Here is a 144,179-nt window from a genome sequence, read left to right as displayed (position 1 = left end):
AATATTAAATTCAAATTTAATTGGGCAATAGATCTATTTTTTTTGTATGATTTCAACGTGATTAAATTTAATCTCCAGTTTATTATATGATACATATTAATTAGAAGAAAGACAACCATTGCATGCCTATCTCTCTGCATATTTTATTTTTGTAGAAAAATATTAAATTTGATCTCTTTAACAAATTTACCTTTTCTATTCATTTAATTATATAATTAATTTGATATGAAAATCTGAAAAATGTGAAAATCATAATGGACATTTCCTTTATTATTGTTATAAATTATTGTATTAAACATAAGTTTTAGTTATTAGACAAATTAAACCTTTAATTTAATCTGTAAATATAATAGACTATATTTATTTATATTTAAAAAAGATATCATACACTGAAACAAAAACTAATTTTTAAGGTATACATATTTCATAAAAATGATTTATGTTATTTAAGTACAAATAATACCCATTGATAAAGTTCTTCTACATTTTTATTTAATAATAAGTTGTTATATTTTTTATAATAATTATTTAAAAAGTCATAAAAAATAATTTTTTTTATTAGTTAATACTGTAAAAACTTTTACACGGATAATGCATACCTATTAAACTTTATGATAAGAAATTGTCGTTCATGAATTGATTAAAAACAGTATTTGTGAAAATTATTTTATTTACCCACTTTGCATACATCTATTTAAAATATATGATAATATAAATTATATACACAAAGTTTATTTACCACATGTGTTACGTGTGGGCTATTTTTTTTTTCAAAATTAATCATTTTCTGACATTTTTCTAAAAAAGTGTTTCTAACAAAATCGATTATTTTCTTAAAGTAAGATTTAATGAAATGAGTAACTAACATGAAGAAGAAGAAAAATAGAGTAACTAGACCTTCAAGTTAAAGATAGATGGCTAGACTCATGTAAAAGATGTTAGTTAGTACAAGAAAATAAAATTATTCTTGTAATCACAGTTTATATTCAAATGAAAAGGAATTTTATTTTCAATTTATTGTTAGTCCAAATCTTATTCATTTATATATTTTAATGATGAGAATAGCTATCTAACAAATTAAATTATTTTAGTGATATATAGTCAACATATAGTAACTAAATTATATGAATTTACAAAATAATGATCGATAAAATTAATATATTGCGCAAAGTGCATAGGTACGTTCAAATTTTTTGCTTAAAGGCTTTTGTTGTAAATTATATCTCACCCTTAAAGAAACCGCGCTTGACTAGCAAATACATAGTTTATTTTTTATAATTTGCGGATGAATTATTAAAAAAATTCAAATCTTGCTGCTCATTGAAGTTACTTTTTTAGATTTTTTTGGACTGAACTCATTGAAGTTACTGACTTCGCATAATTTAAATATTTTGAGACAATAAATATTTGCATCATTTTAGGTCTAAACGAAGTTAAATGTTTATTTGAGAATAAAGATGTCAAGTAGTTGGCCAACGTTTCTAAATAGGAAAATGCTAAAAAGATACGAAAGGTATTCTATTACTCTTAATCTATCTATCACTCTTAATTACTCTTAATAAAAGAAGATTTTAGTTGGACTCATGTTAACACTAAAAAATTTCCTCAAAAATTTTCTTTCTTTCTAACTTTAATCTCTCTTCCTTGTTATTTTTTTCTTCTTTCATATTTATACTTATAAAAAAAATCTTTATAATTCTGTTAGCCAAAAATCTCTATTATTATTATTATTATTTATATACTGTATTAAATTTTTTTGTAATATTATATTATGATTTATTATTTTTAAATAATATGAATCAATGATTTATTAATATATTATATCTATTATATATCTTCCATCTATCTATTTATATGCTCTTAATAAAAGGAGGTTTAGGTTTGTCACATGTAAACAATAGGTGAAAAAAGTTTACTCCAAGATGAAGAGATTTCTTGTTGTTGTGTATGTAACATGATATAAATTTTAGAGGGAATATTATATGAAGGTCTTAATAGTTCTAAATTCATTAAAATAAGTGAGGATATATTACTTACTATTTAAAAAGAAAATAATTGTGGATGTCATCAAAGATAGTAGAATGTTACTTAACATTTTTTTATCGTCAACTTGTATTTGTAAGTGATGGTTGTATTGAATACAATTATATAAAAGACAATGATATCAGAAAAAGGTTTTTAATATTTTAGAAATTTCATTTGAAAGAACCAATTGAGTTACATGAAAGATTTGAATGATCTCGAGAAAAAATCTTTATCATGACGCATATACCAAGATCTGAAGAGAATTTTGCACTAATGTGTAAAATAATATTAACAATTAGCTCTAATAAAGATAAATCTATGTAGTAAAATTTTTATTTTATAAATTCTATGTATAAGTGTTATTATGTTGGGTTCTTTTTATGAAATGTCTATAAAAGTGTTATTATGTTGCTTCTTGTTGGTGTTGTTTGTTGTATGAATTTAATAGAGGTTATTCTTTGTTATATTATTAGGCACGTATTCTTTAAAAATGTTTAACATCTTATATGTATTTTTTTCATTATATGTTCTTAATTCATTTTAAAATATATATAAATATTTTGTTTGAAAATTTTAATGCTATATTTTGGCCCCCTCAACCATGAAATAATGGATTTCTAGCAACATATGATACCTACTTCGTATGAGCCATCATATATATATATATATATATATATATATATAAGAGTTTAATGTAAAATTAAAAAATAAAAAATAAATATTTAAGCCTTTAAAATTTTAAAAAATATTTAAATTCACAAATAAACAAAATATTTTAATTAAATAAAATTTTAAAACTTAAAAACCATGAAACTTTAAACATTACAAATTATAAAAAACATGAATTTTAAAAAATATTGTAAATTTAAATTTGCACAAACATATAATGCAAATTGTATAAAAATAATTATGTTTACTTATTTTAATTATTAACATAAACATTAATAATTAATTTTAATAAATATAAACAAAAAAATTATTAAATCTAAAAAAATTGAAAATTAGACAACAAAAATACACTTCTAATGTGCATCTTGGCACACTATATAACAGGTGTGTGTGTTTAAACACACTTCTATTGTAAGGTCTGCAAAGATACACAACCAAAGTATCTTTTGATTGTAGATTTTGTCAAGACACACAACAAAAACACATTTTCCCTGTGCATCGATATACATCCTACAACGAAAGTCTATTTTTGTTATGTACCTAAGTGACACACTTAATAAAAATATGATTTTGTTATGCTACTAACATAATTGAATCATGATTCTGTTTCAAAATAAGCTTTTTTTTATAATAAAAAAATACCAATATGATTGCACGCGCAAAGGATGGGAGGAATAAAGGGTCTTTAAATTGCCAAATGCAAGCACAAGGAGACTCGAAAATGAAAGGTGAGGGGATCGGAAATGGTAGAGCATGAGGAAGATGAGAGGTGAGAACAAGCGGGCGGGGAGGGGCGAGAAAGGGAAGAAGAAAAGGCACATATGGGTATTTCTGTCTTTTCATGTTAATTTGAAAAAAAGCTATGGTCCATAGCAATTCTGGGGTGAAAATAACAACTCAAATTTCTTTTTCTGCTACAACCCCTCATCTTAGTTGATAAATCAAAAGCCCAAAAATATATATCCATAGTGTTGAACCTGGTGATGTCGTTGGCCACAAAACAAATATGGAAACATTGATTGCACATGAGCTCATCCACAGTTGGTGTGTCACTAGCAATTTGGACATTAGAAATTTGTTTCTAGGAATATATTGAGACTCGAGAGGTTGTGGATGGTCATGGATGATTTTTTCTTCTTCTTGTTGTTGTAATCATGAAGGACAAGATAGTAGAGTTGTGATGATATAATATTGGCATTTGTTTCCTGCATTCATACTATTGAATCATGCACCTCCTATTATATTCTGAAAGACATATTTTATGGTAGGATTGTTGATAAGTGATTCACCCGATGAAAGTTAAAATATATTAAAATAATACATTAAAAAGTTACGGTTTATTAAAATAATAATATCCTGTTTTATATTAAAATAATAGAAACAATGTAATGTATGGCATTGTGCTAAAGACTGCATTGACCTTGGATTTTAAAAAAATTAAATATTGTGGGCATAACAGAAAAAGTGGTCTTCTGCGTGGTAATTTTTCTGCCATTACTTGGGTGGCAACGATTGCAAAAGGGGTGTTTTTTTTTTAATCCAAGATGAGTTTTTTTAACTAACAACCGAAAAGTGAATTTTAATTAAAATTAATTACAAACTTATCTTAAAATAAAACTAAATGTTGTCATTTATTAATCCACATAATTTAATTAATACAAAATTAACCTAATTCATCCACATACGTGAATTAAATTTTACATTTAGTGTTTAAATAAATAATAATAACAAAATTTCAACGATTAAATAAATAATAATTTATCCACAATATTAAATTAACATATTACTTATGATTTATTAAGTCTACATTCATGTTATACCTCATACACACTTATAAATAAATGTGATTGACATGTTACTCACCTACATGAAACAATTAAATCAATCTCCATTTAGTTCAACTAGTTTCCCGTCAAACATAGAACAACATTTAGATTTGGGTCATATTACATCAGGTTTATTAGGTCTACATTAAGGTTAGAGTATATGGGGTTGGTTGAATGATTCATCTCAACTATACTTCATACACACTTACGTACAAATAAATGTGATTAACATGGTATTTGTCTACATGAAACAATCAAACCAATCTTCATTTAACTCGATTAGTCTCCACTAAAACATAGAACAACATATAACTTAGGGTCATATTACTTAGGAGTTATTAGGTCTACATTAAGATTATACCTCATACATGAAGCAATCAAACCAACCTTCATTCCCGAGAGAATGTCTTGGTAGAAGATATGATTTTTTAGGATTAAGTTTTATTTGTCTTTAAGTAAGCACATAACAAAAAAAATTCTCATTTATCCAATTTCTAATAAATCAAGATAATCATTTGTTCTAATATAAATAGTTATTATTTCTTCTTCCACGGTAAGAGGAGTTGATTGGGATCGTTTTCATTTATCCTAACTAGTCTCCAGTTAAATATAGAACAACATATAACTTAGGGTATATTACTTAGAATTTATTAGGTCTACATTAAGGTTAGAGTATATAAGATTGGTTAAATGATTCATTTCAACTATACTTCATACACACTAACAAATAAACATGTGATTAACATATTACTTACCTGGATGAAGCAATCAAATCAACCACTGTTTACCATATACATCTTACAAACTAACAAATATATATAAAACAATATAAAAATATTAAATAAATAAATTGAAAAAGAACACATAATATTTAGACAACTTATAAATATTAAATAAATTGAAAACTGCATATTTCTTTCTTTCTAACCAAATTATAACAAGTAAGAATCACTGATAACATACTACAAATAAATGGAATCATATTTAGCAACATTCCATGGTGCTAATTACCATTCCAATCATTAAACACAAGTTCATAATACAGACCAACGTTAACTATAAAAAAAATGTACCATCCAGCACAACAAAATTACCAATCTGGTAGGCTGTTCTAAATGGGCCAACTGACCCAACCCAATAGCTACAGGGTATAGGGAGAGCAAAGTCTATTCACAATGGACACAAATGTAAAATGCTCCACCTTATGATTTTATATTATCAGATCACATTAAAAGGTGTTCGACAAACCCATAAAAAATCTACACCGTTCATATTGAAATATAATATATCCAACGACTAAAAAAAGCCATATGCACGTGGATCATATAACACAAAATACAAACCAAATTTAATAACATTCTCCATCAGTGCATGACCTAATAGCTTGTCCACGCTAGAATTTGCTTATTCCCAAAAGTCCATTCCAGGATGCAAATCAGATTCTGGAATGGACTTTCTAAAATACAATATAGGAGGTGCAAATAAAAAAAAAATGTAAATACCTATAATATTGCTCGTACAAATAATGTGGTCCAACCAAAAAGTCCATGTCCATCCATCATTGGTAGAGTATTTGGGCTGTTGGGAGGTACCAACATGATATGTATCACAAAGAAATGACATTGAAATGCACCTCTTCTTTGGGTGTTGCTAAGTGCACCAGCAAAATTGCTGCTACACCCAGCAATTGCACGATTATCCTGTTTTGCTCTTATGTAAAATTGATACGGATTAGAAAATACATAAACCTCATACGAATTGGCCAATCCGTAACTGATTATATCAAAATTATATGTTTGTGCTTTCTTAATGTTTACCCATAAGATTGCGTTGACCCAAAAACCACGAGTAAGATTTTCACTCTATAGCAATTAGCAACGGCGGCACCTTTTTGCCAGAATCTTATAAAGGTCCAACATGGAATAAAAGCTTGGTATGCAATTCTCAACATGTGATTCTGGAGTATAAGATCATCAATTACATGTTATTGGCGAATCATGAAGAATATATATATATATATATATATATATATATATATATATATATATATATATATATACCAGCACCACTCAATCATGAATCATGATCATCTACCTTAGTTTTTCGATCTCGCAACGTGGAAAGTTTGGTTATTGTTACTAGTATTCACATTCATCCTTATATTTAGCGTCATCATTGTTATTTTTTAATTATTCAAAGTATTTTTCAATATAGAGATCGAGCTATAGCTGAACTCTTATTTAGATTAATTTTTGTTAGAAAATCTCACAGTTATTTTAATGAAATCTTCTCTCTTAATAACTTTTATTTTTCATGCATAAAACTTGAACTTAAATCCTTTTCTTTTTAATCAAAAAGACTAAATCCTGTATTACTTGAACTTGGTTTGAAGTTCTAAAATTTATTTAACATACTAATATCTTTTAATATATGTTATTCCCTAATTCCCTGTGCATATACTTTAACTATATATTTGAAGAACAAAATTATCTGTTAACATACCATGGTGTGCCATCATTGTTGTCAACACTTTGGAATTACTACCTCGAGAACAATGTGTTAGAATGTCCTTGTTATATTTTAATCTCAAGATACGTGAACTGATCTACACGTCTAGTTAAGGACCAGCCATAGCTTAAACTGGAAGCTTGTATTTGTAGCTGTTCTATGCTCTTGGATCACGTGACGACAATTTTTTCCTTTACGTAAAATGCACGTGCGTCTTTACAACTCTACACCACGTCTAGTTAATTAGGAAACTTGAGTCTCAAGCCTTGTATTCATCCAAAGCTTCGATCCTCCTTTGCCTTTGATCAGAGAAAATATATTTATACGTTAAAATATACATTTTTTTTATATAAAAAAATACGTTTTTGTTTCCTCTAACTCAGATACGTTTCACTTGATTAGTTTAAAATTTTAAATTGTGTGAGTTATTTTTTTCTTCAACCCCACACAAAGTTGGTCCTAAAACTTCTTTGGACCTTTTTTGTAACATAATACAGAATCGCAAAGTTATTTTGATGCATGTATACTGCTAATATTTCTTTATTGCAAGCAACTTATTGGTGCGTAGAGTCTAATAATTCATGATTCCCATTTTTATTTAAATATTAGCTAGCCGTTTCCACATAAGAAACTTAAATGTCACACAAGATTAGCAAGTAAAAATAACCCGTTTTTCGTATACTCGTAGAAAACATGGAATATATATATACTGGTGATATGTAGTTATCATGTACCCTTCAGTCTCTCAGCCTCTCATCATGAAGTATATTGGTTTGTAATAGTCAATCGTTGCACGTGTACCTTTTTTTTTTTTTGTTCATCAACTACAGTATTATGATTAGTCTTTATTTTTACAGTATTATGATTAGTCTTTATTTTTAAAGAAGGTGTTTTAAAAGTTATTTCATTCTTAGTAGTAATGTGTTTTTACATTGAATATTTAATTTATTTTTTATTTAGATTTATCATTTTCAAGTGTTTTTTTATGAACTTTACTATTATAATTCTAAGTATTTAATTTTTTAATTAAGAGTGTTTTTAAGAGTTATACTCGTATTTGTTGAATAATAAGACTTTTTCTACATTGAACATTTAATTAATTTTTTTATTTATGATTTTTTATTTTTATTTTTAAATTTAATATAATTTAATTTTTAAATCTCCATATATGATATCAAATTGAAAATATCTTTTTGTTAAATAAAATTAAGAGGCTAATTTTTTTCATCCTTATAAAATTGAAAAAGTTTGGATTTTGTCCTTGTCAAAAATTTCATTTGTTTTTTGTCTTCTTAAAATTATAATGTGTCAAATTTTAGCTTGAAACATGGTTTGAATATCCATACCTATGTGTACGTTGATGCAGAAAACGTAACACTACTCTTCAATTTTGTAATTTTTTTCAATTTTTTTACATTGATTATATGTATAATCGATGTAGAAAATATTACTATAATATTTAAAATTGATGTTATTGTCAAGTAGATAACACATCCTTAAAGCTTACCCCGCTTCAGCCATGCCAAGCCCTTCGCAATGCATTGTTGTCTTTTTCTCCACACATGGCTATAACGACACCCTGCAACCCTCCCTATACCAATGGCCGAGCCAGATCTGGAGCTCTATCCATGTCTCGTGAGCACCAAGAGCGCGCTGCCTCTCAACCTCTACAAACATGGGTGACCCAATTACAATGGCAACCAAATACACCATGAAACATGGAATCATACCTCAATTAAGAGTAAATTGATAAAATAACACATTCAAATAGGTTAATGTTTCCTAAGGGGGCTTTGAGTCCTACACAATCAACTTTAACTTGTATTAGAATATTCTTATAAATAGATCATTAGTAATATCAACTATGCATTTATAATTAGAAATGACAAAATGATCTGACACAATAGACCATCCTAAATCATTCATGAATAAGGTTGGATTCGACTCTTAAAATTTAGGACGGGAAATCTAGGTCAATTTGGGTTGGGCCAAGCCAGACCTTTGAAATATTGACTCAAAAAAACTATTATTTGACCCAAAATTATTTATTATTTTATTTTTTTATTTTCAAAATTATATAAATTTAGGCATAATAAATTTGGTCAATTTGACCCAATCCATCTAGGCCAACAAATGTCTAATCCATAAGAAATTCAGGCTAGCCAACTCATTTTCTCACCTTTGGCACTATGGGCTCAGGCCAAGTAGCCTATTTCACCCCCTCTATTGATGATAATCATTGGGGTTTTGCTTTTGGCATTGGCCCAACTATTGGTACACCCAACAAAATAGGTAAAATGGCAAAAATGCCCTTCACCTATTTTTTTAAAAGCGTTTGTTTTTTCTCTCTCACTATGCTACACAGTACCAACACCTCTTCTCCCTCTATTTTCTTTATCTTCTTCATGTTTTCACTACTGTCGTCCTTTGTCGTTGCCGCCATTCGCGCCTCCACGACAGAGATCCATCGCCGTTGACATAAGTCTCGTTCTCTCTCTCGTTGTGGATTTTATGCATGCACGATGGGGATCCATATAAGGGATACAGATTGGTAATCCGCATGCCTTATACGGATTGGTGCTGTCTATAAAAAATACCAAATTATAGGCATTGATTAATTTGACTGCATCAGGATGACTCCAAAATATGTCACATACAACATCTTCATCCTTCAATCTATGCCAATGAATATATTGATCCCATTCAAGAAGCTTTATTAATTGTTGCATTTCAGTATTACTGCCTCTTATGGAAGCACGATATGCATTTCTTGCATTGTATATTTGCTTGATTGTTGTATAATTATTGACATTGTGCTCCTTCAACGTTAGAAGAACATTTCTTGATTTCACCATTGACTTTGTCATATTAGCAACAATGATCTTCTCATCCTTAGTCAGTCGACCAACATATGGATGTCCAACTAATGACTTCGCCAATTCATTATTGTGACTCCCACAAATTAAATTCACCATCAATCTTTCACCTCCCACAACTGGTTTTGCACGTAACTTAAAGGGACACCCACATTTTCTACTGCCAGTACATGTTCTTACCAAATCCTTCTTCTTGGCCTTATACTAACCACTCCTTTCACAACCAATTAAAACAAATGAGGTCCTTCCTCTAATACCATTATTTATGTCTGACCTCATAATCATCGTCACAAATCCAATTTCATAAGCAACAGATCGAGTCCAATGCAGAACATCATCATGGGTAGCAAACACCTACAATGCAATCCATACAAGTTTAGTCTTTAAGGGACATTCATTTAATTACTTTAATAACAATAAATTATATTAATACTTAAGAAGTATTGAATGCATCAGAACAATTAACATGTTCTTCATACACCAGCTTCGTCTTCATTTTGGTCATTCATATCAACTTCTTCAGACATTACATTATCATACATCCACTAATCTTCGTTCATCTTAAGGAAACATTAAAAAATTTCAATGATAAACAAAAAACCCCTAACCACACCATACTTATACTATCATATAATTTTCGCATTTTTTACTGCATTTATTAATATAATACATTAAATTAAAAAAAAACAAATTTATGTATAAATTCTTTTCACGTTAATATTACTTTCAAACTATACAAACTATAACTATAAAATGAATATTCTAACTATATCTATTTAAAAGTTTTTTAATCATCAATTCTATTTTCTTTTAATAAAACAATAAAATAAATTTATAAAAATAACAAATAAATTTAAAACAAAATTACGGATTGGTAATCCATAAGAAGCATACGGATTGTCAATCTGTAAGTTATATAAAACTTACGGATTATGAATTCTTAAATATAATATAACTTACGGATTATCAATCCGTAAGTATTATGCGAAAAAGAATTAAATCAACAATTTACCTCCGCCGTTAATGACCAAACCAACCACCGTAACAACCACCACTTGTCGACGAACCATCGTAAACAATGTACCTTGACCAAAGAGGATACAAGAATGAACGATAAACTCTCACGGAACACCTCTCATGGAACGAACGTTGGTGAAGGAAAAATAAAAACAAGCTCTAAAGAAAAGTGAAGAAGAAAAGCGCTACTTATAATAGAGAGTTATAGTAGACATTTTAAAAAATTTGTTGAGTGTACCAATAAATCTGTTGGTGCCCGAAGCAAATCCCTAATCATTGTAATTTTGTCAAATTTTTTACTCACAAAATTTTCAGTAACTTTAATGTTGGATCGAGTGTCTTTGCTGGTGGCGGACCCTTATATAATTGAGGGGTGCATTTACACCCCAGACTTGAAGGAAATACAAATATATGTATCTAAAGTTATTATTTTTGTCCCCTTTTTATAATTTGACCCCTCTCTCAATTTTCAATCTATCAAATTTTGTCTTTTATTGGATAACTTTTTTTTTTATATATTTCATTTCTTTTTCAGCTCATGCACTTGATTTTAATATTATGTCCTTATTTTTGTATGTATGATAATTGTAATTAATATTATTGTTAAGGTAAATTGTAATTTGACTTAAATCTGTTTTTCATATTTATAATATGTCTTTTTTTTTTTTACTTTACTTTCTAATATTTTTAAACTTTTACTTTTGGTAAATGATGTTAGTCTTAAATCAATTTTGTATATATTTTATTTCTATTATTTTTATTGAATTGAACTTTAAACCTAACATATTTACTTAAGATACCAAAAAATAATAATTTAATTAGTTAAATATAAAAATAAAAGAAGTAAATGTACGTAAAATTGAAGTTCAAACCGAAATCATAAAAAATATAAGTGGTTCCAATAATTAAAAAAAATTAAAATTACAATTTAATCTAATTATTATTTTTAAATAAATTTCCTCCACCGATTCGGGCTCTTGGATCTACCAGGTCTTTGCATATACTCCATCATAGTTCGTTTGAAGAATGAAGATCACATTGGACATGTCGGACCAATTAAAAAACATCTACTATTTTTTAATTTAATTTATAGATTTCATCTAAATTTAAATTGCTAGTTATTATAAACTATGTGGAGACACAAAGGAGAGCACAAAAAACGTATTTATATGATGGTTGCAATTCAATGTTAATGATTGCACACGCACGCGAGTTCGGCGTTTTTACGCAGGTTATACCAACTTCTCGTTTGGACCTTGGAGGAGTAGGACACCTTAACGGAATTTAACGAAATAGATAGGAAGTAAGAGTGGGACTTAGCAAATGCATGCATTTCATTAATTCTTTTATTCAATGACTTTTTTTATGCCACCAAACAAACAACATATGGTCACGAAAACCCCTAATCCCAATAAGCCATAATTTATATTTTAAATTTTAAATTTGTCTAATCCTTTTCTTCTTCACCCACTCTCCCTTACCTTCTCTTGTTATATTTATAATAATACTTGGAATTAGACTCACCAACTCATTATTATCTCATTGACACCGACGGGGACGACAAGGAAATTTTCTTGTTGTTTTGTTTCTTGCCTTGTATTTGGTTTGAAATTAAAAGAAGTCTAAAATATTCCAAAAAAAAATAATAATAATTTCGGCATGGGGCTATGTAACCTGCCATGCTTTTTTGCCCTAATTGATTTGGAGACAAACAAGAAATTCTTTGCGATGGACATTTCATTTGTTCCAAGATCGTAGAGGTTTGACTACTTTTGAAAAGGTCAGAAAATATGTATATGTGATCCTTATGGGTACGTATATAGTGATTTAATTTGGTGTCATTTTTCTTACTGAATAAGAGAAATCGGTTTGAGTCTTAACCTGTTCCTTTGATTTTGTTGGCAAAAACTGATTGAAAAAATTGATTTGCATAAGATTCTAACTAGCATTGAAGGTGGTTTGACTTTCGTTTTCCTTGTGCGATTGAATGAATTCAACAAATTCAGGCTGCATAGTACATAAGCTCAAGTTCGGTATACCTTATGAAATTTAACGACTTGTTTAAGTTATGATTTATGAACCACATGTTGCCTAGTTCAATGTTAACATGTTTATAAAAATCTACACGTGCTTATGTTTAATAAAATTTTCATACACATTATACACCCACACACACATTTTTATCTACTTTTTTAAATATATGATTACTGTTCACTTCTATTAAATTTCATACCTCCAATATCAAAAAATGAATGATTGATTAGTCTCAAAATCCAAATCAATGACTTTTCATCTTTTATTTATATAAAATAACTTCAAATTGTAGTCACATTGTCTTTTAGGCAAGTGTGCAGCATTTGAGCAAATATGGCGTTTTAGATCTTTAACCTTTCACAAAGGAACCAAATAATTTAAATAAATGATTATAAAAAAAAATTAATGTGCTATGTGCTAACATGGAATTTAATTAGCCATGTTTGGTTTTGTTGTCCCTTTACCTGTTGTATTTAGAAAAATCACTACTAAATAGTACTTCTTCCGTTGTAAAATATAAGTTGTTTAAACTTATTGTAGAAGTATTAAAAAATTAACTAATTTGAATTTCATAAAAAATATCAGTAACTTTTCTAATATATCATTTTATTTTTAATTAAATAGTATTTTACTCATTTACTTCCATTACAAAAAATTCGCATTAATAATAATAAATTGTTATAGGTGCTATTTGTGAAAAAGCAAGTAATTTTTCAAATTAATCAATAATATAAATATATGAGTAAATACTAGGGATTTAGGAAAAAGAGTTTATGAGAATTTAAAAAACTAGTATATTAATGCATGAAATATTGATCGAGGATAATTTAAAAAAAATACTTAATATAGTATTAATTTTGTAAAATCACTTATATTTTGAAATAATTTTTTTCCTCTAAAATGATTTATATTTTTGAACGAGCGAGTAAATACTAATTATGGGTATGTTAGCATATACGGCTTGCAATTTCAGGGTATAGTTTTTTTTTTCCGACAATTTGAGGGAATAGTAATGGAGGCTGTTTAGAAATTGGCACCGACAACAGTTAGAGAGACAGTGTAGGGGCAGAGTCGTGGACAAATGGTTCAGATGAAATCTCAACTCTGATTTCATTGGAACAATGGATGGTCCCAAACACAAACCGTATCTAATGAAAACGAGAGAAATCCTCCATGTTTCAGTGTCACATAAAAACAAGAGGCAAGAATCTTCACCAACTTCCAAAATGGAATGGACAGGAAGGTGGCAAAAAGGGTATTAAAATGAAATGATTTGTATCAATAAAACATTAGTTTGAATGAAATGGAACTCAATTTTCTTAAGGAAAATATTAAATTTGAATCTTGTAAATAAAAACAAAAATCTTACTAAAATTGGTCGGCTAAAATTGATCATCAATTTTCCAATGATCACTCACATAAATAACATAGTTTTAAAAAAATGGTTTTCAATTGAATATGAAGATTCAATTTGGGTGGAAAGCTAGCGGGGCCTTGTTTGTGGCGTAGCAAAAATGCTTTCCTTGTCAAATCCAATGGAAAGAGGGGTGAAAAAGAAAAAAAATATGTATCTAATTGGTTTGACGAGTATTCAAATTAACGTTGAATTGGGAAAATGGCCTCAGTAATTGTAGTTAGCTTGACAACAAATTTAAACATCCGTCATAATCAGGAATCAACACCAAACAGTGTGCTTTAATTTTTCAATGGGGGGAAGTTGTTAACAGCTAATATAAAAGTTTAATTCTCGTCAATTCTTACCCTCAGAGAAAAGATTCAATCGTATATGATGCTTTGGCCTACGTGGCCATTGTATTAGTTCAATTTATTGTTCCTACAGCAACCTCATTCCCAATTCAAATGGATTCCTTGTTTTTTCACAAAAAAGAAAAAGAATGGTTCATAACTTTCTACTTCATCATTTTTAATGTTTTTCTTTAAATTAAATGGAGAAATATGTGAAAAATATTCTCATGATATTAATTTAACAACTTGTAGTTAAATTTTTATTAAATTAGGAAAATATTTTAAAGGAATATTATATTGCTTAATTAAGAAAATACCTTATGTATTCTTAAAATACTACATTCAGGCAACTAAAATCATCATATATATCTGGCAGCCAATGTTTTCTCATATATCACTAAATTAATATTAAATATTTTTTTTTATAGAAAATTAATATTAAATATTAAACTTTTTTTTATCAGTAATAAATAATAATAAACTTTGTTTAAACTTCAATCTTTTGAGTCATTACAATTAATTGCTTTTTGTGATGAGGAGAATAATCATATTTGCTTGTCATGAGTGCTATATATCGGGTCAAAAAGTGATGGCTCCCAACCTACAATTACACCTAAACCTATTTCTTTCGATCCTTTCAGACATTAACCTTACATGAACATGTATGTAAACTGTGTGAAATAAAAGTTTTATCAAATGCCCCAGATGTTATTGAACACGTATTTTTAATCTGGATGTTATTGTATTATTCATTAGTATGATTATAAAATTTATTATTATCAGTGTAGTTATATTTTCTTTTTGTAATATAAAACTGTAATAAATAATGTTTTGTAGGCACGAAAATTGAAACTCGTAATCTTATATATAAATAAGGAAAAAGTCAATATGTTTTAGCATTTGATTAAAGTAGAACGATGTGACACCTTAACAAATATGCTAACATAGTAAAAATAATTTCAAATACACTATGACATAATTATGTGACATAACAGAATATTAAGTTGCGTTTCAGAAATTCTATATTGTAAATAGATTCACATCTCACTGCCTACAAGCTTCAACAGTAAGTTCCATTTTATATGCAGCTATGACTGGTCCAAAGTTAGTATGCATAATAAAAAAACTTACCTTCATTTGTTTGCATATTTGCACAAATTTATAATACACACTACACAGACCGAAAGAGAGATCATAACCCAAAGTCCTTCCAAAGTCCAAAGTGAAAAACATAAAAAATAAAATAGCTTTTTTCTTTTCTTTTGAAGAGGTCAATGAGATTCTACACTTACGCTTTAACCTATTAATCTAGCATATTAAATTAAAAGTAAACCACATAGTCCAATTAATTACTCATCAAAACAGTACCATATTGTAAAAATTAAAGCAGAGGATGATACGTTTAATAATCATGACTTGAGAGCAAGTGGACAAAATTAACAATTAACATGTCGGGAAAGTAAATCCAAAATTGGATATGGTTTCTTATCAATTAGGAATGAACTATATTATAGGATGTATTCTCTAGTTTACTATAGTTTGTCCACAAATTTAATTACTTCTGAAGAGACAAATATTCGGTTTAATTAAAATTCATTAGAAGGTTCTAAGAGCCTGGTTGAACTTGATAAAACATTTATCTTGTATGCTAATATGTTTCTATTTGGTCCTAATGATGGTGCTACAGACCTTATTATTATAATCCTACAAACCTTTCTTTTCTATTTTAATTTTAATGAAATAAATTTAAGCCAGGGTCCCACACGCAGGGACATCCTAACAAACTTGATTAAACAAATAATATATGACCTAAAAACTATTCTACAAATAACATTTTTCTTTAACTGTGACATCACAGCTGACACATAATTACCCCCTTCGGAAATAAAATACAAATAATAGCATTTTAAATTCAATGCAGTCACTATTATTAGGTGTGAATTTTTCTCTCAATGATCCTTTTGACATGTTTAAATTTGTGAAAATTTCACTTTTAACTTAGTCTTTGTTTAATGATAGAACTTATCAAAAAAATATCATCTCCATTTATTAGAGAGGATCTAATAAGAGAGACAAATATATGAGATCACATGTGTCTCTCTCTCTTCTACTTTTACTAGACGGACTCCTCTAGTAGAGGAGTCATACTGAAACCTATTCTATGTATTTTACTTATGTGTATGTTACAAACTTACTATGTTAACCTTCTCTTGAATCATCGACCCTTGCCCTTTTTGTGTCCCGAAAGCCGCGGAAGAAAGAGCGAAAGTAGTTTCTTGGAAGGCACTCTATAAGACTATATATATATATTGTACAGAGCACGCCTCTTGCATAATAAAGTGCTTCATATTCAAGCCATCACTTTAAGACTTGCCTTTCATAATCTCTCAGATATCTTTCAACTTCTTCTGTGCTTTATTCTTTGGTTCATTTTGTTTGGTTTTTCCCTCCATCTAAACAACAAACGTAGTTGTTTCTGTGACACTTCACATAGCAATTTCAACAAGCCATGGAAATGAAGGCAAAGAACAACAACAACAAGAACAAGGTTGGGAGTGAATTGGGTTGTGGTCTCATGGGGAGAATTCTCCACCTCAAAAGCCACAAGATGAGAAAAGCATCTGTTCACTCCCTACCCTTGAAGAATGCACACAGTGATGATGATGATGTCAAAACTGAAGAATCAAAGGTTGCAAGAAAAAGCTTCACTCACACAGAGCCACCACACAAACTGAGTGGTGCAGAGCAGAAACCTGCCAGAATGAGTGTCTCTATTATTCACCACCAACAACAACAACCTTGTACAAATCGAAACAACCAACATCTGAGGCATTCAGATGTTGCTGCAAGAAGCTCAACATCATCGTTCACTAGTACTTCAATTTCATCTCACACTAAGTTTCAACAAAACCAGGACAAGGATCATGAGAGGAAGCCACGTGGAGACCCCACTGGAAATTCTCTTGCACTTGCTAGGATAAGCACTAGCAAAGAGAACAATGAGAACAAGAAGTCTCAATTGAAACTCACCGGGAATTTGCTTGTGAATAACACACCAAGAAGGAAGAGTGTGGAATACATGCCCAAGAGTGCAGAGCTGAACTCTGTTCGCAGTTCTTACACCAATGCAAGCAAAGTCTTGATGGGGAACATCATGAGGAGGAACAGCAACGAGGTTGCACAGTTTTTGAGTCCAAGGCTGAAAAAAATGGACCCTGAGGTGTTGAAATCCATGGGAAATGAAGCATACAAGCAGGGAAGATTTGAAGAGGCCTTGGCTTTGTATGATCAAGCAATTGCACTCGATTCGAATAAGGCGGTATATCATTGCAACAAGAGTGCAGCTTTAATTGGCTTAGGAAGGCTTCAGGAAGCAATTGTTGAGTCTGAGGAATCTATCAAGCTGGACCCTTCTTATGTCAGAGCCTACAATCGTTTGGCCACAATATATGTCAGGTACTTGGTGATAATAATGAAATGTATATGCTTCATTCAATGTTGTTAAGTATGTTTTGCATTACAATAGTGATTTTTTTTTGTTACTTTAGCTTATAGAATTGCAAATTTCAATGCAGGTTGGGAGAAGCAGAAAAAGCACTAGATTGCAATCAGTCAATCCCATATGTTGATTCAATACTTGCTTTCCAAGCTCAGGCTCTTCAAAATCACCTTAACAAATGCATAGAAGCACGGAAAGTCAATGCGTGGAGTGATATACTAAAGGAAACACAGTTTGCAATATCCTTAGGTGCTGATTCAGCTCCACAGGTTAGTCATTTTCTTGGTCAAGCATTTTATTTTTGTATGTTTATTATGAAACCCCAAATAGTTTTTAATCTCTGATTCTGTATCAAAGTTCGTTCAATTGGCCAATAATGCCGTCAATTGGTCATTATCTAGCATTTATGTTGGTCTCATACTCAACTGCTATGACTCATGCTGATTAATTAAAAATTGGATATGTATGCTAGGTCTATGCTTTACAAACTGAAGCCTTGCTGAAGCTCTTAAGATATCAAGAGGCCTATGTCATCTACGATAAAATGCCAAAATTTTCAATTGATTGGTGTACCAAGATGTTTGGCCCAGCTCGCAGCGCTTACCTGTTGGTGATAGGCTCAATGGTTTACTTGGCATCTGGCAGGTTGGTGAAAATGCTTTATTTTGATGTGTTTGACAATTTCCTCTGTCATGGTTTATATATTTGGCAGTTGGCATGTATTGTTACTAAGATATGCCTAGCATGCTAATAAGTACTATTTCTCTTGAACCCTCATAACAAAGAGCTAGAACAAAAGATTCATTCTCATTAGATTAGACTATGGGAATGATGTACAGTAAAATAATAGTACATTGCAATTCTGTAGACACCAAACTATAGTAATTATCAGCCTCACACTGCCAATGCTTTATTTGTATAATTATATTCAATGTTCAATGCTGAATATTGCTGATACATTTTCTGAGCCTAAATTAGTGGTGAATCTAAATTTGAATTGAATTTGTTGTTTATAAGGTTTGAGGAAGCTGTGGCATCAACTCAGCAAGCAGCTAAAGTTGATCCAGGCAATAGAGAGGTGAATGCAATGGTAAGGAAGGCCAGAGCTGCAACATCAGCTAGAATGAGCGGAAACTTGCTCTTCAAGGCATCGAAATTCACCGAAGCATCTGGCGCGTACAACGAAGGACTAGAGCATGATCCACACAACTCAGTTCTACTATGCAACAGAGCTGCATGTCGTTCCAAACTTGGTCAAAATGAGAAAGCAATTGAAGATTGTAACGCGGCACTTATGGTTCAGCCAGGTTATAGCAAAGCAAGGCTAAGGAGGGCAGATTGCAACGCCAAGGTACTTTATTTTCTATGATAATATTTAATTCTTCTGGTCAATAGTAAATACTTGTTTGCAGTTAATAATAACCCTTTTGTGATTCTTTTTTGTGCATGTAGTTGGAAAGGTGGGAAGCTGCTATTCAAGACTACGAAATGCTATTAAGGGAAAGGCCAGGGGATGAGGAAGTGGCAAGGGCTTTGTTCGAAGCTCAGCTCCAACTCAAGGTGCTTCATGGTGAAGATATTAAGGACTTGAAATTTGGTTCAAACTTGGTTTCCATCTCAAGTAATGATCGGTTCAGACATTATGTAACCTCACCTGGTAAGGCATATTTGGCTGCTTCTGTTACACAATTTCATTAATGAGTACCACAAATACACTAACCAAACGTGAGTGTTAATTCAATAGGTATGGCTGTGGTGCTCTTTAGCAACAAGACAACCCACAAGAAAGTGTTGCTAGTGTTGGAGCAAATCAGCAAGAGATTCCCATCAGTTAATTTCCTCAAGGTTGGTTCATTTTATATTGTTTAGACTTTGTAGTCGGTGGGAATGTTAACTGAAATGTTATTAGAACATAGAATCTTCAACTCTATCAGATATTAACTTTTCAGGTTTCAAATCGCGGACAAATGCAGCTGATGCGGTTTCAATTACGACCGTAACCGCGGACAGTCAAAAACTTATGTTGCGGCCCAAATCAGTTTTTTAAAACCTTATAAATGCAACAAATAATGCGATTAAGAAAAACAACGTTGACCAATATTAATTCTTTAAATTTGTTTTTGTGTCTTTTTCAATGTTTCTTTCTTAAAACTTACAAACTTAATGATAATGTTTTAGGTGGAAATCGAAGACCACCCCTACTTAGCAAAGTCAGAAGGTGTGAGCTCTATCCCAGCCTTCAAAATATACAAGAACGGATCAAGGGTTAAAGAAATCTCAGGCAACAACCACGAGTTGTTAGAAAGATCAGTTAAATTGTATAGCAGCTGAGATCATTGCACTTGAATAACTTCCTCAAATTGTTTCTCCTTCATAAATTAGCTGATCTTGCTTACCGGGCAAGAGGATGAGCATTGTATCACTGTAGCATGTAAAAATGTTCATAGAAAAAAATTGTGTTAGTAATAGATTCTTTTAATCTATTGAATGTTCCTTTAATTATTCATAGCCATGTATATTGGTTCGAAAAACCTAAACAATTGCGTTGTATTTTTTTATATAAAATATTACGTGTTCTTAACAAGAATGTTTTCTCAAAAATTCTGTCCTTTCATTTTTGTTGCTATAGCCTTCCTGAGTTACATTTGAACTGTTTTTCGGCCATCCACTCCAACATCCACAGGAGGCTTGTTCAAAATTGTCAGGGGCATATTTTAAAACATTCAAGATGTTGTGCTTTCATTAGATGCAAATAAAGATTCATAGCTTAATTTAGTGTCTATCTCTCTTTGTATTTCCATTCAGAACCACGTTGAATGACAATCTTACAATTTCTTCCAACCACATTTGAGTGTCTTAAACAGTACTATGAAAACGGCGAAACAAACACACCCTTAGTTTATATAAAGAGATGGATGGCTATAAGATTTTCCCATGACAAACAAAACAACTATAATCTGATCCTGTTAGGTGATATCAGTTAGGAAATCACATTAATAAGAATTTGGGTATTATGGGATGCCTAAGTCTCATATGGAGTAATATGGCATGTTTCACTGGAGTACTTAAGTGGCTTCACTGACTTGGTTCTTCTTCCTTGACAGCTAGCTTTTTAAAGTGAAGTTTCTTGAGTACTCGGGTGCTTATCAATTAATTATATCAGAACCTTCCACCATGTGTCTCAACTGCAAATGAGCACATGGATAGTAATGCTGAACATTACAGAGTTTGCTTGAGACTAGTTAAAGGGCCAATGCACAACTAGCCGGCATGAGTGTTGGAATTGCAAAGCTTAGGGGGATGATAGGATTTAATTGTAAGCAATTATAAAGTATGACACTCAACTCCCACATTAAAAGTATAAGATTCTAATGTAAGATTTAAGACTTAAAACAACAACAGCTAGCTTTTACTGGTGTTTTATCCCAAGATTTTTATCAATCAGTATCCAAGTCCTTGTCACACACCATGGCATTATTAGACTTGACCAAAATACCAAATTCTAAAAAATGTTATTAAACATAATATTACTTTAATAACTTTTTTCCGATGTAATTTTTCTTGATCTCCCACTACTAGTCCTCTTGACTCTTGAGAGCTTTCCATGGAATAATGCCTCTATTTGTTCCACAATGCTGCCTAGGAGCCAATGTTATATCATCTAGTTATGAAGAGCATGTGACTAACAAGCTATGAAGCACAAACATAGACATCAGACACGATACAGACAAGAATACTTTGACATGATTAATATAAATATAGGACATGAAGACACCTGATACAAACACAAATAAGGAGATTTTAATGAAATGATATATGAGTAATGAGTAACATATAACAAAATATTATCTAAATTTAGGATATATTTTTCTTTTTAAACCAACCTTGTGTAAAGGTGATGGCAACTTAAGTATTCAAATCAACGAAATATAATTTTTAAATCAAAAACTTATAAGAAATGTCCAGCAAGTGTTAATGTTAAAAACATGTCTAACACCGCGACACTTCAAACAAGAGAGGTGTATGTGCTTCTTATCTAATTAGACGGTCATAATCTGCATGGTCTGGTCTTTAAAACTACTGTAGTTGGATATTTTAACAAGGGAGAAAGAAGCTTTCAGAGTCATAGTAAAATGATGAGGGCAGTGGGGGCAGGACCAGAAAATGATGATTGAAAATTTGATCACACAGATTGCGCTGTGTTGTCAACTCATTAGTTATTACTGTTGAGCAAAAATGTGGTGTGGGATAGACATTTTATCACAGTGACTAAATTGTAAATAAGAAAATTAGAAGGATTAAAATGTATGTTTAATCTAAATCATTGATATATATATATATATATAGATAGATATATAACAAAAACTCACATAGTATATATAGATGCACTCTAATATGCAAGTTGCATGGTAGAATTAGTCTCGTGATTATTCTGGTGGTTGCATGTTAAGACCATATGTGTGTTGGGGAGCATTAGTATGATGATTAACCATTTAGCAAAATCAGCATGATGGAGGAGACAAATGGAATCGAATAATTTAAGTAAAAATCATGGAAGTAAACATTTCAATTTTGTCATGGGCTTATTATTCTCTCGAAATCACTGTTCTTGAAGTGACAGAATTCAATGTAAAAAGTGAAATATGAAGGTTTTAACGAAAGCAACAACCAACAAGAATAAGTATAACATAATTAATAACTGTAAGAGAAACAGGGTAACTAAAGACTGGAGAATATTGGTGGATGTTACATTGCAACCGTCAAGAAAAAGATATAAAATAAACGCTTTGTTTCCATCCAGTGGTTGTAGTAACAATGATGAATTCCTTAGTCAATGAAGACAGAAAGAATCTTGATAATTTCTTTTTTAACTTATTCTACCATGTTACGTGTGTTGTCTTGCAATGTTCTTCTGATTATATAAGAGAAGAAACTAACGGCGTTTTAAAAAAACAAAAAAAATAAAAATAAAGTGCTAAACAAATTATAATAGCTGGATGCATTTAAGTTTTTCATACGTATCCCATTTTTAATGATCATAAATCTTCCGAACATTTTCTTTGTAGTTTTCTCACATCTTAACATCTTTACATTGAGTTGGACTTTGTTTACTGGGTTTAGTATTTTTTTTTCTTTATTTTTTACTTTTAGTTCCTAAACAATTTTTTTTAGTGATTTTGGTTCTTATATTTTTCTTATATTAATGATTATAGTTTTTATTATTAAGTAACAACCTAAGCATATCCATGTGAAATGTCCCCATAATTTTTTTATTAATGTATAATAAAGAAACTCCTACACAGATTTTATTGTGCATTTCTTTCTTAATACAATAAAAACAAGGTTTCATTGCATGAGAGCATTTTTGTTAAGCAAGTGTTAACTAATTTCTTATAATTTATATAATAAATATTTTTTTTGATTTTTTAAAGTCCCTTAACTAATATTCTAAAAGCACTAATTAATAATACTTTTCTTTTTATTACATTTCGTAACAACTCGAAGTGGGTGCCGATTGCATTTCCCAAGAAGGACCAAATGAAAAAGGTTGAAATGAGAACAAATGACTAGTTGTGCCCATTATACAAAATGTTCTAGGCCGATGGCTCAAACCCTAATTGTTCTAAGAATTACAACCCAAATTCTCAAGCTGTAAAAATAAACTAAAAAGTACAATAAAATAGAGAGAAAAAATGAAAGGGACACATCCTGTTTTTTAACTGACAAACACTTTGTTTTTTAGGAAAACAACACAGTGGCTTATTGCACGATTTCCGATCTTTTCACTTTCAATTTCACGTTTTCGATTTTAAATGAGCTTCCGTCGATATCTCGATCATGTTCTTGACATGTGATCAGAAGAGAGCATCTACGAAAGCTCTATTCTTCAGCCTATTTATATCACAAAAAGAAATTGGTTGAAAGATTAGAAGAATTGGAAGAAAATTCTAGTATATTTAATTCCTTAAACTCAACTCTTCCTTTTTATTTCTTTGGTATGTCCTGGTCTCCTCGATGTTGGAGTGGTGCCTATAGTGTTGATTTAAAGATTGTTCAAGGTAATGTTTTGATCACTAACAGAATCCATGATTTCCATGGAAGCAATGAAAACTTGCAGAGAAAGCTAAGAGAGGAGAAAAAATTTAGTGAGAAAGATGATTATCATTGAATAGAAAATGAGAATTAACTATCTAGAGAATTGGTTAGTATAATTTATATAGTTGGTTATAATTGATTACAAGAGTAGTTATAACTCACTAAACTAACTCTAGTTACAATGTAATCAATCTGAAATAACTATGATCAAGCTAAATCTATGTTAAGATCCCCCTTCAAGCTATGAATGGATATTGGATATTTCTAGCTTGGAATACAAAAATTGAAACGCACTAGGCAACAAAGGTTTGGTGTATATGTCTGCAAGCTGATTTGCAGAATTGACATGAAGCAACTTCACAATGCCTTTCTATAACTTCTCCCAAACAAGATGACAATCAATCTCAATTTGCTTTGTCCTCTCATGAAAAATAGGATTTGTAGTTGTGTGAAGAGCATATCGATTGTCACAATACAAGATTGCATGTTGCTGAAAAATGATTTTGAATTCTTCAAGCAAAAAGGTAAGTCATTGAAGCTCACAAGCAGCACTAGCTAATGCTTTATACTCAGCTTCTGAAGAACTTCTAGACACAATATCTTGTTTCTTAGATTTCCATAAAATCAAAGAATTACCAAGATGAATGGCATAACCAGTAATAGATCTCCTTGTATCAATATAATCAGCCCAATCTGAATCACTAAATCCTTTCAAATGAATTTGACTATCAACAGAAAGAAAAATCTTTGCACTTGGAGACCCTTTGATGTATCTGAGAATCCTAAAAGTAGCTTGTTGATGAGCTGAGGTAGGTTCAGCAACATACTGACTTAAATGCTGCACAACATAAGTGATATATGCTCTTGTGTTGGCCAAATAAATCAGTCTTCCAATTAGTTTTCTATAGGAAGAAGCACCCTCAGTTGAAAGAGGAGAACTTGAGTGTTGATGAATCCTTGTAGTATAATCAAAAGGAGTGGAAACTGGTTTAGATCCAAGCACACCAGTGTCATTAAGAATATCTAAAGCATACTTCCTTTGACATAAATTGATCCCTGCAGGTGTTTTGGCTATTTCAAAGCCTAGAAAGAACTTCAAATCACCCAAATCCTTTACCTTGAAGGCATAGTCCAATAACTTTGTAATATTTTGGATCTCAATCAAATCATTACCAGAGAGAACAATATCATCCACATACACCAATAAGGCAGTAATAGATTGAGGACCATGCTTAATAAACATAGAATAATTAGATACACATTGAGTGTACCCATGAGAGATAAGAAAAGAAGACAATTTGGCATACCATTGCCTATTAGCCTACTTCAAACCATATAAAGATCTCTGAAGTTTACACACTTTTCTTGATTTATCTAACTGCATACCTGGAGGAAGAACCATATACACTTCCTTATTCAAATCACCATGTAAAAATGCATTATTGACATCTAATTGGTTCAAATATCATTGATTTACATTTGTTAATGCCAATAAGAGTTTGACAGTAGTCAACTTAGCCACTGGAGAGAAAGTATCTAGATAATCTTGCCCCTTAATTTAAGTATAACCTCTAGCTACCAATCTAGCTTTGCACCTTTTTATAGATCCATAAGACTTGTGCTTAATTTTATAAACTCACTTACATCCAATAGCAGTCTTATGTTGTGGAAGATCTGTAAGGATCCAAGTATTATTAACCTCCAATGCTTGAATCTCTGTATTCATAGCTTCTACCCATTTAGGATCCTTAGAAGTTGCATTGTATGATTGAGGCTCAACATGTTGTGTAACAGACAAGATAACCTTGTGGTAGGAATAAGTCAATTTCCTATAAGATAAAACAAAACTAAGAAGGTAAAAGGTAGTACTTGTAGAGAGATTAGTAGCAATTAATGATGGATAAGTGATGTGAGAGTCTTTATATTTACTTGGCCTATGAATTTGTCTCATTGATCTTCTAGGTGTTTGTGTTGTTCTTTATGAGGGAATAGGATCAGGAATAGTATTGTTTGATTCGACAGTGGCATGATCAATTGAAGGTTTTAAGGGTAAGTCATCAAATTGATCGATTGTATTATGAAAAGAAGGGAATGACACAGGTAATATTGTTATAGGATCAAGTTTGTTTTGAGTATTAAAAGGAAAACAATCTTCATAGAAAATGACATTCCTAAAAATAGAGATAGCCCTAGTCTTAAGATCAAGAGTAATATACCCCTTTGTATTTGGCTTGAACCCTATAAAAATAGAAGTAGCAGCCCTTGGGTCAAGCTTCTTTCTATTAGCAGTTAAAGTACTAGAAAAACACAAGCAACCAAACACTCTTAAAGAAGTAATATCAAAGGGAGTTCCATAGAGTTTCTCATATGGAGTTTTATTACTAAGAAACAGTGTAGGTATGCCATTTATGAGAGTAGCAGAATGAATTAAAGCATAAGACCAAAAAATGGAAGGCAAATTGGACTGAAATAGCAGGGATCTAGTAACATTAAGTAAGTGTTGATGTTTTCTTTCTACAATCTCATTCTGTTGAGGGGTTTCAACACAAGATGTTTGGTGAACAATACCAGTTTCATCAAAATTTTCTTAAGATGAATTCCGATCCATTTTCTGTCCTAATAACTCTCACCTTTGTATTAAACTGCCTCTCAACAACAGCAACAAAATTCTTTTAAGTGTGTTTGTGTTTCAACTTTTGAATGCATAAGGAAAATCCAAACAAATCTTGAGTGATCATCCACTATAGTTAGAAAGTATTTATAACCATTTAAAGAAGTTACACTACAAGGACCCTAAATATCAATGCGTATAAGATCAAAAATAGATGAAGGGTGAGAATCATTACAAGAAAATGGTAGTTTTTTTTTTCTGTTTTGAATGATGGCAAGTATGACATACAAACTTTTTTTCAACAGTGAGAAGTGGACAAAATTGTTTTAACAACATCATTCTTTCATAAGATGGATGTCTAAGTCTATTATGCCATAAGTCTGTAGGTGTTCTATTACATGAAAAAGCTGAAAAACTAGTAGAAGCAGAAGTTGTTATAAAACTAGGAACATTCTTTTTGAGAGACTTAAGAGGAACCATCTTTAGCCTATAAAGACCTTCTACCGTATCAACTATACCAATCCTCTTTAGGTTCTAAATATCCTCGATAAAACATTTATCACTCATGAAAATTAGCTTGCAAGGCAAGGAAAAAAGAAGCTTCGATATAGATATTAAATTGAACTGAAAGCTAGGTATGTACAAAACATCATCTAGGAATAGAAACTGAGAGAATTTCACTGTGCCTGCATGAGTTAGTGACTATGTGGCCATTGGGAAACTTAACAATTATAGGATTTATTTCCTTGTAAGAAGAAAATGAGTGAAGAAAGTTGTGACATGATCTGTGGCTCCTAAATCAAGTATCCATTCACTTGAATTTGTCTTGTTTACACTACCAGTTATGGACAAAATCTTACCTTTATGTGTACTACTAGATCCAGTGATTGTATCAATCTGATTCACATGTGTATTGCTATGAATTGAGTTTTGTTGCTTCAACAATGTCATCAAGGCTTTATATTGTTGAGAGGTCAACCTTATTTCATCATTTTGTGCATCTTGATTTTGTTCTGAAGCAGTAATGTCTCCTTCTTCCTTCGACACATTCAGATTATTGATGCTTGAACCATGAGTCTTATGGAACTTATGTCTAGGTGGGTAACCATGTTTTCTGTAACATTCATCAAGAGTGTGGTTAGTGAAACCACAATGTGTACAAAGTTTACTTCCCTTTCCATTGAAATTGCCTCTACCATAACCTCCTTGATTGTTTTTCCCTCCTCTGGATGCATAATTTTGAGGGAAACCATTCTTCCTATAACATTTGTCTATGGTATTATTATTTTTGCCATAATAAGTGCATGAGAGCCCCAAGTTTGATGAATTTGAAATTGTTGCATTGATCAAGTTGTTGTTCTCTATTATATCATTACTGTTAATCTGTCTTTCTTGTTAAACTGCATAAGAGAAGACTTTAACTATACCAGGTAAAGGATCCATCATCAATACACTGTATCTAACAGTGCTGAATTAGTCATTCAATCCTCTAAGGAATTGCATAACTCGATCTTCTTCTTTCTTTTCATAACACTAACAAGAGCCTTACATGTACACTTTGGGTTGCATGTACACACTGGATTAGGCCTATAGCTTTCTTGTTTGTCCCAAATAATCCCTAATCTTGTAAAATAATTTGTTATTGTTTTATCACCTTGTCTGATGGATGTCATATCTTGCTACAATTTTGAGATTTTTAACAAATCACCTTATGAATATCTTGATTTCAGATCCTTCCATATGTCCCGGGCATTATCCATCCAAAGAATGCTTTGTTTGATAGAAGGTGAGACTGAATGAACAATCCAAGAGACCACCATGTTATTACACCTCTTCCAATTTGCGTGTAATGGATGATTTAATGCATATTCTTGAATTGAACCATCAATAAATTCAACTTTATTTTTCACACTCAATGCGATTAGCATTGATCAACTCCACGAATTATAGTTTAAAGTATCAAGGATTGGAGAAATCAGTGTTGTTGCTAGATTTTCTCTTGGATGAAGATAATAGGGGCTGTTAATGTTTAACAATTGATCTTGTTGTGTTTGTTTGCTATTCATGATGAAGAGTAATGAAAGATTGAGCTATAGTGGTAAAGAAAATAGGAATTGCGCAACAGAACTCTTCAAGACAATAACTCTAATACCATAACAGAATCCATGATTTCCATGGAAGCAATGAAAACTTGCAGAGAAAGCTAAGAGAGGAGAAGAAACTTAGTGAGAAAGATGATTATCATTGAACAGAAAATGAGAACTAACTCTCTAGAGAATTGGTTATTACAATTTATATAGTTTGCTATAGTTGGTTACAAGAGTAACTAACTTGTAGTTAACTAAACTAACTCAATGTAATCAATCTGAAATAACTATCATCAAGCTAAATATATGCTAAGAATTACATATAAAAAGGTAGGTAATAAGTGTAAGAAAATGAAAGAATAGAACAATTAAAATAGGTGGAAAAGTGCAAGTTTTCGAAGACCGATTCCAACCCAAGCTCAACTCAAGTCAGCAATTCCATCTCTGATCCCATGGTTTAGAACACAAACACAAAGAGTGCAAAAAAGAAAGAGATAGAGAAAATGCACCTCACAATTCAATCACAACCATAGTTAAGGTTTCAATTTTTTAGCTTATGTTTGGAAAACTGTTTCCCAGCCTCTAAACAGACGTTGAACTCCAAAGATAAACAGACTTTCAACTTGTTTAAAGCAAATACTCGAACATGCTATAATTTAGGAAAAATTCAATGGTTTTGCGAAACACATGTTACTTTCCAGAATAAGGGTACTTTTAGGGGAAAAGAACTACGAAAGGAGGTATATTTAGTAAAATAGGGATGCCTAAATAGCAAATTTCTTTCTTTCTTTCTTATATTTTGCTCGTTTATTGTTTTAATACGGGCGAAGCCCGCTTCCTGTTTTATGACTACCATATTTGTGTAGCAATTGGGCTCGGCCTACACTTATGTATTTCGCAGCTTTGGATCATTACGCTTACTCTGTGTGCTTTTATGTACATTTGGACTCAAGTATTGATTTCTAACGTAGGAATTTAGCGGCGCGTATTGGGTTTGTGCCATTTTTTTCTTTTTTAGTTAATGAAAAAAAACTAAAGTTTAGAAAATAAATTTTTAAAAATATTTAAATTCTTAGTAGTAGCCATTGGTTGAACTATTCTCTTAATTAAGTGTTTAATGCTTATATACAGATAATGAAATATGTGATTGTGAGTTTTTTATTGCACAAAAAGATACATAAGAACAAGAGATCACTCTTATCGAATTATATTTTCACAATTATTTTATTTTCAAAATAGTAATTTTAATTTGTAAAAAATTTCAATAATTGATAGAAAAATACAATATTCAAAAAAATATTTCCTTTTGTTCTTTTAGAGGGGTTAAAATAATCATTTTAATGTTATTGTAGTTTTACACATTTAATTATAAATAACTTCTTTTAGTCCGCAAGGGGTTAATACCTTCTCTATAGTCTTTTCTGAGTCCAAATATAATTTTTGAATACTATTTTTGCTTTTTTTGTAGGGAACTATTTTCTCTTTTCCTTTCTTTTATAAAGAAAGGTTTTCAATGTTTTCTTCAAAAATAAACCTTCTAGGCTTCTATGTTTTTCATCATGTAAGTTTTTTCAAGTCACGCGATTTCAATTGTGTACAAGTCCATAAGTTATATTGGGTAGACTTTATGAATAACTCCATATTATCATCATTTATATTCACGAGTACCTTACATGTCTATTGGAATGTGTAAAACCCAGTAACTCCTTCTTCCACCTCTACGTGTCAACCCTTCCCTGTAACATATATTACATTGCACCAAAATCACTTATTAATTGTGTCACCTTTTTACTCTCTACTTCCAATAAATAATTTTTTGTTTATAATGTTTTTCAAAAACTCTTTTTTAAAGTCAAAAGGTGGATTATTTCTCTAGAGCAAGATAATTCAAGCACATATTTAATAATGTTAACATGAATGTACTGTGAGTCATCTACGTCGACATAATATGTAAGCATATACGTAAGAACCCATAATCGCATGGTCCTTTTATTTTTTATTTGGTCAATGATCGATAAGCTATTGATTCAAGTTTTTTTATTTCTGCTTAACAAAACAAAATTCTTTATTTTTTTAAGTAGTGTATTCTTTTACTAAAAATATCAATTGCAATGAATAAGTATTTTGAAATTTACAAAGATATATTAATTTAATTTAATTTAATTTATTTTCCAAAATGATGAGACAGCCATACTGGTTATGTAAGCACGAGATAAACTAGCTAGGAACGAATAACAATCTGTTGGAATCGATTTGCCTTATTATTGAAAAGGTAAGTGTTAGGGTTTTAAAATTTAAACCGATTTAAAATAAAAATAAAAAATCACTCAAAGGAATTAAAAATAAAATTAAATCTATAATTTTTGAATTTGTTTCAATAATTTTGTGTTCAAATCAATTGATTTGATTTGTAGTTTGTGTTTTTAAAATTAAATTAAATCGTAACACTTATATATTACTGCTATATGTTATATATATAAATTTTTTTTAAGGATATATTTGATTTAAAATTGGTGAAAATATAGAAGAATTTTATTATAAATATTTAGCATACTAACAAGGTTTATATATTGTTATTAATAATTTTTAATATAATTTGATTTAAAAATAAAGAGAAAGTATATAAATTTATAATGGAATAATATTTTAGTAAAAATGTAAAAATTGATCAATATCAAACCATAAAAAAGATTGGTTTAGGTTGGATGTGACAGTAAATTTAAACTAAACTAAATCAAAATACATATAATTTTTATATTTGGTTCAACTAATTTTTTGATAAAAAAACAAACGGCAATGAAAACACCCTAAATTATATATTAAGCACTGTATTGTTGCTGCTTTTCCTAATTTTTTGTTGGATTTAATTGGCACGCATTAACACGGCAAAGATTTTTTTACCAGTCAATTAATTATAAAATGTCACTTTTTAAAAAATAAATACTTCTTATCATAACTATTTTAAAAGTCACACATATTATAAAAATTAAGTCTTGATTGTTATTAATTTTTATGATATATTTATGTATTTTTAGGATAAATTTATGAAATTTGCATGCTTTTTTAATTAAAATTTTAAGAGTATTTAAGTATGAGTTTAATTTTTACTCACTGTTTGTGAAACAAATTTATATAATCAACTAATCAATAATGATGATAGATATAACTTTTAAAGTGATTATTATTAATCAACATATTGTTGGTTTGAGAGGATTTGTATTTGTGTTTGAATGCCATAAGTAAGATGTCATATTTAAATCTTATAAATAAAAAAAGATTGAAATTAAAGATCTACTAAAAATAATCAGATTTTTTCAAGAGATTAGTCATTAACAAAAGTTGGATATTTCATATCAGTAACCATTAATTTGAACTAAATAACTTGTTATTAATCAGATTGGTTTTATTTGGATTTTATTTTAAAAAAATCAAATCTAAATTAAATCAGATCATTTAATTTTAATTGGATTAAATATTTTCTGTTTCAAAATCAAACCAAATTGATGTCTGTACAACGAGGCACCAGGGCATACACTAGTCTTCACAACTGGGTTCGTTAAACTATGATCATGGAAAATGCATCTCACATTTTTTTTTTAATCCATTGCCTTGGGGCTCCTACGCTTTGATGATAGAGATGCGCATAATTTTGATTTGGATGTTATATTAAAGCATGCCTCATTAATATATTTCTTCATGCATGCTTTTTCCTTTTTGGACGGGGTTGGCGTGGGTCGGTAATTGAATTTTATGCCATTTTCTATTTATTTTTTCTTGTTTTGTTTTGGGTGAATAAAGGGGCAAGGCCCAACAAACTACAGAACTAAACGTGGGAATTCAATCTTATAATTTCAATCTTATAATATAAGCATATCCTACTCTCGTACTCTTCTCTTTTTCTGTTTGGTTTTATTTTTGAACATTATTGTCTACCATTATTTTATTTTGTTTTATTTGTGAATTCATTTTTTATATATTTTTTCGTTTGGCTATATGCGAAAGTTTGTGCATGAATTAATTAAGGAAGTTAGCTGTCCCAAACTAAAGGTCAATCTTCTCATGCAGTGCAAGTAGACAGACTTTTCCAACAAAAAATAAATCAGTGTCTCTTAATCTTAAATGAAGTCCCCTTTTTTTCTCTTAAACCTCCCTTTTTTAAGAAAACATAATATATTATGCAGTTCATGGTGCATTTGAACCATTTCCAAGCAATGGTTAAACATAGTACCTTTGTGATTGAGGTACAAAGTCATTCAATAATGGTCCTGGACCCAGGCCTATGCATAGAAGCAATGTCGCATTATAAGGTATATAATGTGTTTTTTATTAGTAATATTAGTGCCATGGTACAATCAATTAATCATATATATATATATATATATATGGGACCATTCTAGTTGGTGCCCTAGGCACTAGTAGTAATAAAAACATACAGATGAAAATGAACTCTTCGATATTGACAAAGATCCAATGGACAACCCATTTAATAATTAACCCAGCATATATTCATTGGATAGATTAGATTATGGCAATAATTTTGTTCGTAGAATGTTCCCATTTTGCATTAAGTACAATTAAATCCGATTCTTTACCATAAAAAAATCAAAAGCCGGAAAATATCAGAGTTTATTTAGTGGATTTGATAATGTGAGTAGTAACTAGAGCCATCATTAGGGCATAAATTACAAGCATAAAGCGCACTCTTTTTTCATCCAAAATCTTTCTATGACACTCAAATAGGTACCACTACTATAATATTGAGACGCTAAATCTCTATCATGCGTGCCCAATACGACTCTTAAGAACCCTATCTATGCATATTCAAGTACAACGTGAGATGAAATTTTTTTTAAAAAAAAAAATCACAAACCTTGAAATTCCTAGCGCAAACCCTAAGAATTCCAACGACCCACTGAGCTTGATGGAATCAATTAATTAAAATGAAAATTAAAGCTAGCTAACAAATAAATTTTAAAAAAAAAGTAAGAAAAGATAGAGTGGATATCCTGAACTGTGAATTAGGAAAAAGATAGGGTTTTGTAGAGATGGTGGGTATCAGGGAAATAGAGAAGAGTGGGGTGGTGGGGATAATAAGTGGGCTTAGCACTATCATGATTTGTGACTGAATGATGAATCATTGCCAAGGCATCGTGGCTGGCTGGCAAGTCACATCAATGAAAAAAAAGAAGGAAAAAAACAAAGGTTAGTGTGGGCCAAGTGCATGGTGCAGCGACTGGTTTTTCCTTCCTTAATGGGACCATGCATTGTGTGATTAACAGAAAAGCCTCTCAATGGTGGCTGGCGGTTTTTTCAGTTAGAATTGCTTGCTTGCCGTTTATAATTATATGTGCTTCTAGAGAGTGTATGTCCTTTGCTTTGAATGAATTATTGCATTATTCATGCCAAAAAGTTCAGGTGCTGACATGCAATTATGGTAGCTACTCAAGCGATTCAGAATCACATTTAAAATTTAATAACTAAAATATAATTTAAGAGGTTTTAATTTGTTTAGAGGTTGAACAACTTATTCTCATAGATGTGAAGTTAGAAATGTAACATCTTCATGTTTGTTATGAGTTTTGAAAATTTATTTCCATGTTTTGTTAGTGTCCAAAGAAATGGCAAAGGATTTCCATGGTAAAGTGTGAAAAAAGTTTTACTCCTATCGAAATATAGGAAGTTGTTTTTCTAATCTAATTATAACTTTCATTTTTTTTTATTCTAACCATTTGAATTTTTTATTAAAAAATCAGAATTGTTACTATCATTATTTTCTTTTTCAACTTTTGATGAACCTGCTACTAAGACAGTACCTTTTCTTTTCTTGTCAATTTTCTCACTTTTATCTAGTCGGTGTGTAGTATAATCTCATTCTCTTGAAGCTTTCCAAACAGCATGGTTAGGTCCATGGTTTAGAGATTTCTTTATTATACAATTCAAGTCACTTTAGGTTATTAGTTTTTACTTGCATATTTAAAACTTGAGTTTCTATGGTACCTCTACAAATTTTGGAGTTTTGGTACTGTTAAGTTTTTTTAACTAACAGTAGAATGTGTTAAAAAAAATGTGTCTAAAAGTGTGTTGCATTAGCATTTCTCGAGTTACTATGTTACATTGTGATGTCATTACTTTTTATATTCAAACAGCAAACATATCAAAACATCACAAACTCAAACCTCATCAATCAAACATACCAAATGGTCTTTGTTCTCTTTCTCCCAAAGCATCAATCAAAATCTCAAATATCAATGTGAATGTGTTGAAAACCCAATGTCATCGTGATTATGTTGAAACCCCAAACGCCTTTCTCATTTTAATTATTGTGATTGTGTTGAAATCCCAAAATGCCGTCGTAATTGGGTTGCCTTAGATGCGACAAGCTAGGCATAAATACAATGTTATGTGGAGAGAAAGAAAATCAAATTGACAAGGCATAAAAAATGAAATCGAAAAGGAATTTGTATTGACCAACAATTAGTTTTTGTTTTGAATAATCAAATATCTCATTCAAGGCTGGACCTACATGTATTGGAGGGATCCTTGGCCCCCCTTGTTTTTTTTTTTAAAAAAAAAAAATCTATTTTTTACTCTCCCGCTAGCGATTGGCGACCAACAACCAACTCAATCTCATTTTTGTTGAATACGTTTACGTTTTAAAATTATATTTTAAAAAAGAAAATCAGAAACTGACAATCACTTCGAATAGGAACGAAGTTTCTCATTTCATGATTTCGAAAATTAGAAAGACCTTGATTTGGGAAAACAAAGTGGATCAAAGTTAGATTTAATACAAAACAGAAACAAATGCATTACCATGCATACCTGCGAGAGTGAAGACTCTGAACGACTGAGCTGGAGAGTAAGAAGAAACATTTCTCGAGCTTATAAAATAATTTTTAAAACAAAAAAGAAAATCAAATCAAATCAAATAGACCCCAAAACAACTTAGATATATTTTGGGTTTTTTTGTTTTAAAATTAAACAAAAATATTAGTTTTGAAAACAATTTTCAAAAACTACTCTTATCAAATATGTTTTGTAGTTTTTAATTTCTTTTTATTCTAAAATCAGAAAATAATTTTAAAAAAACAGAAGAAAAATTATTTACTGTTTTTTTTATGACAATCGATAACCAATTATTTCGATTCTTTGGCTATTAGGCCGTCAGCATTATACATATACAACCTTACTTGTCGTGTGTAAAGTTTTCTAAAAGGCATGATAAAAAGATTGGAATATGGAAATAAGTATGAAATTTAATTTGAATGGGACTTGTGCTTTAACTTAAACCAAGAAAACTAAGGAAAACAAAATGATGCTTTATGCTAGAAGAGTATCACGATCGAGATCAAGCTTTAGGCAAATTACGACTTTATTCTATAAAACATAACTTCCATTTTCCTAAGCTAGGAACCTCTCTCATTATTTTGAAAGATACTACATATTCTGTGTGGCATGGAATGTTTTGAAGCATCAGATTCTATCCTTGACCCAAAGAGGTTCATGCATTATGGCATATCAGGCATAAAATATCAAAGGAGTTTATGGTCAATATATGCATGCCACCCATCGTGTTAGACTGGACGGCAAAAAGGGATTGGAAAGTTGCATTCAAATACGAAATTCGAATCTATGAAACCTTGGATTTCGTAAATGCAATCAAGTAATCAACTAAAAAAAATTAATTTGTAAGTGACATATTTGCCCTAATATATTATGGAATGGTATCCATTTTAATTTATTTAATACATTTTATTCATTCACTAATTACCTAATTAAAATATAAGAAAAAAACATGGACTTTATATATGTCATCTTATCTCAAATTATCATGTATGTGAAGTAATATGTAATTTTTTATGACATTATAAAACTATATTATATTATTAGTAGATACTCTTTAAACTCTTAAAATGTATCATATATATTGTAAAACATTTTATACATTAAATCATAAATTTAAAATTTCCTGTTTCCAATATATATATATATATATATATATATATATATATATATATTAATAAGAGAACTTTTATAGTACCTCCAACTAGTACTATGATATTGTTTTTATTTTACTGCATGATATTTAGTTTATATCATAACATTAAAATGATTTAATTTTAATCATTCAGTATAATCAAGACGCAAAAGTTAATATTTAACCTTGTCACTTTCACATTAAAAAAAAAAAAAAAAAAAACTCATACTAGAAGTATCTCACCTCTGTCTTGTCTATTTATTTATCCATAAACATATATACACATGTATGCGTTTATATGTGTACATATAAATGTAAAATAAAAAGGTATAATGACTAAAGTTTTATCATTGCACATTCTCAATTAATTGTTGTGTAGTAGTAATGTATCATTAAATACTGGTCAACATTTATAAGTTAAATGAGATTTATTTAATAATAGTACCAATATTATGAGAACTAATACGGTTACACACATGGAAAATTTTTTGTTAGAGCAACAAAGTTAAGTCATACTCTAATTTTATTAACTTTTTTTAGGCAATTTGTTTAACTTAATAATGCACAAGTTTTTTTTTTTTACAACAAATAATGTACAGGTTCATAATGTATATAGATAAAAAAAAAATGAGGTGCTATATATACTATAAATAACACCATTAAAGGTATTGTGAAACACAACCATAATAACAAAAATTCTAGTTGTACTCTGACGTCTCTCACAGTTAACATTATTTTCAGACGTGCTCCAACAAAAACATAGACCTATAATAATTCATACATACATTATGTTTAACTAATTAAATTAAATTCTCTCATTAATTATATGTAAATAATTAAAATTAAATATTATGAGATTACTTTAAAAAAAAGTCATATATCTTTAAGAAAACTTTAAAAAAATTACGTTACTTTTTAAAAATATCATATGACTTTATATATTTTAATCTCAATCATTCATGTTAATATATAATCATTAATATTTATTTCACTCGGTCTCATGCAAAAATACTTTATAACTAGAATCTAGAAATAGGGTTAATATCTTCTTTATTAGTGACGTATTCATTAGATGAGGTCTTAAATATAAAAAAAAAAATATTTAATTTGCTTTTTAAAAATACTATAACAAAAATTTAAAAGTAATAGATGGATGAGATATATATTTAACGAACATTCTCATGTTAAAACTCAATGGAGAGAATCCCTTCCCCTATAAATGCTTCCTATTTCCTATATATATTCTCTACAGTAAAATTATGTCATTATTTGAAAGGAAAAAAAATCTGAGATGAAATGCGAAAGCATGCAATACCCTAAAAAAAGCACCATAGACAGAAAGAGAAGTTCATGACCAATGGAATCAGGAATCAAGTATCAAGGATTAAGGCTGAAAGTGGCCCAACTGCAATAAGGCCACGGTGAATACACGTGCCCATATTACTACTCTCTTGGCTTTTAAGGGTCCCATACCAACCAATCAAATCAATCCCATCATTTTCCCACCAATTCATCTGTTTTTTATTTTTTTCCCTCAAATATTTATATTTTTATAAGAAAATATTTAGATAAGTTAAATTTGGAAGACTTATTAGAATCAAAATAAACTCCAAAATTTAATAAACATTTATAAATTATTCACTGAAAAGATTTCTATCAAAATGAAACTCAATGTCTTTATGAGATATGATTTTATTTTATTTTTATCGAGTGGACCGATATTAGTTTGCCCTAAATATTTATATGCTGACAAGAAAAAAGGGGCGCGGAAGGGGGGGCAACTGGGAGAAATTTACACATAAGAACCCAGTCACGTACTAGGGAAAAAGCACCCTAGTTGCTAAAATTCCTTTGTCGTTTCCACACCCTCTTGTTACCTATTTTTTCTATTTCTTAATTTTCCTTTGGAAGCAACAGAGAAACTAGCTTAGTCAGATTATTGACTTTTTTTTATCATTCGTTTATAACACGGACAGATATTTGATTCCAAAACGACCCCAAAAGTCCACCGTCTTTGCAATATCATAAGCAGTTATGGCAGTTTGGTTCACCTAAATTATGTGTCCATGTTCATATTCTGCTAACCTGGTATGTTCCCTAGCTAATGACTTCCATGGAATTCGAAACCCACGTAAAACCAGTTCTAGAATGTATCATCATCAGGAATACGAATAATATATATGCTTCAATGACCCATGTTCGGTGTCCCCCTATTTTTTTTATATAAATTTTAAAAATATCCCCCTAATTAATCAAAGGCTATTTTCAAGAGAAAGTGTGCCTTTTTCTAAGGATCTGCACGTGAAATACCATTACTTTTTCAAAGATTTGATATTTCTTTTCATGAGCAAAATAATTTCAAAGTTTTTTTTCCGTGTAAAATAGCAATAATGACGTTTGAATTTATGACCTTCTTTTAACTACTTAAATCCCTTCATCACGTTAATCTTAATTATACAGTATATACGATTTTGAATATTTTATAAAATGAATCGTGCATATTAGTTTTTAAAAGATGAAAATTACTTTTTAAGTACTAAAAATAAAACATTGGTAAATTTAGTCTTTTTTAATAATAAATTGATATAAAAAAGATTAAATTAATTTTCTTTTTATTTCTCAGGAATAAAAATGACAATTTTCAGTTTTTATAGATTAATGTAATCAACTTTGCATCTAACAAAAATAGTATTATATTGTTCAAGAATCTAAGGATATGCATAGCTTTTTTAACATATATTAACTCCTTTTGACATTACCTTGTTTAGTTTTTATAAAAGAAAATTGTTATCATCATAAAACAAACAAGAATAACACCCAATGTTTCAAATTCATATAGTTTCTGTTCACATTGTGGTTGCTTGAAAGCATCTCCAAGGCCACCAGTTTTGAGTTTTGACTGAACATGGATCATGAGTTTGTAGATATGAAAAGAACAAGACAAAATAAGTATATAGAACTATATTTTTTTCTTCTAATTTTGTATAAATTGATATAGAAACCATTTAATTTTTCAACGAAAGGGGAAAATAAGGATGATTAGATGAAATTTTAGTGTAAGTGTGTGATAATTAAAATTTGACCAGAGTTAATTAGGAGAAAATTCTCAAGGACCCGATTAAGCAACAGAGACATGATAAGAGATTTATGAGATTAATTAAGGAAAAATGGTTGGATGTTCAAATTCCCAAAGAATTATAGCAAATGCAAAAGGACTTTGGGTCGGTTGGCTTATTCCATATACTTTTATTAATGAGATACAATGCTTTTGACAAAGAGTCACAGTTAGGAAGGTTAGGTCCAGATTTCGAATATTATATGAATTTGAACGGACAAATTAATTAAATCATTATTCAATGTACCAAAAAAAGAAAGAATTGCATAATAATTCTAAAAGATTAATTGCTAATTCAGATCAAGAAAAGAAAATGACTAGCTGTTATTTATTTTATCTTCTAGAAAGAGGCATTAGTTAATTATAGGTTAATTATAGGTTTAGAAATAAATTTAGGGCGAGTTTAAAATTTGATAAATACATAAATTCATTCTTCCTAATAATAGTATATTTTTGGATTTTATTTTAATGTGACATTTTTTACCAAAAAAAATGTAAAACTTGTAAATGCACGTAGAATACTTAATATGTAACACTTAAAAAATTATCAATCAAAAAATATGTCTAAGATGGTCAAGTTAAGACAAAGTAAATAGAAGGTTGTGACATGTAAATGGGATGAAAGAGACTTATCATTGTCATGTAATAAGGAACTTTATTTTTAACAACGCTTTTTTAATTCGAGTCTTGGATTAACAAAAAATAGAGATTAGGAAAAAAAATGTTTCTTTTCAAGTGATTTAATCACTTCAATTAAACCAAAATGGTTTTAAAACATAGTATATTTCAGATAAAAAAAATAGAACTTAATTCAATATATCTGTGTGCCTACTATTATTATATCAATTAATATGAACAATGAAAGCATGTAATGTAGCGACTAGACTCTGTATTATTTCTTGCAAAAAAAAATTCGTACTTTATATACTATTTTGTTTGGGCATTAAAAAGAGTGTGCTGACAAGTATTTTTCTTTTACTTTACAACACAAAAGAGTGGTCTAGATACAATTAATAAAGGAAAAATGTAAACGTATAGTCCATTTTGGATACAATATAATAAAAGAAAAATGTAATTGTATCCTCCATTTTAGGTATATTAGAATGGAAAGAAAAGAGAGAAAGAGATAAAGTAATAAACATGATAAATGATATATATGAAATGAAGTGAGACATCGACAGAAAATAGGATGGAAAACAAATTAATGAGAAAGAAAGTAAGGTGAAAAGGAGCGAGATAAAGAGAAAGTAGTGAATGTATTTTAATAAGAACTGTACAATAAAATAACGGGAATGCAACATTACTATTCTTTGATTTTCAATGTGAAGAAGTTTCTTGAAGTTTACACATGTATTGTCCTTCTAAAAGAAAAGAAAAAAAAAAGTCTAAATACAGCCAACATACTAAAATTAAATTTTAAATGCTTAAAATTACAAGTTGATTAAAATTAGATAATTATTTACAAGTTGTATATTTTATATATTCTAATTTCAGTCATTTACGATAAGATTAAAAATTTGCTGTACAAATACAATAATTTCTCAAAGAGGAAGAAATGTACTACTATATGTCAAGTTTCAAATCTACCTAAACATATTAAACTTATCAAATAATTAACTATGTCCCGTAGGTCGATATCATATATACACTTTACCTCCCTAATTTATTAGTCTCGTATAATTATTTTTAGATAATTATTTTCAATAAAGTTTAACTTAAATAAAGAAAGGAAGTTTGCAATTTATAAAATTAATCAAGGTTTAATTTACACATAAGTGCATTTAACCCAAAACCTATGTTTCATTACTGAGATATATTTATAAATGTACTATAAGTACTTTAAGGAAACTATTTAGGGTTTTGTCTTTTGCCTAATTAAGATAGGCCGTACAGTGAAGAATTAGAGATCGATGAAGTGTAAAAACCGAAAAGGGGTGAAATACATTGTAGAAAATCAAACTCACACACCACAGTTCCTTTTCATGTCTTACAATTATTCTCAATCCTCCTACATGTCATTATTAGTCACGCACAAGATAAATCTTTTGTTTCTTACACTTTTAATCGCACATAATTAAAGCTCCAGGGAATAGCTTTTTCCCATTAAATATGTACTTCTTGGCGCCTAATATAGGAGAAATTATTACGCACGCGTCTTAAAGTTATTGTAAAGCAACTAACTACTAAATTTTGGATTGACAAATGAAATGTAATTGTATAAAGAGCATTAGCCAACTATACTAAATTTTGATTTAACGTATAAAAATTATACAACGTGCATGAAAAATTATGATGGAAGAGGGAAGAGGGATGAGTGAAAGAAAACAAAGAAAGAGGGAGAAAAGCAATTATTTTGTGCCGCTGGTTTTAAAGTTTACTGTATAGCTAGTGTAATCAAGTTAGGTTGGAGCAGCTTGTTTTTCAGTGAAACTATACAAGGGGCGAGTGCATAACCTATGCTATGATTCTGTTTCTTAGTACCTACGTTCTGAATTATAAATGTTACAACATAAAAAGGTACCGAAGAAAATTTGAAACTGTTGATTCTGTCACCCAAAATATTAAAAAAAATGGGAAAAGAATAAGTGGTTACAATTGAACATTTTGGAAGTTTGAACACCTTTCGTGAGAGAGTTAGAAAAGGTCATTTTGGGAGAGAAGGGAGGAAGGGAAATAAAAATGAGGCAACAAATGCATGCCTAAAATATGTGTTAAGCATGGTAATTATGGCATTGTTCCTTTAGGTAATGGAGAATTAAAAATTAAAAAAAAGAGGTTCTTTGATGTTTTCTTATAATGAACTCTTCCCTTTAAATAACATTTAAGAATAACAAGTTGTAAAATAACCATAAAATGGAAAATAGTGCTTTGCTCCAATATCTAAAAGAATCTGAATAAAATCTTGTATTATCCATTTACATGGGATTATTTTCCTCCTTCGGTTGATACTCTGAGTCAGTGGTTATTTATTTTAAAGAAAACTCGCTGATTAATGCATAAAGAGATTAATTTTCTATTTTATTTTTCACAAACATATTTTTCAAAAGCAAGTTGTATTTGAAGCACCTCAGAAATATTAAATGTTAGAGATTCAATCTTTGAATTTCTAATAAGAGAGGGGGTTAACTACATATTTAGTGTTTGATAGTAATTTGAGAAAAATATATTTAGTTTTGATAGCACTTAAAAAACCCCTAGAAGAAATAAGAAGAAAGAAACAGACACTTTTCTTAACAAATATTTGAATCTTAATTTACTATTTTTTTATTAAAAAAATTACTATATCATGGTAAAGTAACCATAAACTAACTCTTCTATTACTCAATAGTGTTGGTCACAGAGTAATATATCCTTAAAACCATTCTTTACTTTTATTCAAAAAAATAATAATCCTAAAAGCAAGGTGCTATTAAACTTAATAGAATATGATAAAGCAAGTTAGTGGCAAAATGGTTATGAAACAAAATTATCAGTAAAAGTTCCTCATTATTGTGAAAACTCCTACTCCTCAAAGAAAAGAAGAAGAAAAAAAAAAAAAACCTTGGAAAAGGAGGTTTCTGAGCGATTACTATGTGGTCCCTCCTACTTTCTTATTTAGTATAGTTGCCGAAAAGAGGTGATAATTTCGTCGGTTTATGCCCGTGTAACCGAAGTTTATAAATTGACCACACACACACACCCTCGCTTCTTATACATGACTTGAACCCACCAACGAGTAGAAAACGAGTCCATTTTTTATTTCCTTTTTTTTTTCTTTATTCAAACCCTTTTTTCTCCCCTATAAATTCCACGTTGAGCAAAGGAAGCATCCATCCAAATACACCCATAACCATCCCTCTCTGTTCTCTTCTCTGCCTTCTCTGTGTATAACCCCGTGACCCTTCTTCTCATTTCTCATTCTCTTTTCTTTCTCACAAGAGTTATTATTATTATTATTGTTATAACTATTGTTACTATTACTAAACTTGGTGTAGAATGACGAACCGTAATGTGAATAACACCCTTGTGGAGTTGGCAATGTCGATTTCAAACACAAGTGCTCTACCTAGAGCTACGGTGCCTGGAATAATGGCCTTGCTTGGTGGGGTTTTGGGCCTACCCCAGAAGAAGCTCTTAATGAAAACTTTGGAAGATGGAAGTGTTAATAAAGGAGGGACCAAAGTTATTAACACATGGATTGATTCAATGAGAGCCTCTTCTCCCACACGAGTCAAATCCACACAAAACCAAGACCCAACAAGTCCTTGGACAGTAAGCACTAAATTCTTTTTTTTTTTTATTAAGTAAATATTAATTATTAATTATTTTAGTAGAAAAAATTAGTTTATGAGTTTTTTCTTTATTTTTTTATCATTAAATCAATGTTATAAGATTGCACCAAAGTCTTGTTTTATTACAACAACCCAGGTGTAGTGATTGAAACCCTTTTATCTTTTGGGGTTGTTGTTATGTGTGACTTGACCTCTGTTCGGTGTTGTGTTGCAGCTTTACCACCCTTCGGCACTGAGCATGTTTGATCAGATTGTATGTGAGTCCAAAGGAAAGCAGATTGTGACTTTTCTTGACTATGATGGAACTCTCTCCCCAATTGTTGCAGATCCAGATAAAGCATACATGAGTAAAAAGGTTCACCTTTTATTCTCTCTTTGTTTGTTTTTTTTTTCACTCCAATTTTTCAATTGATATATATAAGAATAATAAGTGAAATGGAATTGATTTTTCCCTTTTGTAATTTCCATTGATAATAAATCAGATGAGGACCACATTGAAGGACTTAGCAAGGCATTTCCCCACTGCCATCGTGAGTGGAAGGTGCCTGGACAAGGTACATTTTTTATTATTATTTTTTAAATCAAAACTGAAAAAACATAATGTTTTTGTCAGAACTAATTTGTTTTTTCAAAAAAAAAATTGCAGGTGTATAACTTTGTAAGATTGGCAGAACTGTACTATGCTGGGAGCCATGGAATGGACATCAAGGGACCAACAAATAAGCGAAGTACTAAGAAGGTAAGAAAAAGTTTTCCATAGCCAAATTAATGAAACCAAGATTTCTTATCATGGTGTGCTTCCTTCCTAATCATAGATTCCTATTTATTTTTGTTTTGTTTTCTTTTCTTTCAGGAAAATGAACAAGTGCTCTTCCAACCCGCTAGTGAATTCTTGCCCATGATCAATGAGGTTCGTTAATTAATTCTTCTCCGTGCTCATCATTTTTCTCAACACATATATTTACGCACGATTTTAACTGTGCCTCGTTATCATTGTTCTATTATGGGGTCAGGTGTACAACATCTTGGTGGAAAAAACAAAGTCTGTCCCTGGGGCTAAGGTAGAAAATAACAAGTTTTGCTTGTCCGTGCACTTTCGCTGTGTTGACGAAAAGGTACCAACATTCAACAAAATAGTTAATTTAATATAGCTCCCACACCACTTGCACACGCACGAGACACGTTAATTAATTAATTGACGACTAATATTGTTTTATTATATCTAATTATTTTTGTTATTTTACTTGTGTTTTACTTATAGAGTTGGGTGTCATTGGCTGAACAAGTGAGCTTCGTGCTCAACGAGTACCCAAAACTTAAGCTAACTCAAGGGAGAAAAGTGCTTGAGATTCGACCAACCATAAAATGGGACAAGGGCAAGGCTCTTGAATTCTTGCTAGAGTCACTGGGTAAGTGTTCATGCATATATAAATAGCCTTCTTTTTTTTTTTTTATAAAAGAAATAAATTAAGGTGGTGTTGGTAATGGTACGTGTCTCATGAGCTACATATATGATATATGTCCTAACTTTTATCTTTTATTTTTTTTAATTTTCAGGATATGCTAATTCTGATAATGTATTTCCAATCTATATTGGGGATGATCGAACTGATGAAGATGCTTTTAAGGTAATTAACAAATGCCGACCACCACGATTGCTAGCTTGTTAATGTTATTATTATTATGTTAGTATATTCCACGTATATTACTATTAATTTGCTGGTGTTATTATTATTGTTCTAACTTATTGATTTATTGGATATGATATAATCAGGTTTTACGGAGGAGGGGTCATGGGGTTGGGATTCTAGTTTCTAAAATTCCAAAAGAAACTGATGCTTCCTACACTTTGCAAGATCCAACAGAGGTAAGATCAATCTTTTAAATGTCTAACGTTATTAAAATCAAGCATTATTAAGTACATCTTTTTCATATGTTAACGATGAATCTGAGGTGTATATGAACTAAATCATTTTTTTTTGTTCACAGGTTGGGCAGTTTTTGAGGCATTTGGTGGAGTGGAAAAGAACGAGTTCCCAATACCACAAGTTGTAGATTCTTAGATGAATTCAGGGAAATTGACACCAGCCCATAATTTGGTCAAGGGGTGGTTCCAATTATATCCCTTTTCTTGTTCGAAATAGGAAATAGTGTGTTCCATAATTTAAAGTTTTAGGGAGGAACAAAGTTGAAATAGCTAGCTAGGTTCTCTCTCTATTTTCTTTTTCTAATGTAATCTATTCCATCACACGTTTGCATGCGCATGCGGATAGTGAAAGAATTGATGTTTTATGCCGCAATTGCGAGTGGCGCGTCAACCTTCTTGCTCTGAATTGTACTTGTCGTACGTGTGGACAATGTGGTATTGAAAATGAAAATCACCAACAACTTCAACTTCAAAAGGTGATTTAGACCATCACAACAAGTGCAAAACGACTTTGTACCAAAATTAAAAAAAAAATGCAAAATGATTCAATTTATAACCTGTTCGCATTACCTGTTTTCACCGCAAACGGCGTTTCTTGAAAGAAAAAAAATGATTCCCTTTGACTATGAAGGCAAATTATGAATGTTACATCAATTAAATTAAAACTCTAACCTAATTTGTTGTTTGAAGATGTTACGTGAATAAAATTGAGAGGATGGATGGAGGCAATAAATATGTAAAAGTAGTACACTACATGAAATTGAATAGATAAATTATATAAATAATTTACAACTTTAGAAATATAAATAAGAAATGAGTATATGAAATGCTGTACGGTAAAGTTACTTTGTAAAAAAACAATAGTGAAGATAAAAGAAGTTCACGCGCGTATCTTATTTATTTTAAAGAATAATTACTATCCCTTTCATGAGAGAAATCTAAAAACAATAACTTCTTATATTAATTAAAGCAAACATGATCGAACTCTTTTGATTATTTGTTTAAGCAATGCACTGATATTGCTACTTTGAATACGTCCCTCAACAAAGGAATAATAAATTTTGGATTTAAATTATATATTTGAATGCTTGTTCTAGTTAACCAAACAAAATAAAATGTAGACCCATTATACATATATGTGATCAACATTACGGTTATAGTGATTATTTTGTCAAATTTTATATTCTGATCTCGATCTTGGAATAGATTTAAGATCGTTGATAAGGGTTCGTGACCAACAACAATACAACATATGATATGGCATAAATATTTATAACTCTAGAAACTTATAGATAGTAGTGTTCTCGGGTTCCTTTAAATATTATACTAAAGAACTAAAGATTTATTAGTCCCGCAGCCAATTAAGTGAAGGTGAACACTAGAGAAAAATTATTTAAAGAAACGAAAACCATGTGAAATTAATCTTGAACTTGGTGTCTCAACCCTCATTTCCACAATCTGAGCCAGATAAATCTTTCACACAAGAGTAGCGACAGCTGTATATAACAATACAGTTGTCAAGATACCCCTTGTCATGCAGGTGAAATAGAAGTTCACTGGTTGAGAAGTACACGCGTGTTGAAAATGTATTGACATTTGGATTTATCCTGAAAAGAAATGTTAATAATTGGGAAGATTTGTCCTTTTGGGAAGACATGCCACACTGACACAAATGTGGGTGGCTAATTGAGTTGGAAAATCTTAATTCTATTCATTGTGTATTTTTTGAGTTTGTAGTATTTTTAATAATATATAAATTTATGTGAACAATATACTATAGTATATAATAGTTACAACAATAGTAAGGTTGGTTTCGCATGCAAGCATATATATCCTTATCATCATGACTCACGAGTCATGTGTAGGAAATATCAAGGATTAGGAATAGCCTCAAAATTCAACTGTGACTAAAAATCCACGTTGTTGTGTATACACAGAAAGCGATGTGGATCATGCTTTGCATTACTTCTTAATGACCAATTGTAATAATTGTTCAAAAGGTATAAAAAAAATTCAAATCATAGGTGGGACGTGGGAGCATAGATACTATAACAAGCTGGCCAGAAAACCGTGATGATGGCCACCTTTGGTTAGCAATTATTCATGTTTCTATTTGGCCACATTTTCCTTACTCCATTTGTGCACATTTTGCATTACTAAACAAGTTACACCTAATATTCTCAAAGAAGTAACCCTATGCTAAAAAACTCAAGTCCCACCATTGAATCACACTAAGCCCTGACAATCACTTCCATTATTGCCAACCACCCTATTCCCTTAAGGTCAAGGTTCTAAGCGTGAAATGTGAGTTGGTCACGCCATTACCAAACAAAGGGTAAGCCATTAATTTTGAAGAAGATATGTGACAATTATAGTCTCAGTCTCAGTCTCACAGTACATAAACCTGCTTGGTCCTGTACCTCCCAACTTGTATACAGGGCATCTATATTCACCCTTTTGTCAGACAAAGTTGGAAAAAGACACAAGCACAATGGTTAAATTACGTAATTTTAATAAGTCTTAATAAGATGCTACAAACTCTAAATCTGACTCAGATAGACATGTATATTATTATGATCCTCACTATATATTTTAAGACTTCTTCAGATAAAGATAAACGGAGTAAGATCTGGGATAAAAAAAACTAATTAAAAGAAGCACTTTGATTGATCTTGGTGATCCTAATTAATTCCTAACATACCCTAAAATTTAACTATTGATAGCCCCATCCTTGTTTAATTGGCCTAAACCGAGAAGTATAATTGCTAAAGAAATGTTATGTTAGCCATTAATTGGGCACCCTGATTTGATTTGACAGAACCAACCTCGATCAAATATCATTAGAGTGGTATCTGAAAATAGTACTAATATTTTAAACAATGTGTGATAGATCTGATTTCTAGTTTAATGTCTTTGTTTTCAAAGAGGTTAGGTGCGTGAAAGGGAAATCCACTAATTGGTGAATCTTATAAATGGTTGAGGAGGAGTTGGAATCCACTCAAAGTGCTTGATTTGAAGAAGACACGAGTCATGATGGGGACACCAAACATGTTTCCAAGCCTTGGAACCTTGCCATTCATTTTCATACGTGTAAAGAAACGTTGCCACTAGATTCAGTTTCATCATTGGTGCGTTAAATTAAAATATGCCAAAGCTTAGAAGCTCCTATTATTGGTAGAAAATGGGCATTCCTTAACACATTTAACCGAACCCCTTTGTAACTATGTTATTATACCAAAATCAAACAGCTTTGCAGTTTGCACTCATGAATATTTCAATCATTTCTGTGAGAGAAAATATATGCAAATATTAGTACTTCGTTACATGCTTTTTCCCTATTATGGGTGATAATCGAGGCAATTCAGAATATCTGAGTGCCTTTTAGTTGTGACCTTTTTGCTCCCAATAGACCACACCTGAGAAATAAAAAAAAAAAAGGAGAAAAGAAAAGGACCTTTCATGGTATTATTGCCAATTAAAATACATTTCACATTATGATTTGTAACCCAAAAAACTACATTTGTATATTCATAAGCTAAATTATCAAAACACATCTTGTGGGTATTTTTCTAAACCCTTCACATTTCCCATCATATAATACACTCATGCGACCTCAAGAACTTTTGTTCTGGTTTATTTATTAGTCAAGTACCGTTGTGTGCTTTAATAATTAAGTTAGCTAGCAAGCTACAAGGCATATGGTTCTCTGTAATGCATTATTTGCCATTGCCATAGAGATACTCAATAATGGATCTCCATAGACCTGTCTGCTCTATGAGGAAGGACATCGATCCAATGGTCCCCACATGAAGAGTGAGCATATTTAGGTGTTCATCATATGATATGTATACCCGCAATTGGGAATGTAATTGTGTCGAATATTTAAACTAGTGTGTTGATCGATTGATGAGATTGTTTCAACTTAATTATTATACAATTACACTAAATACTCATAAATAATTTTGTCTATTGTAGTCATATTCTACTCAAATATGATAATTTATTTTCAATAAAAAATATTTATGGTTTATAAGAAAAAATAAACTATATATATTATTCACTCAGAATAATCTTACTTGAATCAAGTAGAATTATCATGTGTTGTCCGAAAAAAAATGTACAATTTTTTGAGAACAAAGTTTTTCTTATTCATATTTATACGGTTGCATACACAAAGCATGGTTAGAATCCACCTATTAAACGAGAATATAGTTGTTCTGTATAAGTAGTAGTAATATGTCAATCATTCTCTCTAGAACAATAATGAACGAATCAATAAATAGCCTTTATTAAAAAAACATGGTGAGAATATATTAGCACTATACTCCAGTCAAAAAATATATATTAGTACTATTACATTTATAAATTTTGTACTTTTAGTTAACTTTGCACCGTGTCAATTGATAGTGAGTTGTTGGTTACGGCTAGCATTGAATATTTGGATTGTGTACACTTATGAATAGTTGTTGCGGTTTGAGGGAGCAAATAGTGGTTGTTTTGAGTTTGATAAAAGGGGTTATAAGTTATGTCTTGTATCTAGCCCTTCAGTGCATGGTACGTCAAAAAGAAAGGTAGTATAAACGAGAAAAGTGAATATTAGATAAAAATTAAAAGATGGATATAATAAAAACAAATATATGAGTGAGTGAGTGAGCATTATGTAACCTTTCGGCTACCGTGCATCCAGTCAGTTCTAATGGGACAGATGTTGCCATAACGAGCAAGCAGTTCGCTTTGGTGACTATGCAATGCCAAAGAAAATGCTTCAATGGGTTGGCACCTTACCTTTCCATACCTAGAACTTGTAACTTTTCATGAGAAATGGACTGCATGAAGAATGCCGTTCTGATACCATTTCATTTTTTAATTGTGTGGAGGGATATTCCTTAATCTATAGTTGGAGAGATTAATTATTTTTGGGGCAGAGAAATCATCAAGAGTCCTTTATTATAAAACATTTTTTTATTCGTGGAGTTAAAACTCGATCTTTATTTTTATTTTTTTACACTATGAGTTGTAACTGAGTTGGTTCAGTTTTTTTACACATTACTTGAACTTGAAATTATTAAAAATAAGATATTTTCATAAATGCTAACCCTTTTCACATAATCAAAATTAAACTTCTGTCATATGTTTTACCAGCTTATATTACTAGTCACTTCAACTACACTTGAGTGTGAACTTGAAATTACATATTAGTTAAATTAAAACAATCATGCATAATTAATCTAATTACTCTCTATTTGTCGTAACAAGAATTGTGACCAACGACTAATAAAAAAACTTGATGGATAAAAAATGTGGAATATTCATTCCTGAGGTTTATTTTGGAAAAGTATTGGAAAGTTCCTTTTAAAGGAAAATAGTTTCAAAACAAAAATACATGTACAAAATATATTAACACCCTGCAACGTTGGTTCTAAAATGATTATATCTAATTAAAGGTGCAAAATTACATTAACTTTAAAAATATTTTAATTCTCAATAAAGAAAACAATGAAAAAATTTTGAATATTTTGTTTATTTATTTATGGAACACAAACAAATTTTATTATTTTGAATCTGAAAAAAAAAGTTATGAAAATATGTTTAGATTTAATAGAGAACTTAGAGTTACGCAATTCTTTTGATAAAAAAAACTGCAGTATATATATATTTATGTATTGTAGAATTTTAATTATATTTGGTGAGTGTATCAAGTTGAGTGTTATATATCATTCTCAAGGATCAAAGAATAATTGACACAACAAGAGAAGTTTACAATAAGAATCCAAAAGAAAATATTTGAATTTCATTTGTTGAAAGAAAAAAATAAGTTAAATTACAGAACGTATCGAAGAATTGTTTTTGAATTTTTTTTTCTTTTATCTCAAAGCACAGAGGGTGCAAAATAAATTTTTTAATGCAATTAATGAAGAATTTTTTTTTATCTATTTCACTCATAAATTGGGTTAGATTTTTAATTATATGTATGAAAAAGACTGTTAGAAGAAATAATATTTATTTTGGTGACCTCTCTCAAAGGAATTAGCCATTGTTGGTTGGGAGGTACCTTGATGTAAAAAAAAAAAAAAAAAGTAACCCATGAATTATTGAAATGGAGTTAATTTAAATTTGTTCTCTAATTCACTATACGGATTTACTAATTTAATTAAATCATTAATTTTTTAGGTAAATAAATGTTTTTTCTTGATTAAAAGCCTTAATTCCTTATCTGAAATTAAAGAAAAACAAGCTTGAAGGCAAAGAATCCTTAAGGGTAAGGGAACTAGGTGTTCACTAACTATTCTTAACTTAAAAGAATCATGAGGTTGAATATTCAATTTGGAGAATGTTAGATCCTAATTCTGTTCGATTCGAACCTAAAAATAATAAAAAAAAAATGAAAAAAAAAGAGAAGAAAAGAAAACAAAAAAAATAAAGAAAAGAGAACAAAAAAAAGTATTAAGAAAAATAAAGAAAAAAAACAAAAAGGAACAATAAAAAAAAGAAGCAAAGAGAGAGAGAGAAGAAAACCTGGAAAAAAAAAAGAATGGGTGATTTATTGGGCTCTTGAGGAGAGCTCATTGGTCAAGAAAGGGGGTACAATGCATAAAATAGAAAAGGAGGAAAGTTTGTGCAATTAATGCACAAGAGGAAGCATGGATCCCGAGGATGAAAAACGAATCAATCTGACGACGTCATTTGGCAAGTTTTGTAAGCGAAGGGAAAGGGGTCTCAAGGTAATCCCCTCATTCCCTCATTCTCTCTCACGCTCTTCTTCTCCTTCCTTTCTTCTTCTTCTACATCCTTCTTTTTTTTTTCTTTTTTCTCTCATTTTTGCCCGTAGCTTCGTCATTCGTCTCGCGGTGAGCTCCATGGTCACTGGCGAGATCTGTACATGATGATATCATTTTTTTTTGTTGATGTTTTATTTTATGTCATGTTTTTTTTCACATTTTGTCATCCTTTTCTTCTTTTCTCTTTTTCTTCCTTCTATTTTTTTGTTTTTCGGTGAAGCCCTTGCACCATCATCGCAGTGTCCCTGCTGCACGACCGTTGTCATCCCCGTGGCAACCCCGCGCCGCTAGACCTTGCACCAGTGGTGGCGGGGGCAAGGCGCCACCCTATTTGATGGTTTACCCTTTGGTGGCGCTGTTTTTTGTGTGAGGCAACAAGGGTTTTCCAATCCTGTTGCATAATCACGGGTTGGGCTGGGTTACCCTGACCCGATTCAAACCCAACCAACAAAAAACAAATTATTGTTTGCACCATGTTTTTAAGATATGCACTTTTTTTCATTTTGCGCCTTATCCGTTTTTGAGATCTGGAATAAGATAAAAATCATTATTTACACCCTATTTTTAAAAACATGCACCTTTTTTCATTTTGGGCCTAGCTAATTTTTGCGGAAATAAAATAGAAACCGTTATTTACACCCTCTTTCTCAACGCATGCACCTTCTTTCATTTTGGACCTAGCATTTTGTTGTTTTGTTAAGTACGAAATAAAATAAAATTGATGGTTACACCCTCTACTTTATATATGGACCCCTACCACTTAGGATGGTTACACATTCTTTCATTTTGGGCCTAGCCATTTTGCTTGGTGGTGTTTCAATAACATGTGATTAAATTTTGTGAATGACATGTTGGGTCTCCGACTTGCTTGAGTTCACAAAATTTACCAAAAAACTAAAGTCTTTTATAAAAAGGGTAAAATTCTCACATAAATGAACACTCAATTCTCCTTTTTCACATTTCACACACTCCATGTTGGGTCTCCAACTTGCTTGGCGGTGTTTCAATAAAGTGAGAGTAAATTTTGTGAATGTCATGTTGGGTCTTCGACTTGCTTGACTTCACAGAGTTTACCGCAAAATCAAAATCTTTCAAAAAAAATTAATAAAATAAAATCAACCAAACACACAAGCTTTTTTTCTACAAAGAACTACATAAGTCTGATTTTCTCATTTCACCCGAAGATACGTAGGAGTAAGGGCAAATCCCTTGTCAACCTGAAAAATTCAAAAAACGGAGAATTCCCTTCTTTTAAAAAAAAGATAAAAATTCACTTTCTTTTTCTAAATAAACAAAAAAAAATATAACAAACATAACTCATGCTCTCAAGGGAAAATAATAATTAAAAGAGTCACTTTATTTTTTATCAAACTCGATTAAATGTTGTCGTCTTCATGACAAGTGTGTGGGGTGCTAACACCTTCCTTATAAGTAAACAACTCCCAAATCATTTTTTTCCTCAAATCGTAGACCATTCCTTATCTTTTTGGTTTTTCCGGTGTTTTCCTTAAATAAATGTTGGTAGCGACTCTCCAAGTTTTCCTTTTTTGAGAAACAATTTATTTGAATTTTATTTCGTCATCCTGTCGTGACCCATGTTGCGACAAATGGCGGCTCCACTAGGGACCTGTTAGAGAGTTAAGCCATTAGATCAATTGTGTAATTTTATCGTGACTTTTTATTTTTTATTTTCCCTTTCTCTTTTATCCTTTCGTTGTGCTCCTGTTCATTATCATTTCATTCCACTACCGTTCATTTTGTGGTTTTGCTTCAATCTCGTTTCTTTTATTCTTTGTTTCGCTCATGCTTGTATATAACATTTGCTACGTTGTTACTTCTGGGTGTGTATCCTTGTATCTATTACCTTCATAGTTAGAAATAAATTATGTCATTGAATCCTAGGGTAGACGACATGTGTTATACTTGTTGTATCTGCTTAAGAATTTTCTGGTTGTTTTGAAGGTAGGGTCGGGTATTTCTTAGGTTGCTCTGTTCACACACAACACCTACAATTTTTGCACACACTTTGAGATATTGGGCCCTATACCCGTGTCTATATGAGCCATAGAGAGTGAAGGTTGATTTGTGGTCATGTTGGGTCTCCGACTCACTTAGTGACAATGAAGTCTCATATAGAGTTTTCCTCTTTTGGTGAGGCATTGTCGCTGGTAGTCCCTATCTCCGCAATGTTGTTACCTAAGAGGATGATATCTCTAGAGGTCAGTGAGGTTACATGAAACTATCCTTGGAAGTTATCACTGGATAGTGGACTACCCTTTCGTTAGGTTCCTGAATTAAGGACATGGAGCAAACTCACCCTGCCTTGTTTCATGATTGCATCATCCATCTCTTCATGGCATCATGATGGACATATCATTTTTGCATTCATCATTTATCATATTCATACACCACATTTGCATAAGTCATTGCATTTTTATACATATTCATTTAGCATGTTTTTTGTTCAGACAATTACATACATTTTGTTGTCATCATTCACATGTTATGTTCACTCATGCATGATTCTATCATATAGTTACTCATGCCTTGCATTTTCCTTTGCATCGCAAAAAAAAGTCACAATGAAGCGTGAAAGTTTACATCGCGTTCTTAGTTACACGTGTTAGGTACCATGGTGACAGCTATAAACAAACCATGTTAGGGTTATACAGTCCTTTTTCCTAAAAATGATCGAAAATCAGGTGAACATGGTATCTAATGCATTGTTAGCAAGAAAGGCTGATCTTTCGGGTGTCTTATGTCAATCTTATAAATACATCTGTCATGCATAGCATAAGTATGTCTTGCTCATTCATCATATCTCCTCTATGATAGGTTGTCGAAGTGTTGACGATCAAAATTTATATTCCTTGGAAGGGTCAAACCGAGCACAGTCTTTTAAGAAAGGGTTTTATCAAGTCAAGGTCAAAGTATGGAATTATCCAGCTTGCGAAAGTTGAGGCAGAAGATGAATTGGGTTTACATAGCCTCTTTGACTACTACCAACACATGATTGAGCTAATACTTACATAATTAGGAACCGCTGATGTGCCTATGTTTTATTTCCATTTACACTTTGACTTTGACGGGATGTAATGAACAATATTGTTTTAATGAAAAGGCAAAATTGTATTTTTGGTCCCCCTAGTTATCTCTAATTTCGATTTTAGTCCCTTTTTAAATTTATTCACAAATTTAGTCTCTCAATTATGTCAAATCCTATAAGTATGATCCCCAAGCCCAGGTTTGAACTTCGACTGTCACAAAGAAACATTGACTATCATGTGTCTCGTTCTGATTGAACGATAAACAGAAAAATGTTAGAGCTGGCTCTTGGGCGCACCTTTTCATGTCCAATCAGAACGTGACACGTCACAATCAACGTTTCTTTGTGACAGTGAACGTTCAAATCTGAGCTTAGGCACCACATTTATAGGATTTGACATAACTGAGGGACTAAATTCTTGAATAAATTTAAAGGGGGACTAAAATCGAAATTGAAGACAACTAGGGGGACCAAAAATGAAATTTTGCCTAATGAAAATTAGAGTTGATTCAACCATATGTTCTATTGAGTGTTTCGTGTAAAATTCGCAATGCTTTAGCAACTTATCATTTACATGCATTCATGCTTATTTGTTTTTTCACATTGTTATGCATTGCTCATTACATTCTTTCCTTGAAATAAAAAAAAAGTAATCATTGTGCTACGAAAGAAAGACTACGCTTTACGTCACCCATACCAGACGCATGTCAAGACTAAGATAATGAGTAACATAGAACAAGTACAGGAACAAATGATGACTGAGATGGAGACCATGAAGTAGCATATGACAATGATGATGGAGGCGATAATGAGCATGAGGAAGATGATGAATGTCAATGCTGCTATAGCTGTTGCTGCCAGTACTGCTACTGAGAGGGACACGATTCACTCGCCCGATTTCAATCAAGTAAGCTGCCCAGTCTCAAATGTAGTAGGTCAAGGAGGCGAGGCGGAGACAAATGCATATAGGCCTTATTATGTTCAGGTCCATAATATGTCTTCTTTTCCACCATATGGTTTGCCTCCCAATTATACACCACCCACTACTGTATCTGCTCCTGGTGAGAATATCGGTAATTCTACACCCATATTCATTAAGAGTCAACAACCTCAACTTGATCATACCCCTGCCCATGTCTCTCAACCCATAGGGAAACACATAAAGCTCCCCAAGACCACACTATAACCGGTTTTGGGGTTTATCCAGGATATACCACTAAAGGGCATGCACTTTCTAGAGTCCCTGTGCCAAAAGCTTTGCAGGCCCCTCAGTATCGACCACCATCACAACCCTTACGTTTTGTGATGGGAGGAGGACCTCCTCCTATAGTCGAAAAGGAAAAATTTGATCATATAGAGGAAAGGATGAGGGTCATTGAAGAAGGAGGAAATTTTGACTTTACTGACATGTCAGAATTGTGCTTGGTACTCGACGTGGTTATTCCTCCAAAGTTCAAGGTGCCAGACTTTGATAAATACAAGGGGACCACTTGCCCAAAGAATCACCTGAAGATGTATGGTAGGAAGATGGAGGCATATGCGAAAGATGAAAAGTTGTTGAAGCATTTTTTTTCCAGGAAAGCCTGGTTAGGGTAGCTATTATTTGGTATACTAACTTGGAACCCTCTCGGGTCCGCTCCTAGAAGGATCTTATGGATGCCTTCATTAGGCAGTATCAATACAACTCTGACATGACTCCAGATAGAATACAACTACAAAACATGTGCAAGACAAATAATGAATCTTTCAAAGAATATGCTCAAAGGTGGAGAGATTTAGCGGCTCAAGTAGTACCCCCATGACGGAGAGAGAGATAATAACCATGATAATGGATACATTGTTGGTGTTCTATTATGAGAAAATGGTAGGTTAGATGTCTTTGATTTTTGTAGATCTAGTGTTTGCTAGCGAGAGAACAGAAGCAGGTCTGAGGAAAGGAAAATTTAATTATGTTGCTTTTGCAAATCTTGGTAGTGGGGGACCCAAGAGGAAGAAGGTGGGAAAACCTTATGTTGTGGCTGCACTTCCCGCATGGCCAAACTTTCCACTAGCCGCTTATAATCCCATGTACCAATATCCTCCCTAACAATATCACTACTCAGCCAATATCAATCCTACCCATTACCTATCACCCTACCAACCAAGAACACCCAATCAGCCACAAAGGCCACCCCTAAATCGGCCACAAAATCCACCCGCTGCACATCCAAGACCAAACACCACCCCTAAGACCAACCAAAACACCATCTAGGGAAGGAATTTCCCAGAAAAAAAAAAAGCCTGTAGAATTCACCCAAATCCCGATGTCATATGTTGACTTACTCTCGTATATGCTTAATAATGCAATGGTAGCCATAAAGCCCAACAAAGATTCCTCAACCTCCATTTCCCTGAGGATACAACTCGAATGTGACATGTGCTTATCATGGGGGAGTTCTGGGGCATTCCATTGAACACTATATGACCCTGAAACATAAGGTGCAAAGTCTAATTCATGGATGTTGACTTAGATTTAAGGAGGACAATCGCTTGTGAATTTTGACGTCGTCAAGCAATACTATGCATGATGCTTGGGGCAATTTCAAGGTTTTTGTTGGATGTCTCCAAGGACTCATTAGGATTTTAAGGTTTATGCTATTATTGTAAACAACAGTCACAATGCTAATAATATGGATGAATTTGATGCCATTGTCTATCATTCTTTCACAATTACATCTTTTCATATTTAGTTAACCTTCACTAGAATATGAATGTATGTCACTAGCTTGTTTGCTCAAGTAACCTGCGCTCTAGAGTTGATCTCCAAGTCTGCCAAATCAGAAATGCCATGTTCTACACGTTTGGTAAGGGTGCCGTAAGCGACGAGTAAAGTTGAATAAACATTTGATTGACTGTGTTTCAAATCAATAAATAATAAGTACAGGCATTCCTACGCCTCATCCTATCTTTCTTAAAAGTTGTCTTTCTTAAAAAATTTGTGAAGAGCAAGAGTTATTTGGCTTAATTTGTTAATTGAAAATCCTTTAAATATTTCTTGTCCTTGAAAATTCTTTTTCGAGAACCTGCACAGTTTCTTTCATTTCTTCTTGCTACCAGGATGTGACAAACGACAACAATGGATACCTCCGAACCCTACACTAGGGCAATGCAGGCACCATGCATGAGTTTCAAGCGAACCTATGGGACAGATAAGAAAATCTCACCGGTAGGTTGAAAACCCAAAAGGGCAGCCTAGGCAAAATTTAGGGTAATAATAAAAAAAAGAAAAAAAACAATCAAGAGCGTGTTATCAGAGGTTTTGTCCCAAAATCCAAACTGTAAGAGTCTCTAGTCAAGATTTGAAATGATACATGGTCGTGTTTCTTCATCCCAAACACTAATTTATCCCTTGATATCCCCTCCGAGCCATAACATATTTGTTTTCTTAAAAAAAACCAAAATAAAACAAAAACCCAGAGTAGTAACCATTGCTAAACTTACGAGGAGAGCAATGCAAACAACACATGCATGAGGTTTACTAAGCTCTAGGTTGGGTAATAATGAAAAAACAACAACAACAACAACAACCACAAAAGAAGAAAAAAGCAAATATGTCAAAGGCGAGTAAAGCAAAAGGAGACAAAAAACCTCCAAATTTTACAAGGAAGGCACAAAAGTGCAATAAGGATTAATGTATAAGACAAATGGAACAGAGTCCAAACCAAAAGGTTGAAATGAATAAAAGTACAAGCAAGACTCTTAAGGTTCTTACTCAATATAACCCTTAAACACTCTTTGAGCCTTTCTAATCCTATCTTTCATAGCTCTGTTACCCCCTGACACATTATAAGCCCAATAAAGCCCATGTGGATCAAGGAATAGCTAATTTTGCTTTTGAGTTTGGATTGTTAAAAAAAGAATCCTGAAGGATTGCACTTGTACATTTGAGAAGCAAACTCATTCGACCAGGAGCTTGTGGAAGGTGCCCAAAGACAATTGTAATAGTAGGGTACATCTGGCGTTAGTCGTTCACGTAGACTCCCTAGGGTTCCTTTCAAATCTAAGGGTAGTCTTTGTTATATAAATTCTTTAAGAATCAGTCCATGTCATCAAGCTTCAGCGGGATCGAAAAACCCATGACATCCCTTTATGATCTTAAATCAGGAAAGTTTCACTTAGTCATATACCAAATTGTAACAATCCATTGCCATCCTTCAATAGTGTACGCGGTCAGTCCCAAAGCCTTACATTTCCTTGCTATGTTGAATAATCAAAGTTTTTTTAAAACAAAAAGAAAGGGAAGAACCTTAGGATCAATATTTTAGTTGATTGATTAAATGTCAAATGGCTCCACTTCCATCATACAAAATTGTCTAGTGATTAAATCAAACAAAACATACACCCTGAGGGAGTCTCTAAAGAAATTTGTAAAAGGATAGGATGAGGTTTCATGACTAATAACATCTTTTAGAAAGAGACAGTCTATATGTGTTTTTCACAAAAGAAAGAAAGAAAGTATAATAAGAGAGAAAGAATGTCGTGAGCATTGCACAATTTTCATGATTCAAAACCTTTTGTGTTGCATTATTGGGTACAAAGCCTACTGCACTTTAGGGCAAAGTTTGTATGCCTTTTTCATTCATCAGAATGCATTCCAAAACTCATATGCTTTATATCAGGCTATAAGTGCATAGATTTCTCTTTATATTTAAGTTTCCAAAATCTAATGTCCTATCTTTTGAGTTTGGGATGAGTGACCCTTTTAAAGAGTCAACCTCTTGCTTTCTTATAAGGTTGAGCCCTTGGGTAGTAGTACCTATTAGCATATTTCATAGAATTCAATGTCCTCTGTCTTTATGTTTCATAGGACTCAACTTCATTTGCTTTTTAATTTCATAGGACTCAATATCCTATGTCTTTATGTTTCACAGGACTTAACGTCCTTTGCTTTTAGTTCCATAGGACTCAATGTCCTTTATCTTTATGTTTCACAAGACTCAACGTCCTTTGCTTTTTAGTTTCATAGAACTCAATGTCCTATGTCTTTATGTTTCAAAGAACTCGACATCCTTTGCATTATATTCTCATAGGACTCAACATCCTCTATCTTTATGTTTCATAGGACTCAACTTCCTTTGTCTTTATATTTTTATAGGACTCAACGTCTTTGCCTTTATGTTTCACAAAACTCAACGTCCTTTGCTATATGTTTCATAGGACTCAACATCCTTTGTCTTTATGTTTCATAGAACTCAACATCCTTTGGTTTATGTTTCATATGACTCAAGGTACTCGCCTTTATGTTTCACAGGACTCAACGTCCTTTGCTTTATGTTTTCATAGGACTCAACATCCTCACCTTTATGTTTCACAAGACTCAACGTCCTTTGCTTTATGTTTTCATAGGACTCAATGTCCTCGTCTTTATGATTCATAGGACTCAACGTCCTCGCCTTTATGTTTCACAGGACTCAACGTCATTTGTTTTATGTTTTCATAGGACTCAACGTCCTCGCCTTTATGTTTCATAGGATTCAATGTCCCCTGCTTTTATGTTTCATAGGACTCAACGCCCTTTGTCCTTATGTTTTCATAGGACTCAACGTCCTCGCCTTACATTTCACAACACTCAACGTCCTTTGCTTTACATTTCATAGGACTCAACATCTTCTGTCTTTATATTTTATAGGACTCAATGTCCTTTGTCGTTATGTTTTCATAGGACTCAATGTCCTCTATCTTTGTGTTTCATAGAACTCAAAGTCTTATGCTTTTTGTTTCATGAGACTTGTTTCCATGCCTTGTCGTTGAACTCAAAGTTCCTTATTTTGTTGGTACACCAAATTCTTTTTTTTTCCCTAAAGATTCTTCATTCTCATGTTGTGATCTTTCAAAAAATCATCCAAACAAAAATAATGTCTTTGTCTTTATTTATCTTTTACTTTCAATAAAAGATAAGTGAAGAAGAGTAGCTGTCAGACCCTAATTATGTCCGGGCCCCCAAAAAAATAAGTAAAAAAATGAAAAAAAAATGAGAAGAAAAGAAAACAAAAAAGAAATAAAGAAAAGAAAAAAAAACAAAAACAGAAGAAAAAGAGAACAAAAAAAGTTTTAAGAAAAAAAAACCAAAAAGGAACAATAACAAAAAAAGCAAAAAGAGAGAGAGGGAGAGAGAGAAGAAAGCGTATACAAAAATAGGACTGTGTGACCTATTGGGCTCTTGAGGAAAGCCCATTAGGTCAACATAAGGGGCACAACACATCAAAAAGGAAATAAGGAAAGTTTGTGCAATTAATGCACAGAGGAGGCACAGATCCTGAGGACGAAAAATGGACCAATCCGACAGCGTAATTTGACAAGTTTTGTAAGCGAAGGGAGAGGGGTCTCAAGGTACTCCCCTCACTCCCTCATTCTCTCTCACGTTCTTCTTATCCTTCCTTTCTTCTTCTTCTACATCTTTCTCTCTTTTGTTCTTCTTTTTTCTCTTGTTTTTGCCCATAGCTTTGTCGTTCATCTCGCCGGTGAGCTCCATGGTCACCAACAAGATTTGTACACGATGATATGATTTTTTTTCTTGTTGTTTTATTTTGTTTCATTTTTTTTTTTGCATTCTATCATCCTTTTCTTCTTTTCTCTTTTTCTTCCTTCTTTTATTTTGTTTTTCGATGAAGCCCGTGTGCCATCATGGCGATGTCCCTGCCGCGCGACAGTCATCATCCCCTTGGTAGCCTGACGCTACTAGACCCTGCACCAGTGGTGCCGAGGGCGGGGTGTCACCCTCCGTGGTGGTTTTCCCTTTGGTCGCGCCATTTTTTGTATGAGGCAACTAGGGTTTTCCAACCCTGTTGCATAATCGTGGGTTAGGCCGGATTGCTCTGACACGACTCTAACCCAACCCAAAAAAAATTAATGTTTACATCGCGTTTTTAAGATATGCACCTTTTTTCATTTTAGGCCTAGCCCGTTTTCGTGAGGTCTAAAATAAAATAGAAACCACTATTTACACCTTTTTTCTAAAACATACACCTTTTTCTCATTTTGAGCCTAGTCCGTTTTTGCGGAAATAAAATAAAAACCGCTAGTTATACGTTTCATATATTTTTTTAACACATGTACTCTTTTCATTTTTTGGCTTAGCCCGTATTTTTGAAATTTGAAATAAAATAGAAACCGATATTTACACTCTCTTTCTCAACACATGTACCTTCTTTCATTTTGGACCTAGTTATGTTTTTTTTAAAGTCCAAAATAAAATAAAATTGATGATTACACCCTCTACTTTATATATGCACCCCTGCCACTTAGGATGGTTACTAGGCTCACCATGTCAACACTTCGTCAGTGTTGACTAAGTCAAAGTCAATCCTTTGACTTTATAAAGTAAAAAAGACAAAAAAAAATAATAATTATAAATATTAGTGGATGACTCTTTATTTTATTTTGTTTCTTTATTGTTTATATTGTTCATTTTATTTTTCAATTTGATTTTATTTTTATCATTGCGTAGAAAGTTACTTTAATTAGTAATGTACTGTAAATATCTTGTTATTCATCTTATTTCCCCCACGTTTCAATCCCGCATTCTTAGTTACTAAGTCTACTCCTCACTTCTATTCTATCTCTTTATATCCTCATTCTATTTATTTGATTTTCTAGCACTATGTCAATTATTTATTTATTTTTGTAAATTCACATTAACATTCTTTAGTATACGCTTACGCTTTGTGCACTTCATATTGGGTCTTCGACTTGCTTGATGGTGTTTCAATAATGTGAGTAAATTTTGTGAATGACATGTTGGGTCTACGACTTGCTTGAGTTCACAAAATTTATCACAAAACTAAAGTCTTTTTTAAAAAAGGGTAAAATTCTCACATAAATGAACACTCAATTCTCCTTTTCACGTTTCACGCACTCCATGCTGGGTGTCCGACTTGCTTGACGTGTTTCAATAAAGTGAGTAAATTTTGTGAATATCATGCTGGATCTCTGGCTTGCTTGACTTCACAAAATTTACTGTAAAACCAAAATCTTTCAAAAGAAATAATAAAATAAAATCAACCCAACACACAAGCTCTTTTTCTACAAAGAATTATGTAAGTCTAATTTCCTCATTGCACCTGAGGATACGTAGGAGCGAAGACAAATCCCTTATCGACCAAAAAAACTAAAAAACATAGAATTCCCTTCTTTTTTTCCTAAAAAGATAAAAAATCGCTTTCTTTTTTTAAATAAACAAAAAAAAAATATAACAAACATAATTCATGATCTCATGAGAAAATAATAATTAAAAGAGTCACTTTATTTTTTAGCACACTGGATTAAAGACTGTCGTCTTCATGACAAACGTGTGAGGTTCTAGCACCTTCCTTGTATGTAAACAACTCTCGAATCTTTTTTTTTCTCAAATCATAGATTATTCTTTATTTTTTTAATTTTTCTGATATTTTTTTAAATAAATATTGATAACGACTCCCAAGTTTTTCTTTTCTGAAAAATAATTTATTATAATTTTATTTGGTCGTTCGGTGATGGATCACGTTACACAAGAGAGTACCGATGAATTATCTTAAAAGTGAAACACTAAGAACCATTCTTTTTTACGTGTAGTAGTAAGCTACTCATATTTTTGTAATACGCAATAGTATGTTAATCATTTTTTTTAGAAGCTGCTCAGTCAACCACTTTATTCTAAATAAAATAAATGAAACTTGAGAATTATGTTTTAGGGTCCTCTTTGTTATTGTTTTCTATATTTGTGTTCTCAATTCTATTCTAACATGCACTAAAAGTATTTTACAGTAAAACAATAATTTTTTTTTAATTTTATATTTTATCTTTAGTATGTGTCAATACGTTTAACCAAAAAAAAAAAAGTCAATACAAACAAATCTTTGACAAGTTGAACTACCTATATATTTACCCAAGTCTAATGTTTACCCGAATAAGTTTATTAGTTTTCCAACACATGAGAAAGGAAGAAGATCGAGGAATGGTTGAATTTGAAACCCCATTGAAGGAAAAGGTGATTAAACTACTTCTACCTGTTAAAAAGTGATTAACTCTTCTACATGTTAAAAAAAAAAATCTGCTATTACAGATAAAAAAAGAGTAATTCATTGGTGTCTCACTTTTGAGATAGTTCACCGTTATTAGAGCCTCATATATTAAACTTTCATTTAACATACAAATAAAAAAAAATCAAAAAACAATCACGAGGTTGAAGGTTCAATTCGCATAACGCATTCATATATTAAACTTACAAAAAAAAAATCAAAAGATGGCATTCTTTATTTTCTTTTTCAGTTTTTCTATCGTAAGAAAATCAAAGTAGTATTTTCTTTTTATGTTTTTTCAGTTAATTTTTCCTGAAATTATTAATTAATTTATATATGTAGTAAAATAAAAAAAACTGAAAGAATTTTTATTTATTTATTTTTACAGAAAAATTTCACGAACCTAAGTAAAATTATTTTTGGGCACAAATTAAATTTTTTATTAATGCTATTAGTATTGGAAAAACATTTGATAAAGTATGAATAATTACGAAGTATATTGAAAATACTTTGGCGAGTCATTAACTAAATTAATTAGACTAATAAGTAAATTAGCTCCATTAAATTGAGCTTGTGTGGTGCTTATTTCCTTTTTCCTTTTTTTGTTGGGTTATTACTCTTATAGTTATATCCCACTATTACTCTCTTTTCTTCATGTTGAGTTCTGCCCTATTGACCCAAGATTTTGTATGCTGCAACTCTTTTATTTTCTGCCGGACTGTTCACCATTTTTCATAGCCCAAGTTATTCAAACCTTCTTTCTCTTTGCTGAAATGAGCCAGCACTCCATACATCCAAATTCCAAAGGTCCTTGTAGCTGTCTTTTTTTTTACCATTTCATTGAATGTTGAGTTGAGTGCAACTCTCCCCATCCATTCATTTTGTTCACTTTCAATGTTGCAAGTTAAATTGGTCATTTTAATCTGTGATTGATTGTTTCTTGCTTGAAATTGGGTGAATGTCCTCTATTCCCCCCCTAATTGTGGTCATTGTTGTATTGATTTTGTTGATTAAGTGGATTAGAGTTTTCGGAAAATGGGGTATATATATATATATATATATGCATGTTACGGTGACTGTGTGAGGATGGTTGAATGGGAAAGTATTAATAATAGTGGTTGTCACGTATCGCCAATTTGAATGCAAAAATTGGAAGAGTGGCACTCTAGAGTCTAGAGAAGTAAAACATGATGTTCCTTGTTTCCAATTCTGTTCTGACTTTAACGGGCTGAAATCCGCAAGTGTTGGTCCGAATGGACCGGACAGGTTTAGGCTAAAAGGAACCCAAATTACATTACCAGCATTTGCTTTCCGCATCCAATATTTGCTACTTGCACCTCCTTGTTTTTAAATATCTCAAGATTGCTCTGTATGAACCTTCGAAGCAACAGTTCAAGGAAAGTTCCAAGTTTTTCTGATATTTTTTTGGATTTAGTTATAACTTCGGATTGAAGAATTTGGAATAGACAAAAAATTATTTACCTCCGAATATTATGGAATATATGTTTCTTTTGCGGATTACTTCTTCCAAAATCATGTATGCTTGATTCCGAAACAAGTAATAAAAAGATATACATAAATAATTCTAGAACAAGCAGTCCATAAGTGCATTATTTTTGGTTTTATGATCTAGATTTCATAATCCATAAATGATATTTTCTTTTATGGTCCAAATTACATAATTCGGAAGACAACACTTCTTCATTCTCTAAAAGCCTAAACCAAAATAAGGCCACGACAAAAGGATTCATATGTCACTCTGTCACATCATATGTCAGCAAAGAGGATGCATGTTGACATTTTAGCATTCATGGCTCATTGTTCCAGTCTCCCTTCACCATGACAAAAGCATTCGTTGGCAAAATTAAATCCAACGTATAATATAATCTAATAAGTAAAAGCAAAATAAAACAAAAAAAAGTCTTGATCCTTTACTAAAATTAATTTTGCCTCAAAAGTACTTTTTTATTTGAAAACTAAACATTCACTTAATCCCTTAGCACAAAGATCCCAAAACGGAGGTTTTCATCATAGCTTTATATTTTTAAAAACCTTCAATTATAAAGTTAATCAAGGTGCTCAAAAAAGTAACTAACATAACTATTCCTCTTTTTGTTTTTGTCTCGCAGTTGCACAGATATATCCCATGGGCGAGGTGGTATTACTTGTGAAGGAGGAGCAGGTGTTGGTTAATTTTGAAAATCGAGATAATCCTGGATAAATCTGAAGTCGTGTATAAACACTTTCATATTGAATCAAATTTCGGGGTTCAACCAAAATTGTTCAATCGGATAAAATCAGAAGATTATAATTCAAGAGTTTTGTTTTGGTCTTGTGAGTTTTTCACATGTTATGCTTTCTGAACCAGGATGATTATTTATAATCAAAGAACAGGTGGTTTTTGGCGGTTGAAGGAAGTTATGGAAGTTTTATCCTTTGAAAAAAAAAACGGTTGGCGGTTGATGGAAGTTTATCTTTTTAAAAAACTGTCTTTTCTTGAAAAATAACTTCCATGTAACTTCCAAAATTTGACTTCCATGTAACTTCCAAAATTTGCCTAAACCGAGCATCTCGTTATTACATTAAAACAAGCGTGCACTCTTATTTTAACATAATAAAGAGATCAATTACACTAAAATGTCCAACAGACCTCCCCCATTTTAGTGTAATTACCGATCAAATCACCAAAGTCATAACATACAACAAACTACTGCATAGATGAAATATCGTGACGATTGAATTTCATCTTAGCAAATTACACGTTTCAAATATTCGAATATCAGGGTGTCACTAAGGATTGAACCCTTTCTATTCATAATGAATACATGAAGATAATCTGCACAATAGTTTATAACATTACTCTTGCTCGACACTAGTTTTACTAGCCTGTGTCCCTATCCTTCATAAGCATATCAAAGCCAAGTCCCAGCTTCTTGAAGCGGCTAAACTTCATGCTTATATAGGTAGTCCTTTTCTTTCTTGCACCTGTAAATGCAATTTTTCAAAAGAACCATTGAGAAGTTATACTTCAACCTCCTTAACTTACAGAACTGAACACATTCCTTTTGGGATACTTTCGATGATGTGTTCCAATCTCTACATGTTAAGCTTTCCACATTGAATTCAACACCTAATGTCATATTAGATGGGAATTGGGTATCTTAACATAAGAGATTTCAGATGGACTTTAATCCTAATCCCACAGCCGACCTTTTTACGAGATCTCTACTTAACCCTTTGGTTAAATGATCGGCCAAATTATGCTGAGTTCTCACAAACTCCACTGATATCACACCATGCATGATTAACTCCCGAACCATGTTGTGTCTAACACCCAAGTGTCTAGACTTCCCATTATACACTTGACTATATGCCTTAGCCAAAGTTGCCTGACTATCACACCTGATAGACATGGGAGGTATAGGTTTGGGCCACAATGGAATCTCATAGATTAGATTTCTTAGCCACTCAGCTTCTTTACCAGCTGCTGCTAAAGCTACAAATTCAGATTCCATTGTTGAATTTGTAATGCAGGTCTGTTTCTTGGATGCCCAAGAGATAGCACCTCCTCCAAGGAGGAATACCCAACCACTTGTGGATGAATAATCCTCCATATTGGTTATCCAACTTGCATCAGAGTAACCTTCAATAACCGAAGGAAATCCAGTATATGTCAAACCATAGTCAATGGTTCCCTTTAAGTACTTGAATACTCTATTCATAGCTTGCCAATGATGAGAACTAGGATTACTTGTAAACCTACTGAGTTTAGCAACAGCATAAGCTATATCAGGCCTAGTACTAATCATTGCATACATGAGTGATCCTATCGCCCTTGAGTATTCAAGTTGAGACACTGCTACACCTTTATTAGGTAATAGCTTCAGGTTAGGATCAATGGGAGTACTTACCGGAGAACAATCTTTAAAATTAAATTTCTCCAATATCTTCTCAATATAATGTGATTGAGAGATGGAAATACCATTGTTTCCACGTTTGATCTTTATTCCTAAGATCACATCCGCCTCCCCCATATCTTTCATATCAAACTTAGAAGACAAAAATGCCTTAGTTTCATCAACTTGATCTTGGTCGGTACCAAAGATCAACATGTCGTCTACATACAGACAAATGATAACTCCTTTGCCATGAGTATCAAACTTGCTGTATAGACATTTATCTGCTTGGTTTATAACAAAACCACTAGACAACACAACCTCATCAAATTTTTGATGCCATTGCTTAGGCGCTTGTTTCAAGCCATAAAGAGATTTCATCAGTTTACACACCTTATTTTCATTTCCTGGCATAACAAACCCTTCAGGTTGTTTCATGTATATCTCTTCATCCAATTCACCATTTAAGAATGCAATTTTCACATCCATTTGGTGAATCATCAGATTGTGGATAGCAGCAAGTGCTAACAACAGTCTAATAGTGGATATCCTAGCAACAGGAGCATATGTATCGAAAAAATCAATACCCTCCTTTTGCCTAAAGCCTTGGATAACCAATCTGGCTTTGTACTTGTCAACAGTACCATCCACTTTCATCTTTCTCCTAAAGATCATCTTACATCCTAATGGCTTACATCCAGGAGGTAAGTCAACCAATTTCCATGTATTATTTTGCATGATGGAATCCATCTCACTTTGGATTGCTTCTTTCCAGAATACAGCATCCCTTGAAGCCATTGCTTCACTAAAAGTCTTTGGGTCTTCCTCAACATTAAGGCAATATTGATATTGAAATTCAATATCATTCCTTGACCCTTCAACCAAATAGAGTTGAAAGTCATCACCAAATGACTTAGCTTTTCTTACTCTCGTACTCTTTCTAGTTTCAGTACTAGTTAAAGGTATATCCTCAATATTAACTGAGATTTTCGACATGGAATTCATGTCCTTTGGCCTAGGTATAGATGTAAACCTTTGTTCATCAAAGATAGCATCCCGTGACTCTATAACCGAGTTCACAGCAACAGAATCATTAGATTCTAGCACATAGAATCTATATGCTTTAGAATGTTCAGCATATTCAATAAATATGCAATCTATACTTCTTTCACCTATGGTTTTCCTTTTAGGTTCTGTAAGCCTGACTACAGCCCTACATCCCCAAATTTTGAGATAACTCAAATTTGGTGTCTTTTTGTGCCAAAGTTCATATGGGGTAACCTTATTCCTTTTGTTAGGAATTCGGTTCAACAAGTAACAGGCTGTCAACATAGCCTCACCCCAAAATCCTTCACTTAAACCCGAATAGGATAACATGGAATTCACCATTTCTTTCAAGGTTCTATTCTTGCTTTCGGCTACACCATTCTGTTGTGGTGTATATGGAGCTGTAGTTTGATGTATTATTCCAGTAGATTGAAAATAAACCGGATCATAATACTCACCTCCCCTATCCGTACGAAGAGTTTTGATTAGCCCATTTTGATGAAGTTCTACCTCTTTCTTATAAATTTTAAATTTATCAAGAGCTTCATCTTTTGTATTTAATAAATATACATAAAAATACCTTGATGCATCATCAATAAAAGTAACAAGATATTTTTTATGACCTAATGATGGAGTAGCATGCAAATCACACAAATCACTATGAATAAGGTCTAAGACTTTAGTCTCACTTTTAACATCCTTAAAAGGTTTCCTAGTGATCTTGGTCAACATGCAAGTTTTGCATTTTTCAATGTTCATATCAAAAGGAGGAATCATACTTGTTTTTGACATATCTTTTAATCTTTTGTAATGAACATGTCCTAATCTAGCATGCCAAATTTCTGATTTTGTCATATTAGTTATAGAACTACACGAGGCCATACAAACAGATTCATGAACAAAAGGAACATCAATGTTTAATTTAAACATTCCATTACAACGATAACCAAATCCAACAAACGAACCATGTCTTGACAAGATGTACTTGTCACTTTCAAGTACTTGCTTGAAACCACAATTATTTAAAACCATACCAGACAATAAGTTCTTACGAATACCAGGTACAAATAAGACATTATCCAAATACAAACTTTTTCCGGAAGTAAAAACTAAATTCACACAACCTAATCCTAGGATTGGTTCAGTTGCAACATTGCCCATCTTCACAATAGAGCCATCATCGATTGGTCTAAATTCCTTGAACCAACGACGATCTTTGCACACATGGCTTGTTGCTCCCGAATCAAACCACCAAGCAACGTCGTCATCCTGCACATAGAATGCATCAGATATTAGTGATACATAATTTGAATTCGTATTCGAATTAAAATTATTCACTACTATCTGACCTTGTTGCTTTTCAGGATCATTAAACCCACTTGGACCAACCTTGTTCTTTCCTTTGAACACCCGGCAATCCCTCTTTAAATGACCAGGTTTCCCACACTTCCAACATGACAATTTTGTCTGTTTGTTTGGACCTTTGTTCTTATTTCCTTGAAATTTTCGTTTGTTACCTTTAGCATTGTAATTTTGCTTAACTGTTCCACTTTCCTCTACCATATTAACGGAAGAGGAACCTACTACGGTTTTATTATTGACTTTGTCAATTTCCTGAGCCCTCAGCGACTCCTCAATCATGAAATGACTGCCGAGTTGAACCAGAGTCAACTCTTCCTTCATATGTTTCAAGGTATGCTTGAAGTCTTTCCAAGAAGAAAGCAGTTTATCAATTATAGATGAAACTGCAATGGATTCATCCATTTTCAAATCATGTTGAGTAAACTGACCCAAAATCCGCAGCAGTTCATTATATTGCTCCATAACAGGCCTCGAATCAATCATTTTGTAATTAAAGAAATTACTAACTAAGAATTTGTTACTTGAGGCATCTTCTGCCATATACTTGGATTCAAGAGAGTCCCATAATTCCTTAGCAGACTCAACATTTTGATAAATATCAAAGAGAGAGTCAGACATACCGTTCAGAATGTGTCCACGACAAATGTAATCGTCGTTCTCCCATTTCGAACGCTTCCTTGTTTGATCCAGAGTTTCGCCTTCCATATACACCGGCATCGGTGTACTCAGCACATACACCACATTCAATGTTGTCAAGAGAAAGTGCATCTTCTTCTGCCATCTTCTGAAATCCTGTCCTTCAAACTTGTCCAATTTCGCAAACTTGCTTGTCATCTTCGAACTATCGTTCGTCATCTCGAAAGATTTGATTCAATCTTTTGTTGGTTAATTTTGAAAATCGAGATAATCCTGGATAAATCTGAAGTTGTGTATAAACACTTTCAGATTGAATCAAATTTCGGGGTTCAACCAAAATTGTTCAATCGGATAAAATCAGAAGATTATAATTCAAGAGTTTTGTTTTGGTCTTGTGAGTTTTTCACATGTTATGCTTTCTGAACCAGGATGATTATTTATAATCAAAGAACAGGTGGTTTTTGGCGGTTGAAGGAAGTTATGGAAGTTTTATCCTTTGAAAAAAAAAACGGTTGGCGGTTGATGGAAGTTTATCTTTTTAAAAAACTGTCTTTTCTTGAAAAATAACTTCCATGTAACTTCCAAAATTTGACTTCCATGTAACTTCCAAAATTTGCCTAAACCGAGCATCTCGTTATTACATTAAAACAAGCGTGCACTCTTATTTTAACATAATAAAGAGATCAATTACACTAAAATGTCCAACAGCAGGTTGGCTGTGAAGGAAAAGACATAACAAAGGGTAATTTGGCGATTCAGGTTTTCTATGGGATGCAGGAAGCAAAGCCTTAGGTGCAGGAAGCAAAGGCCTAACTTCTAGCCGAATAAATTTCGTAACCATATATGATCTTAATAAACTCCAAAGCCCAAAATCACAGCACACACTCATTGGCTGCAACACAAATCACTTCACTTGCGCAACTGAAGTTAATTCCCTCCCTAAACAGACCATACATGTTTAGGTTAATCGTTCATTATGCTTGTCTACTATCTAATCTAATCTAATAAAATAAAACAACGTACTACAAAATTTACTTCATTAACCTCATCTAAAATTTTGACAGCTGTTCATTGTGGAATTTCTTCTTTCTCTCCTTCACAACATACATACATTTGGGTTGCTCAAAGAAGTCTAAATGTTGCAAAAAGGTTGATTGTTTGCTTATTCTCTTCTTCTTTTTGTCTTCTGTTGCTTTTTTTTTTCTTGACTGTGAAAAATGATCAGAACGTAATAGGGATTTGAGGGATGAAAATGTTGCTTCTTTCTTCTCAATAAATATGGGCTTTATATTTGATATACGTTTCAGATTTTTGCTGGTGTTTTTTAGTCTTACTTTTGCTTCCTATATCATAAGTACAAAGCCTGTTGAAATCTATTTTGATTATGAGATGTTTCACAAAATATTTCACCAAAATTCTGTTATGATTTCTAGCAGAATCAATACATGATAGTTGTAATGTGAAATATCCTTTTTATGAAAGATGCAACAAATGTTGCTATTGCCACTAATTACGGGTTTCAATTTATTCGGGTTAGGTGTCAAGCAATCAAGGTTAGACCAATTGGATGAAATTTAAGTGAAAGTTATCAATACTTCTAATGGGAAGAATTTGCTTGAATGTCCAGCTTTTAATCTTTGAATTCACAAGTGTTGCTTTTGGTAAAAGAATGACTAAATTATGTCACTAAATGATTTATCTGAAATATTGATTTTGTTATATGGTGTATAATTAAAAAAAATTATAATTCATATTTGACATCTAAAGTAAAGAAAGCGAAACATATTGATAGTTGCACCAATCTGTTGAAAAACCTTGTGATATACCTGATCTCATTTAGGTGATTGAAAAACTTTGCAGGCAATGGCATTGATATGGAATTTTGAGTTTTTTTTGTTCTAAAATCAAGCTTTGAGAGTTTGTTTGAGCCTTTGCAAAAATAAGATGTATTCTCTTTCTTGAGTTTATTTCTTGAAATAGTTATTTCTAAGCTCTAACTTAGATACTAAACTGGAAATAGATCTTTCTTGAGTAGCATATGCTTTTTAATCTTCTATATATACATGTGAATTTCCACCTTTTTTTATATTCTCAAGACCTACCTTTAGAGAAAGTTGAGAAATTTAACTCAAACTTTTTTTTTTAGGTTGGCTTTAACTCAAACTAAATGTGCTTTAATTCCTATGAAAAACTGCATCAACGGTGGCACTAGAAAAGTATACATTTTGACATAGTGCATCTCTTTAAAAGTCTTAGGTTAGTTCCTTAGTAAGTTTAATTTTTTATTTTTTATTATTATTATTTTTTCATTTTAAGTTGTTCCTACACTTCATTAGTTTTTCATTATGCATTGTCCAGTCTTGATATAAGATCAAGGGTACTAAATTGGGAATCAGTTGCTTCTCATGAGACTAAATAATTATTCTTGAAGGTTTATGTTACACACAATGGGTAGTTTATATATACATAATATTTGTTATATAAATATTAATAAAAAAGTTTAGAAATTAACACGTAAAGTAGATATTGGTATTTGTATCTGAAATCATTAAGGAACATTGGGTCGCTTATGAAAGATTTTTCTTTTCTAGATATGACCATGAGGTAGGTATGTATTGTTGTAATTGAAGTTCAATTTGGTAACGTATTATGGACAATTTAGTTTTAGTTTGGAATTTCTTATTACTGTGAGCTAGGCTAAGTATAATGTCCTTATTTAGGCTCCCACAAGATAATAGAATATTGACAAGATAGTCTGTTCAAGAACAAGCCTGGTGATAAGTATGATTCCAAAATTGTAGAATTTGTCCTCCTTAGTCCTTAGATTATGTCATTTTCTACTTTCAAATTATTTTTCTTTTAGTTTCTAGGATTCATTTTGGTTAGAGATTCTACATTTCGTCATTTATATAATTGACTATAATTATAAGATACTTATGTGATCATAACATGTTTATATAATTCACTATAACTATAAGATACTTATGTGATTACTTATGTTATCATTTTTTTGTTATACTAGCACAAGTTAAATGATATTATATTTATATTTTAGTCATGCTCTCATTTAAATTAACATGGATAGGTTGGTTGATTTGAATTATTTTTTAAAACAAGTTTGACCCTAAGGCAATGTGTTCAGATAAATTTTAGAATTAATTTTATGTGTTATTTTGTTTTTTTAGGTTGGATCGCAATGCACAATATATATATATATATATATATATATATATATATATATATATATATATATATATATATATATATATATATATATATATATATATAAAGACTTTTAAAGACTCAAAGGTATGTTTTCCTCCAACTTGATTTTTTAATGAAGTTATGTCAGTATGATGGAGAGCTTCAATCAATTAAGAAACACACAATGAATTGGAAAACTGTCATGCCTACTTAAAAGATACACAACTCACTGTCGTGTAACACATTGGGCCTTTTTCAATCAATGAACCTATTAGGCCCTTTTCAATCAATACACAACTAACAGTCATGCCTACTTAGAAGATACACAAGATGACTTTTGTTCTTCAACATGTTATAACTTTAAAAGGTTTCATATAGGTTTGTTATCTTCTTTTCATGTAGTTTAGGGTCGTGGTAAAGGTGATAACAATAATTCTAGCACCAGTGATACTGAGGAGATTATCAATGGTGCATTTTTTGTTTGCTAGTAGCCAACAACTCCTTGCTTAGGGGCATTGCATTAGTCAAACAGACCCCTAAAGGTAATTTTAGTAACAAGAGCAACTATATATTAGCATCGAGTATATATCCTTCTCATTTACAAAACGATTAAACTCCAGTTTGGTAATAATTGTAGGTGATCACAGATTCAGATAGTTTTAGTTGATATTCATCGCAAATGCCAGGTACCTTTTCCTTAAAAGTTTCATAGTAGTTGGAATTGGGTTTATGTCCCTTCATCACAAGGCTAGCAACTATTTCAGATGGCAAGAACCATTACCGAAAATGAAAAAGAGTAAGCTACTATCTATTCTTTCTTTTGTTGCTACTAATTACTCAAACTATATGTAAGTATTTGGCTAACAAAATGATTGAATTTGTTCTATCACGATTAAATACCAAGTTTACTCATATATAATATCATGGATGAAGTGTAACTTTTTTGTTTTTTTCTTTCTCGGGTGAGGGATCTGCTGTTACTAGGTAGAGAGAACGACTTGAGCTACTTCTTTACCTTTTGGTAAAAATTCATGTAGAGCTATATCTCAAGTAAAAAATATTATCATCTGATTCAAGTAGAGAATATTATGATGTGATTCAAATAGAGAAAATTAGTTGTTCTTCCTGTCTAGCATATTTTTTCTGCTCAAGTAGTGCAATGCATTCTCATTATAAAGTTTAGAATGGTTCATACTAATAATGTTTAAGCAAACTTTGTCCTTACTTTGTTTAGGAATTCGATAGCCAAAATGTATTATGTAGGGGAATGTGGAATTATTGCTCAGCATGGATGATGCCATGGTGCTGACCATGGAGGAGGACCCATGCAAAGGATCACAAAGGAAGTGTTGTAAGGTTTACTACGGTGGTGGTTCCAGTTCCAGTTTGTGTTCATGTTCATGTTCTTTCTCTCTGGGATGCGACGATCAATTTTCTGATGGTGGTGTTTGCTATGATGGCGGTTAAAGTGCGATGGAATTTTACGGTTAAAGAGCTTATAAAGTTTATTGAATTGGGTGAACGCATTAAACTCAATCTTTTTTTTTTCATGGCAAACATTGTTTTACTATACTTTGCTTCATTCACATGATGCTCCTTTTTTCGTCAATTAAATGAAAATGGTGGATAACATTTCATCCTTATGATTCAATATCTAATTGAAAGTGGTGTCTGGAATTTGTCTAAAAATATTTTAACTGATATCATTCACATGATGCTACTTCATTTTCCGATTAAATGAAAGGGATGGGTAGCATTTGTAATGAATGTCTTTGGTTTGGTTGGATGTTAAGCTCGGAACTGATTTGCGGCAAGTGAAAGGATGGATTTGGGTTTAATTGACAATGACATCAATTTCTTGAATTGTTGTGGTTCTGAGTGTATTCTTGAATTGTTGTGCTTCATTGTGTTAACTGTTAAGAAGCAAGAATTGATAGAATAAAAATTGGAAGATGTGGATGCTGTCATATTAGCCATTTGTGTAGCTCTTGCAAAGGGTATGAACAAGGATGACCTTGCCCAGATGGTAAAGGAAGAAAAGAAAGTTGGAATCCTATGGCTGGTCTCATTGCCAAGCTCCATCATCAAAGGAACTACATGACTTTACTGTTAAGCAACAATCTTAATGAAATGGATGATGATGAGAAAACACTCTATGGATAAGGTTTTATTTATTTGTTTATTGGATAAAAGGTTTTTAAAGCTGCAGAAAGAAAGACTTCCCTACAGCTTAGGAGATAGAGAACAAGATATTGACCATTAATTGCAAAACAATTTAGATCATGGGACTGGAGTTTTAGAAAGGAAAAAAAACATTTGAATGGGAACTGTACATGTAGAGTTATTGAAATATACCTAAGCCCACTTGGTTAACTTAAAGAACAATCTATTATAATAGTTATATCTAAACCTACCCGTCATTATGGATGTTTTAACTTTTTGGAACAAGGATTTTGAAAGTACTTATATTTCTATTGTCTGACTCTGACGTGCAAATTATTTTCTAAAGCTATTGGAGCCACTAGACACACTGCAAATAAATTTGTCATACCTAAGATAAGAAAATGTTGCCAAGATTAACCTTTTGTTTTTAAATGGGATAGGAATTTGCCGTGTTTATTATTTGTGTTTTTATGTCTTCTAATATGATGAAATCTTTTTTTGTACTATGTTTAAGAATATTCTGTATAGTAATTATAAAAATAAAATAAAAGGAATACATATGCAGTGATCGAGATTATAGTTATTCTAAAATTAATTACTATTTTAAATTAATACTTCTGTTGTTAAGTATTAATTATAAAATATAAAATGTTTAAAAATTCTATATTATTCTTCTATAATATTTTTAGATGATAAAAATAATTTTAAATAAAATTCAATATCAAATTTTCTTGAAAATTTCCTAGATATATAGATATGTAATAAATAAATTAAATATAACTACATAGAATCCCAACAATAAAAATTCAAACAAAGAAATTATGTGAATGTTAATGAAAAAGAGATATATATTATGAAAACAATACTTAGTATAAGATTTTCTTAGGAAGTAATTTCACTTCTTCAAACTTTTGAAATTACAACCTCTCTCCTCACCCAATAAGATCATTTACTTTTCTTTAATTTTTTTTTATAAATATATGTAGAATTTTCAAATTATTTCATTGTGGAAGAAGTGATTGATTCTCTCTCATCTAATCTATTATTTAAAAATTATAAAAATAAGAAGATTTTTTAAATTGTTTCATTATGGTAGAAATATATAATTTATTATTTACTTTTTAAGTAAAATAATTATACACATAAATCATTTTTAGATATGCATACAAAATATAATCCATGCGTACACACAAATAACTTACTAGTTACATCATAGAAAAGAATCCAAACAACAACTAAAAAAATTTACAATTATGAAATCAAAGGAATAAAATTATACATGCCAAATGAGTCACCATATCAACATGACATTATATAAATTTCATGTTAGTATATTCTAATAAATGTGAGTTTGATTGATTAGAATGAAATTGAAAGAAATAGAAAGAAAGAAAATATTTAAATTAAGAGAATAATAAAAGTGTGAGATTCACACAAATTTTTTATAAAATTTCTTTTTTCTTTTCTATTTGAACTCAATCAACCATAGATTAGATAGTATAATTACAATAAGTGAAACACTTAACGGATGCAATTGGAATTTAGACATTAAAATTGTAGAATTAAGTCATTAATTTAACAAATACAAAATATTATCAAATTATTCAGGTGTAAGTTTTTAATGTTAGAAACTTCCCCAACTGAGATTGTGAGTATCATCCATTTAGTTGACAGATGAAGAGAGAAAGTGAGCTGATGAAAAGATCCTGAATCAACAAAGAAGAGACGACACGACACACACACACACACAAAAAAAGAAGCAAACAAGCTGACTCGGAGTTAAAATAGAAGAAAGGATTATCAGAGTCGCATTGTCGATTCAGAGAAAAAAAAATTGAATTCAATCTGATAGATCCTATCACAGCAAAAAAAATTGGATTGAATAAGGTGTTTCCGATTTCAAAAACAATCACACAAATGGTTAATAAAAGTTAGGTTTCTTAATTTCTGCTTCTTATTACATCATCTTAAATCTTTGGTTTTGGATCCATCCAATAATCATGGAGAGCATAATAAGCAAGCTCCGCAACCTAGACGCCTACCCTAAAATCAACGAGGATTTCTACAGCCGCACGCTCTCCGGCGGTGTCATCACTCTCGCTTCCTCCATTCTCATGCTCTTGCTCTTCTACTCCGAGCTCCGTACGACACCTTTCTCTCGTCGTTTTCATTCTTTTAAAACTTCTAATCGAAACTCATTGTCGTTTTTGCCACTGCCTCCAGGGTTGTATCTTCACGCTGTCACCGAGACCAAGCTTGTCGTCGACACTTCCAGAGCCGAAACGCTGCGTATCAATGTAATTTCTGATTTCCTATCCATTTAACGCTTAATAATTTGTTTATTTGAAAGAAGATTTTTGAATAATTGTGTGCGACGTAAATTAACTTGTCGTTATCGTTTTGATTGTGAAAATGCAGTTTGATGTTACGTTTCCTGCGCTTCCATGTTCCATACTCAGTCTTGATGCCATGGACATCAGCGGAGAGCAGCATCTAGATGTTGTATGTATCATTAAAATCAAAATCAAAATAAAAAATACATAATTCATATTTTTCATTTTTAATTTGACAATTTTATTGGTATTTTGATGTGTAACTCTCAGAAACACGATATAATCAAGAAGAGATTAGACTCTCGTGGCAATGTGATAGAAACAAGGCAAGAAGGAATTGGTGCTCCCAAGGTAAAAACAAAAATACTATTATGTTTGTTTCTACAATTTTAATTTTGAAATTTGGCTCTGTTTAGATAATTTTGTCAATAAACACTCATAACAGAAAGAAAAATAATAAGATAAAATGAATTTAAACTAATTTATAGGAGTTTTCTTATTTAGTTTCTCATAAAATTGACAGTTATTTACTGTCGTAGTAATTGACACATTAAGTTTTCACACGGGTAGCTGACTAAGCACATTTAGAGGCAACTTTCTCTTTGGAAAATGAGCTTGTGCTAGCCAGTTACATATGTTGTTTCCTATGAGATACTTTATGTTTCGTTTTTGCACTCCTTAAGAATAGATCAGTAGTGCTTTATCTATAATTTCTTCTTAAATTATGGTTTTAAGGACTTTTGTATTGCTCATTTCACCTTATTTTTGGAGCATTTTATTCATTTAACTCTTTATTTGATCAGATTGAAAAGCCATTGCAGAGGCATGGAGGCAGGCTCGAGCACAATGAGACTTATTGTGGTTCCTGTTATGGTTCTGAAGTGGTATGCCTGGTTTAAAATTATGCTTTATAGGAATGTGTTGATTTAATGCCTTGTGTATATATTGTTTTCTGGAGAGAAGAGAGCAGAGTTTGTTCATTTATAACAACGCTTGCCTGAATCTTGTGTCTATGTATGTTTTTACAGTCAGATGATGATTGTTGTAATTCCTGTGAGGATGTTCGTGAAGCATACCGTAAGAAAGGTTGGGCACTTTCAAATCCTGATTTAATTGACCAGGTTTGTCCTTATAACATCTTGACCTTGAGTTCAATATAACTCCTGAGGATCAAATATGATTCTGTTGATCCATACATATGAAATTTACCAATTACCAATGTGAGCAATGTTCATACTTTCAACTTATGAATATGGAATTCTCAAAGGGCACAATTCTGGCCACATATATATTACATAACAGATTATTTATCTGAAATAGTTAGAACTCTATATATATGATCCATTTGAAACTATCTGCAATTTCAAAATTTTAATTAAAATGCTTTCTACCGCTTTTAACATGAGAAGCATGGTTTACTTCTTAATTTTCATTATAGAAGAAACTAGTTTTTCTCACAGACATCTTTACTTCATAGTAACGTTCTCATGAACTGTAAAATGAACTGAACTGTAAACAATCATTATTTTGCAATGCAGTACTGTTTGTTGATGAACAACCAGTTTTTGTTTTGCGATCCTTTTACTATTAATGATGAGTTTGTTGCTGGCGTTGCACTTTAATATATCTTACTTTTGTTTTGGATATGTGGATTTTTGTTTGATATAACAGCACACTTGCAGTTTGATACTAGGATGTAGAATATTTTTATATATAACAAAGGTTATCAAAATTGAGAGTCTATGCAAAATCATGTAGCTTCTGTAAATTCCTATCATAATACAAAAAATAAATAATGAAAACACCTATCATAATATCCAAACAAAATGTAATACTATATCTATAATGAATATTCAACATATATAAATTCATATATAGAAAAACAAACTAAATAACAAAGTATAATAATACAAGCTAAAGCATAATGACAATTTAGTACTCAAGGACTTTGACCCACGAGTTTCAAAGTTCAAAATATCTATAAGCAACCAGTAAACCAAACTTAAGTTCATAGCTCAATACACAAAGCATAAATGCAATTTCACAAATCACGTGATGGTGGTTCACTATTTTCAGTACAGTGTAAAATGTTCCAAAAGTGATGGACAAATTACAAGACACAAGATTAAAAATTGTCAAAAGAGAGAAGATAATGGTGGGGACTGGGTTCCCCTCATAGGATTGCAGCTGGGTTAACCTTGCTTTAGATGGGTTGTTCACCTCAGTTGGAGATGGGTCTGTTCACCTTGTTGGAACTGGGTTCACCAAGTCTGCATATTGGCTTCATTGTAGGCTTGTAACAATGACTTCATTAGAGCAGAGTTCACCACTTTGTTGCAGCTGGGTTGAGTCATTGCAGGCTTGCATCTTCATTTGCCACATCCATTGTAAATGGGTTCAGTCCATGATGTTGGATGCAGCTCTGGAGTTAAGTTTGTGTCACTATGAGGTTGAAGCCATACATTCAAATTTCATGATGCTGCTTTTTGGGGGTTCTAAAAGCAGTAAAACAGTGTTGTTTTGAGCTTTTTGTGGAGGCTGTAACATCATTCTAGTATAAAATTTTGATCAATTGCCCTCAAACTCGCAACTCTGCATGTTTACCTGAGTTTGCAAGTGAGAACTCGATTTTGCTACCTAGAATTGTAAACTAGTACGATTCAACGAGTTAAATCATGAGCTAGACAAACATGCAACAACATTTAGAAATGTTCATTTATATATTTCTTGGTTCTAGCTGGAGTCCTATCCAAGGAGAACTAAGTTAAATTAAACCCATAATGTGACTAATAAACCAACCAAAAGATTTCATTATGCTTCAGTGGTCAGTGCAGAGCATTGCAGTGAAAGAGTTTGGCTCAGCTTGATAACTCACTAGTAAATTGAATTATCAAAGGATTAAGGATGAATTCCTTAGTGATTTCATTTTCAATTACATAAATTGATGGATATGTCTCCTAGTTGATTCAAATATAATTGGCAGCATATGCTATATTTTTTTTCCCTAAATATTTTTAGCAAGTGTATCTTATCATATTTCACTTAGCTGTATCTTCCAACAATTATGTGGTCTTATTTATTTCCCATTCTCTTTTATTTAAATAATTCTTCTGCCAAAGTCAAATTTTAAATTTAATCCAGCCCCTATTTGACATATGATGTGTCACGTAGTGCAAAAGAGAAGGATTCTTACAAAGAATCAAGGATGAAGAAGGTGAAGGATGCAATGTGTATGGTTTCTTGGAAGTAAATAAGGTTGCAGGGAATTTTCATTTTGCACCTGGGAAAAGCTTTCAGCAATCTGGTGTACATGTACATGACCTGCTGGCTTTTCAAAAGGATTCTTTTAATGTAAGACATGATCTGTTATTTTGTATTCCCGTTGCAAAAAAACTATTGCAATTTCTACTAGACATTTTATAGCTTATATGAAATTTCAAAAACAACATAATATAATACTTTGTTATTTTTTCGCAAGAAGATTTCTTCTCATATTTCAAGACACTAACCTGTCAACTTGTAATTCAGTTAAGTCACCACATCAACAGATTAACTTTCGGAGAGTATTTCCCTGGTGTTGTTAATCCTCTTGACAAGTGAGCTCTTCATATTCTAATAGCCTTAAATCCTGCCAACAATTTATCTGACTTCACTATTGTGTTTATATTCATTGCAATGCTTTCTTGATTATCAGCGTGCATTGGACACAAGAAACACCAAGTGGGATGTACCAGTATTTTATTAAGGTTAGCACTCTGGGTCTCTACACACTGCTTATTACTGAGTCATATTAAGCATAGATGTAATTTTCAAATTTTAATATTTGTGGTTTAAATTGATATAATTTAGTTAATGAATATTGCTTGTCTATCTCCATGTCCACTGTCTACTTCATAAAGAACATGTTGCTGTGAGTTGAGTCATTTCTTCTAATTTCACAAGCTATATGAATCAAAAGTCAGATACATTTGTGAATGTCAAATTTTGTTATATATTGGTGAGTATATCTAGGTTGGCATTGACTAATATTAGTTATGAAGCTTTTTTGAACATTCACATACAATGACTTTGAGATATGTCAAATTTTCTTGTTGAAACTGTATGCAATTTCCATTTATTTGATTTTATGGAAATGTAATATATCTCTAGCTTGCATTTGTTTGCATTCACCAAAGTCTCCTGATTATATCTTCAAATAACTAATGGTGGGTCGTTATCTCAATTTGGGGAGAATAAGCATACATGTTATTGGGAGATTGCAGTTGTGAGATCAGTTTAGTCTTTTTTTTTGGCTATATCAGTTTGTTTTTTTACTAGTATTTGTGTATTTGTTATCTTATCATAGATACGCTAGATAGACATTGCTTCCCCTGTTTTGATGAAATTAAATTAATATGTTCTTTAGTTTCACAAATTATATTTAACCGCCTTCTTTATATTTTTCACCATACAAATTGTACAGATTTGTGTGTGATATACAATGCCTGTAAAATAAAAATGTATGGGGTATATTTGGTAAAATTTTGATGTTGGGAAGGGTGCTATAACTCCCAAAATTGTTAGGGAAGTGTTATTAATCAAAACTCAAGGTTATTGTGTAATTTATCCTTTTCAGTTTTGGTTACATCTAGTGTAGTTTAAAGTTGCCACAAGGCATGCCTAAGGTTCTTGGGTGAGGCGAGGGAAGGGTCCAGCACATCTTGCTACTCGAGGTGCTACGGCTTCTCTGTGGCACCTCTTCTCATGCCTCGATGGCCTTTTTTTTCCTCATTGCATAACAAATGAGCAATGAACTTCACAATTTCCAGCCCATAAAAGCTGTTGACTGTTTCAGCAACTGATTTTACATGGTATAACCAACAGCTACCATTATCAAGGAAAGCAATTAAGTTTTTTTCTTTAATTGTCGTTCTACTCTTCATTATACAATTTGGCACTTGCTATGACAATTTAAATTATTGATTTTATTATGTTTGTACCACCTACAACATGCTCCGTTTCAGTGATTCCTGTGGTATCCAAGTACCACACTCCTTCGGTCTGATTTCCTTGCATTTATCCTATATCTGTTATGTATTTTCAACTTCTTGCCACATGCTCCATTATTGTGCCGCAACTTACATTCTGTTTACAATGGCTCTATCACTGTCACTAGGAACACTTTAATGCCTGTATTTTTTTATTAGCTTTTTTATTTATAATTAATATAATAATTTTGTAATATTTTATTATTTTACCATAGAAATATCACGTGATACAATTTTTATACCTTTTACTTTCACGGTACCTATGGCAATAATCAGTAATGTTTTAAAACAGAGGTGAAAAGAAATATAGGGTAGCAAGAAACTCTAAAGCTTTTGGTCTTCAACTGAGCCAATGGCATTGGGTGATCCATATAGCTGACTTCTCCTAGTGAGATAAGACATTGTTGTTGTTGTTGGCATTAGTGAGACTGAGATGTGAACCTTTTGTCATCTCTCCCCTCAAGACATTGAAAGCCCTTAGCTCCTTAATATGTGGAATGTTGCACCAAAAATTCTATTTGAAGACTTATCAAATTTTGCCACTTGTTTTTGTTGTTTTTCAGGTTGTGCCTACAGTATACACTGATGTGAGTGGGCATACTATCCAGTCAAACCAGGTTATTAACTTATAAATTTCACTTTCTGGTATTGTTTTTTTCATTCTTGCTAGTGAAACGTGATACAAACTGGAAATGTTTTGCAGTTCTCTGTGACAGAACACTTCAGGACTGGAGACATGGGCCGTCTGCAGTCCCTTCCCGGAGTTTTCTTTTTCTATGACCTCTCTCCAATTAAGGTGGGTTTTACCCAACTATAATAGCTTTTGGCCGATGTTAAGATATGGAATATTAGTTAATAAATGCAGCTGGGCTTTTTCTTTACTGTTTTCTTTCAACTAGTTTTTTCCCCCCCTTTTTCTTTCTTCTTTGATCTCATATTATACTGGAATAACATTTTGCAGGTTACTTTTACGGAAGAAAATGTCTCATTCTTACATTTTCTTACTAATGTTTGTGCCATAGTTGGAGGTAGATATGGATCTTCCACCATAACTTTTCACTCTTGCATAATTTGGCATGAATATCATTTCATTTGAAATCCTGACCGAGTCATACTTGATGTCTATTGCATACAGGTATTTTCACCGTTTCTGGAATACTAGATTCATTCATCTATCACGGTCAAAGGGCTATCAAGAAGAAGATGGAACTTGGTAAATTTAACTGATGGGTGCTATTTGAGTAATTTCGAGCGAATGGCTCTCCAGAGACAATCTATTCAAGAGAAGGTCGACTACTGATTGAAATTCCCCTTGGGGTTCTGAGTTCTTCGGTTACAACAAAAGGATTTTGCCCTTAGATCAAGGTTGAAATGCCTAGATATCATGTGCAACAAATGCTACTTTGCCTTGATTCATATCTTTTCTGACAGCTCTGATGTTGTGAATGTTATGTGTTTTATGGAAAGTAGAGGGGCTTTTCCTTGCAGAAGCATCAAAAGGGAATCCATTAGGGAAAAATATAACTCAACAATGATAGTCTAAAATGAGATATAACTGTATAGGTGCATTTTTTTCTCTTTGGTAGAAGTTTTAATTATCTGCGTTTGTGGTTCTATTCTGTTCCAAAAAAATCATAATTGTTTCGTTGAAATCTCAAATATAGAAGTTGCATTTTAAAGGAGGAAAAATTCAAAGTTAGAAAATCAAATTGGATCAAGGGAATAACTGCTTCTAAATTCTGACGATGCACTGTCAAAATAGTTCTACCTTTATTTACTTGGTAAATTTTGTACAGTCCAACCTCAACCTTATCTCTCAAAGTGCGATGTGTCCTATTAACTTCATAATCGTCTCTGCCACCCTTCAGCCCAGATATTTCATCAAAGATTCTAAGTTTCTAACATAGGCATCCCAAGACAGCAGTTGTATTTTCTTCATTCTTACCAGAAATAAAACTTGAGTTAAAAAGAGTACGAATTCCAACCAATAAAAAAAAAAGAAATGAGGTAAAAAGAGTATGCTAGATGTTGGTTGTCAGTATTTGTTTGATTATATTCTTTGATAACGCAAAGCAGTGATTATATTCCTTCATACAATTCGTAAGCTCGAAGTTAAACTCCTCATTGCTCATTTTAGCCAAAGGTAACCACATCTAGTTTATAAGATTCTTGAATATTATCATCAAGCCCTGAATTTTAACCTCACCATTTCAATCATTGTCCCAAGTTGCTTCTATATATACATGTAAAAACCTTCAGTTCTACATTGTTACAAATCAACGTGCATAATGTTCCAACCATTTTACTATGTGACCATCTTAGTGCGACGTATCTATCACTCAATTCAACCTTTCATAGTTGAATGAAGCACAGTGTGACCTCATACATAGCATAATTCAAGAAATTTGTCAAATTGTCTTTTAATTTAGGTAACCAGACAACTAAATCTCCCATTCCAAGATACCAGTGTATATGAGGTGAACTACTCCCACCTATCTCACGCACGACTAACCTTTCAACAGTGTTACATATTTAAGTCAATTATTTAATTTCACACATGACAAGGTTGAGGTTTTTCATATGTACATGAAACTTAAGAAAACGAAAACTGTTGATACATAATAATCTACACATTCTCAATTATTAATTATTGGGAAGAGTCACTATACACTACTATATCGTCTGAGAACTTTAGTGATTACTAGAATTTGGTAGGGTTTTTTATGCCAAAATGTTTTAGAGATGAAAAATTGCCTAATTTTGTGGCAAATAACACAATAACATTTTGGTAGGATTTCTTTGATATATATATATATATATATATATATATATATATATATATATATATATATATATATATATATATATATATATATATATATATATAACTCCTTTTTTAGGCAGATATATATAGTTCTTTTGATCAAGGAACATACATAAGTTTATTTTCTGATTCATTGTTACATTTACTTTTCGGAATGTATTGTAACTTTCACAAAAAAGTTCATAGCTAATTGTTGAATAAAAGTCTCAAAATATCTTAGAGAAATTAAAATTATAGAAACATATCTTATATATGAAGTGTTAATGAAATTTAGTTTGAATGCATTAACCATATAAATATTTTTGTACAGTATCATTTAATCATAAAAAATGTTATAATGTGATAAAATTGTTTATTTTTACAATAGTTACTTTAAAAAATTATATCAAAGATAATTTCTAATGGTTGAGTGTGAAAATATTAGGCTTAACGAAAGTTTTTTTTTTAATTTGGGTCCTATTAAAAAAAATTGTTCCTTTTGACAGTGATAGAGCCATTGTAAAAATGAAATTATAAGTTTTCATTTTTTTTAATTTTTGTTTTTGTAAGTTTGTTTTTCATTTTTAACTCTTGTAAGCTAGTATTTTTTTAACTTTATTCTCTTTAAGATTACAATTTTTTTCATTTTTAATTCCAGTAAGTTCACAATTTAGGGATAAAAATTGAAAAAACTCAAATGTATGGAAACTAAAAATGAGCAAAACAACTTACTAATATCAAAATTAAAAAAGCACAAAGTTAAAAAAAACTAAAAAAATACAAAGATTAAAATAAAAAAATAAATAAATAATAAAAACTTATAGGAACTAAATTCACTTTTAAGTCAAATATTCATATTGATAGTGCCAGAAAATTAAACTCGTTATAGATAAAAATAATAATAATTGTTTGTTGTTATAATTGTAAAGCAATTGCAATTGAGCTATAGATGTTCAATTAGCATTATATTGGTCCCATATTTCCCCTCCTCTATTTTATATAAGTGCTTGCACCTCCTTTCTAATTTTTGAGAAATTTCAATTCTCAAGGCATTTCAATTTTTCAATAACCTCTAAAATCGTACTTGGTTCTTTTCTCCGATGCTAATTGGGAGCATCCTCCCTTCCTAACGCAGGATATGCAAGCACCAATTTGGCAAGACTTGGCTTCAAACTGATTTATTAGCTGTCCATGTTCAAGTTGATCGTCTTGTTATCAATATTGACTCAAAATCTATGGTTAAGGACAGTTTCAAGCTTTTCCATCGAGTTGAAGTAGAGATTTTCGTTTTGGAGTGTCAATGTGTTTATTGTGTTGCTTGATACCATATTAATTAGTAAGATTAGTACAGATAGCTAGCCATCAAGCAATGGTCTCAAACTTAAAACTTATGCAAATACAAATAAATAAGTTGATAAATCTAACAAAGAAGAGATTGGTTTAATTCAAACACTTAGTGCATGTTTGGATTGAAGTTATAAATGTTGCGTGTGCGTTCTAATACAAATTCAACGAATAAAAACAAAAGCAAAGGTGTTAATCCTTTGACAAAATTACTTTTAGCTCAAAAATATTTTTTTACTTAAAAATCAAACATGCACACAGTGTTCTTATATCCAGTCCCAAATACTGGTTGAGAATTTTTTCGAGTCTGTAGATTTTCAGGTTAACAATTCTGTAATGTGTTTGTTTATGAGGAAATTAAGCCAAATTTTATCTGCTTTAACCTTAAAGCATATATAGTACTAAGTGGCAGTATATTTTAAATATTCACCTTGCTCCCCTGTCCCTTTAGTGAGGGATGTGAAATTCATACTATATATTGACCACGTGTAAGATGTTCCAACTACTAAATACTTGCCCAAACATAGCTTATCAAATATCAATCTGTTCAAATTTGTCAAACATAATCAAGAAATTTAAACTTAATATCACATGCTTAAACAATGAAAACCTCATTATTAAAACAATGAAAACAATAAATATATGCAATGCAAGTGGTAGCTAGCTCATCTACATGACTACATGTGCCATGGTCTTAGTTTGTCTAGGGAGAATTTTTAGAAAGTTGAGTATAGCTGTTAGAGCTTAAAAAAATATGACACTGATTATTAAATAGCTTAAGCACAACTATATGTTTTTCGACGGGGATGATAGTTTGAAGAACTTGACTAACCATTTACAAAAAAATTAGAAGGGTATAAATAGTTATGTTCAAAATATATCATGCGATTATGGAATTATTTAATTGTGATGTCATGCAGAGAAATGAAATATACGGTAAACTGAATAAATTCTCTAGGCATGAACATGTATTGGTCCGGGTTAAAGGAATTCAGACCTCTTAAGTATGTCATTTTGTGTTCTATCATAATATTTTATGTATATGAAAAATATTGTTACGAAGGATTCTTGCATTAACGCTTAATCAAACCTAAAGAAATTATAAAAGATATTTAATTCGATTGAACAGTGTACACGAGTTGTTATAAATCCAATGTCCGGTCCCTGATTTAATTCCCGTAGATAAAAGAAGAAGAAGAAGAAGAAACTAAATAAAGAAATTATTCTCTCGAAACCCCACTTATCAGGTGAAAACATATTTTAAAAAACAAAAAAAATAAACAGATACTCTAAGTCTCTAGGTACTAAGTAAGATAACTAATTCATTATACTATAATAACTGTCGAGCAATCAGACAATTAAAAATAATATATATTGTTGAGTAACTCCTGATTTTGGATTTACTATTCTAGCTAGTTTATTTAGGTTAGTTGTGCTTTGGTTAGTCAACCAAGTTGGTTATCCTTGTAACTAATTATAAATAATGTACTCAGCTTCCTTCACAAAGCAAGTAATATCAATATTATTTTCTCCTTTATTCGGTTACATATTCTTTCCTTTTTTTGCACTATTGCTCCTTTTGCATTGCGATTTGTTCTTCATTCTTCATGAGAGGATCAAGTTTTGATATGGTATTAGAGCACTTCGATTGAAGAGGTCTGATGTGCCACTCTTCGCATCATTTTTTTTTCACACTCTGTTTTCGCTTCTGTGGTCCATTCTCTGCTTCTGCGATTTTCGGTTTGTTCGATTCTTTGAAATTTCTTTCTATCTTCCTCAATTTCAAAAGAATCTCTACTCTATTGATTGAACATGAACACAGAAACTAACCAATCTTTGAATGTTCATAGTTCCTATTACCTTCACCCTAGTGAAAGTTCAGCAATAACGCTTGTATCTCCAGTTCTTGATTCAACGAATTATAATCCTTGGAGTCGTTCAATGCTTACTACTCTGAGTGCAAAGAACAAGGTTGAATTTGTGGATGGAACTATCTCACAACCAGTCATTACCCATCCTCTGCATTCTGCATGGAAAAGATGCAATAATATGGTGATATCATGGATCGTTCACTCAGTCTCAAGCTTTATTCACCAAAGCCTTCTCTAGATGGATAATGCCAGAGACATATGGAAATATCTGAAGTCCAGATACTCTAGAGGAGATTTATTGAGAATCTTTGATCTGCAATTCGTCAAGGTGATTGCTCAATTACTGATTATTTCACAAAGTTAAGAATAATTTGGGATGAACTTGAAAATTATAGACCTAATGCTACTTCCACATGTGTAAATAAATGTACATGTGATGCTCTCCTATGTGTTATAGAAAGAAAAACACAAGATCATATTATGCAATTTTTTAGAGGATTAAATGATCAATTCATTAATGTTAGGTCTCAAATTTTAATGATGGATCCACTGCGTATAATTTACAAAACTTTTTCCTACATCGTGCAACAAGAAAGACATATTATGGGGATGAATCATATTGGAAATTTAGATTCTAAGGATATCATGATTAATGCAGCAAGTTCTACATCTAATCATAGATGTTCTTTTTGTGGTAAAGCTGGCTACACTGAGGATATATGTTATAGAAAACATGGTTTTCCATCTAGCTCAAAAAGAAGAGGAGGTCTAGGTTCGAATAACATGTCAGGTTATGGCAGAGGAACAGACATAGGAATGTCAGGCAGAGGAACAAAGTTGTGCACCCATTGTGGTAGATATGGACATACAGTGGAGGTTTGTTATAGAAAACATGGATTTCCCCTGATCATCCAAGTCATGAAACCAATCAAGGAGCAACCATCAACAACATTATCGCCGGAGAAAATTCAAAACATGATATTGATCTTACATTATATACAACTAGCCATGATGTTCAATTCACTCCACAGCAGTATCAAGCTTTATTGGCTTTAATACAACAACCTGGTAATGGAAACTCTGCATCTCCTTCTCCTCACATCAACCAAATCAATAGTCATCCAGTTATAGGTAATATTGTTTTTTGTTTTTGCTATATGCAACATTAATAAAAAAAAAAATCTACAGCATCATGGATATTAGATTCTAGTGCATTTGATCATGTCTCTTCCTCTTTGAATCTTTTTAATTCTTATCAGCAAATCACTCTCATAATAGTTAGACTTCCTACAGGTCAACAAGTTATAGCTACACACTCAGGCACAGTTCAAATTTATTATTCCCTTTCCCTTTTTAATGTTCTATACTTACCTGATTTCAATTTCAACTTAATCTCTATTTCTAAACTAACATTTTCTTTATATTCTAAATTGATTTTTTTTGCTAATAATTGTTTCATACTGGCAGAGAACAACCTGAAGAAGATTGGTACAGTTTATTTAGTTGATGGACTTTATAAGCTTGCAGCTGCCATTGTTCCTGAAAATTCAGTGAGATACAACATTGTTGCCTCTACTTTTTCTTGTAATAAACAGAAAATAGACCTTTGGCATTTTTGCCTAGGACATCCCTCACATGATAGATTAGTTGTCATAAAACAATCGTTTCTTAATATTTTCAGTAATAAATCTTTTGTTTGTGACACTTGCCACTATGCCAAGCAAAAGAAATTACCATTTCTGAACAGCACTTCCCTTTCCCCTAAACCTTTTTCTTTAATTCATGTAGACATTTGGGGCCCTTCTCACATTCTATGAATGACCACAAATATTTTTTGACAATTATTGATGATCATTCTAGATATGTATGGTTTATTTTAATGAGCACAAAAAGTGAAACACAACAACACCTCAGATTTTATTACACTTATGGAAAAGCAGTTTGACACAAAAATTAAAGCAATTCAAAGTGATAATGGTGCAGAGTTTATAATGAAACAATTTTATGCATCACAGGGAATTATTCACCAAACTTCATGCATAGAAACACCATAACAAAATGGAATTGTTGAAAGAAAACATTAACACTTTTTAAATGTAACTCGTGCACTCCTTTTTCAAGCCAATTTACCACAAATTTTTTGGTCTTTTGCTTTATCTCATGCAGCATTACTCATCAATTGTTTGCCAACTCCTTTTGTAAACAATATATCTCCTTATGAAAAACTTTTCAACAAACCATTTGATTTTTCATATTTAAAATTTTTTGGATGCTTATGTTATATCAACACCATTACAACAAATCGAAAGAAACTTGACCTAAGAGTTGTTGCTTGTGTTTTCCTTGGTTTCAAACCAAATAATAAAGGTTACTTAACCTTTAATTTACAAACTCGTGCCATTGAAACATCCCAAAACATAATCTTTTATGAAGATCACTTTCCCTATCTCCATATTGACAACAACATTGCTCATGATACTGAAAATCTACCTCAAATCTTACCATCCCATAATCCCCTTTATGATGTTCCCCATGATGATTCTACTGATCCAACTTTTACTATTGATATACAACCACCCCAACCAATTTCATCTGTTGTCCCTCGTCGACCTGAACGACCTCGACAAAGGCTTGCTTGTTATAATGATTTTCATACTGATTTTACATTAATTGCTGCCTCTCTTCCATCAGGTATTTGTTATCCCCTCTCCTCTGTCCTTTCATATCATAAATTGTCCCCCGCACATAAAATTTTTATCATGTCTATTAGTTCAATTTCTGAGCCAAAGTCATATGTTGAGGCTTCTAAACAAGATTGTTGGCTTAAAGCCATGAAAGATGAAATCGCTAACATGGACTATAATTGACCTTCCTCCTCACAAGATTGCAATTGGTTGTCACTGGATCTATAAAATTAAACACAAGGCTGATGGCAGCATAGAGAGATATAAATCTAGATTGGTGGCCAAGGGATACACTCAACTTGAAGGCTAAGATTTCATAGACATTTTCTCACCTGTTGCTAAGATAACCTCTGTTAGATTACTTTTAGCTTTGGCAGCTATGAATAATTGGCATTTGACTCAACTAGATGTCAATAATGCTTTTCTCCATGGTGATCTCCATGAAGAAGTGTATATGCAACTTCCACCTGGTTTTAATCAATCTCAACTTGGAAAAGTTTGCCGCTTACAAAGGTCCCTTTATGGTTCGAAACAAGTTGCGTCAATGGTATGAAAAACTCTTTTTATTTTTAGTTTCTCATAACTATGTTCAATCTCCCTCTGATCATTCTCTATTTTTAAAGAAACACGCCAATTCCTTCACTGCCCTTTTAGTTTATGTTGATGATATAGTACTCACGGGCAATGACAATTCTGAAATCATAGCCATAACCAACCATTTACATACTGCCTTCAAAATCAAAGATCTAGGAAATTTAAAATTTTTCTTAGGCTTTGAAGTGGCTAGAAACTCGTCGAGGATTCATATTTGTCAACGCAAATACGCGTTAGACATCCTGAATGACTCTGGTATGTTAGCTTCCAAGCCAGTTAGTACCCCAATGGATTATGGAACCAAGTTACATGTCAGTTCTGGAACCCCTCTCTCGGATAGTTGTTGTTCTTATTATAGATGTCTCATTGGTCGTCTCATCTACTTGACTAATACTCGACCAGACATTAATTATGCAGTTCAACATTTAAGTCAATTTGTTTCTAATCCTACTACTGCTCACCAGCAAGTTGCATATAGAATCCTAAGGTACATCAAGGGAGTTCTAGGAACTAGTCTTTTCTTTCCTGCTAAAAACACCCCTCAACTGAAAGGTTATAGTGATTCAGATTGGGCCAGGTGTATTGATACAAGATGTTCAGTCACTGGTTTTTCTATTTACCTTGGATCTTCTCTAATTTCATGGAAATCAAAGAAGCAAACAACAATCTCCAGAATCTCCAGTGAGGCAGAGTACAGAGCATTGGCAAGTGCTACATGTGAAATCCAATGACTCACTTATCTTCTTGAAGATTTTTTCATTCCTTTCATCCAACCTGCACTACTTTTCTCTGATAACAAATCAGCACTCCACATTGCGTCCAACTAGGTCTTCCATGAAAGGACCAAACATATTGAAATCAATTGTCACATTGTTAGAAACAAGGTTCAAAGTGGACTCCTTCATCTTCTTCCTGTATCATCCTCTCATCAGACTGCAAACATTTTCACTAAAGCTCTCCTCCCTGCAGCTTTTCAGTCTCTTCATTCCAAGCTCGGAATGTCTGATAGCCATTCTCCAGCTTGTGGGGGCATGTTGACTAACTCCTGATTTTGTATTAACTAATTCTAGCTAGTTCGCTTAGGTTAGTTGTGCTTTGGTTAGTTAACCAAGTTGGTTATCCTTGTAACTAACTATAAATAATGTACTTATCTTCCTTCATAAAGCAAGTAGTATCACTATTATTTTCTCCTTCATTATGTTACATCTTGTTTCCTTTTTCTGCACTATTGCTCCTCTTGCATTGTGATTTGTTCTTCATTCTTCACTAGAGAATCAAGTTTTGACACACACACACACACATATATATATATATATAATATGTTATTAACACACTTTTACTTTGGTTTCGGTGTGGGGGAAAGTGTTGTCGTGATTCATGTGAAAGCCTTTTTGTTTTCTAGTACTGATAGTGCATAGTTTTGTGAACATAAGGACAAAGTTTTTTATTATTGGGAGGTGGTGTCTCCGTTCGAAGCAAGGTTCAGTGAATGGAATAACATAACTGTAAGTGGAAGGGTGGGTTTTTACGGTACGTGAATAGATTCCCATGCCCGCATGCTATGCTTCGGGTTTTTCGTCGTCAACTTGAGTAGTTCAACTTCCATTCTCCAAGGTGAAGTTAAAAAAAATTCCAAATGACAGAACATTTTCTGTAGCGTAGAATTTGTGCAAAGGAAAAGGATTTTGTTCTCATACTGTAGAGATCTTGAGATAGATTTGAAGCAAAAACAGATAATTGATTGATGGGTGATATCTAAAAAAAGTAGGGAAACAAATAAAAGTTGTGTTACCAATATAAATGATCACTATTTCTTTTTGTTAGCATGTAATTAAGTATTATTAATTTGACCAATAATTAATCTTCCATGAAAAGTTTGACTGATATGGGTGTATAAAAATCAATTAGGAAAAAACTGAAAATCGAATTGATTTAAGTGATTCAATTTTTAAACTGATTTTAAGAATTAAATCGATTTCAAATTAATTTACAATCCTTTTTTTCTTTGAAAAATTATTCTGATTTTTTAAAAAACCAGTTAAATTTTATTTAACCAAACTAATTTGATTAAAAAGTAGTTTAGCTAGGTGCAGTTTAAAAATAATTCGTTCAAACTAGTTTATATGCACATTCCTTCCTGATGATCGACCACCTTAGATGGAATCAACTATCAATCAGATCATCAACGACTTATTGGTACATATGGCTACTGATTGTTTGAGTTGTGAAAAAAAATTACTCTAGTGAAAATTGAAAACATGAATCTATTGTTACACAGCCCAGGGTCTAAACAAAAATCTCGATCCTCAATGGCTTGTGATTTTAATTTGTTGCTAAAATCTGCGTTGAATAATTCCGACACACCTCACATGGATCGTGTTTAGCACCTTCACACAAATCAAAATTCACTCTTCACAGCATACAAGGGTGAGTTAGAATTTTATTAAAAGAAAATTAATTTGGACAGAATTGATTTTAAATTGAGAAACATAAATTAAACACAATCACAACTTTAATATCAAACCTTATAATAATAATAAGTTGATTATTATTTACTGTGGTAATCCAAAACCTTACTCTTAATCGTTGCAGGAATAGCCATTAGTTGGTCATTAAACTTCATCTGATACTGAATCCAGATGCGCATTTCTATATTATTTCCTTTTAACATTTTTAGTATGATCATGGAATTCAATGAATCATAAACCTCGCAAATTGATCAACTAATGCTAAGTCTAGAAGGAAAATATGATCGATCTTGGGAATTGCATGTACAGATGATCAAGTCATACTAGATAAAAAGGGACACAAACACCCTACCTCAATTGTCACAAAGAAAATAAAATCGATTGTTCATACAAGAACCAAACACAACTACCACATGGTCCAAAATGTGAAACAAACTAGTACAATATGTAAGCTGAAATACAAATACATTCATAAATTGAGATACAAATAGAATTGAATTACATCAATAATAGTACTTGGACGAACACTAAAACATAGACAAAGACCTAACCCGGAATCATTCTCCATGGCCAAGCAAGAAAAAAAAAACCAGCTGACCAAGGTAGAGAGATTTACATCATATTGACCATCGAATAGCCAATAAGCAAATTTAAAAAAAAAAGAAAAAGAAAAAAGACTAACATAATCCAAATCCTACAAGTAGCACTGCAATCTTCAAAAACTCAATTGCAGCAGCCACAAGAGCAATCCTAATTATAACTAAATTATTAATTACCCACAAGACTAGACATAAAAATAAAAAACAAAGAGTCTTCAGAGAGAATCCCAATCGATCTCATAAGAAGGAAACTTTTGCAAATTAAAATGTGCTGAAGCATCCTCCCATTGCGGCTCGGTTACATCAAAGGTAAGATCAGACAAAGCAGAAGAATCCGCAGAACCCTCACTTTCAGGAGACAGAGCAGCAGCACCGGAACCCGAAGCTTCAGGTTCGGGCTTCGCCTCCAGGTTCGGACCTTGCTTCGACTTCTTCCCCGACCTGGCACCCTTCTCGTTCTTCCCTTGCTTCTGCATTTCCGCCAAGTTCGCGCAGATTGCGTCGAGCTTAGCGTCCACCGCAGCCTGCATAGGCTTGTACTCCTCGCCGGGGCACGAGCCTTTCAGGTTCGGGAAGTTCAGCCTCGCCAAGTCGCCTCGGAGCCTGTACGCGGCTTTGTCGTAAGCCAAAGCGGCTTCCTCGGCTGTGTCGAAGGTTCCGAGCCAAAGCCTGGTTCGGTTCTTCGGTAGCCTTATCTCCGCCACCCACTTCCCCCAATGCCTCTGCCTCACGCCCCGGTACAGCTTCGTGGGCTTCGCCGGCCCACCAACGTGCTTCATAGGAACGGGCTTCGGGCCCAAGAAATTAAGAGAGAGCGAGTTCTGGGCTTGGGCTTGGGCTTGGATCTGGGAAATCTGAGACGTGCTTAGGTGGTTGAGCCCGAGAAGGGAACTTGGTTGTTGCTCAAAGCCTATTAAGGGTTGTTGGTTTTGGAATAAGTAGGCAGAGGGGGTGTATGTGGAGAAACTGGGGTGTGGAGGTAGTAAAGGAGAGTAAGAGGAAGGTGATGGTGAATCTGAGGAGAGAATAGAGGGAGTTGAGGAAGGACAAGTTTTCATAAAAGGTTCTAGAACTTCCATGAGCTCTCCTCTGAATGGATCTGACTGAACTTGTTGTGATGTTTCGTTGTAGAAATTCATCGTAGCTGCCATATAAAAATTCAATTTTCCAACTACACACACAGATCTTAGATTAAAAAAATCAACCTGTGGTTTTTAAATATTACAACAAAAAAGGATGGGAGAGGTTTAAAATAGACAACCCCTTAAATCCAAGAAAGAAAAAAAGAAAGAGAGCTTTTGAGGGATCAAAAACAACCCTCGCGGCTGAACGAAAGAAAATAATAATTTTTTAAAAACAAACAAAAAAAAAGCTGGATCTCGATTCTGAAAACACCTGGCTTTCGAGAAAAATTTTCAAAGTTTGAATCTTTTTGGTGAGGCAAACCCAAAAAATCACGAGTTGAAAGACAGATGATTAACAGAAAGGGATTCAGAGAAGCGGGGAGTAACAGAGGGGGGAAGAAAATAAGAGATTAGAAGATTAGAGAAAAGAAAGTGAGAACCACAGAAAATGAAGAGAAGAGAAGAGAAGAGAAGTGTGTGTTTGGTGAGAAACTCTCTCTGGGTCACTCTTGGATTTGTGTTTCTGAGTGGGAGTGGTTTATATAGCAGCCGGCCAAGTTGATTAGCGCGGTTAATTGGTAAATTAATTAGAAAATTTGGGATGTCAGTAAGCACGGGTTAGTTTACGCTGATTCTTGATTTCTTGTCATGACGCAAGACAGCTTCGGTCTGATTAAGGTTAAAGCCAATGAGAGAAGGACACGCGCCGCTGCTTTGGTTGCAGAAGACACGTGCCCACTCCCGTCGGTGTTTTTAACGTTGCTGCGAAGCCTGTTTGACCATGTCTTTCCGCGTTCACACCACACCCCACTCTGCATTCAATTCCAAGCTAACGTTTTTTCTTCTTTTTTAATTTTTAATATCATTTTTACTTTTTCCTATAGTTTTTATTATGAAGGTTAGTGGATAAGTTTGTCTTCATTTTGTTTTTCTTATGAGCTGCGTTTTATGTTATAATAGTAATAAAAAAAGGCAAATATTCATTCAGTGTTCATTATAAAATATAGATGGAACGTTAAAGGTTAAAGCTAAAAGTCTAAATTATATATTGTAAAATTTTTATATATTATAGTTTTTAAGGTGAGTCCCATTTAATTCTTTATTGTTTTGCACAATTCAGAAAAAAGGAAGGATTATAAAACTTCAACTTTTCTATTTTCTACTCTTCCATTTATTTTAGAGTATCAGAACAAAAAAAAAGTCTTAAAAATATAAATAAACTAAATATTTCCTTTAATTGAATGATCAATTAAAGAGAGAAGAAAACTAATCTAATTTGATATAAAATTAAAAAAAAAGTGTCACAAATGATAAAATACATAATTATCTCAGAATGAAAATAATTATGAAAGTCATATCATTTTAAGAATGACCGGTCAAATCTATTATTAAATGTATATTAATAGTACATATATTTGAGGATCAATAAGACTATTCTGATTTTTACGGTTTTATTATTTAATTTATAGGGCCTTTTTTATATCACTCTTTTTTTACATTTTTCTTCCTCTTTTATATCATTATTCAAATACAAAAATATGTTGATGAAAATATACAATTATTTTGTGTGGAATATTATAATAAAATAATTTAATCATTTTATCAATTCATATTTTTAAATTACAATAAAAATTAATTTTAAATGTATTATTAAATTTAGTATAATATATTTAATCATTTTAACAACTAATAGTAATAAAAAAGTCATTTAAAATTATATTTCATGTACAATATTTAAATACACAGTTTTATTATTTAATAAGTCTACATTTATCCTAAAAAAAGTCTACATTCAATTTATTCATTATACTAAAGATTTTAATTTTGGGACACAATTTTAAATTATTTTTTAAATGACTCAAGATGTGAAACTTGTTGCATTAGATTTATTGATTTCTAATAGACTCACTTTTCACGTTATTTTTTATCATGCTTATGGGTTTTTTTTTAATCGAACATCAATTGAATTTTATTATTTTTTTAATAGAACATACTCTATTTTGAAAGAATTAAATTTACTCAAATTTTAAAAAAAAATGATCAATTTTTTTTAAAAAAGATAAAAGATCAAAATAAATCCTAAAAATAAGATAAAAAAAATTAAAATTAAAATTTATCCCAAAAAAATGGTTTTGTGTGGAACATTGTTATAAAATAATTGAATCATTTTATCAATTCATATTTTAAAATTACGATAACAATTAAGTTTAAATGTAATATTAAATTAGTATAATATATTTAATCATTTTAACATCTAATAGTGATAGAAAAGTCATTTAAAATTATATTTCATGTACAAAATATAAATTCACATTTATATTATTTAATAAGTCTACATTTACCCTAAAAAAAGGTATACATTCAATTTATTCATTATACTAAAGATTTTGATTTTGAACACAATTTTAAATTATTTTTTTATTGATTCAAAATGTAAAACTTGTTGCATTAGATTTATCAATTACTAGTTAAACTCATTTTTCACATTATTTTTTATCATGTTTATGGATTTTTTTTATTCGAACATCAATTTAATTATATTGTTTTTTAATAGAACTGACTCTATTTTGAAAGAACTAAATTTACTGAAATTTAAAAACAAATGATCAAAATAAATTTTAAAAAAGATAAAAAAAACTAAAATAAATCCTAAAAATAAGATAAAAGATTAAAAGTATAATTTATCCCAAAAATATTCTTTTGTCTCTATATATAAATAGAGAATAAATATATGAAATGATAATTTTTTAAGTGGTTTTCTTGCCTTAAAAATGAAAAAAAAAAAATCTTCAACCTAGAACGTTTTTCAAAGTTGTTTTTTTAATTTCTTATATGTCTCGTAATGTATTCTTTTTATTTATATTTCTAAATTAAATTTCACTATTTTTGAAAGAAACTATTAACAGTTCAAATAATCTTAAATCACACTATAAATTGTTTATTATAAATTTAAAATATAATTTATATGTTAAAAAATAAATATAAATATTTATTATAAATTTTAGTTATAAGTTATATATTAAAAATATTTATTTATTATGTATTTTAATTATATAAAGTAAATATTTATTCTATGTAATGCATTAGCTAAAATACTATTACTATATGTTTTACGAATAATCATTCCGCAAGAGTTGTATTGATATAAGGATTTAAATATATAACTTTACCAAAATAAGGATTTAAATATGTAAACCGTCATTTCGTATTGATTAAAATTTTATTTATAAGATTCATTTGCCGTTTCTTTAAATAAAATAACATTAATTAGCTATGAAGTTTCAAATTCAAATTAATTCTATGTAAACAACAAGTTAACGTTTGACTCGAGTAAAAAACATCTAATTAAAAGGTTTAAAATATATGATTAAGTGGATTTTATTTTAAAATGTGGGAATAAAATAATACTAATGTTAATAAGTCTACTCTTTTACATTTCCAAGTCAAGAAAATGAATAGTAGATAGCCGTTTTTTTGTTTAAGTTGGAATTGAAATAAGTCATTATTATAATTTACAAATAAGAAAATAATATTATCTAAACGAGCATGGCGTTACACCGTCCCATAACATAGTCGATTACCGTTTCCTCTTTGGTCTTGATGAATAGCCAGTTTAATTTTATGATGTATTGACTACGAAAATAAAGGTTGTGTTGAGAGTTTCTTTTTATTCTTTTAGGCAATTTTTTCAGGGTTACATAGAACCTGTCTTTAGCTATGTTTTTCTTTTTTACTGCTAGCTATGAATTATTTTTTTCATCAAAGCTATGAAATCTTAAAAACTAAAATTATGTAACTGAAAAATGCTTCATTCATACAATATTACAATGTTTTAATTAATTTGTAAGATATTTCACTTGAGCAGTGTCCATATATTGTAATAAACTCTTAGTATATGAATTTGATTCCTCAATATCAAAGAAGAAGAAAAAAAAATATTGTTTGATAATGAGTTTATTATCAGATTAAAATTTTAACTAATGGTAAGGGTACAATTTTATTATCTTAAGTATTCTTACAATCGCATCTAAATAATGGTAAGTTTATTCTTAAAATCACAATTTTAATTATTACCTTAAGTATTCTTATTATGGTTAGAAACTTGACATTCTAAGCTCATCAACTTTTTTAGGTAAGGTGAAATAAATAATATTTTCTTTAAAATGTTTATAATCATATTTTTTTATAATAATCGCATTGAAATTTAAACTTATAACCATATATATATATATATATTATCCTAACTTTTTATCATTAGACCGACTTTAATGATACACTTGTTATATGTGTAGTTTAAGTAGTTACACTTATTATAGACGATATGGGTTGAGATATAAACCCAAATCTTTGAGATACAAACATTATACCAGAATTGATTACAAACTTACCTAGGACAACTCCATTATATTAATTAGTAAGCATTTTGTGTACTGTATGAATAATTTTAAATTATCTTTTTAGGATCAAAGTAACTTGGCATTGGTAATTGAGAATATATATACACCAATTCTAAAGAACATCTTTAGAAAGAAAATTTAGCAAAAAAAGAATGGCTCATTATGCATTTCATATCTAGAAGAGTGTAATTTTCATTCTGCTTCTGAATATGAAGCACAATGTACTAAGCTTCAATTTTACATTTCTCTTGATATTTAACAACCACTCATAGGTTTCTTTCAATTTCATAGTATACCTATTGTGTCCTAAAATGAGTAATGTTTAAGGTTTTTTTCTCACACATTAAAAAAATGAATACTCCAAGATACTAGTATTTATGAGGGGATAATTTTATTAAAATATTCCCTTCGCTTTCTCAATTTTAATAACTATTATTAAAATTTTCAAGACAATAACATTTATTAGAGGATAAAATTAAAATAAATATTTAAATATCTTATTAAAAATTAAAACATCAATCATTTTGAATTATTTTCAAAAGTTAAAGCTATAATCATTTTTAGACATAATGAGTATAACATAATACTCGTCATTGTAAGAAAATTAACTACTATTATAATGGTCAAGTAGTCATAAGTATAATTTTCATTTTTGATGATGCAAACCATAAAAAAAAGTGATGTTTATGATGGTTAATGAATGACACAATTCTAATAGGTTGATCACCAATAATGTTAGCATCATTTTGCATGAATCCCTAAGGCATAGTTGACAATAAATTAAGGATATAAGAAAATTAATAAGTAATATATTTTGAAGTGATGTATAAAAAAATATTTTAAAATTTGTTCATATTTCTTATAATTAAGATTAAAATAATAAACTGGTTTGTTTCTTATAAAAAAAATAGGAGAAAGTATCTACATGTTCAGAATTAATTAAATAAAGAATTAAAGATCATTTAAAAGAATATAAACCGAAATCCTTCAAAGCGCACACACACAACACAACACACTCCCAGCGGCGATAGGCGTTACGGCGCTATACAGAGTGAGTGAGAGCATCATTAATTAAGGGCAGAGAGAAAATGAAAAGAAGAAAAAAGTGGTTCATTGATGATTCTTGTACCCTAAAGTTGTGTTGAGTGTTGGAAAAGGATGCAATAAATTGGAACCGTTGGTTGATGAAAAGTGTAAGGGCGTGACGTCATGGTTGCATATCAAACGTGAATAAGGAAGCAACTAGGAAGTAGGATCAGGATGCGGAGGACTAGAGTGGACCCTACGTAACGTAATGTTATCAACGCAACTTGCAAGGTCACCCCATCAAACTATAATGAGTTTCCACACACTGCACTTAATTTGGATACATGATTGTTTTGGTTCTTAAACTAATAAAAATTAATTTTTTTTAAAAAAAAGTTAGATAAGCTGGATTTTGAGAATTTGTTAGAATATAAGATTTAATAAATATTTATAAATTATCTAACAACAAAATTCTTAAGAATAAAATCATGTGTTTGTGAAAGACAGATGAATTCATTTATTATTGACTTAATGAAACAATTTGATTTTGTCTCTCAATATCAGATAATTATATCATGTCATATAATTTAATATCAAATTAGCTCTAAAAAAATAGAATTTAATGTTAAATTAATATTTAAATATTATAATTTAATGATAAATTAGATATATAAAACTTAACCGTATGATATAATTATTACATACTTATGCATTCAAAAATTAAATAAGAGTTTTCATTCTCAATGGATCGATTTTAGTTTGTAAAAATCTATCATATATTTATTTTATTTTATTTAAATTGTAATCCAAAAGGATAGGAAATTGAATAAGTCATATATGCACCAAAAGTATAAAAAAAAACTCATTATTATATATGTTAACAACTATCAGGTATGATAAATTTGTATATTAAAATTCTTTATAAAAAAATTATCTATAAAAATTTATAGAAAGAAAAAAATCAAATAATACTTTTTTATAAACTATAATAACTTATAAATAACTTGATTTATAAAAATTTTCTGCTTTTTCAAAAAAAATAATTTTAATTTATGTATAAACAAATTTTAGTTTATACAAAAACTTGTTCATTTTTTCCGTCTAATTTTGTTCTTCCTATACGTATTTATAAGAAAAAAAATATCTAAACATTGATTTATTTTTTATAACAACCATCATAAAAATTATACCATAGATTAGTTTTTATGAGTTAATAATGATTTTTAATTAGATATTCTTAACATGATTTATTTATTTTTTTATCTTTTTGGGAGGTATATTTTAGTATTTTAAAAATTGTCCCTTTTTAAGGGTATTGACATAAATTTATACATTATCTTTGTAACTAGCCAAAAATATATCTTTCAATTATCTTAATCTATCTTCTTTTAACTTTATATCTATTCTTAATTTTTTTTCAATTGCCTATTTATTTTAATTTAATAATGACCCTATATTATAATTTAAATTATTTAATTTATTATAAACTTATTTTTTTTACTGAATATAAATTTAAAAATATTTATTTATTATAAAGTATAATCATGATTATATAGAAATACATATTTATTCTCAATAACGATAATACTAGTTTAAAATATGTTTGTTCAGTAAGAAGAGGTAGGGGCAATATCTATTTAAAAATCAATAAACCCACTAACTCATTTATCAAATAATTAGGTTTAAATTATATTTTTAATATCAAAAATATTTTCTCTTGTTTTAAAGATGAATTATGCTATGTTTTACTAAACTATTTTTAAATGATAATGAACAATCATAAATAAGTCTTCTAAAGATATTTTTGTTTAATTTTATTTTTAATGTCATTAGTAATTAATTTTAAACAACTTCTTATTTATTTTAAGATTTAAGACTTTAGTTAAAAGATGTAAATATCTTGAGAGGATAAAGAGAATTTGACTCGGTGGATGGTCAAATCACATGATTATCATCATCGGTGTCATGGTTTTAACATCATTATTTGTTTTAATAATTTTAGTTTTGCTAGTTAATTAAAGGATAAATTAAATATTCTTTTCATTTGTTGAAATTTGTTTGAATCACACTAACATATTTTAAGAGATGAAACATATATTATACTTGAATTTGTTTAATGTCGTGAAACCTTTTGATAGAGGTGATTTTTTCTCTCAGTTGATAGTGAATTCAAGCAATAGATAGTAAAATCAAGCAACAATGAAAGTTAATAAAGGACATTCATTACTCTCATGTCCCTAATATTTGCCGTTTTAGATTTTTTTTATGCAGATCATAAAAAAATATTAAATAAATGAAAAGAGTATTAATTTTAATTAATCTTCACATCATTAATTTATTTATAGATTTTATTATTTATTATTAATATTATAAGTTATATAAATAAATAAATAATATATAATAACATAATATTATATTAAAAAATTAAAATGATAATTATTTTAATTTTTTTCTTACATGATAAATATTATGAAATGGAGGGAGTATTGTTGATAGTCAGACAAGTTGCGATTTTGGTCAAAATTGATGGGAGTATTATTAATTGAAAAGTCATTAGCCCAATTTATTTTAGATGATGACATGAAGGTGATAAGTTTAGGCTACACTCTATCAAGGCAGTCAGTCTTTTGAAGAATCGTATTGAGTTAAACATAGACATTCAATTATTGTAGATAAATTTATGAAGTGAGAGACTTTTAACTAGGCAAGTGGATCTTTAAAAAAAAAAAACAAAAACAAAACTAGGCAAGTGGATAAGAAGTAAATGCAAAACTACTTCCTAGAATTTAGGGGTAGGAATTAAAGCTGAATTAAATAGTTTCTTTGTTATCAACATTTAGGAATGTAGATTTGGCATAGCCTACACATTAGACAAGAGAAGTTGAAGATAATGATAAAGAGACAATTTCTGAAAAAGTAGAAATGAGGTAGTAGCATGGTTGGATGAATCTTATTTCTTCTTTTTCATGTGCATCTTAGTGCGGGATGATGTAAGTGAATACAAAGTGGGGGACAGTAATATGTTAAGGAAAATGTTAGTAATAAGTGTATTTTGGACATTAATTAAGAAATTCAAAGTAATTTTTTTAATTAAAATGCATTATATTGTTTAAGATATTTTTGTGTGTTAGTCCTATGATTTGCCATGTTAGCAAGACCCATTTGTTAAAAGTGACATGTAAAATTTAATTGAATTGGCAATATATATTTAATTGGCCGGGGAATCAAGTAAGGAGACAGAGGCTGGGGATACAAGTTTTTCATCCTGCATGATTAAATGAGTAGTTAATAAAAATATTATTGTTTGATAGATTTTTACTCATAATTTATTTGTGGTGAAAAATATCCATACTATTGTCATTAACTATAAAGTTTTATGATTGTAATTCCTAAACACGGGTTTAAAATTTAAATACTTTTGAACATGGTATACATTTTTTGGTACAAATAACATTAATTTAGGCTTATAAGTATTAAATGTAAGACAATTGTAAACTATCTATCCTTCAAATCAAACACACGCAATTACTTTCATTTCTCTCTACATTTAATTTTAACTTTTATATTTCCACCTTTATAGAATTTCCTTACCATTTTCATTACAAGTTTTTATGTTTTTATACCTTTTAATTTCGGTTTAACTTCTCTGCAGTTTCAATCAATTTGTACACTCAGAATATTTTTAGTATAGCTTAGAAACTTATAACCAACAATCCAAACGTGTCCTAAGTATTTTTTATTTTTTTTACAATGGCAATATATAATGAAGTTCAAACTTAAGATTTTTTTTCATGTTGATTACCCAAACCTGTCACCATTAAGTTGGTCTTAGTAGATTCTTTATAATGTTACACCATGTCAGTTGTTCCAAAAATTGAGATTAGTTTCATTTGGACTAAGATATTAGATATCCCAGACTAAAAAAGAGAGAGATATCGTGGGAGAGAGTGTGGAACGTGGCTGCGCGAGACAAATATTAATACTCGAATTGCGGCGAACGTGGGTATTATTAGACCTTAGACCCAAGCGCCGATGCGTAATGTATGAGTCAAACGCCATGCTTCATGCTACCTTTATTCTTTCGTTGAATATACGCTCTTCAATTAGCATCAAGTTCAAACCCAACCTCCAATTTTTGCTGGTCAAGTTAATGGATCAAAGTGAATCCGGGGGTAGCTACTTGCTTACTCAACAATACTCAAGCATTTAGGTTAATTGTCCAACTTGATATGAAACAAATGTCTCACCAGAAAATTGATTCGATTTCGCAGCTGATGTGAGTATTTATTTTTTTGGAAAAAACATAAATTATATTAAACTCAAAATGATACAACAGAGCATATTCACATAAAAACAAAAATCTCCCTAATACAAGTAGGTTTATATCAAGATGCTAAACACGTGCGTTTGTCTATACTAAAAAAATTTAATATTATTAATAACTTTTATTACAGAAAATTGATAATCTTTAAAAATTAATTTATTCTTAGACGGTCAAACACAGTAACCAATTGGTATAGTTAAGATGTGAGTATTTTTTTTTGTTGGTAAATAATATGTAAATATCTTATTTGTAAGTATTAATAAAAGTCTTAAAGTTTGTCCGGAGGTTTGTGAGTAATAAAAAAAACATTTAGAATTTATTCTCCTCTAATTTACTAAACTATTCTTCAAGTCGTGTTCCACCACCCGAAAAAACAAACCAGTTCTTTTCATAACTTAACATGGCTGCTGCGTATTCCACTTCTGCACTTCTCACTAAACAAGTATTAAAGCAGATTCTTTTCATAACTTGTCAATATTTCTTCCTTAAGCATTAATTTTCTTTAAAATAATTACAAGAAATTCAACTAGCCACGTGACAATAATTAGTCCTTTTTTTTAATCATGAGGGAATTCATTCTTCCTCTATAGTCTGCGATGGTTTTAATTTTATATACGTAGACAGCCAACTATGGCAACTTAGCGAATTTTCTCACTTGGCGCTTATTTCAATTTTTTTTTTCCTCTCGAAAATATGCAAGTTATCGAATGTTGAATTTTTTACTATGTGAATGAAAAAGACTAATATATTTTCTAATTGAGATAAAACCTATTTTAGTAATCTTTATGTTTTGAAAGGAAATTAGTCTCTTTCTTTTGATTAGAAGATATCCTTAATTTACATAAAAAAGTATTTTCTATCCTTTTATTTTTAAAATAGGCATATGAACTCAAACTTAAGCCTTTTAGTTAAGTTAAAACAATATTATATCAGTCAATTCATAAGTTTAGTGATACATGATTGACTGATTTACTTAAGGTTTTAATTTTATTATACTACGAACATAAAGATTTTACAATAAAAAAATTACACTATTAAATAACTAAAATTTATTCAAGATTTGTTTTAAAATTATTACAAAAATTAATAATTTGGAATTATATAAAAATCATGATTAAATAACAATGTAAAAAATATTTATTTTAATTAATATATTCCAATTACATTCTTTATTTATTCAATAAATTTAAAAGTTAAAATTAATCATATTATTTTTTTATATAGATCATAAATATCTCATTAGATATAATCATGCCTGAACCGGCGAAGATCACTATCAATGCTAAAAAAATTCCACTGACTATTTAACACAACTTTATCAGCTCTTTATATGTCTATCTATAACTTTATGAATTGTGCCCAAATGGAATTCGCATAACTTTGTGCTTTTTTTTTTCTTTTCAAAATAACCAACACCAAACACATAAAAAGGCCAATTTATGCTGGCACGTGTATTTTTAATGAGATTTCATATTCTGCAAAATAAAAAGGAATTATTTTTTATAAATTAGTTTTAAGTATCATGGTAATGTGTGATGTGATGATTTTCGCTTTCAATGTCTTATTGTGGAACCATGGAAAGAAATATAATTCATGATACATGTAACATGCATGCACCCCCCGCAAAAAATAAATAAATAAATACAATTATAGGCAACTCGTGTTCCTGCTTACATCTCTATTCTCTACGACGCAAGTACACTTTCTTCACTAAAAAAATAGCGACTTTTTATTTTCTTCACGTCACAAATATGTATTCCTTTTCTTGCTCAATTGAATTTCTTTATTTTGAAGGAATCTGCATCATTGCTTGTCAGATGAGATTGGTAAATTATATGGCGATCAATGACTATTATTTTTTTTGCTAAATAACAATAGTCTTGGGCGTATATGAAGCATCAATTTATAATTGTTTTTGATAATGGCTGTGATTGTTACATGCATGAGCACCATATAGGAATTAGGATACCTTAAAATTCGTGATGCGTATTTTTTTATATATATATAATATCAGTAATGCGATCTGAATCAACATTCTTCATTGTTAAGCGAATTGAAGACTTAAATGAATATAATTCAATTGATAATAGGATTATGAAAGAAAATTTAGGTTTGATTTTTTATAAAGTCTTTAGTACAACTAAGTTCTAAACTAAAGATTAATTTTATAAGCAGTAAAAAAACAAAACTTTGAAAAATATTTCAAAGTTTTATCGAAAAACTAAAATCTCTAATCACTGTGTGATTAAAAAAAATTGAAATCAAGTGGATCACCGATATACGTATTATAAGAATATTATATGACTTCTTCTGTATCAAAGCTTTTAAATTCTAACTTCATATATATTCTTTTTGGACAGAGAAATTTAATATTTTTTAACAGCACATAGAATTTTAATATTATAAATTGAATTATATAGTTTTATTTAAATTTGTCTACTATTGTATATTTTCAATAAATTTGGTAAAGGAATAAATACTAGTAATAATATGATAATGATGGAAAAATAATATAAATATCAATTATACTAAGAAAAAAAAGAAAATAAATTAATTAAATATAAAAAATAATCTACAATTCGAATTCTTGTTGATCTATGGAAATTAAATAAATCTTATTGGAAACAACATATTGTGCTTTTATGGTAAAAAAAAAGTATGTCTGGGGTTTTTTGATTTAATAATTAATTACATACATATCGTGCCATATCAGTAGTTGGCAATTCATGAATCATGTGACCATATGTCAAGATCAATGTCAACAGCATATTTAGATAACACGTATCAATTTCTAATTTTATGACAAAAAGATTAGAATGAGGAAAAACTTTTAATTTCAAAGTCTAAAACCATCAACCTCAATATATACTTATCATATGAACAAAAAAAAATTGATGGAACGTGCCAATTTCTATTAATAATAAAAAAAAAAGACGTATCATAAATAATGAAAAGTTATCTTTAACAATAGTGTTGCCTTTTCTTTTGGTTGTGTTGTCACTATGAATACATTTTGATTTTGAACCCTACTAATTTGTTTGGTTGTCTTTGTTTTTGTACCACCGAATTAATGCTCGTGAACTAGGAGTAACAAATTATTACTGCTATCACACACAACATAACTTTATAATTTGTGTAAATAGAGATTACATCTCACAATAATCACATGCTCAAAATATGTCAATTAGTTAACATCATCAAACCAATTAAGATGCGTCTAATTTTCATTTGAGAAGAAGATAATCAATCTTCTCTATTATTGAAATATAGAATATATGGTTAACTGGATTCAAAACTAATCAATTTGTGAATTAGTGTAACACATTGATGCAAAATGAAGAAACTTTAGGTAAGGTGAGTGGCAAGACTAATTGCCGATATGCAGCGATCAACTCCAGTACATATGCATGCAAATTAAGCAAAATATCGAGAGTGCTAATTAATTGCTTTGGGGTATGGTTATTATAGTTAACATAATCCCGCATCACATGGAGCGTGTTCGATGGAGCCAGTTACCCGATTTGGTATAGAGTCATATGAGTTTTGATGGTAATATTTATTTATTTTTATTTAGATCACATATGTTTGGTTTTTTTTCCCGTAAATATACTTTTTTTCTTCTATTTTTTTTTTCAATTTATATTACTTTGTAATTTAATTCCCAATATACACCGGGATTTTCTTTATCTTTTTTGTTTTTTCAATTTAAAATATTATAAAATATAAATATTATATTATATAATTTTTTTAATTAGTTTTAAAATTATTTATTTATTAAATTAAATTTTATAATTTTGTTTTTTAATTTTTTAAAGAATATAATATTATTAAATATAATTATTTTTGTTTTATTATTTAATTTACTTAACATATTTTTTAGGTGAATATTTTTATTTAAAATCTAAATTTTCTAATAATTATTTTAGATATAATTATATTACTAAATATAATTAGTTTGTTTATGTCATTAGATTTAATTAAAAATGAGAAGACTTTTTGTTTAACAACTTATTTATAAAAGAACATTATATTGCATTATCAATAAAATATTTAAACAAATAGACTTGACTAAGGAAAAACTTAAGATGAAGATATGTTAGGACAACCATCATGTTGCCGGCAAGTTTCACATTTTTTTTTTTTTTACTTTTCCGTTCAATTTTCTTCTTTCTCCATCTCGGTAGGATGTGAGTTGAATCGCGAGATGATCCTTTGTCATCCTCTTTTTTCTTGGATCACGACCCCACTTATCTCTTTCATATTCTTGTCACATTGATTTAGGTGACAACAAAAAATAATTATTAATTAAATATTTTTAAAGATATTTTCAATATATTTTTATTATAAAAAATAGCTCATATTTAACAGTTATCTGTATCTTTTAGATATTTTAATTTTTTTTTCTCATATATGCAAACCATAAATAATAAAAATATTAATTCTTATCAATTATGCAAAAAATAATTGCTAAATAAATATTGTTAAAGATATTTTCAATATATTTTTATTTAAAGATATTTTTAAAGATATTTTCAATAAATATTTTTAAAGATATTTTCAATATAGCAGTTACTACTCTTTGAAATTTTTTATCTATTGTATAAGATAAATGTATCAATTATTTTTTTACTGTGTTTTTTAGTTTATTTTAATATTACTAATTAATTTTCTTATTTTTTTAATTAACGAATATAACAAAAAAATATCAACAACACATAAATTTAACTACAAAAGTACATATAAAGTAACTAAAAAATGTACTCTAATTTTATCCAATTTTTTTATTTTTCTTTATTTATATATATTTTTTTTAAAATAAAAAACAAAATTATAAAATTTAATTTAATAAATAAGTAATTTTAAAACCAATTAAAAAAATTATATAATATGATATTTATATTTTATAATTAAAAAAAATAAAAAAAAGAAAGAAAGTCACAAGTAGTGTATATTAGAAATTAAACTCTAAAATAATGTAGATTAAAAAAAAATAAGAAAAAGATGGTGTATTTAAAAAAAATCATATATTTTCTATAAGAAACAAATATAATTAAGTCAGATAGCATCATTATTTGTAATAATTTCTTCCTCCTGCCATCTAAAACAATTATATACTTAAAATTCAAATGGAGACATTTAATTAAGTTAGAATAATCTTACATTAATATAATATTCATTAAAGATCTATAAAGAAAAATTGATGAATGAAATGTAAGTAAAGTCAGTTTTGAACTTTGAATGTTGGTAGGTCCCTCTTCCACCTCTCAGCTTACACTCACTCAACAGCTTTGCCTTTTAACGCGGTTTCAGTTTTCTATTCAGATGTGTTCGCGGTATTCGGGACCCGTTTTTCTTCTGTTCTGTTCAGGAAGCCGCTAAACGTATCTCACGTGTTCAACACATATAGTTATGACTTATGAATAGATAAAAAGGTTAGTTGTTAGAGGGCATCTTCATTGCAAGTTCTTAATTAGTGGGGTTCTTAAAATAAGTCTTATTTCAATTTTACATTGGAGAGAAATGAAGTGGTGGAATGCCACTTGTAGAACAGGTTCTTCTACAAAAATCTAAAAGAACCTGCTTTTAAACAGAAAGAATCTGTGAATTGAGAGAGTGTATTGTGAGACTCATTGTGATTAAAGAAATCAAATTAAACATTTATCATTGCCAACAAAAAAGTGTGTTGTTTTTTTTTTAAATTAAAATGAAACTTATGGTTAACATATATAATAATGATTAATATTTCTAGCTTAATTACTTGTTTCAAGTTTAAGTCATCAATATAAAATTATGTTAAATATTTTTTGGAGGAAAAAAATTATTACTTAGAGTGATTATATACTATTATTAATTTGATCAAGATTGACTCCAATAAATAATATCTTTAATTTGTAAAAAGAGATTGGTAATTAAAGTTAATATTATATATTTTTAGGCAAAACATTAATTGTATTAGAGACTGTAACAAAAAGAATACTTAAATAATTGCGTTTAAATTTTGTAGGATGATATAGAGAGAAAAAACAAGAAAAAAAGTGAGAGATGAGTTTATACTTATTTTTTTTTCCTTTTATTTTAGTTTTCACCTTTTTAAAAAATCTCTATCTTAATTTATTTGCCACAGCAAAATATCATAAAAACATGCTAATGAGTTTTTAATAATACCTTTATTTAATATTTTAACCTATAATATTATTATCTATCTACCTATTACCATAATAAATAAGGATATTTTAGTTAAATAAATTATTTTCTTAATATAAATACATTATTTTAAATGTTACTAAATAAAATGAGACGGTATTCAGCAAAAAATAAATAAAAATGAGACGGATGAAATATTTTTTGAGAGACAGAACCTACAGAAGAAACAGAGAAACGGAAAGAGAGAGAAAAATGTAAGGAAGATACAACAAACAATGTGATATTGCAGAAAAAAAATTGAAAATACTGACCATTATGATTGGTGGATGATTATTATGTTGTTTAAGAGGCTGGGCCCTCTTGGACCCTTGACTTTGTCAGAACAAAGAATCCTCAATTAATTTGAACATGATGATGGCATGGCTACGAATGCTAACCACATATCCCATATCTTTGACCAAACGGACGATCAGGATTCAGGATGGGCTTTCCCTGGCTGTTCATTTTTCTTAAGTAAAAAGAATAGCAAAATAAATAAAGATCAAGAAAGTAATAAATATGATAGATAATGTGATAAAAAATAAAAAGTAAAATATTAATGAAAGTTGATCTAATTGATCAAAATTATATAACATGGTGACATGAACTGAGAGTTTTAATATAGTTGTTGATGTTAGTGAGAATTCTGTTAATAAACAATCTTTTAATATTTTTGAAAGTATTTTTTAAATTTTAAGTTTTTTTTAAAAAGAAAATAACTTGGAGAAAAGTTGTGACTGTGTGATAAGAGAAGTATTGAGGAGGACATTAAAAAAGAAAGGTGTTAGAATGAGTTATATTATAAGATAAAAGTATGAGGGGTGACTACTAGTGTAAGAACACCAATAGTGAGACAAAAAAATTTTCATTAGGAATAGATTTACAACAGAATTCAACCTTAAAACCTCATTTAATACTATCATCATGAATGTGCTTACAAAGGACATACAAAAGCCTATTTTTTATTGTATACTTTTTGCAGATGATATAGTTTTTTTTTTTTATTGAAGAATCAAGAAAAACAATTAACTTTCAACTTGAACTTAGGAGAAATACTTTGGAAACAAAATATTTTTAGTTAAGTAGGAATAAGACAAAATATATGCACATAGATGGTAACATACAAGAATATAAGTTATAGACTTAACTTAGCCCTACAAAATATGTTTGTAAGGTGAGGAGTGTCCCCTAATTATAGACTTAATCCTACAAAATAAGTTTATAAGAAGAGAAGTGTTTCCTATTTATATGCATTATTTGACCTTATCATTAGTCGTGTGAGATCTCCAACACCCCTTTCATGTTAAGGACTAAACTTTTCGAGTGTGAGTTTCACAGGACTTAACATTTGTGGATGATCTGATAACAACTTAATGATAACTAACTCATTAGGCCCAACAACAATCACTAAGATATCCTTTGATATTCTAAGAATGTGAGTTATGAATTTAACTCAATCTTATAAAATTAGCTTGTAAAATAAGGATTATCCTGCACTTATCTACACTATTTTGGTGTTATCAGTTATCACTAAACGATATGAGATTGAAAACACAACACATACAACTTCTTATATTCTTTTGTCAAACCCTTATTTTAAGTCTTTTATATCATCTTAGTAATTGAAAATATAGAAGTTGTAAAAAAATCCGATAACAAGTTTAAATTTTTTAAATATTAGAAATTTAGAAAAAGAAAAAAAACTATTCAAAAGATGAAAAATACATAGAAAAACATAATAGTGGGGATTGAATTGTATTTTTTTATAATACATGAAAAATACAGAGAAATACATAAAAAAAAACTATTCAAAAGATGAATTGTATTTCAAATGGTCTACCTGACTAGGTTTGAATTTGTAGAATGGAAAGTAGTGTTTTTGCAAATCTATGGTTTTTAAAAAACAAAAACTGTATTTAATTATAATTTCAGCGTATCAAAGTAAAAATTATGCTTCAATTTTTATCATTGTCCCCTTGGAGCAGTAATGTTCTTCCCCTTATAGCACTACTAGTAGCAGTAGATTGCTGATATTGACTATTAAGAACAAACTGAGTCGTAATTGTCATTAAATTATCATTCCATCTCTAACAAGAAAACGCACAAATTTCCAATTTCTTGTTGTGCTAGTTTTGCTTGTTGAACCACAAAATCTCAAGTTTTTCTTTCGTGTTAGTCAGTTCGAATTTAATGTGTAAAGTTAGAAGAAGAAAAGGACTGAGTTGACCCGTGTTTACCAGAGAAAATAATGAAGTAGAAATCCAATGAAAATAGATAAGGAAAAATGATTTTTGAACATGTAAAAGTAGATAACAAAATATTCTCTGTTATCTCTTAATTTTAAGATTTATGTTCGAAATATATGTATATGAAAAGATAAAACTAATAATAAAAATAATAATAATAATTTTATTCAGTGTCAATATTTTTAGATGTTTAAATAATATAACTCAATGAGTAGCCCTAAATCCCCAACAATGGTTGCAGTGTGATCACAAAGTCCAATTGATCAAAGTGTATACGTTTCTCATCAAGAATTAATTTTGTAATGTTCTACCGATTTTCAACAATTTGAGTTGAAAAGGATGGAAGACAGAGTCTTGAGTCTAGTTGATTAGAATGAATGCTTGCATTGGTGAGAAATGTAGCCATTGAATTTTTCTTTTCTTTATTCAATAAAGAATTAGTGTATTATGTATATACTGTCAGTTTGTATTATATAGTACAAAATGAGTAGGGAATTTTCAATTTTCGGGCCCATTAACCAAATGGCGTGGCAACTAGCAAACCCATTAATGAAACGGCACGTTGTTTTTTTTCTCACGGCCGAAGATACTTCGATAATTCGATTAGATTTGTGGGGTAAGGGCGTGCGTGATTTACTTTCTTCACGGCACTAGCCTTGACCCTTTGTTTCTTAGATAATCATATGTATCTTCCAATAAAATTCTCCAATTTCGCGTTTGCACTTTCAATTTTCAAAAGGCTTCCGAGTAAGGATGGTGTGTTCTTTTATATTTTTTCTATACATAAAAATTTACAAATTATCCATCAATAAAATTCTTACATTAACGATAATCTAATTCACTTTATTTTGAAATATGTGGTTGTTTCTTATCATTTAAATCAATCTTTATTGAGAAGTGTGTGTTCATTGGGTGGTTTTGGTTTGTGATTAATTTTATATTTAAAAATGAGTGAGCATAAAAGGGTGAATCTGTATATATTGTTAGAATATTACTTGAATTGACCGGGGACCATGGTTGGAATGTTTCTTAAGAGAGAGCAGGTAGCACGCGCCTAAAGTTCTATATTTTGTCATTCTGCCTCTTTCACTGTTAACTTTTTCTTTGCCTTTTCCCTGTTTTACAAATTAAAAAGAAACACACAGCTTAATACTTTTGCTTCCATGCTTTTATAGTCAACCTAGCATAATTACCCTGTTGTGAAATCAGATTTACAAGACTATATAGGTGAGAAGCTTTATAATAGAGTATTATATAGTTTTTAAGGATTATTTGGATGCAACGGTGATTTGAAAAATAAAGTTCACAAATTGACCGAGGGAGAGCCAAGATTTGGATTGATATAGAGGCAGGGGCACAACAATAGTTTACACACTTGTTATATCCACTTCCCTTTTGATTTAAGTACATTCTCCTTTTTTTTTCTTTTTTCTTTTTATTTTATTTTAAACTCAGGTGACTTAAAACCTTGTTATTTCAAACCCTTATCTTTATCTCACATGATCAGACACTCGTCCAAATAATGCATTCCTTCAACAACAACAAAACATTTTTCCTCACTTTCACTCCATTTGTTATTCCATTTTGATGTCTTGCATTGTTTTTTTTTTAATCAACAAATGTTAGTTTTGTTAGAAATGTTAGTTAGAAGGATTCAAACCCGCGATCTATCCCCCTCCTCAGTCAACCTTATATCTTCACTTTGGTCTTCTTTACTTCCTCACTTTCTTGGTTTTACTGGTATGATAGTTTTATTCTCCTCACAAACTAGGAAAAATGCTTACAAGCTTCGGATCTCCATAAATAGCTTGAACATGTTTTGTAATTTAGTTATTGGTTGAGAGGTAAGATATAGACACATTAGAATGTTTTTTATGTGTCACTTTACTAAAATAATTGTCTTTTTGAATTTTGGAATAGATGTAAAATATTGTTTTCATTAAATTTTGGGAATTTTTTATTTCCCGAATTTAAGAATTAAAATAGTATGTTGGAAACTACTTTTGGGAACCTATTGTTGTGTATCTATATCTATATAAGAAAACTGGAGTAGAGCAAAATGTCTATTGTGCCCATGGCTGAATGATTGACACATGACACTTTTCTCGATTTTTTGGTTATTTTGTCCCTCCCTTTTTTTGCATCATTTTGTTTTTTGTCCCGCCATGTGTCGCTTCTTGATTGGCGGATTTCAACTCCCCATTTAATTTCACTTAACAATGAGAACTGTCCTCGCCACGTGTCGCTTCCTAATTGGCGAATTTAAAATCTCCATTTAATTCCCTTAATTCCAGAACTTTTCTTTCTCTCCTGCGTTTCTATTGCGTTTTCTCCCTCAATCTTCTCTTTCTCCATCATTCTCTTCCTCAATCTTCTCATCTTTCCTTCTCTGCTTTTTGTCTCTCCTCTGTTCTTTTTCATTTTTTTTTGAAAATTATCTTCTGTCATTTTACAAGAGTTGTTGCTGATTTTGTTCATTTCATTTATTATTTTTGTAAATATGTTTAATGTTGTATTTTAGCTTCCAAAGGTTTTAGGTGCGCTGACTCGAGGTTACTACTCTGTTCTTTTTCGTTTTTTTTCATAAAATTATCTTCTGCCATTTTTGCTACAAGAGTTGTTGTTGATCTCTTTTCGTTTCTCTTTTGTTCTTTTTTGTTTTTTTTTGGAAAATTATCTTCTGTCATTTTTGCTTCAAGAGTTGTTGCTGATTTAGTAAAAACCACAGTTTTCTCTAAAATCTTCTTTAGTTCCCTGTTGGAAACCTCCGCTTGACCGTTCGTCTATGGATGGTATGGTGAGGCCACCTTGTGTGTGACGCTGTAATGCCCTAACACCTTTTCAAGTTGGCTATTGCAAAAATGAGAGCTCCCATCACTGATTAGGACTCTCGGTACCCCAACGAGAGAAAATATATTCTTCTTCAAGAATTTTACAACAATCTTGGCATCATTCTTTGGGGCAGCCACTGCTTCAACCCATTTGGACACATAATCAACAGCTACAAGGATGTATTCATTCCCATAAGATGGAGGAAGTGTACCTACGAAGTCAATACCCCAACAATCATAGACTTCTACCTCCATGATATTTTGCAGGGGCATTTCATTTCGCCTTGAGTCACTTCCCATTCTTTGACATTGATCGCACTGGGTTGCATGTTCATGGGCATCCTTGAAAAGTGAGGGCCAAAAGAATCCTGATTGTAGAACCTTGGCTGCTATTTTGTCCCCACTATAATGACCTCCACAAGGTGAATTATGGCAGTGCCACAATATGCTTTTAGATTCCTCTTTCGTCACACATCTCCTCAAAAGATTATCAGCCTCAATCTTGAACAAGTGTGGGTCATCCTAGACATAAAAGTGAGCATCATGCAAGAATTTCTTCTTCTGCTGCCAATTCAGATCCCTAGGAAGGATTCCTGCTGCCTTAAAGTTGGCAGATTAGCGAACCATGGCCTCTCGTTCACCGCTAATAACAACGATTCATTTGGAAACTCATCTCTTATTTCCAGTTCCTTCAAGGTAACTTCCTCATTTACTAGTCTTGACAAGTGGTCAACCACCAGATTTTCGGATACCTTCTTGTCTTGAATGACTAGATCAAATTCTTGCAGCAACAGGATCTATCTGATTAAGCTGGGCTTAGAATTAGCTTTTGTTAACAGGTATTTAATAGCTACATGGTTGGTGTACACAATGACCTTGGATCCCACCAGGTATGATCTAAATTTTTCCAGGGCATAGACAATTGCAAGCATCTCCTTTTCTGTGGTGGCATAATTTAATTGAGCATCATTTAAGACCTTGCTCATATAGTAGATGGCTTGAAAAACTCTACCTTTCCTCTGGCCCAACACAACACCAACAACATAGTCACTTGCGTCACACATGAGCTCAAACTCTTGGCTCCAATACGGTGTTGTAATGATGGGAGCGGATACTAGGCTGGTCTTTAAGGTGTTGAATGCCTTCAAACACTCTTCATCAAATAAGAACACAACGTTCTTATTGAGAGAATTACTCAACGGTTTGGCAATCTTCAAAAAATCTTTGATAAACTGCCTATAGAACCTAGCATGTCCCAGAAAGCTCCTTACTCCCTTAACATTAACTAGTGGAGGCAGCTTCTCAATAACATCAATTTTTTCCTTATCCACCTCGATTCCCCTTACAAAAATTTTGTGGCCCAAAACGATCCATTCTGGGACCATAAAGTGGCATTTTTCCCAGTTAAGCACTAGATTGGTCTCTTCACAGTGTTGCAACACCAGCTCCAAATTGGCTAGACAGCAATTGAATGATAGGCTGAACACCGAGAAGTCATTCATAAACACTTCAATACACTTCTCTACCATGGCGACAAATATTGCCATCATGCATCTTTGAAAAGTAGCGGGAGCATTGAAAAGCCCGAAGGGCATTCTTCTGTAAGCAAACACACCGAAGGGGCAAGTGAATGTTGTTTTGTCTTTATCATTTGGGTCTACAACAATTTGATTATATCCCGAGTAGCCTCCAGAAAAAAATAGAATGATTGACCAGCTAGCCGTTCAAGCATCTGGTCCATGAAGAGAAGAGGAAAATGATATTTCCTTGTGGCATCATTCAACTTCCTGTAGTCAATGCACATCCTCCACCCTGTGACTGTTCTTGTGGGGATCAAATCTTTCTTTTCATTTCTTATCACTATCATGCCACCCTTCATTGGGACTACTTGTACAGGGCTCACCTAAGCACTATCATAGATGGGATAGATGAGGCCTGCTTCCAGCAACTTGAGCACTTCTTTGCGCACTTCTTCCTTCATAAAAGGATTCAGTCTTCGTTGCGACTGTCTCATAGGTTTGTACTCAGCTTCCATGTTGATTTTGTGCATGCAGTATGAAGGGCTAATTCCCTTAAGGTCTCATATGTGCCATCCAGTCGTTGCCCTATGCTTTTTTAAGACTTTCACCAGCCGAGATTCCTCCTCATCAGTTAGAGAGTTGCTAATCACTACTGGTCTTGCCTCATTATCTTCTAAGAACACATACCTTAAATGCTCCGACAAGATCTTCAGGTCCACCTTAGTTTTCTCTGTGGGAGGGTCTTTCTTCAATTCTTCAAATAAAACTTTTTTTGAAAGGCTTCCTTTCAACCTATCCAACTTTTCCAAACATTTCTTCAATTCTTTTTCTTCTTCCTTTGTAAGGCATTCCACTGCATTAGTCAGAGCTTTCTGTAATGGGGATTGTGATACTATAGCTTGAGCTACCATAGCCACCTCATGTTCAACTACCTCCGTCTTAAAATAGGCCTTGTGGTCATTTGGATGCTTAATTGCGTCGAATAGATTGAAAGTAACCTTTTGATCATCGACACTCATTTCTAGGTTACCATTTCCCATGTCCACTACACACTTAGCCGTCAGCATGAAGGGATGGCCTAAGATCAATAGAATTTCAGCATCCTTCTCTATATCCATGATCACAAAATCCACAGGGAATATAAATTGACGAACCTTGACCAACACATCCTCCACTACACCGTAGGGTCTTGTAATTGAACGACCAGCAACCTGCAATGTCATTCTGGTTGGTGCAATCTCTAAGTTCCCTATCCTTTTGCACATAGATGGGGGCATCAAATTGATGGTAGCCCCTAAATTAATTAGTGCTTTTCCTACTGATACAACCCCTATTGAGCACGGGATAGTCACACTCCCTGGATCTTTGTACTTTGGTGGGAGGATTCTTTGAATAACTGTGCTACAATTACCTTCCACCATGATGTTTTCACTGTTGATGTACTTACCCTTCTTGGTCAACTAATCCTTCAGAAACTTAGTGTAGAGTGACATCTGTTGTAAGGCTTCTCCGAAAGGAATAGTAATTTCCAACTTCTTGAAAATATCAAGGAAACTAGCAAAGCATCACTCCTTGTCTTTTTTAGATGGCACCAAAGGGTATGGTGCTTCCTTTCCTGAGTTGGGGACAACCTCTTTCTTCTTTTCTCTCACCAGCTTACTCTTGGCCTTTTTATCTTCACTTTCTTTTCTCCCTGCTCCCTTACTTTCTCTCTTTTTATTCTTTTTCTTATTTTCTACTTCCTCGTTCTCACTTATTTCTTTCTTTCCCGTCTGTTCTTCCTCTTACTTTTTTTCTTCCTCGGCTCTTAACTCTCCTTCATTGCTTCGACTCTTATCATCCACAAACATTCTTCTTTAGCTTCTAGTGACTATAGCTTTGTATTCCTCCTTGGGATTTTTTTCAGTATTTGCTCCAAAACTCCCTAAGGAATTTTCTGCTATTTGCTTGGCCAGCTGCCCCACTTGGATTTCCAGGCTCTTAATTGCTAACTCAGTACTCTTGTGATTGGACATTGAGACCTGTATAAACTGAGTCAAGGTGCCCTCCAGCTTGGTGGTTCGTTCATATAGGTTGGGCCCTTGGTTAGGAGGTAGATTAGAAGACCTTCTGATGCAAGCTCCATTGGAGCTTGTAGGCCTAGGATCTTCTTCATCAATGGATTCCTTTGCTTCTTGGAAGATGAATGGCAGCAGAATGGAGAAAGAAGAGGGAGAGGAGACGCCACTTCAAGGAGAAGATGAGTCTAGAAGAAGCTCACCACCATAGGAGGCCATGGATAAGAGCTTGGAGGAAGAATGAGATGAATGAAGGGAGAGGAAGAGAAGAGCACGAAATTTTGAGCTCTAAATGAGCTTTGAAATCTGAATTTTAATATTCAAATGATCAAAGTTGAAAAAAATGCACACACATGACCTCTATTTATAGTCTAAGTGTCACACAAAATTGGAGGGAAATTCAAATTTCACTTGAATTTGAAATTGAATTTGTGGAGCCAAACTTTGGAGCCAAATTTCACTAATTATGATTAGTGAATTTTAGTTATGGTTCAGCCCACTAATCCAAGATCAATTCCAAGATTCTCCACTAAGTGTGCTTAGGTGTCATGAGGCATGAAAAGCATGAAGGACATGCACAAAGTGTGACTATATGATGTGGCAATGGGGTGTAGTAAGCAAATGATCACCTCCCCCTCTAAAATTTAATTGGATTGGGCTTTTACCAATTCAATTAAATTTATTTCCAACCACACACATCAAATATCCATTTAGTGTATGTGAAATTATAAAACTACCCCTAATACAAAAACTAGTCTAGGTGCCCTAAAATACAAGGGCTGAAAAATCCTATATTTCTAGGGTACCCTACCTACATTATGGAGCCCTAAATACAAGGCCCAAAAATAATGAAACCTTAATCTAATATTTACAAAGATAAGTGGGCTCGTACTTAGCCCATGGGCCTGAAATCTACCCTAAGGCTCATAAGAACCTTAGGGCCTTCTCTTGCATCTTTGGCCCAATCTACTTGGAGTTTTCTATCCAATGCCCTTGCGGGGTAGGATTGCATCACCTTCCTTGGTCCGTGTTGAACTGATTGCCTGGATGTGATCTCCACCCCTGTCCTTGGTTCTGATTAAAGTTTCCTCCTTGCTGGTACCCTGAAAAACCACCTATGTGAAATCCTTGTCTGTTCTGGTTTGCCATGTAATTAACTTCTTTAGCTGCATCATCTTGGGCCATACAACAACCAGATTCGTGAGCCCATCCATAGATACTACAACCCCCAACTTGCATAACTGCTGAGTGAGTCGGTTGAGTTGCTTGTAGCTGTGTTGGCAGTTTGCTTAATGTTTTTGTGAGTGAATCAAGTTGTTTAGCTAATAGCTTGTTTTGGACCAACAATGCATCTTGTGAGGAAAGCTCCAACAGACTTCTTTTTGTGGGGATGTGCGTTCTGTCACCGAAAACAGCATGGTCACTGGCCGCCATGTTCTCAATCAGTTCCATTGCTTCCTCCTGAGTCTTCAACTTTATCTTCCCTCCGGCTAAAGCATCCAATAATTGCTTAGACTACGACCTCAAACCATCAATGAATATATTCAGTTGAATTGACTCAGTGAATCCATTAGTTTGCGTTTTCTGGAGCAAACCACAGAAACACTCCAAAGCTTCACTCAAAGACTCATCAGGGAATTGATAAAATGAAGAAATTATTGCTTTTCCTTCAGTTGTCTTGGATTCAGGGAAATATTTCTTTAAAAATTTCTCCACCACTTCTTTCCATGTCTTCAAACTATTTCCTTTGAAAGATTGCAGCCATCTTTTAGCTTCACCTGCTAAAGAGAATGAGAATAAATTTAGTCAGATAGCGTCTTCAGGGACCCCTACTATCTTGACAGTGTTACAAATCTCTATATATGTTGCTAGGTGAGCATATGGGTCTTCATCGGGCAAGCCATGGAAAAGATTTCCTTGAATCAATTGAATTAAGGAATGTGGATATGAGATATTTGTAGCTTAAACTTTCGGCCGCGCGATATTGGTGAAAAATTACGGCATAGTGGAGCTGGAATAATCTTCAAGAGTTACCCTTTGCGGTTGATTGTCTGCCATGGTGTTAGCTTTGGATGCATAAACTTCGGTTCCTCTCAAATCAAATGGAAATGATGAAGAGGATTCAGATGACAAAACTCTCTCGCCACTGGGGTTAGTTGTCCTTTCTTGTAGCTATCTTCTCCTCTTTTCTGCATTGTTCCTCCTGCACGTTACTTTAGCACTCTTACACCACTTATTTACTCAGACCATGATTCCTCACATGAATGAGCCTAACTCTCATAGTTTTTGTTCTTGATTCCTCAACAAACTCATTCTAAGGGAGTTGCAGTATGCACACAGTACAAAATACATTAGATTACTGCATTTTATTCCTAGATAAACAAACCTCTAGCTGCTCTACCAAGTTCTAAGGATTCCAAGCATTTTCAAACACTCAGAAACCTAACTAAACATATAAATGGATGATCAAGCCACAAACATGTAAAATAAACACAGATAGAAGCAAAGAACACTAGAAAATAACATTAAATAGATAGTTAGAGGTTTACATTAAGAGTGCTCAGTAGAATAACTCCCCAACAATGAAGTTCCTGATCCTCCATTAACAAGGAGGACTTAATACAAAGAGGAAAATGGTGTTTGAAGGAAAGAAAATGGTAAAGGATGAAGAAAAATGTCTTCTCTCCAGCCTAGGTGCCTTCTTCCTTCTGTTTCAGGTAGTAGTAGCAAGTGTCCCTTCATTTCCCACTGACTCAGTGTTTTAAAGGCTCTTGGGCTTCTCAGCATACAAAGGTGCGCTTAGCGAGCATGTCTCGCTGAGCGAGAGTAAATGGATATCCGCTAAGCGAGTCTGGACACGCTAAGCGCGAGTAGAGACAACGTCCTCGCTGGGCGGGCTGGCTGTGTGCTAAGTGCATTGCTCTCTAGCTTAACATCTTTTAGGGTTTTGCATTCGCTCAGCGAGCTGGCTGCCTCGCTAAGCGAGTGAGGCTCGCTTAGCCAATCTGGCTTGCTAAGTGAGTCCTTCAGCAACATTTCACACCTTCTCTTCTTTAGCCTACAAACTGAGTTAAATTCAACATTAATTCACAAAAATGAAGTTTCTACTTTATAAATTCATACAAGAATAAAATATTTACAATCTTCACAAAAAAAAACCGTAAATTAGAGGCACATTGCTATTTTTTTCACTTATTTTCAATGCAGTAAAAGCTCATGAATAGCAATTAACAATGACATTATATAATTGTCATGGTAGCATATTCTATTAAGTGTAACATTGATTCATTAGAATGAAGTAGAAAAAAAATGGAGAGAAAAATATTTTTAAATTAAAAGAATAACAAATGTGTGAGATTCACACAAATATTTTATAATTTTTTTATTTGAATTCAATCAAATCATAAATTAAATTGTATGGTTACAATGGGAATTTAGAGACTATAATTATAGAGTTGAGTTATTAATTTAACAAAGACAAAATATTGTCAAATTATGAAGTGTAAGTTTTAATGTCAGGAACTCCCCCTAAGACTTTGTGTATCATCGTCATCTAGTAGATGGAGGTAGAGAAAATTGGGTGATGAAAATCTGAAGTCTAAAAAGAAGAGAGTACACGACACACACACAAAAAAAGATCTTTGTCTACATGATTTATAGCTCTATGAACTAATTTAAAACACATAAAGATGTTCACATCTTCCTTTTCATAAATAATATATAATATTGGCCATGTTATGACCACTTCATAAAAAACTCATCTGGATGATCTCCTGATTTGCATGACTCAATATTTCATAAATAATTTTAGATTTTTACTTCATAGTTTAGTCTTTTGTAAATAATACATTAACAATATATCTAACAACAATAATCTCAATAAAATAAAATATTTATTTCATTATTTATAAAATTTTAAAACATGAATAACCATGAATATCATTAAAGTTAAATAGATAATACTATTTTATAAAATATATTATATATTTAAATCATATTAATTTTATTTCTCATTTAATAAATTTTACACGATTAAAATTAAATGTATACAATTATATATATACATTCATAACTTACCCGTGCAGACTATGATAGCAAGGGAAGTGGATATAGCAAAACCTTAGTTTAATGATTGAATATTGATGACGCCATGGGTTGAGCTACTGGTGTTTCAACATTGATTACGGCCCTATGTCACGGCCCATTACTTTTTCTTCAATGTTCTAACTAAATAGTTATTATGTTTCTTTTTTATTATTATTGAATTAGTGATTATGTTTTGTAGACAAAGGTTTCTTGCTAATGACATTGTAAGATTGTATTGGGCTGGGCTAAACATCTGCATCAGCATTCAGCAATACATATATGGCAAATGATAATTACACTTTCCATATTCAATAAATATACATCCCCTTTTCTTTTCTTCTTCAACATTTTTCCTTAAATACCTTTCTAGTTTAATTCCAATTTCAAATTATTCTCATTTCTTTCCGGAGACAATTTTCTGCTCATCCTTTTTCCGCTGCCACTCACCCATTCTCCTCTGCGATTCCGCCACTATACCTTTCCTCCACAGCTTTGCCACCAACTCCCACCTCTGCAAGTGAATGTTTTTTTTTTTTTTTTTGGGATCAAACCCTCTCCGTATGGCTAAATTGCAAACAATTAGCATAAGGATTGATGATTCTGATGTATGTTGGTGAAAATTAGACTTTCCATATTTGATGCATATTATCTTTGTTCATTTTATAAAAATTACACTTATATTTTTATACTATAACTTAGTCATACTCTTTACTCAAATAAAAACAAAAAGAAATCATGTATGATAGACTTAAAGTCTTAAAGATATATTTAAATCTAACTAATTCTATCTTATTTAATGATATTATTTTTAAAACACTATTTTATTTAATAGGGGTTTGGAATTTTCCGTTATTTTTTCTCTTCATTTCTTTTATTATTAAGCTTTTGAGAAAATAAATGTTATTCTTCATAAAATGTGTATCATCTTCTATTTCAACGTATTAATGCTAACGTGATGCTTATGTAATATGTTATACGACAATATTAAATGAAGTAAAAATTAAAAAATATCTGCGTAAGAATTGAACTTATGATATTTTATACAATAACAAGAAGATAGTAAATCATTTTAGTGAGAGGATTTGATTTAATAATTATGCCTATAAATTATAATTAAAGATTTGATTTATAATATAAATTGTATGTCACGAAGAAAAAATTTAAAATTCATAATTAAATATATAATCTGAACTATGAATCTGAATCTAATAATTATAATAACTCCAAGGATTGACACAATGATATAAATATTTATTTAGTGGAAAGATTTGTGTTTAATTTTTATCGTATGTAAAAAATTGTAAGATAACAACAACCACACACTGCTAACGAGATTAATCTCTAATCCAATGAATTAGAAAATACCCGTGATCTAGGACATGGAAGAAAAAAAATCTAATAATTATAATTAAATTTGTTTATTTCTCGTAGCAATTAAATTTTGTACTTAGTTATAAAAAAAATTACTTGAGACGCTATGTACGAAGTACTACACTACTACCTCATTACTCATTAGATTTACTTTTATGCATTATATATTCATATTGCTAGGGAAGTTTCCATGCAACTCTGGTAACTCGTGTCTTTGGCTTTGGATTTGCGTTGACACGGGTGTGACGAACATAAAGAAATTATTGACCAAAAAATAATATTGATCAGAATGGAAACGTGTAAGTTGCACTATGAGAAATATTTAATTGACATATGGTATATATTATAAAGGAATAAGTTTGTAACTTTTATTGATGATTTGATATTAGTTTACAGTGATATATATACAAGTGAACAGCCCTAATATGTAGTGAATCAATCTACCAATCTCCTAATAATTCTCAACAAATCAGAATTGGAAATAACAGATTTACACGACTAAATAATTAAAGGAATTGAAAACTAATTATTATTATTGATATCCTCCCGCAAGTTGTATAATCTGGATGAGAGATGCAACTTGGACAGTAGCGATTCGAACCGAGGGCGAAGCAGAGGCTTTGTTAGAATATCGGCAAGTTGATCATCGGTAGACACAAAAGACACTCGAAACTTGCCATGTTGAACATGTTCTCGGACAAAGTGGTAGGCTAAGGCTATATGTTTCATCCGAGAGTGGAAGACAGGATTAGCACTGAGATTTGTGGCACCAAGATTGTCACAGTATATGACTGGATTGGCAGTGGGCATGTGACTAAGTTCTGTGAACAAGGAAAGAACCCATAATAGTTCACTAGCCGTGTCAGCCAAGGCTTTGTATTCTGCTTCAGTTGATGATCGAGCAACAGAACGTTGTTTACGGGAGCTCCAGGAGATGGGAGTGTTACCGAGATACAACAAGTAACCAGTGGTTGAAACATAATCATCCTTGTCACCAGCCCAATCAGCATCCGAGTAGGCATGAAAGGTCAAAGGAGCAGTCGCTGAGATGAAGACTCCTTTGTCACAAGAGCCCGCCAAATATCGGAGCACTCGTTTGAGTGCAGACCAATGCGCCGTTCTTGGATTTTGCATGAACTGTGCGAGTTTGTTAGTGCTGAAGGCGATGTCTGGACGTGTAAGACTCAAGTATTGAAGGCTTCCAACCAGTGTGCGGTACTCATTTGGAGAGGGTAGGAGATCACCAGAATCCTTAAGTAATTGAACACTCGCTGACAAAGGAGTGGATGTTGGTTTTGTATTTGTCATGCCTGATTTATGTAGCAGATCAATGATATATTTCCTTTGTGAAAGAAACATTCCTGCAGCGGAAGGAATTACTTCGACACCCAAGAAATAACTGAGACATCCAAGATCTTTTAACGAAAACTGAGCAGCAAGTGTGGCAATGAGTTTGGACAGCTCTGCAGATGAATTTCCAGTCATAATTATATCATCAACATATACTAATAAGTAAAGTGTAACCTCTGATTTTTGGTAGATGAAAAGAGATGCATCTGCAGTGGAATTGACAAAACCAAGGGAGAGCAGGAATACGCGAAGCTCTATATACCAGGCGCGGGGTGCTTGCTTCAGTCCATAGAGTACCTTTTTGAGGCGACAAACATGATCAGGAAAGTTTTTTTTGACAAAACCAGGTGGTTGTATCATGAAGACTTCCTCTTTAAGTGTTCCTTGAAGAAATGCATTGTGGACATCAAGCTGACGTATGGGCCACCCTTGACGAATTGCAAGAGTTAGGACAATGCGAATGGTCACCGGTTTAACAACGGGGCTAAAAGTTTCTGTATAGTCCCAACCAGGGCGTTGGTGAAACCCTTTGGCGACTAACCGAGCCTTGTAACGATCAATTGATCCGTCTGGATTTCGTTTGATTCGAAATACCCATTTACAGCCAACCAAATTTTGATCAGAGGACCGACTGACAAGATCCCAAGTGTTGTTGTGGTGTAAGGCATCAAATTCGGCTTGCATGGCTGAGCGCCAATCAGGGTCACGAAGGGCCTGGGTGATGGTGTTGGGTTCAATGGGAGAGGAGGCTTGGACATGGAGATTAAGCTTTTGGATGGGTTTGATAATGTTGTTTTTAGACCGAGTGATGATCCCACCTCCATTTGGGTTGACAATGGTTTGGGGTGGTGGAGCAGAGAGTTGCGGGGATGATTGTGAGGTTGGAGGAGGAGATTGAGTGGGGTTTGTGGGTTCAGTGGAGGACTGGGCCATATATGGGGAGTTGGTGATGGATGGGGAGGAAGGGGCAGGAGATGAATCTTCCGGTGGGTTCATGGGTTGTAAGATGGAGAGTTGAAGTGGGTCTGTTTGTTGCTCCGGACTTGGACTAGCGTGAGTTACTAGGGAGTTGAACGGGAATTCAGATTCAACGAACTTCACATGCCGAGAGGTGTAGATCCTTCCTGTTGTGGGATCGAGACACAGATATGCATGTTGATCAGCCGAGTAACCTACAAAAACACACATAGCAGACTTTGGTGCAAGTTTATGGTTAGCATATGGTTTAATCCAGGGAAAACACAAACATCCAAAACACTTTAACTTATGATAATCTGGACTAATGTTGAGCAATTTAGAATAGGGTGATTGGTACCCAAGAATTGGAGTTGGGAGGCGATTTATGAGATAAGCGGCGGTGGTCATGGCGTGAGGCCAATAGGTGAGGGGCAAGCCCGAGTGATGGAGAAGAGAGAGACCGGTTTCAGCAATGTGATGATTCCGGCGTTCTGAAATTCCATTATGTTCAGGTGTATGAGGTGGCGTTGTATGATGACTTATACCATGATTTAGTAAAAAAGGGCGAAGACCAATATATTCGCCACCATTATCTGTGTAAAGAATTTTTATTTTGTGATGATAGAAATTTTCAACGAGCGATTTAAATTTGGGAAATATAGTTTGCACATCAGATTTTCGTTTCATTGGATATAGCCAAATATAGCGAGTAAAATGATCAACAAACATGCAATAATAGCGAAGACCATCAATTGATAAAATAGGAGAAGTCCATACATCAGAGAAAATTATTTCTAATGTATAACAAGATTTAAGAGTGGATTCATGGAATGGAAGTTTATGACTTTTGCTAATTTGACACGAGTTACAGTCGGATTGCGGAAATTTATTTGAGCCTAAGGAAAAATGTTTCTGAACAAATTTGAAAATAGAAGATGAAGGGTGCCCAAGCCTATGATGCCATGATGCAGAGGATTCTGTTCGAACTGTGTGGACGGAGGGTGAGGTGGCGGGCCAGAGATAGAGTCCATCCACACATGAGCCTTTATGGGTATTGTGACCCGTCTGCAAGTTCTTCACATAAAAAGAGTTTGGCAGGAAAACAACAGCAGAGTTAGTTTGTTGGGTAAGTTTAGAGACAGAGATTATTTTTTGTTTCATGGAAGGGACACACAAAGCATTAGACAAGGATAAATCATTAAGTAAAAGTGTTCCAAAATGAGTGATGTTTAAACCTGAACCATTACCCATAAACAGTGAGTCAGGACCAGTGTACGGATGATGAAGCGCCAGATTATCGAGATCATTGGTTACGTGATGTGTCGCTCCACTGTCAAACAGAAAATCATGTTGCGATGGGCCGGCAGTTGCAGTATTGACCTGAACCTGTCCAGTGTGAGCCGGAGAGTTACGAGGTGGCGGTCGGACACTAGGATGCTGCTGCTGGAAGGTTTTGCACTGAGAGAGAACATGACCTTTGATGTTGCACCACTGACAGCGGCCGAGAAAAGGTTTGCGAGTGCCAGTGCGTTGAGTTGATTGTGCAGGGTTTTGTCCATGCCGAGATTTGTCATTGGAATTGGGTCGAGCCTGAGCATTCAAGGCTGTCAGCGGGGCAGGAGTTTGTCTTTGGGCAGCACCAATTGAAAGTTCCTGAATCAGAAGCCGTTCATGGAGGTCATCAAAATTGATTGGGGTGTCCCTTGCATTCACGACATCAATGATTGCTCTATAGCCGTCGTCGAGACCGTGTAAGACATAATCAGTCATGTCTTTGGAAGCCGTACGGAGACGTTCCTTTAACTGCTTGAGATGGCTGCGAGATGCTTTGGCATAGGTGTTTTTGAGAAGGATCCAGAGATCATGCGAGGTCTTGGTTTGAGACACCAGGGAGGCCACTTCATTAGAGAGAGTGGTGAGGAGAGCACCATATATAAGGCGGTCCTGTCGACGCCAGGTTTGATAAGCAAGATTCTGAGTTGTTACCGGAAGTGATGTAGTGGTGGGGGTCGTTTCCGACGGAGTCGGCGTCGAAGATGTTGGAGCGGTGAGGATCGTTTCTGACGGCGCAGGAAAAGATCCATCTGGATATTTGAGGAGATCATAACCATCAAGGAGAGCTTCAACTTGTTGTTTCCAATTAGGATAATTGTTGGGAAGAAGTTTGGTGACATTGGTAAAAGTGATGCAAGCAAGGGGTTTGGATGGCTCATGGGGGTTGGGAATGAAAGAGTTGATGTCGGCCATGGGAGGCAAGGGTGGGGAACGACGTCCTTAATTGAAGAAATAGGGAAAGGGTTGGGGTTTGTAACTTTTATTGATAATTTGATATTAGTTTACAGTGATATATATACAAGTGAACAACCCTAATATGTAGTGAATCAAGCTACCAATCTCCTAATAATTCTCAACAAATCAGAATTGGAAATAACAGATTTACACGGCTAAATAATTAAAGGAATTGAAAACTAATTATTATTATTGATATATATTACATTATTTTTTAGAGGTACTTTATATATGTTTTAATAGTTAGAGCTTAGATGTATTATTAGACCAAAAAAAAGTTTGTATAAAAAATAATAAGAATTTTTAATTGTTACGTACTAAGGGGTGCCATTATATATAGTAACATTGAATGTTACACCTTTCAATGAAAACTTTATGTTTTAATTTTAATTTATTGTCTTTGGGACAATAGTTAGTAAAACAAAATATATAATGTAAAACATTCTATATTGAAGTGGCATAATTCAGAAAATGTAGGATTGAGAAATATCTTCCCCTTGAACTTTTCGATGGTTTCAACGCTGGGGCCCTTTTTTCTTTTTAGGTTTAACCCTTTAAATATCTCGACTGCCATATCTCCAAGCTTAGATGTGGGACACAATGCAACAAATAAACAACTAAACAAGGACCACGATGCAATGCAAGATTTAACATAAAATTTAAACAAACTTATCGGTTGCTCACAATGGATAATTGAATTTCAGTGTGACTGGTTGAAGTTAGATACTCGCCTTTAATTAATGACATAAACGGATGTATATTGCCAATTTAGGCCCATAAAAAGATATAAAGGATGATATCATTGTTTTTATTAAATAAAAGTTTCACAAATTAAGTAACTTTTAACGCGTGAGTGTGTCATTGCTTCTCCCCCACTTGTCATTAGAAGTAGTTAATTGTTTCAGCGGCCGTTGGTTGATTTTGGTGGCTGGAAAATGATAGATTTATAATTCCTAAATTGTTTGTGAAATGGCAACTATGGGATAATTAACTATTACTTTCTTTATTTTAAAAGTAGCAATTGTCCAAATTTTCAATTTGTTGACGACGTTTCTCTCCCTCTCATTGCGCAACTACAAATTAAGCCACTTTTTCACTAGTTGCTTAGTGCATAGAAAATAATAAGCAACTGCTCTCAAGATCGTTCTGTTTTGGATCTTATAAAGAGTTGTTCAAACTTCAAACTCTTTGAAATTTGAATTGAAGAATGTGTATAGCTTTGTTACTTTGGCAAGCCCACCCACTCTACCCTTTCCTTCTTTTGAACAACAGAGATGAATACAACCGGCATGTTTTCTACATTTACTAAAATTATCTTGTATGGTTTCGTGGAGCATATACATGCACGAATATATATATATATATATATATATATATATTCTTTTTTTAATTTTATAGTAATTAAATCAAAATCAATTTAATTTGATTGCATAAAAAATAATCTTTATATCTTATAATTAAATGAATGTATGAAGTCAAATATTGATTAATGAGACAATCAAACCCATTATTCTTTTTTCAATAACTAAAAATAATTGAACAATTAAAATTCACTTTTTAGTAAATATCTCATCATTTAATAATATTTACTACGTATTAAATAATAAAAAAATAACTATAATTTTTTTCCATAGTATCTTTATTTTGGGAGGAAAAAAGTGTCAAAACCACGGATGGATTCAGGAGTTATATATATATATATATATATATATATATATATATATATATATATATGAATACTTTCTTATTTTATAAATATTATTAAGCCAAAATCAATTTAATTTGATTATATAAAAATAATATTTTATATCATATAATAAATGAATGCATGAAATCAAATATTTATTAATGAGACCATCAAAATTTATTATATTTTTCTCAATAACCAAAAATAAATGAACATTTAAAATTTACTTTCTATTAAATGTGTCACCAATTTAATAAACTTATATGTTTCTTTAAACTATTTGTTTAATGTTTTTGTACTCCAACCAAAGAAATTAATACTCCTACTTTTTTTTTAAAAGAACCTTGGTGTATGACTTTACAATAATCGAAGGGATTCTAACTAGGTTAGCACCACAAACATTAAAGATCCTAAGACACACACCAAGAAAGAAATATTATCGATTAAAAGGAGAATAATAAAACAAGAGCAGCTTGAGGGGACCAGAACCAAAACTTAAGCTGATAGAAACTAAAAGAGCCTATAGTTAGGTAATCCTATTTTGTTCCTATTCATTTCTGCTGCAACAAAAAAAGAGAAAGTGTCCCACCAGCAAAGATCAGAAATAGAAGAAGCATGAGAGGCAAGTAAGTTTGCACAAGAGTGGCCCTCGCTGTAAGTTTGACCAACTGAAAAAAGCGTATTTCTAGTTAGACCTATACAATTCAACCACATATTTTTCAGACATCATGGAACCAAGCTATAGTTGTAAGTAGTTTTCCCATTTCACTTCTCCCACTGTACTGATTTTATCTCTTGATAATAAAGTATGGACTACTACTTATTAGGACATTGATTAAGAAATTAAAAAAAGTATTTATTATAAAAATTATAGAAAAATGTAAAAAAAAAATCATAAATAATATAACTGTACATTCCAATAATTTTTTTTTTAAAAATCTTTAACCAATGCTCCAAGAATACTTAGTGGTTAGCATTTGTCATAAAATATTACTGTATTAGTGCTGCTATAACCATTTTCTATCTCCCCATAACATGTTTATTGCTTGTGCTAAACACTAAATCACCATTGGTTCACAACTTGTATTATCATATAATTTATACTCCATTCATCCCTAATTATAAGACATATTTTCTTTGGTATCAAATAGTATAAGAAAAAAAATGTCACACTAAGTTAATTAATCATATTTAATTGTATCAATTTCAATAAAAAAAGTAATTTTTTCAACTTACTCTTCATTAAAACTTGATATCAAGGATAAAAAAGTCAGTGAAATTATCACCTTAATTAAATAAAGGATATTTTAGAGATAATAACATTAAATAAGATAAAGTTAGTTGACATTTTTTTATATTTGAGAAAAAATGTGTTTTTATTTTCTTAATTTAGTTAGTTAATTCTGTTGGAATTAGTTGATTAGTTTACATTAGTTATTTTAGTTATTAGAGCATATCCAATCAGGATTTCTTGAAGGATTTTTTAAGTGAAGAAACTATTGTTTACATTTTCTTTTCATTTGAGCAAATATATGTGACAAAAAGAATTTCTTAAAAATAAAATTTATATCTTATGCAAGAAACTATTTTTTAAACAATAAAGAATAATATTTATTGACACATAACAACATCATAAGTAAACACTAATTAAGTGAAAATAAAAAATATAAAAATATGAATTTTTTAAAGTTTCATACAATTTCTTATCATTAAAATAAAATTGTATATAAATTTTTTATAATAATATGACACAGTAGAAATCACAAAAAATAACTTAAAAATCCAGTTGAAGTATTCTTGTCCTTTGAGAATTAAAGAGTTTTAACATTTCCTAAATTTCGTCCTAACATTAAATTCTGCATTAAAAGGTGTGAGTGTAATTAGTATACTCATATATTTTCCTTTTTGTTTTGGGTTTTGATACCCATTTGAATATGGTAGAGTGGAAAGCATCTGAAAGAATTTGCAGAAAGCCTAAAGAGTGTTGCTAGGTGCACCTAGCAAAAATATAAAATGCCAAAATTGTCCCTATCAGCTTTCTTCCTTAAAAATGCCATTTCCTTTTCCGGAACAGCTTCTTACTCCATTTTCAAAAAGCTTTCTTCTAGTTTTCCACTTTTTCCTACGGCATTGTCTCTAGTTCGTGGGGGTAGCAAGGTTGAGTGCAGCGGTGAAGGTGAAGTTTCCGGCGTGAAGCTTTGCGGTGGTCGGTGGCGGCAAACAAGGTACGTAGATGGCGTTTGTGCGTCGCGGACGTACGGATGGCTTCCGGATCAAGTTGATTCGTAAGCTTTTTACGGATCAACTTGATTCGTAAGCTTGTTACGGATTAACTTAATCCGTAACTTCCGGATCAACTTGATCCGTAACATTCTTCTGGATCAAGTTGATCCGTAAGTTCCGGATCAACTTGATCCGTAAGTGTATTATTTTTGGTATTTGCTGTTTTTGCATCTGTTTTTGCATCTGTTTTTCCATTAATTTTCCTTTTTTATTTTAAATTACTAATTTTTTGTTTGATTTGGTTAGATGGATGAAGATGAGTGGATGTATGAAATAATGTCTGAATGAGCGGATATGGATTATGAAAATGCAGAATCATGTGGTGCGAATGAACCACATGTTGATTGTTCGGAAACGTTCAAGACTTCTCAGGTTATAATGTTAATGCTTGTCTTATATTTAATAAAATGAATACTGGTAGAAAACTTAAATTATGTGGTTTTTGTAGGTGTTTGAGTGCCGAGGGGATGTTTTGCGGTGGGCTCGATCCGTGGTTCATGAAAACGGATTTGTGGCGGTGATTTTAAGGTCGGACACAAACACAGGTAGTAGAGAAAGAAGTACGTTTGTGTTAATTGGCTGTGAAAGGAGTGACGAGTATAAGTGTAGGAAAAAAGAATTTATCAGAAGAGATACTGGGACTAGGAAATGTGGGTGTCCCTTCTAGCTTCGTTGCAAGCCAATGGCTGGAGGAAAAGGCTGGATGGTGAAGTTGATTTGTAGAGTGCATAATCATGAATTGGCCAAGTCATTAGTTGGACATCCATATGCGGGGCGATTGACTAAAGCTGCAAAGACACTTATTGCTGATATGACGAAGTTCATGGTGAAGCCAAGAAACATTCTGCTAACTCTGAAGGAACACAATGCCAATAGCTGTACGACTATTAAACAGATATACAATGCAGGAAATGCATTATGTTCTTCCATAAGAGGAAGCAATCTTGAAATGCAACATCTGATGAAGCTTCTTGAACATGATCAATATATTTATTGGCACAGAATAAAGGATGAAGACGTGGTTCGTGATATCTTTTGGTGTCACCCTGATTCAGTGAAGTTAGTCAACGCATGCAATTTGATGTTTTTGATAGACAGCACCTACAAAACAAACCGGTATAGACTCCCATTGCTCAATTTTATTGGTATGACACCGACTGGGATGACATTCTCTGCCGGTTTTGCATATGTGGAGGGTGAACGCGTTAATAATTTGGTATGGGCTTTACAACGCTTCCGAGGCCTTTTTTTAAAGCGTGATGCCCTCCCTGGAGTTATTGTCACTGACAAAGACCAAACATTGATGAATGCAGTGAAAGATGTATTCCCTGAATGCACAAATTTGTTGTGCATCTTTCACATAAACAAGAATGTGAAGGCTAAATGTAAATCACTAATTGCGCAAAAAAATGTTTGGGATTATGTCATGGATTGCTGGGGATCTCTGACTGATTGTCCTTTAGAACAACAGTTTGATGAATACCTGAAGAAGTTCGAAGTAGCTTGCGCATCTTGGCCAATATTTGTTGACTATGTCAAGGAAACATGGATAATACCACACAAGGAAAAATTTGTTTCCGCCTGGACTAATAAGGTGATGCACTTAGGAAACACAACAACAAACAGGTATGAAACTGTTCAACTATTTCTATTAACGTTGAAAAATTTATGGAATTGTATTATTGTATATGTTTATTTTTATTTGTGTATTTGAAATGTAGGGTTGAATTTGCTCACTCGTCTTTAAAAAGACTGTTACAAAATAGCATTGGAGACTTATGTAGTGTGTGGGATGCCGTGAACAACATGATTACGTTGCAGCACACACAGATTAAAGCATCATTTGAAACAAGTACACATGTCGTTGAACATGTGTTCCAAAAAAACCTTATACAAGAGGCTGCTTGGAATGGTTTCAAGGTATGCTTTAAATCATATTGCTGCTGAATTTGAGCGTGTTCACTATGCTGGCAAGAATCCCTCAAGTTGTGGTTGCGTGGTGAGAACCACGCTTGGTCTTCCTTGTGCTTATGAGCTATCCAAATATGTTGGTGGTTGCATCCCACTTGATTCAATTCATATGTTCTGGAGGAGACTCAGTTTTTTAGACCAAGGGTTATCTGAGCCCGAGGTGGGCATCAAGGACGTAATGGAAACAATATACCAAAAATTCGAAGAACTTGATGTTTGTAGCAAGTTTACTCTAAGAAGTAAACTTTGGGAAATTGCACACCCTGATCAGAATTTGATATGTCCTCCTCCAACAAAGGTTAACACAAAGGGAGCACCGAAGAAAACTACGAGTAGGAACCCAAGGTCAACAAAGCGCGATCCATCTTACTGGGAGTATGTAGATGCCTTTTAATCACAACAAAATAACAATTCGTCCGTGAGACGTACTGCATCATCCTCTGAGCAACCGATTCGAAGAACGATGATGCCCATGTTGGACCAGTTTCAGCCATTTATGCACGACTTCATTGATAAGATTGTTGATGTCAAAGGTGATGGTAACTGTGGATATCGGTCGGTTGCCGGTTTATTAGGTATGGGTCAAGACTCTTGGTCGGTGGTCCGCAACCATATGCTTAAAGAACTTGCCAATTTCTCAGAAGACTATGTCAAGCTCTTTGGTGGCACGGAGAGATTTGAGGAATTAAGGATGTCACTACTTGTTGATGGGTTAACCAAGGTATGTAATTTATGAATTTGATTTTTAAGACTTTAGTTTGAAATTAAGTTTGACGTGTATACTTGTTTTATTCAGGTGACAACGGATAAGTGGATGGATATAACGAACATGAGACATGTCATTGCATCAAGGTATAACGTAATCATTGTATCCTTGTCTAAACAACAAAGCATGACATTTTTTCCCCTTAGAAGTCAACCGCTGACAAATTCTTCATTGCATCGTATAATTTGTATCGGTCATGTGTATGACAATCATTTTGTTGAGGTACATTGTAGATATGAAGTGTTTTTTTTTATGATTATGCAATGACTTTTGTAGGATTGAGTTAACATTTTTTTCGCATACACAACAGGTTTATTTAAAATAACGTTGTCCCTTACCGCCTGTATCATTGTTATGGTCTAGCAATTGTCATCCGCAGGCGAAGTCATGACCAAATCCATATATTAGCAGAATGCAACATTACAAGAGCTTCATGATGTTCAGAAGAGAGACTATGTTGACTTAAATGATGATTGAACATGTAATTTATAAATGCCTGATCGTTTTGAACATGTAATTTATTTGTTACGTCCACAACAAAATTATTACTTAATTCTAAAAAAGCATGTATGATATATCGTTGTCTGACTTGACTACACATTGTGGAAAACCGTGTTTGATAAATTGTTGTCTGCATTAACATAAAGCGCGTGAAAGGACCCTGCACAACATGACTACAAATGCAGATCTGATGCAAGCTAAAGCATGTCATGTCATTCGTGTAGTTGACAACACATACAGAAAGCATGTGCATGCATATTTTCAATCTTTAAAAAATGCAGCACTAATATTAAAAATCATCTATATATATGGCATAACCTAACCTTGTAAGAAAACACAAGTTTCAGTATCAACCCAAGTTTTACAAAAAAACTTTGGCATTCTTAGGAGAGACAAGCAGTCAAATAGTTGTGAACTCCACATTAGGTTTTATTTTTCCAAATGGATCCATTGTTCACAACGACAGTGGTGTTTCATTCCAAGCTTCCACTTCAGTTCCCATTCGAGTACCTAACGGGTGTGATTTTCAAACGTTAAAAACCAGAATACACAATACCCTTAAGCTAACCGACAAGCAATTTTTGGATGAAATTTACTACCGGCAGCCTTTCACGTATGCAGGTAATCAATTTCGGTTTCAATGTATGCAACTGAAAGATGATGCTGATGTTAACACAATGTTAATGTGTAATCATGAATTTTCATTTGTTGGTCCGATTGAGTTATTATGTAGCATTGCTAGAACCCCAGATGGTATTTTAAACTTACTTGAAACTACTATGACCCCTATTCATGATGCTCTGCTATATTACAATGGGAGGTGGAACATGTCACGCCAAAATGAGTTTGTAGGTTACTCGTTCACAGGAAAAAATCCCAAAAACTTTAACATTCCCACCGGATGTACCATGGATGAACTGAAGGATTTGATCAAACAAGTTGCGCCTCATGGGATTCCCCCTTATGGTGTTGATGAAACACAAATGGTAACGCGATTGTTTTTTCGAAAACCAAGTCACCATGAGTATTCAGAAAAAGTTATAAAATTTGAAATAATTGAACTCAAAACCAACGAGGACGTGATGAAGGTGCTCATTGAGTTTAACTACTGGAAAAAGATTGGGCCAATAGAAATTTTAGCTGTTTTCAGTAAACCTTTACTGCAAATGGAAGACGAGTTGTCCTTGTCGCAAAATTCGCATGAGTTAGTTAGTTGTAGTATTTTATGGAAATTTAATTTCGTTTGACTATGTTGAAGTTAATGTACTGTTTGAATTCATGTATTGCATAATCGTTTTCAATTACAAGAATCTCAACTAAAAAAGTAGATTTCTATATATAACAAACTAATTAATAAATTGTTTTTCTTTTTACGGATCAAGGTGATCCGTACGTTGATCCGTAAGACACTTACGGATCAACGTACGAATCAAGTTGATCCGGAAGTCTCTTACGGATCAAGGTGATCCGTACGTTGATCCGTAAGAAGAAAAACAAGTAGGGGCAATTTTGCCATTTAAGAGCTTTGCTGGGTGCACCTAGCAACACTCAAGCCTAAAAATGGAAGCTCATTATTACAATGGGTTCAACTTGATCATGGCCATATTCCATCAAAATCCATGGTTTACATATCCAACAGGCCCAAAGGACATCCAATTACCATTGAAGAGGTCTCTCTCCCGGGCTCCATGTTCTTTCTAACGCCAAGCTGGACTCACCCTGGCACAAGGTTATATACCCTTCTATCGTGTTTAGTATCTAGGCTTTTTTTACTAGGGTATTTTTAAGCGTAATTTTTTAATCTGGTTGATTTTTAAAAAATTATCTAAAAGGAGTAAATTGTAATAGGTGTTACGACTTGTGAGTTAGAAGTCGTAACACTTATTACGATTTCCTTTGTTTTTGTTAACTAAAGTCATAAAATTATTTATGACTTCAGTTAATTTATTTTACGACTTTGAAGTTGTAATTTTTTTTTATTTTACAACTTTAAAATCGTAAAACTTTTTTTTTTTGGTTTTACGATCTTGAAGTCATAATTTTTTTTAATGTTTAAATTTAAACATTTTTTTTAAAAAAGGTTTACGGCTTCAAAATCATAAAATCAATTTTTTTACGACTTTAAAGTCGTAAAACAAAAAAAAATTACTTAAGACTTTAAAGTCATAATTTTTTTTTAATTGAAATCATAAATAAAATTTTATGACTTTAGTTAAAAAAAGAAGAAGTTATAACAAATGTTACGACTTCTAACTCAAAAGTAGTAACACCTATTCTGACTTACTTATTCCCTTTTGAGTAATCTTTTAAAAATCACCCCAATTGAAAAATTACGCTTAAAAATATCCCCTTTTAATAAAAAAGGTCTAGTATATAATTAATGACATCATACTACATTGGATTTTTAAGATAATAGTAAAATCCACAAATAAAATTTTATCTTTACCTAATTAATTAATATGTGCATTGATACTCTAAAAGTATTTTACATTGTCAACCAATAAAAAAATATCATATGTAATAAATTTGTTGGATTTTTTTTAGTAATTATCTTAAAAATCATATTTCACTAAAGATTATTTTTGAGTGATTGGTAGTATAATTTTTTTTTACGCTAAGTGGTAAGTTTTTGTCCATGTAAGCAAACTCATGTGACAAGTTTTTGAATTAAATTGAAAAAGACCTTCATTCCTCTCAGCTCTTCATTCCTGCGTCAGATTCTGCTCTGTTCTTCTCCACCTTCTTCTTCTTCATCTTCCCACCCCATGCCTACTGTATCCTGCACCTCTAACGTTGCTTACCAAAACGTAAATGCACACCGTTCTTTAACAGCGTCGCGGCTCCAAGATGGAAAGATCTTGACCCTTGATTCCATCACCTTTTTTGCCTCGGGTTTTGCTGCTTGCAGCTCCTTCAAGGATGAGGGTGCTTCTGTTGCAAATGTGTCTTTTTGGTCTGTTGGAGTGAGCGAGAACAAAAATGATGACTATGATTGTGAAAGTGAGGTATATCACACCATTATTACTTCTACAGTTCTACTCTTTTTTAAGTGAGGCAGCAGTTTTAATTTCAAAGATTTATTTGATATTTTTCTAATTCCAAAGAGACTATCATGACAAGGCCTCACGAATTCAGGGTTCACTTAATAATAGTTCAGAGGAAACGAAGCCAACATAACAAGTTTAATAAAAAGCCATTGGATAAGATAACGATGTAGCTGGTGGTCCATAAAACACTCACCACGCCCTAGAAAAGGAAGTGAACAACACAATTCTAATTCAGCGTGAACTAAAACGAGTAAAGAAAACGAAACGTGCCTGTTGGGGCTGTCATTTCGAACTTGAGAAAATTCAGGACAGCAGATTCCATCTGCAAAACCTGCATAGAATGATTTTGCTTAAAATGTGTACACCTCAACATACATAAAGAAATATAACTTGAAGCCGCAAAAGAATTCAACCCAAACCTCTTCTTTGAAGTATGTGTTATCAGTTATGTAACAAAATTCCTCCACCTGAGGTGCACAAATTTCCTCGTATTTACTGCCAACAAGAACATAAAACCAAATATCATTACTGCATTCATGCCTTCATATCAATGCTAGAAAGAAAAATGATAAAAAAAACCCATCAATTTGTAAGCTTCCTTATGAGGCAATCATCATGGAGGCAACACCAAGTAACTGTAACCTTTGTCTGTTCATCACATTCCCTGATAGATATCGATCAATGTAGTTTACTGTCAAATACAATCTATCAGGTACTAGTCTATACTCTTCAGCCACCTGCAATTAGAAATTGACATTAGCATATAGCCATATATACACAATGAAGTGTGATACTGAACTATTCGAACCAACCATGATGTTCCCAACAATAAAATATTACTTAGATGTCCCCATTTGCAATATAATAACGTTAATACTTTTGAAGTTAACATGTGTTATCCATCAACAAACATTGTTTACCTCGACAAGCCAGTCAATCAAGTGGCGCGCACGAAGAACGAAGCAGCCACGGGGTTCGAAGATTGCG

At 31.8% G+C, this 144,179-nt stretch overlaps 6 protein-coding genes and 1 pseudogene across 7 annotated transcripts; 4 read left to right on the top strand and 3 right to left on the bottom strand.

Moving 5' to 3' along the window:
* The first annotated feature begins 16,947 nt into the window (after positions 1–16,947).
* LOC114381085 (TPR repeat-containing thioredoxin TTL1-like) lies at positions 16,948–20,787 on the top strand. Of its 2 annotated transcripts, none has more exons than XM_028340263.1 (7): positions 16,948–18,157; positions 18,277–18,469; positions 18,673–18,845; positions 19,218–19,551; positions 19,653–19,857; positions 19,945–20,045; positions 20,150–20,372. In XM_028340263.1, exons 1-7 carry the CDS (start codon positions 17,211–17,213, stop codon positions 20,198–20,200), a joined length of 2,004 nt encoding a protein of 667 aa, XP_028196064.1. In that variant the 5' UTR covers positions 16,948–17,210; the 3' UTR covers positions 20,201–20,372. The 2 variants fall into 2 exon arrangements, with proteins under 2 accessions (XP_028196064.1, XP_028196063.1); XM_028340262.1 differs by lacking the exon at positions 20,150–20,372 and adding an exon at positions 20,379–20,787 and having other exon boundaries at positions 16,955–18,157.
* A 4,038-nt stretch (positions 20,788–24,825) lies between these two features.
* On the bottom strand, positions 24,826–25,539 carry LOC114381688 (uncharacterized mitochondrial protein AtMg00810-like). The gene has a single exon (XM_028340920.1). It carries the CDS (start codon positions 25,537–25,539, stop codon positions 24,826–24,828), a length of 714 nt encoding a protein of 237 aa, XP_028196721.1.
* An 18,290-nt stretch (positions 25,540–43,829) lies between these two features.
* On the top strand, positions 43,830–46,819 carry LOC114381203 (probable trehalose-phosphate phosphatase H). The gene is made up of 11 exons (XM_028340400.1): positions 43,830–43,951; positions 44,062–44,338; positions 44,573–44,713; positions 44,841–44,912; positions 45,005–45,097; positions 45,212–45,268; positions 45,372–45,473; positions 45,620–45,767; positions 45,916–45,986; positions 46,133–46,225; positions 46,348–46,819. The coding sequence occupies exons 2-11, from the start codon at positions 44,063–44,065 to the stop codon at positions 46,411–46,413; spliced, it is 1,119 nt and encodes a 372-aa protein (XP_028196201.1). The 5' UTR covers positions 43,830–43,951; position 44,062; the 3' UTR covers positions 46,414–46,819.
* A 32,280-nt stretch (positions 46,820–79,099) lies between these two features.
* Positions 79,100–86,429, top strand: LOC114381028 (endoplasmic reticulum-Golgi intermediate compartment protein 3-like). The gene is made up of 13 exons (XM_028340201.1): positions 79,100–79,595; positions 79,677–79,750; positions 79,872–79,955; positions 80,057–80,137; positions 80,590–80,670; positions 80,815–80,907; positions 82,958–83,137; positions 83,315–83,382; positions 83,481–83,532; positions 85,377–85,430; positions 85,517–85,609; positions 85,775–85,841; positions 85,949–86,429. Exons 1-13 carry the CDS (start codon positions 79,454–79,456, stop codon positions 86,038–86,040), a joined length of 1,161 nt encoding a protein of 386 aa, XP_028196002.1. The 5' UTR covers positions 79,100–79,453; the 3' UTR covers positions 86,041–86,429.
* A 10,574-nt stretch (positions 86,430–97,003) lies between these two features.
* LOC114382245 (ethylene-responsive transcription factor RAP2-4-like) lies at positions 97,004–98,827 on the bottom strand. The gene has a single exon (XM_028341528.1). It carries the CDS (start codon positions 98,325–98,327, stop codon positions 97,392–97,394), a length of 936 nt encoding a protein of 311 aa, XP_028197329.1. The 5' UTR covers positions 98,328–98,827; the 3' UTR covers positions 97,004–97,391.
* A 22,560-nt stretch (positions 98,828–121,387) lies between these two features.
* LOC114381687 lies at positions 121,388–122,248 on the bottom strand. The gene has a single exon (XM_028340919.1). The coding sequence runs from the start codon at positions 122,246–122,248 to the stop codon at positions 121,388–121,390; it is 861 nt and encodes a 286-aa protein (XP_028196720.1).
* An 18,676-nt stretch (positions 122,249–140,924) lies between these two features.
* The window catches only part of LOC114381686, a 4,220-nt pseudogene continuing 965 nt past the window's right edge, over positions 140,925–144,179 (top strand).

This window comes from Glycine soja, chromosome 13 (assembly GCF_004193775.1).
Source record: "Glycine soja cultivar W05 chromosome 13, ASM419377v2, whole genome shotgun sequence".
NCBI lineage: Eukaryota > Viridiplantae > Streptophyta > Magnoliopsida > Fabales > Fabaceae > Glycine > Glycine soja.
Note: the sequence above shows the minus strand (reverse complement) of the source record. Positions and strands in the feature narration are given on the sequence as shown.

Coding starts and splice junctions, on each gene's coding strand:
- LOC114381203 (XM_028340400.1), top strand. CDS start 44,063: ATGACGAACCGTAATGTGAATAACACCCTTGTGGAGTTGGCAATGTCG. Junction 45,098..45,211: donor ATAAGCGAAGTACTAAGAAG/GTAAGAAAAAGT, acceptor CTTTTCTTTCAG/GAAAATGAACAAGTGCTCTT. Junction 46,226..46,347: donor CTTTGCAAGATCCAACAGAG/GTAAGATCAATC, acceptor TTTTGTTCACAG/GTTGGGCAGTTTTTGAGGCA.
- LOC114381028 (XM_028340201.1), top strand. CDS start 79,454: ATGGAGAGCATAATAAGCAAGCTCCGCAACCTAGACGCCTACCCTAAA. Junction 85,610..85,774: donor ATGACCTCTCTCCAATTAAG/GTGGGTTTTACC, acceptor AACATTTTGCAG/GTTACTTTTACGGAAGAAAA. Junction 85,842..85,948: donor TGTTTGTGCCATAGTTGGAG/GTAGATATGGAT, acceptor TATTGCATACAG/GTATTTTCACCGTTTCTGGA.
- LOC114382245 (XM_028341528.1), bottom strand. CDS start 98,327: ATGGCAGCTACGATGAATTTCTACAACGAAACATCACAACAAGTTCAG.
- LOC114381688 (XM_028340920.1), bottom strand. CDS start 25,539: ATGTTTATTAAGCATGGTCCTCAATCTATTACTGCCTTATTGGTGTAT.
- LOC114381687 (XM_028340919.1), bottom strand. CDS start 122,248: ATGGTGGAAGGTAATTGTAGCACAGTTATTCAAAGAATCCTCCCACCA.
- LOC114381085 (XM_028340262.1), top strand. CDS start 17,211: ATGGAAATGAAGGCAAAGAACAACAACAACAAGAACAAGGTTGGGAGT. Junction 18,158..18,276: donor TTGGCCACAATATATGTCAG/GTACTTGGTGAT, acceptor ATTTCAATGCAG/GTTGGGAGAAGCAGAAAAAG. Junction 20,046..20,378: donor CATCAGTTAATTTCCTCAAG/GTTGGTTCATTT, acceptor ATAATGTTTTAG/GTGGAAATCGAAGACCACCC.